We start from the raw sequence: 132,176 nt of genomic DNA, 5'->3' as shown, positions 1-132,176 counted from the left end.
AGCATGACCCAGGAAAACCCATTTGGACATCTGTCCTTAAAACCCAAAGATGAGGGATGCCTAGGTGGCTCAGTGGTTGAGCATCTGCTTTTGGCTCAGGGTGTGATCCCCCGGAAACGAACTGATTGAGAACATGAAGGGAAAGGTAAAAGAAGTTGTAAAGGTGGGGTCTATTCAGATCTATGTGTATTAGTAGTTGTAAGTGGCTAAATGCTTCTTAAAAGTGTCGCAGTCCTTAAAGGAACAAAACCCGGTATGCTGTTAGGAGGACACCTCTTAACATTCTGGGTGGTGCTGCAGGAAGAAGGGGAGCTGGATGCCTGCGTTAAGACCTGCTGCTTAGGGACAGAAGTGAGGTTTTCTTTCTCATGGATAGTGGGGGGACTTGCTGGGGTCACAAGCCAGATGGGAGTGCCACCTTGGTGGGGTCCCGGAGGTGCAGCCGTCTGGCTTACTTTGGAGTGTTGCCGTCCAGATGAAGGCCAGCTTGCCACATCCTGCTCCGCCTACCGAGGCGTCTAGAGCAGGAGGTGCTACACTGGAAACTCGGTGGGAATAGGAGTCCTTCTGTTACAAACCACGTGCCAATGTTTGCTCCCTGTTCCCGCAACCCTGGGCTCTGGTTTGCAGAGCATGTCAGGTGTGAGAGCCCGGGCTGTGGGAGGCAGGAGGCGACGTGTGTGTGCGGGGCTTGTGCGAGGCTTGTGCATCGGCGCTGTCGCCGAGTGAACGAAGGACTGTTGGTACTTTGAGGCTAACCTATCGTGGTAACCTTTCTTCTTTTTGTTAGATTATTTTAGAGAAACTGAGCAGTGGGGACAGAGGGAGACAGACTCTGAAACAGACTCCCTGATGAGCACGGAGCCCAGTGCTGGGCTTGATCCACCACCCTGAGACCATAGCCTCCGTCAAAACCAAAGAGTCTGATGTCTGCCCAGCTGAGCCACCCGGGGGACTCCTTGGATGTTCATTAGTTTCAGAGTATTTGTTACTGCCCACTGTGTGCCAGGATGAGGCTGGGGATTGTGGCCACAAGAACAGACGGGGAGAGACATCACGTGAGACATCCTCACCCCAGCCTGCAAGTGCACGGGAGTGAAGTTGGGCGAGAGCCTGAGGAGATCCATGTTCCTCAGGAAGTCAGGGTGGGCATTCCTGAGAAGGGGGTGCTGGAGCCAAGACGGCATGCTGAGCAACACAGCCTGAGCACAGGACCTGGGGCAGGAGGGGGTGCGGGACCTGGTGTCATCCTCTGCTCCAGGAGCTCTGGGGACCACTTGAGGCTTTGAGGGGAGGAGGCAGGGAAGGCTCACGAGAGGACTGGCGTCTTGAGCCATTACGCTGGCTGCAGGGTGTGCATGGTGGCAGACAGGAGGCCGCGGTGATGCTTGGTGGGGCAATGGCGAGGGCTTGGGCATGGTGTGTGCCAGTTTGGTGAGGTGGAGGGGTGGGGTGAGGGGGCCCGTGTAGCTCACCCTGCCAGCTCAGGGTGAGGGTGTGGGGATGAGGGGAGGTCCTGACAAGGTGCAGGGATGGGGCTGGGAGGGCAGCACACCTGCCCACGCCGAGCCCGTGGCCCACCAACCGCAGCCTCAGTGCGGAGCTTCCAGGGACCCTGCGGTGCTGCTGGCAGTCGGGGCTGGGGGTGGGCAGGTGGTGCGGTGCAGGGCAAGCTCGGAGCGAACGCGGGACCTCCTGGCCGACCCTGGGCGGTGAAGTTGTGCCCAGCTCAGGCCTGGGGAGGGGGCTGCTGGATGGTGCAGCCATGTGCCCAACAAGTGTCCCGGGCTGTGGACTCATGAGTAGTGAACGTGATCAAACAGAGCGGTCCCCTTGCAGAGTGCTGGAGAGACTGAGTCAGTTCTGGAAGGTTCTCTCTCGCAGGAGTTAGCTGTGGGGTTGGGGAGGGGGCAGGCTGAGCGACAGGAGGTTGGGCTCCAGAGGCTGCCCTGCGGTGGAGCAAATGTCCCTGTCCCAGAGACATCTGCATGGTCTTGGCACCCACCACAGACCTCCAGAGGCTCTTGGGGCAGGTCCACCCCACCCCCTGCACCCCTGCTGGGTCATGAGAGCCAGGGGGTTTTCTCTGGATCACCCGAGCTGCTGGTGATGTGTGTGGAAGTCCATGACCCCCATGTGCGCTTGCCGTGGTTCTGGAGCACCTGAGGCCTGTCCTCCGCCTTGGGGACTGGCCAGGGTGAGGGGGTGGGGTGTGGAGGGGGCCCACCAAACATTTTCCTCCACTTTTTATTTTGAATTCAGTGGAAAGGTTGCCAGAAGAGCAGGATGAAGGGTGGTCGTAACGCCGGGCTCGCTGCTCGTGGATATTGTGGCCATTGTGGCCACGCACGCTCTGCACACGCACACCCTAGCCCTTGGCGGCTCTGAACCACCGGACAGTAAAGAGGAACTTGAGTGCATCTTTAGCAGCTCAGTGCAAGCTTCTGTCTGAAAAAAACTGGCCCGGGGCTGGGGGGTAGTGGGAGGGCGCCACGGAGAGGAGCTCACAGGGTCTGTGTTCCAGGTCTAGGAGGGGGGACCCTGGAAACGGGGAGCAAGATCCCCCAGGGCCCCCCAGGACCCGCTAGGGCCTGACTCTTAGGAGCAGCTGGGGTGCACATGGAAGGTTGTGTTGGTTCCTGAAACCAGCTGTTTGCCGCCAGTCCCCCGTCCTTCCTCCGCCAAATAGCGAAGCCAGCTGCCACCTGCTCCTCCCTTGCTTGCCTCCGACCTGCTGACTCGCAGTCCTAACCCAGGCGACCTCCTGCTGAGTGGTCTGGCATAGGCCAGCACGAAGGCCACGGCTGGGCGGGCAGGTACGGAGTACCCCGTGTCTCCAGCCCCTGGCCCCCGAAGCGCAGGCGCTCAGGCCTGGTGCGGTGAGAAAGTGGAGGCTGTGTGTTGGCCCCAGGGGCTCCTGGGCCTCATGTGGCTGCCCTCCTGGCAGGGAGGCGGGTGGCCAGCAGCCCTGGGCACTGACGACGCAGGAGGTGTGTGGTCAGAAGACCTAAGTCTGGGTTCTAACACACCCGCTGACAGTGTTGCAGGTCCTTCTAGAACTTTCTGTGGGGACACCACTGCTTGGGTCGCACTGGGGCCAGGCCAGGCCTGGGAAAGAAAGGAGCCAGTGGTGCTGCTGGTGTGGACAAGCCACTGTGTGCAGGGGGAGACCTGTGTGCTGCTGGGTCCCTGTGCCCTCCTGGGAGAGTCTGGTGGGAGAAGCTTCGAAAATGAAACCAAAGTAAAACGCTCTTAAGTCTTGGCTGTCTCTGTCCCGGCACTTAGAAGGCTGAGAATAGTTTCGAAAATAGGAATGAGGGGCACCCACTGGCTTGGTTGGTGGTGTGTGGGATGTTGGTCTCAGGGCTGTGACTTCGAGTCCCACATTGGGTGTAGAGATTATGTAAAAATTAAAAAATCTTTTTTAAAAAAGAAGAAAAATAGGAATTGAAAATGGGAAAGGAGAAGCAATGGTTTCAGAAGAAGCAGTGAGCTTGGGGAGGCAGCAATGGGTGGGTGGGCGGGGGAACATGCATAGGAAGAAGGGGAGGAAGGGGAAGGGCTGGGGCCGTGTGGGGCCAGGGCCCTGTGTCCCCAGCATGCAACCCGCACTTCCACCCACACTTGAAGATGATCACTCCAGCCTTCATGCCTGCCCCTCATGCCCACCCTGCACGGTCCAGGAATTCTGGATGTCTGTCCATTCTCCCTCTGAGGCCTGACTGCGGGACCTGGAAGTCAGACGAGACACTGACGGGTTGTGGTGACCCATGGTCTCCCCAGAGCCCAGGGCTGGGCCCACTAGGGGTCACGCCGGCGCCCCAAGATACCCTACAACAACCCTCCCTCATCCCCACATCCTCGGGGCCCCAGGAGCACTTAGATTGTGAATTGGGGTTGGGCGCCAGGGCCTCTAACCTTCCTTCTAGGGGTCCCTTCTTTCCCCCAGGGGCCAGCTTCAGATGGCAGGAGATGGTGGGAGATGGTGGTTCCTCCATCCATCCTCTCTGGACCTCATCAACCCCCTTCCCCGGCACAGCTTGCTTGGCCCGCTGCACGGGAGCGTGGACACCTTTGTAAGATTTCCCACAACAACCTCTGTTCTTTGCGGCCTCGACGTGGATACTCTCACATTATACTTTCTTGAAAATATTTTCAACATCTCCCAAGAACTGTGAAGAGAAATAGAGAGTATCCTTCAATTCTCCCCTCCGGATACCCCTATACCAGCCGGGGTCCCAGCAAGACGAAGGGAGGAGGCCCAGGCCGGATGGCGCCATGGCTGCCCTGTGGCCCAGACCCCACAACCTGGCGGGGCACGTTCTCATGACTCAGAATGACTTCGACATGCTTTACGAATTCTAAGGACTATGAATCCTCAGAGAAGCAGCAGAGCCACGGGGCCGGGGCTGGCATGGGAAGCCGGCTCTGCTGCCTCCTAATTTTGTGATTTGGGGTATGTTGCTTAGCTAACCTGTTCCTCAATTTCCCGGTCTGAAAATGAGGTCATAACAGCGTCCAGGTTGTGGGGTCTGGCAGTGACACGGGCAGCAGAGCATGTCGGGCGCTGAGCCCACAGCAGCTGCCCAGGTCCTGGAGAGGGAGGGTGCACCTCAGCCTTGTCATGGCCACCCACCCACTGCTCTGGTGCCCTCTGTGCCCCTCGGGGCCGCAGGGCAGGGATTCCCGGTCCCCATCCCTGTCCCCCACGGTGGCCGTCCCCTGAGGGTCCCCTGGCAACTCAGGCACATTGCCTCTGGCCCTGACTGCCCCCTTTAGCCCTGCAGATGGACAGACACAGCCTCCAGCCCATACTTGAAGTCTGCTGCCCGTTTGCCTGTGTGGACGCAGTTTGGATAAGAAACAATTATTAAAAGCTTAAGCTCCACTTGGAGTTTAGGCAGCTGCTCCCAGGTGGGAGTCAGGGACCCTTCCTATCAGCCAGATGCCCTGCGACGCTGGGGTGGGGCTCGTTGCTGTGGAGCAGGAGCCTGGGCTTCCTCTCCTGGGGACAGGGTGCTGCCTTGTTAAGTCTCTGTCAATGAGGCACGAGGGGGCCTCTGGGCTGCTTAGGTCATGAGGGTGGGGCCCTCGATGGCACTGAGGTCACAGGGCAGCCAGGACGCGGGCCTTGCCCGACCATGCAGCTCCCAGGACGCTGAGCAGTGAACATGGTCTTTGTACCAACAGCCCAAAGACCAGCGGCCTGTTTATTTGGAAGCTCTTTTTTTTGTTGTTTTTTAAAAATATTTTATTTATTTATTCACAAGAGACACAGAGAAGCAGAGACACACACAGGCAGAGAGAGAAGCAGGCTCCATGCAGGGAGCCCGATGCAGGACTCGATCTCTAGACCCCAGGATCACGCCCTGAGCCAAAGGCAAACGCTCGACCACTGAGCCACCAGGGGTCCCTATTTGGAAGCTGTTGAACGAAGCTGCACCTTCTTCAAAAAAAAAACCACCTTGACCTTGAAAGTACAGGTTGTATGTCAAACGGGAGGGAGAGCGAGGCATTTGCACACACTGTGCACCACGCTCTGCGCTGGCGGTCTGCAGACACTGTCTCGGAGCCTGTGTGACCCCATGAGGAAGGTGTGTCGTTCCCATTTTGGGGTTCAGAGCAGGACCTGGATTTGAATCCCAGCGCCGTCACACTATTATGTAGGCCTAGTGTCACGTTCTCACCTGCAAAATGAGGATGATAATGACCTCCTCTAGGGTGGTGGTGAGCATTGGGGTCATCAGTGTGAAGGAGCATCACCTGGCACAGGACAGAAGCAGTGGGTCCATGTGGTTGTCCACCCAACGTGATCTAGCAAATGGCTTGGCTGGAACTGGCGCCTGAGGAAGCCGCGCCCCCCCCCCCCCCCCCCCCCCCCCCCCCCCCCCCCCCCCGGTGTCATGCCTTCCTCAGGTCCCGCCCGCCGTCCTGAAAGCCAGCCTTTCCTTTCCGTTCCTGGCAGTGGGCAGGGGCGCGAGGCCCTGTGTCAGGCTTCACCAGCACAGCACACATCTGTGGCCATCAGGGGCAAGGCTGGTGGCCCCATGGGCCTGCGACGCAGCGTGTGCATCAGGGCAACTCCAAAGGAAGGGCATTCAGACAGGCTGCCCCGATCACACACCTGCCTGTTTTCCTGGGAACCACACGATTTTAGCACTAAAATTTCCAAGTCTTGGGATCATCATCAGCTGCAGGCAGCCTGGGGTGGCTGGCCCCTGCGCCCAGAGCAGGGCAACCTCAGCGCCAGTCCCCTCCGTGGCCTGAGCTGGAATCTGACAACCCAGAGGGAAGCTGCTTTCATGTTTGCGCACACGCCCATCTCAATCAGGCTTAACGTTCTCAGGGTCGGGGCCGCTGTAGGTCTGCACCCCTGTCCCCAGAAGGGTGGCTTCTGTGCGTGGACACTGCTCCCACCCTGGAGAGGGTGTCCTCTCGCACAGGAGCTGGAGCTGCTTTGCAGGTGGCATCCACCTGTCCTCTGCTGACGAGTGCAGCCCTCCCCACAGATGCACTCCTGCTGGCTCCTCTCCTGGGACCACAGCTGGGGCATGGGCAGGCCACAGCCTCAGGTCCCCTCTGCAGACGAGGTCCCCTCGCCCACGGGTTAGTGGGCACCAAGTACAGCTGTGTCACCGCAGCCCCACCCTGGGCCTTTGCACATGCTCCTCTCATGAAGTGGAGTCTGTATTGCTCCTCACGAAAGCCCACTCATCCACAGAGCTCAGCTCAAGCGTCTTGCCATCCGCGGCAATCTGTACGGGTGGCATTCCAGGCAAACCCTCAAAGCATTTGTCCCTGGACTTTTTTTTAGGTACCATTGACATACCATAAAATTCCCCCTTTTAATATGTACAGCACAGTGAATTTCAGTAGAGGTACAAAGTTGTGCGAACACCAGCGCTATCTGATACCAGAACATTTCCAAGAACCCGCCCAAAAAGCCCAGACCCGTAAGCAGTCCTTCCCCCAGTCCTTGGGTGTTTCTGTGGATTTGCCTGTTTCAGATGTTTCTCATCGGGGGAATTTTGTCACACGTGTCTTCCGTGTTGGGCTCCTTCGGCTGAGCGTAATGTTTCCAGAATGTGCCCCGTCGTAGCAGGTGCCAGTGCTCGGTATCTGCCATACAGACAGACCACGTTTTGCTGATCTGTTTACCTGTTTCGGGAGATGGACACGTGGGTTGTTCCATGTGTTGGCAGCGATGAACGATGCCGCTCTCAATATGCGCGTGCACATTTCTGTGTGGACACGTTCTTGGTTGCCTGGGGAGTGGAATTGCTGGGTCACGCAGTGAGATTTTTTAAGGAACTGCCACGCTGGTTTCAGGGTGACTTCCTGCTGTGTACGGTCACCGCAGGTGCGCTGAGGGTCACAAGCCCTGCACGTCCTCGGCCGCTCCTACTGCTGCCGGCTCTCTGAGTGCAACCCTCACGGCGCCTGGTGCGTCTCCCAGCTGGACTGTGATGTCAGCTGACCTTCTCTGGGGGGGTGGCCACTTCAATCTTTTGCCCACTTGTAAGTTGGGTTGGTTGTGTCTTTACTGTTGAGACACATCTCTTTATTCCAAATCCCAGATCACTACGATCTGTGAATATTTCCTCTCCTTCTTCAGGTTTTCCTTGTCCTTTCTTCACAGGCTCCTTTGAAGCACAAAAGTCTTTCATTTTAATGAAGTCCGCTTTATCTTTTGTGGCTGCCCTTGTTGCCCGTGTGTTTGGTGTCCTATCTAAGAAACTCGCCAAATCCAGCCTCCCGAAGACGTGCCCCTTCTCTGAGTCTTACAGAGGTAGCACCCACTTTTAGGTCTGCGGTGCATCTTCACTCGATTCTTGTGTACAATGTGAGGCAGGGCTCCAGCTTCATTCTTCTGCTTGGGGACGTCCAGCTGTCCCAGGACCACCGGCTTAAAAAAAGATGATTCTTTCCCCATTGAATTATCTTGGTGTCCTTGTTGAAAATCAGCCATGACTGTATGATTCTGTCTGGTCTCTCAATTCCAACCCATCGATCTGTACGTCTGTCCCCTGCGGGGAGCCCAATGCGGGACTCCATCCCAGGACCCTGGGATCGTGCCCTGAGCCAAAGGCAGACGCTCAACCAACTGAGCCCCCCAGGTACTCCTAGATGTTAATTTCTTTTGATACAATGTTATAGTTTTTAGTAAGTCTTACACGTCCCTTGTTAAATTCTTCCTAAGATTTTTATTCTTGCTGATTCTATGGTAAATTGGGCTGTCGGTGGCTATAGAAACATATCCTGCAGCACTGCCAAAGTCATGGGCTGACACCAGTGGTTTCTTTGGGGTGTGTGTTCCTCAGACTTTTCTACGTACAAGATCATGTTCTCTGCACACAGAGGTAGTTTACCTTCTCCTCTATGATCTGGTGGCTGAGACATCTCCATCTGCTGAACGGCCCTGGCTGGAACCTCCTGGACAACGTGGAACAGAGGGGGCAAGGACAGCATCTCAGGGGAGAAGCTTTCCGTACTGAGGGTGACGTTAGCTCTGGGTTTTCCATAGACGCCCTCATTGGGTTGAGGAAGTTCCCCTTCCATGACCAGTTTGCTGAGTGCCTTTGTCATGAAAGGATGTTGGATTGTTTAAAAAAAAAAAAAAAAAAGCTCTTTCTGTCTAGAGCGAGGATTATGCAGTTTCTGTCCTTCACTGATATACAGTGTATTTTATTGATTTTCATATGGTGAGCCAACCATTTATTCCTGGGATAAACCCCACCTGCTCACGATACAGAATCCTTTTCATATGTTGCTGGATTTTGTTTGCATTCAGTATCTTGTTGAGGATTTTTGCATCTACAACAACAAATGATATCACTCTGAAGTTTTTTCTTGTAATGTCTTGAACTGTAATGTCTTGAACTGACTTTTCACTGTTTTTGTTCGGTTTTATTTTTCCTTTGTTGTCTTTTACCCCAGTGAGGGAGCTCCTTGGGGCCAAAGGTGTGTCCTATGGACTCAGGCCTCTGGAGCCGAGCCTAGGCCTGCCTTTAGAGGGGTGGCTGATGGGGACCCTGACAAATGACCAGTGGGGCTGCACCTACTTCACACCAGGCTCTCTTCTGGATCTCTGGAGGTCCAGAGCCTGTGGAGGGGATTTGTCACACTGGGATGTGGCCTTGCCCACTCCTCTCTTCAAACCCTAATAGGCCCTTTTTCCTGCTTCACGCAGGATGCCCAGAACATCCTTGTGTGCTCCCTGGTGCCTGGTGGGGTGGAGGTGGGGTAGGCCGCATACAGCTGACAGCAGCAGAGGTCTGCTAACCGAACAAAGGGTCCGGGATTGACCTTTGCAGCCCCATTTACAAGAGACTGGTGGTCACCTCTTGTCCTCTGTTGGTTCATTAATCTTGATAAATAGGCCATCCTTCCATCCTGAGACAGTAACAGAGAAAACCAGGTGTGAGACATACGTAAACTCTCGATACCGTCTTCATGTGAACTCTCTAAATTTGAAACTCTTACAAAATTTAAAATTTTATTATAAAAAGCACAGGAGAAGATTTAGGTTAAATTGCTTTTCCAAATAGTTGCTCAATTTCCTAGCACCTTTTACTGAGTGGTAAAAATTGATCTGTCCACCTGTTCCTTATGCACCGAATTCTTATTTTGTGCACTCTGGGCGATTATGTGTTCTTAGCTGGGGTACGCTTTCAAGTGCAGACCTCATTCCCATTGCTTATTTATAAAATCCTCCTAACCACCGTGTCCTGTTTCCCCTCAGACAAATGGAAAGTATCAACTTTATTGACACTTTTAAAGAAAGATTTTATTTATTTACTCACGAGACACACACACACACACACACACACACACACACACACAGAGAGAGAGAGAGAAAGAGAGAGGCAGAGACACAGGCAGAGGGAGGAGCAGGCTCCATGCAGGGAGCCTGACATGGGACTCGATCCCAGGTCTCCAGGATCCCACCCTGGGCTGAAGGCGGCGCTAAACCGCTGAGCCACCGGGCTGCCCTTTTAGTGACATTTTATTTGGAAACGTACCAAACCCATGTTTTTATTTTGGGCAAGAGTCACTTATTTGTGTTCTTTCTTTCCACTCAAGAGTACGGCATGCTGCTCCGTTTATTCAGGCCATGCTTTCGCTTTTCATAATTGTGTCGTTTTCTTAGTCTATAGACATCTGTTATTTTTGATGGTTACTCCTGGTGACCAGCGTTGTTGCTATGGGGCCACATGCTTTTCTTCTGGGTTTTGTTGATTTTTGTGTCTCTGGTGTCTGGGAACCAGGCACTTTCTGATCAGTTTGTTCTGAGCTTTTCTGTTGTCTCTCTTGGATGTTTGTGGTCACATTATCACACTGTCTGTGGACTTTAATTTGGTTTATTCCCCCCATGCGGTGGCCAGGCCTTGCAGACAGGTGGTCAGCAACAATGTGCTCCTGGGCTCCTAGGAGCCTCTTATGTCACAGACAGTGCATCTAGGACTCTATTGCATTAAGGAAATAGGCTTTTGTTTCACAACTGTTGGTCTTGATTTATTGTTGCAACATTTCATATTACTGGAACTTTCTAATGGATTAAAACCATATGGGTATTTTCTAAATAAAGCTTGTTATCAAAAAAACCCCACAGTGTCCTCAAAGGGAAAGGATGGTGTGAAGCTGGCAGGAGCACCAGGCACGTTCAGGGCAAGGGGCTGGAGAGGACGGGCAGGCGGTCCTGGCAGGGAGGCCACATGGGGAGGTACAGCTTCCAGGCTGGTGTCTGGGTCCAAATCCTGCCTCTTCTGAGCCTGGCACGGTCCCTCTGGCCTCCGCAGCTGCCCCCGTCTGGGGTGCAACCTGCCAAGGTCCCAAGTCCCACCTGCTCCTCCTCCTGGGCCCCCGCGTGGTGCACAGTGACCCCTGCACCTGCACCATTCTCCCAGCCAGGCGGCTCTGGAGGCCTCCTCCCTCCTGGGGGATGCAAGCCCCGAGGACAGAGTAGGCCCGGGTCACGTGAGGTCGCAGCACACAGCACAGACCCGGCCCGGCAGGAGTTCACCAAATGTTTATTGAATACAGATCACAGGAAAGACAGGGGTGCTCTCCAAATGTGGGAGATAAAGACTATTCTTGGCCGTTGGGTTTAAGTGCGTGAACAGGAGTGTTGAAGGCACACAGCTGGCGGCCACCTTCATGTGGGAGACGTGGTAGGCTTGTCGCTCGTTCGGTGGGCTCTTCTTCCTCATTTTCCTCAGGCCTCAGGGCACGGCATGGGGGCGAGGGCCCTGGGGGTCCCGGGCCCCTTCCTCCAGGGCAGGACTCCAGCGCCGGCCCGGGCGGCGGCTCACACCAGGGGGATGGGGTAGGAGGCGCAGGCGGCCAGGCCACACATGTTCTTCCCACGCTCCATGAGGAAGTACCTGGGCAGACAGAGCGAGCTGGGGACGGGCTGGGGCTGCCTCACGGCGGACCTTCCTAGGATGCTGTACCACGAGCTCTGACTCCAGGGGCGATGGCCTGGCTTGCTGAACACCCAGGAAACCCCTGACCTGACCTGACTGACGGGCTTTCTCTTCCCTCCCTGTGGCTACCACGTTGCGTCCATCCCACTTCCCTACAACTTCCCGACTCGGCCCTCAGCTAGTTACTTAATCATCACCGGGACCCTGAGGGCACGCAGTCTGATGGCGGACACCCCGGCACCCGGTTCCAGCCCCCTCCCCAGGTCGGGTGCTCATGGTCTGAGGCACGCCTGTGGCCCAGGTTCTTCCAACCTGCCCTCCAAGCCGTGGCACCGTGCTGAGCCATGCCAGCCCCCGGCCAGACCCTCCTGGGACAAGGGACCCTCATGTCTGGCACAGGATCCTTCCGATGTGGGGGCCGGGGCAGGAGGGGGCTGCGTGGGGGCATCTTAGCCTCAGGCTCCTGCCCTGGCCTGCCCTGGGGCTCAGCTGGCCAGGTGACCTGCCCCTGCCCCGGCTCTGAAGCCACGTGTGTCCTTTTTTTTTTTTTTTTTAGCCACGTGTGTCCTTGAGGGAGAAGCCCCGCCGCCCCCCCCAAGCCAGGCCCCCAGACTCCAGCGGTGGCGCCCCTCCCAGTGCCCTGCCCGAAGTGGCTCACCCGTTCATGCCCCACTGGGGGCCCCACGAGTTCTTCACGATCCAGTAGGGTATTCCGTTCTGCTCTCCGTACCCAACAGCCAGGACTGCGTGGTTCACTTTATCTGGAGTTTTATGACAGGAAGTGCTGGAAAAGGAAAAGAAAGGCTTGAACCCACGGGAAAGATGACAGCAGCTGTCTGATGCCACTGGCCCCATGGAGCAGCGGTTCCAGGCACGGCCGGTAGGAATCAATCGGCCCCGTTGCTGCGGGCCGTCAGCCTCAAGAAGCCATGTCTGGCAGGGAGCAAACAGGAGGGGTCAGCGCCGCGGGGACAGGGTCCCAGGAGGGGGCAACATGTCCAATGCCACAAACCCCCTGTGTGGCTGCGGTGGGCAGCGGGTCCAATGGGCAGCGCAGCTGTGTTTCTCTGGGAAATGGGTTCAGAGAACGGAGGCCCAGATCACCAGGGTCCCCTGCCCAGCGGACTCTGGACCACAGGGGGACACAGGAGCAGCAGAAAGTGGCATGGCCAGAGAGTGCTTCACAGGGGGACTCTGACTCCGCATGGAGGATGGACTGGTGGCAGGGTCTGGGACAGCGCGAGGCCAGGGAGGACACGGATCGGAGTCTCTACAGGGCCACGACGTCGGATGGTGGGATGGTCCTGGGCCCTGTTCCAGGTTGCTGGGGGAGCCCCCAGCCCAGCATCCTGAGAGCAGCTACGTGCCCACCCCCCACTGCTCTCAAACTGGAGGTAGCTCCTGGGCTGATGGAGAGTGCGTTGCCCTTGGCCTGGGTCTGCCCTCCCCATTCCCACCCCAAGAGCCGCAGACACCCACGGCTGGTGTTGTGCAAGTGTGGCCAGGCTCAGAGCCGGGCCCTGAGGCCTGCCTGCGGGGGGCCCTTGGCTCACCTGGAGTAGATGCCTTTCCTGTACATCATGAAGTCGCTGGTAACCTCGAAGGCAAAGCTCACGGGGTTGTACAGGGCGACCGCCTCTACCATCGCCTGCTCGTCATTCTGTGGACACACAGTCTCTGTCACCTCTCTGCCCCCCTCTGGCTGGCTTTCTGCCCCGAGGTAGAGATGGGGGTCCGGGGCAGTGCAGGCATCTTGTGTTGGACTGAGAAGCCACCAAGGGGCTGGCTGCCCCCTCCTCACAGCAGATAGCGGGGTTGTGCCAGAACGGCCAGGCTCCTTTGGGTTATTTGGCTTACGGGTCCCTCCTCTGACACCCTGACTCTCCTGTGACCTCCCTCCCCTTTGCTGGTGGGGTCTGCGGGTCATCTCTCTTTCTAGGGAACGCCCCACCTTAGAGTAGAGGCCACGGTGCAGGTATACAGCTCATTGGGCCCCTCCCACCCATTTGCTGCGGTCCCCCTACATGCCCCTGTGACTCCCCCTGCCCTGCCCCCACAAAGCCAGCAAAATTGGCCACTCCGATCCCCTGCCTGCATCCTGGAGTGAAGAGAGTCACATGGAGGGCAGCCCCGCCTACACCAACAGCCACACCACGTGGGAGACACCAACTCCACACTTTGGGGTTGTTTGTTACTAACAACAGTAACAAACATAACCTAACAGTCATCCTCCAACTTGCATTCAATCACTTACACACACGCTGATGTCACACATTCACACTCTGCTCCTCGGGATGGGGATTCCTGCTTGCGTTTTACAAAGGAGAAAACAGACCAGACCAGAGTCCCGCACAGACCCAGGTCAGAGCCCGAGCGTCTGGTGCTTGTCTCACCCACCTCCCACCTGCTGCCACCACTGTGGCTGGGATGCCCCGATAATGGAGACTGTCCAGTCAAAGTGATCTGCCGCCAGGAGAGGCTGCCCTGCTGTGCCCGCTGGCCAGTGGACAGCAGTGGACGCTGGCCTCCTCACGAGAACACGCTGCCCGTTGCAGAGAAGGGCCGGTACTCACAATGGTGATGTTGGCTACATCCTTCACGAAAGCAATGGCTTTGCTGGGCTGGTACTTGCAGTCACCGTCCTGTGCAGGGCAGCACAAGTTAGGGGGATCGGCCCCAGGCTGAGGGTTAGGGCCACCCCCCCATGCCATGCCATTTGATAATGTCTGCAGAGCTAAAGCTCTGAGTGCCAGGGGATCATGGGGTCACTTAAGAGAGGGTCAGGGGCATCCTTGTTCTCAAGGAGCTCATAGGAGCCCAGCACTGCTTTGGCAGAGGTGGGCCTATGGGAGCCTGGGGGACCTGGGGAGAACTGGAGGTGAGCATGAGCTGCCTGGCAGGGGAAAGAGGTGCTAGTGCACAGACATTCCCAGACACAAGGCAGGTGCAGAGGCAGGTCACGTGGAGGAAAGAGCAAGCACAGAAGGTGGGGATGGCAAGAGGCATGATGTGGTGTTTGGGAACCAGCAAGTGGCTGGGCTGGAGCCCAAGGTTTATGAGAGGCGAGACAACAGGTGAGAGGGCAGGCCCCCAACAGCCTCTGAAGCATCCTGCATAAGGCAGGTGAGTGGTCAGAGCCAGGTCCGAGAGCCCACTCGGCAGCCCCAGGAGAGCTGGATGATGGAGACGGAGACGTGGGTGAACCCACAGAACAGTTGTGGGGTCCCGATGGTTGGGAGGCAGAACTTGAGTGAGGGTCTGCGGTGGGAATCACCCTCAGACAGCCTGCCAGTGGCCAGCAGGTTTCGGGGGGCTGGTGTTGCTTATTGGTGAGCAGAAATGCAGGCAGAGCCACAGGTCTGGGGGAAAGATGGCTGTGGGCAGAGAGGGTGCAGGTGCCAGAGAGTGTGGTCAGCCTGAGACTGACCCCATGGGCTGTGGTGCTGGGCGGGAAGGGCAGCGGAGGTGGGCACCCTGGTATACTTAGTGTGTGTGGGGGACCCAGGAGATTGGGAACAGCAGGTGGGCAGGGCTTGGTGGATGCAGATGACTCTGGTGGGAGGGGACGGGCTACAGCTCAAGGGCGTGGGGGTCCCCCCCCACCCCGTCCTGGTGCTCTGTGAGGCTGAAGGGGATGGCGCTGGCCAGTCCCGCTGGCCAAGACTATGAAGCTGCGGCAGCCCCCAGTTACCTGGCCCTTGTAGGGGTAGCTGTCTTCACCCATGATGCCCTTGTTGTAGCGGATGTACTCGAACGCCTGGCTGGGGAGCCCCCTGCAGGAAGCACACACAGGGCTGCCCACCCGGACTGGCCTGGCCCTGGCCCCACGCTCCTCAGACCCAGGAAGCACACGTCAGGGGAACAGGGAGCTCTCAGACGCCGTAGGGACCCCAGGCCAGCCCCCTCTGGGGTAAGGCACCTGCCCAGCTCTGGGTATCCACCACCATCATGCCCCCTGGGCCCCCACCAGCAGGTGCTCTAGAAATAGGACTTCCTGACCACTCCCATCAAGCCCGTGTGGCCGATGTTGTCATTGAGAGCAGGGAGCCACTCATGGCCGTCCAGCCACAGCTCCCAGCACCCCCACACCCTGTCCCCTCCGCTCCTGACCCTGGCACTAGTCACCCCCTGACCCACAGCACGCTATTTTGGGTCTAGGCAGCTAGAACATCAGCTCTGTATGCTCTGTTGGCTGCGTGTCCCCAGGGCCCAGCCACATGTAGGTGCTCAGTCACACATGTGGAGTGCTTGAAAACATGAACCAGAGCACAGGGAGCCCCCCCTTACACATGGAGCCCAAGGATGTCCCTCCCCAGAAATGGGCCATGAGGGGGAAGAACCAGGCCGGACGCATGCATGCACTAGGACAGTGGCCATGGACACCAGACACACGAGCAAATAAACCCCTGATGACGATGTTAAGGACCGGCCGAGGAGACGGGCGCAGTAAAGACACAGCCATCAGCACGAGCACTTTTACCACTTCTGATGGCCAGGTGGGGCTGCTCGGAACTTTAACTGTGTGGAAGGGCCAGGCAGACACCTGGCCATGGCTATGGGGGCTGCTGAGGCCACCTGCACTGTGGTGAGGCCGGGGGGACACCCTGGATGGAGGGCAGATTTCGGGAGCAGAGTGGCCTGGGCTTGGGTCACACTCTGTCACATTCTGGCTGCAGGACCTGAGGGTGACCATCTCCTTTGTGACCTGGGACGGGGCAGCGGTCGGCACATGCTATACCCGACAGAAGCAATCTGTGGGGCAGGAGAGGGACCCCGGGAGGGCCTGTCGGTCAGGGGCGTACCCTTGGCAGCCGTGATTGTTGAAGTTCTGGGCACAGTCCACCAGCTGCTGCTCTGCCTGGAGGGACACACAGTGTGGTGAGCAGGGTAGAGACCACTGGAGGCTCTGGCCCGGGGTGCTGAGCCTTCCCCGCAGCACACCCCTGTGGCCCCATCAGCCCCATGTCCAGATGCCCCAGACGTCAAGCTGCCGAGGCAGGGACCAGCAGCTGGCACATGGAGGGAGGGGTCAGCCGCTGGGGCAGCCAAGCAGGGGGGTGAGGGTGCTGCCTTGGTGCACACGGCTGGGAGGCGCACATGCCTACAGTGGCGAGTGGGAGCGGGAGGGGACAGCCCCGCTGGGGACCCCCACCCACCCTCATCCCTTGCTGTGAGCTCAGCAGCTGGACACATGGGCCCTGGCCCTGCCCTCGGGGAAGACAGCCAGGCAGTTCGGGCCGGACTGGCTCCTAGAAGCCTGCCTCCCAGGCTCTGCTCTCCGAAGGCTGCAGGTGGCCTCAGTCATTCTAGAACGTGCGTTCAGTTTCACAGGCCGAATGACCACGAGGGGGAGGTGCCTGATGACCAGTGGAAACCACATCTACACCGAAGCTCTAAAGGAGCCCGATGGCATACCTGGCCCTCTCTGTCAGGCCTCAGGGCAGAGCCATGACCTCAGCAGGTGACCCCGGGGGCGGGCTGCTTACCAAAGAGAGCAACTTCCCACTTTTGATGGCGATGGCGGACTCCAGGGCCCCCGTGGTGGAGAAGGTCCAGCAGCTGCCACAGCTGCCCTAGAGAGGCCGGGACAGAGGTCGGAGGTCGGTAACAAGAACACCAGGACGCAGGCCCGAGAAAAGTGGGCTCCCATCCATGTGGACCATCAGGCCCTATGCGGCCAAGGTCGTCTGGGTTAACAGGTGACAGGACTGAGGCCCATAACGGAGCAGGAGCCGCTGACCACCAGCACCTTCCCAGCCCCGGCCCCTCACACACCAAGCCCACTGCCCTGCAAGGATGACCCCCATCCTGTGATCTTCTGCTTTCCTTCTATGGCTGAACCTCACACAGGCTCTTCTTCTCTCCACGGTGTCTGAGCAGGACTCACCCACATCCTGTTTCCAGAACCTTCTCTACCACCACTCCACCTCCAACCTCATTCCGCTCAGTCCTAACAAACTAACCCCTCAAGCCCTCACCTCCATCGAGCCCAGACACCTGACTGCCGGGCTGCCGCGCCTGCCCACCCCCTGCCCTCCACAGTCACCAGCAGCCCCTGAACTTGCCAGAGCCTGCTGCCACCTGCCCATTCACAGCCCAGCAAGCACAGCTGTGCGAGCCAGGGGGTCAGCTCCGGCCTCTCCACCTCCACCCCGTTGGTCATCTGAGATGGCCCACCCGTCTCGTCTCTCCCTCCACAGGTGGTTCTACCTCTCGACTCTCTCTCACATCCAGCCCCTGCCCTGCCCTCAGGAGGTTGGTGTTGTCCTGGAGGTCCCCCCTGGTCCCTTCCTCCCACATCCTCCTGTCAGTACGGGGGTGACCCCGTCTGAGGCTCTCTGGCTGAGAGAGGCAGACACCTGGCATGCAGCCCCCTGTACCCCCATCCATCTGGACGCCAGGCCAGCCCTCAGCCTTGGTTTGCTCCTCTGTGACCCGAGAAGCATGTGGGGCTGCCAAGCTAATGTCAGATTCTGCTGCTGTGTCTGCATCCGCACGGTGGCCATAGCCACCACCTTGCTCCAGCCCTGCACCTGGTGGCCCAGGCTCCCCAGAAGGCCCTGGAACATTCCTGACAGACCTCCCTGTCCCAACAGTGAGCACAGTCAGGCTTCTACACAGAAAACTCATGGCTTTAAATTGTCATGGGATTCTCGGTGCACCTGGGCAGCCCAGTTGATTACATGTCTGACTCTTGATTTCGGCTCAGATTGTGATCTCAGGGTCCGAGGACTGAGTCCCATGTTGGGCTCTGCACTCTGCAGAGAGCCTGCTTCTCCCTCTCCCTCTTACCCTCCCCCTGCTCGTGCTCTCTTTTTCTCAAATAAATAAATAAATAAATAAATAAATAAATTAATTAATTAATTAATAAATCTTAAAAAACAAACAAACAAACAAACAAACAAAAAACCTGTCATGGGATTCTTAGTCTAAAAACTGGCTCTGGGGGGCGGAGGGCTTTGCTCTGTGGCTCCCAGGGGCTGCAGTGAATGTCCAGAGTGCCAGCTCCAGGAGCTCCAGGCCTGAGAGGATAGGAAGCTGTGGAGAAAACGTTTCCCAGGGAGCGTTTTGATACGAAAGCCAGTGTTTGCAGGAGGGAAGCTTGCACCTTGCATTTTCTGAAGGGGAAAGCATGGCCTCTTTCTGGAAAGGCAGCTGCTGTGACTTCCAGGGGAGGGACACAGTGGGCAGAGGGGAGACTCTCCAGAACAGAGCCAGCCCCCAGGCCGTAGCTTTGTGGGTGTAGAAAGCAGGACACACACTCCCTGCCAGGAGGCCAGTGTCATTTGGAAGGCTGGCGTCATCCTGCTCGCTAAGCACCTGCTATCCCCCAGCCGGAGGGGCTGGGCCAGGCCTTGCATGGGGTGGAAGGAATAGGGCCCTGTGTCCCATCTCTGAAGGGCACAGAGAACTGCTGCTTCGGGTGACTTTGTGGGAGCCCTGGGGCCACTGAGGAGCTCTGGGCAGAGGGTACAGGGGGACATCAGTCCAACCAAGAGGGACTGCTCCCTCCTCCAGAGCAGCCTGTGGAGGTAGGGAGCTCACAGCCTTGCAGAGGAAGGCAGCTGGAGGCCAACAAGAAACAGAGTTGGGGAGACACTTGCCAGTTTGGGGTTCTGAGTTTCTCTTCCTGCTGTTTTGTCTGTGAATGTGGCTATGTTTTGGGGAAGGACGGGGGATGGCCACACATACCTGATTTTTCACCGGTGACACGAACTTTCCTTTTTTCCGCCAGTCCACAAAAGGGGGGTAGGGACCTGTCCCCCGGAGGTAGTTACCTTTGGTGGCTGAGCAATTCTGGAATGACCAAACACAATTCTTTCAGGGGAACAGAAAACTTTTTGATGGAAATGTGTGCAAGTAAAACAATCACCAAGAGAATGACTATCACTGTAGCAACATCCCGCCCCAACCTGACATGACCCAGGTGGGGGAGTGAGGTCCTGGGAGCCAGATTTCACAAGTAGTAACACAGTTCATCCAGTTAAATTTTAACTTCATATGAACGATGAGTAACTATAGCGAAAGTATGTCCTGCACAGTACTTAGGACATATTCACACTAAAATACCCTGTTATCTACCTGAGATTCAGTTTTAATTGTGCATCTGTATTCTCTCTGGCAACCCTAAGTTTGGGGCACACATAGCTAAGGCTGTGTGCATGGCTTGAGCAGCTGCTGGGAGCCACCTGACGCCCCAGGAAGCTGCACTCCTCCCCCCACCCTCCGGAGCCGGGTAGGCTCGAGTCCGGCTGGAAGTTGGCAGACTCTGAACTTATTCCAAAGGTCTGAGTGGAAAGAGTCGGCTTGGGTCACAATGACTAACACCCACCTGAGGCTCCGACCAGAGATACTTGTGTTTTATTTCAGCAAAGTTCATGTCTGAAAACTGGTTCAGCCCCACTGAAAAAGAGAAGGAAAAACAAAAAAATCCAAAGAGGCACTTACTAAGGCACTGATTAAGAAACAGAAACATTACCAGCCCCAGTTAACCTGTGTGCTATTTCCAGCTGCAGCGACTGGCACCTCTGTAGGTTTTAAATGTAATTATCATTGATCAGAGCAAGGTCAATGCTCCATGTGCTTCAGAACCACCTGGGAGGGGGATCCCTGGGTGGCTCAGTGGTTTAGGGCCTGCCTTTGGCCCAGGGTGTGATCCTGGAGACCCGGGATCAAGTCCTGTGTCAGGCTTCCAGCATGGAACCTGCTTCTCCCTCTGCCTGTGTCTCTACCTCTCTCTCTACGTCTATCATGAATAAATAAATGAAATCTTAAAAAAAAAAAAAAAAAAAAAACCGCCTGGGAGCTTGTCCTGTGCATACAAGTGGGCTGCATGGCAGGTGTGTAGGTGTGGCTAGTGCGTGGTAGGGCCTGGGCACCCCATCCAGGAGTGGGTTCAGACACCCCACTGGAGACTCTGATGGACATTCAGGTGAAGAGCCGCTATATCTGCCCCAGGTGCATTCCCATCTGTGCCCAGGGTGGAGAGCCTTCCTATCACTACCTGCCAGCCTAGCACATCTCTGACGATGTAACCACCCCCCCACACCCCCCGCCGCCCCATGGTCGCACAGAGCACTGGGCAGGGATGAGATTCAAGCACAACTTTTATTATACTTGCTGCCCACAATACCAATGTCGTGGACCCTGCTGACATTTCTGAGGCCTCTGTGTATATGCGGTGTGTATGCTTCTAGGGAAATGACTTGGACGGAGGGCAGGTCTGTCCCTGGAGTCTGCTCCTGAGTGCAGAGCACATTGCTGAAGGGGGCCTGCCACCCAGTGATCCAAGGGCAGCACTCAGCATAGGAGGGACCCTCAGCTGGCAAGAATGGGGTGGGGCTTCTGTGAGACCTCCTGTGAAATCCAGGACCATCCAGAGGGCTCAGCGCCCCTGTCCTGCAGCCATGGGGATATCAGAGACCCAGCAGAGCCAGGACTGCAGTCAGCTCAGGGAGGCTTCAGGCCATCCCTCCACTCCATATCCCTCCCAGGGGGCCTCCAAGCATCGGCTGCCACTAACAGCTCTGAGACGTGGCCCCACGGAGCCTGGAGGAGAGGCAGCCCCGCAGTACTTTTAAACGTGTGGTTCCCAGCGTTGTGAGCATTTATCTTCCTCCAGTTGCCAACGAAGGTCTGCAGCCTCTGGAGGTACTCCTCCGAGCTGTACTTCTTCTGGTGCTGAAACGAAACACAGCCACAGTAAGTCAGGGAAACAAGATGTGGCTCGCCAGAAGGGGACAGTTTGTTTTATAAGAGGATGGGTGGAGCTTTTCCCTACCGTACAATGGAGTTTTTGGAGCTAAAGCCCTGTTAGGAGGCAGGACACTGTTGGGTGTCAGCTGTGAAAGGAGGTCATAGGCACACACCCTGGGGCCATGGGGAAGAAATGTGCCAAATGCAGGTCCTCCAGTGACCCACAGCTGGCATTGGCTCAAGTCTGGGACAAAAATCATCACTTTTCAAAAGCCCATGCACCAGTGTTCTGCAATTAATTCTGCAGCCAGCATGCAATGTATCCAAATATAAAATATGGCCCTGAGTGCCCAGGCTGTAAAGGCTGCCAGCTGCCAAAATCACTGGGGACAACTGTTTGGAAGGCGTTAACCTAACTGAATCTTTCCCATCTTGGCCAATTCCCAGTCTGGAAAGACCCAGGGGTGTGGGTGGGAAAATCCCTCCCCGTCATCCCAAGTCTGGCACCGTCAGCTTTGATAGCAGGCAACAGAGAAACAAAAAGCTTCAGGAAGAAGGTGACCACTGACCTGCACTGCCCATGACTTGAAGTGAACTTTCTCTGTAAAAAGAAAAAACAAAAGACATTAGCCCGGGTGCCTGGCAATGAATGGGGCCTTCAGCCAAGCAGGGCACTTCAGAGCTGATCGGCATTTCAGGAAACGAGACTACAGTGAAGGCACCAAAAATGGTGTTATCTGATGCAGAATGCAGAAGTCAGGCTCTCACTGCAGTGGCAGCGGTAACAGAACCTGTGGTTGGACAGGACACGGGCTGTCCCCGGAGCGGGCACCCGGGGCGGCCTGGGTCCCACAATGCCCCATGGCTTCACTTGCTGCTGGTCACACAATGGTGCTTACGTTGTGGAAATCCACTGAAATGTGTATTTAACGATATGTGTACTTCTCTGTATGATATACTTCAATAAGAAGTGAGTTAAAAAATCTAATCCCCAAGGGTCAGCAAATTTTTTCTTCAAGACACAGACAACCAATATATTCGACATGGCGCTGTCCCATGGTCTGTGCCCACGGTGTGAACACAAACCAGACACCAGCTCTTTGTGGATGGACCCCCGCTATACCTTGTATCTTTTTGAGCTATCTAAAAATTTCAGGCTACATTTAAACGGCTACAAAGAATGTATTCCAGCTTATAGTAAATACTGTCTTTTTAATTTTTCAATTTTTTTTTTTTTAAATTTTAAGTAGGCTCCATGCCCACCATGGGGTTTGAGCTCACGACCCTGAGATGAAGAGCTCAATGTCTGACCAACTGAGCCAGCCAGGGGCCCTGTAAATATCATTTTAAAAGAGGATGCCACATCCTTCTTTTAAAGCTAGTCAAGGGAATCTGCATACAGTCTGAGTTAATGCCCGCCGTCAGTAATGAAACAAATCATCCTTTTATGCAACAAGGACAAGAAGCATACATCAAAATTATGTTTACTTCCTGTGACTCACGCATCTCTGAACATTATATAAATTTATTCTGGATTGAATTCCAGTATTCAATCCAGAATAAATCCTCACCATCAACACCCCAACCGATCAAAATATTTCAAATATATTATATACATTGTGAAAAGTAATTGTTAAACATAAAAAATAAACCTGTATCAGAAATGCGTCCTTAGGGGCACCTGGCTGGCTCAGGGGGTTAAGCTTACAGCTCTTGGTTTAGGTTCATGTCCTGATCTCACGGGATGGATGTCCTCGTTGGCCTCCATGCTCAGTGGGAAGTCTGCTTGGGGTTCTCTCCTTCTCCCCGTGTCCCCCTACCCTGGGCATGCGCAAGTTCTCTCTCAAATAAATAAATAAATCTTAAAAAAAAAAAAGAAATGCATCTCTTAATGAGATCAACAGGACTTTTCTAAGTAACCCCCCCCTCATGGATTTATAGATTCATGGGTATTTCCTATTTTTTTAATGGGTCAGTATTAATTCTGGTCTTTTTAATTTTTAAAAAGATTTTATTTGAGAAAGAGAGAGCAAGTGCACACAAGTGGGGTGGGGGGCAGAGGGAGAGGGAGAAGCAGACCCCCACTCTCGCGGAGCAGGGAGCCAGATGTGGGCTGGATTCCAGGAACCTGGGATCAAGACATGAGCTGAGGGCAGAGTTTCACCAACAGAGGCCCCCAGGCGCCCCAATCTTTGTTTTTTTATAGGTCAAAAGACTAAGAAATCCTGCTAAATAAGCAGATTACTAATTACTTATTGCTTCCGGCAATGGAAGGCAAGGTTTCTCAATTTCTATGCCCCAATCACCTGACCATCTAAGACTTCATCAGCTGATACCTTGGTGAGGTCCTGTCTTCTTCAATTTCAGTTTCCTTGAGGAACTGGCAGGAGTTTTGAGGAAGATTTGTTACCATCCATTTTTTTGCTGCCTCTGATGTGTTTATGACCAGAGGTTCAGATTGAGGACAAATGAGAGGTGCAGATTGGCTTTAGCAGAGAGGATGTCTGGGAGTGGAGGGGCTGGACCCTAACCCCGTACGTGCACCCACATCTGTTGGGGTTTGTGCTCCTCCAGGGACCTCCCCCTCCCCCCGGCGGAAGACGATGCTCAGCAGTCTAACTTCCCTTGTGGGTCACACACCTCCCTATTCTAGAAACCGAGCTAGAGTCACTTTCCGCAGGAAAGAAACACCGATTTCTCCACTACAATCCTGCAAAGGGTTTTGGAGGATTCCAGTCCTGGTCACCGGGCCCGGCTACAGTTGGTGGCTACAGAGGAGATGGACCTCCACTCAGCAGGACTTCAAGCAGGACAGAGTTCAGGACAACTGGCCAGCTTTCCCCTCTGGGATATTTCAAAAGCAACAAGTATGGCAGGTATGACACTCAGGACTATTTCTCGTTCACAGGAGGTCAGTGGAAATAAGAGCTGAGATGCCCTGGGGGCTGGGCCGGAAGGCTCTGCTGGTGAGCCCGGGGCCCCAACCTCAGACAGACACATCTCAAATCCACTGTGCTTCTGGACAAACTATATTTATGTCCGCCCTGTCTGGGGGCAGGGGTCAGCAAACTATGGCAAACTGAAAAATGTCTTCTTACACTTTTAAATGATTGAAAGAAACATACAACATTTTGTAAGACCTGAGAATCATCCACATTCACATTTCAGCATCCATAAATAAAAGTTTCTGGGAACACAGCCACATTCATTCATTTGCATCCTGTCTGGGGCTGCTCTCCAGGGCGGAGCGAAGTACTTGCTACAAACTCTGTGCCGCCACAACACCTAAAGTATTTACTCTCTGGCCCTAGGCAGGAAAAGCTTTCAGAGCCCTGCTCTGGGGTTAGGATGGCTTCTAGGGCCAACCCCCATCCGCACAGCCCACAAGGGAGGGTGAAGCCAAGCCTGGGGGCACTGGATTTTCTTCATGTTGGGGCTGGCCTGGAGCTGCCCGTCTGCCGGCCTCCTTGCAGACCTGGGGGGCTTTCTTGTATTTGAGTAGAGAGGAGTGAGGCAAGATTCGCAGCGGAGAAGATTCAGCCTCAGCAATCTGTGTCCTGTCTCCAGGCTGTGCTTTGGCAACTCTGTGCCCAGGGTGAGGAGGGCAGCTGGGCAGTGAGCTCAGAGCCCAGGGGGTGGAGGGCTGAGGTGGGCCGCAGCAGGGTAGGGGGGCCGCAGGGCAGGGCCTCCAGCCCGGGCAGGTGCTCGCAGCCCCAGCAGTGTAAGGGGTGCGAGGGCAGCACGGAGCCGGCGCGGGCGCTGTGCAGGTGGCGCGCGGGGCGGCCTGATGCGGGACCTGGCCGACCTTACATCAGGTGTGCAGACCCGCCGAAGCGCAGCCGGCCATCCCACAGAGCCTCTCGGGGCACCCGGGGATCCCCAGGGGCTGCGAGAAAGGCTGGAAAGTCCCTGCGCACGCTGGCAGAGGCCCCGCCACAGTCCTCTAGGACCCCGCGGGGCGCTTAGGCACCGGGCCGCCCCCCCGCCCCCCGCCCCCGCCCCCCGGCTCCTGCACCTTCTCCCGCCCGGCCCCGGGTCCCCCCGGCGGAGGCCTCGGTCCCGGGGCGGGCAGGCCGTGTCCCTCTGCCCCGGTCCCGTCCTCGGGGGACCGAGCCGCCCGGCGAGGCCCCTTCTCCGCGGCGCCCCCTCCCGGTACCTAAGGAGCTCGCGGAGGCGTCCGTGGCGCCGCAGGCCGGGAGTCCCAGGAGCCCCGCGGCCGCGCACAGCAGCGGGAACGCGACCCACATCTCGGCGGCTCCGCGGCGGACTGGCTGCGGGCGCCGGGGAGGAGGCGGCGGCGGCGGCGGGGGCGGGGCGGGGCGGGGCGGGGCTCCCGGGGCGGGGCGGGGCTGCGGGGAGGTCACCGCCCTCGCCTCCGAGTCCTCTCCCAGGGCTCACCCCGGGGCCCCACCCCCCTTTCCCCGTTTCTCTGCCTCTGCCCGGCCCCCCGGAGCCCGCCCCCCACCCCGGAGCCTCCCCTGCCCCCTCCATCCCCGGAACGCCCCTCCCTGACCCCCCTGACCCCGGAGCCCTCCACCCCCGGAGCACTCCCTGTGCCCCCCCAGCGCCCCTCTCGGGTCCTCCTTAGGCCCAGTCCCCGGGGTGTCCCTCCTCCCTCAGAATGAACTCAGGAGTGGAGGGAGGAGTCAGCAGGGTTTGGTGAGGCTCACCTCCCCACCCCTCCCCTTCCCTCCCGGCCTCTCCCACAACAGGCGTTTTGCTCCAAGTGGTGAGAAAGTCGTCTTAGCTTCAGGGCCTTGTCGTGTCTCCAGCAAATGTGCAGAAAGGCGGGAGACCTTAATGTGAGTTTGTGAGACACAAATAGAAGGAGGAACGCTTCAAGCTGAGGGACCGAGGACTGTTAGTGTGTGTGGGGGGGGAGGCCTGCAACCAGGTACCCAGGGGCTGGTTCTTCACCTACATTCCCTCTCTCCACTCCTGGTTTACAGATGGGGAGACCGAGGCCCCAGAGTGGGTGGTCACAGATGTGGGAAGATAAGTGTTCTTACTGCCGACAGCAGCCCAGAAAAGCCCTGGTCCCCGGGGCAAGGGGGCTTCCTCCAGAACACTTGGTGAAGGGCAACAGGCTTGACCTGGTCCCACCCCCCAGGATTCCTTAGGAAACCTCCTTCATCTCCACCCCCAGGATACATGCTGGCTGTCATCCCCCAAGCATGTGGCCCCATGCACTTCTGAAGGGTCTCATGCCTAGGATTTTACTAGCCGATAACAAATGACCTTCCCCAACAATAGCTGGCCCCCTCAGGGTCCTGGGAACCTTGTCACTCCCTGACCTCCTCCCCACCTGCAAGTCTACAAGGAGCATCTCCTTGTGCCCCCAGGGCAGCTCTCCCTGCCCACAGGTTCTGTCATGAGCTTTCACACCAAAGATGTCCAAGAATTCATTCTTAGCTGTGGGATCTGAACCCCAACATTTTCCTTAGCTCTCCCAGCAAGTGTGCAGAGGGAGTCTGAGCCCGGGTTTGATCTTTTTTGCAGCCAGAGGCACTTTGGTGAGGTCAGAGCTAGTGGGGCTGGCCTGTACCAGCTCCCCACTCCCAGTTCCTCCCCTCCCCCCTCCCCTCTCCCTCCTGTCTCTCCCTCCATAGGAGGTTTTCTCTCCCAAGTGCTCAGCCCAGCCTGTGCCTCTGAGGCCCCAGGGGAATAGGTCCCTAGGCCCTCTCTTGGGATCTGATTGGTGGGGGCAGCCCAGGAATGTGCCCTTAAGGGGCCTCTGGGGGATCTTTCAGTGCAGCAGGGGGTGCAGCAGGTGGACACTGGCGGTGGGAGAGCCAGCAGCCCGAGCTCACAGACACCATCTTCGCAGATAGAGCAGCTCTTTGTCAATTGATGATTTTGTCTGTGTTCGGATGCCCCTCTGGGTGCATTTGGAGCCACGGGTCTCCGAAAATACCCTGCCTGTTGTTTGCACAGTTAAGGCACTGGCCTAGAGAGAAGTGTCTTCTCTCTCCTGGTGTCTCATCTGTTGGGTAGGCAGGAAGAACCTCACCTTCTCATCCTGTTGCCTGGAGCCTGACAGAGGGCCATGATGATCTCAGACCCAGGTTCCCCTGCCCCCGCCCCCGCCCCGTGCTGGGTCCCCAGTGACCCTCCTTTTCAGGTCACTCCAGAGGGTCTGCACTGCAGTGCAGAAGGCTCTGGCTTGGTCACTTGGAGACTAGTGTTTGCCTCTAGTCCTGCAGATTGGCTGTGTGACCCAGGCAGGTGCTTTGCACTATGTAGTGACTCGTCCCGGATATGGGTGCCGTCCTTTGCTCCCTGCACCCTTTTCACGGTGTCTGTCTGCCCATGTGGCTCCTCCATGGTTCTGGCCCTCGGTACTCCTGCACCTGTGAGGCTGCAGACTGGCTGGTAGCAGAGTCTCGCTGGGCCTGGGTGGGGGGCAGATGTCCCAAGGTTCTGCCTCAGTTATTCAATTGGGCACAATCCAGGCCTGGCTCTGATAATACTCTGTAGACAAAATTAAGATTTCGAGTCAGCTGACTTTAATTGATGGTCCTGGATTATCTGAGGGCCCCAGTACAGTCACAGGGGCTCTTCAAAGCAAAAGGGGAAGGCGGAAGAGTCTGAGACCTTGAATCCCAAGAGGGATTTCACCTGCCATCCCTGGCTTTGAGGGGGGCATAGCCAAGTGGGTGGCCTTCAGAAATGGAGAAGGACCCAGCCACCAGCTAGCTGGGAAGCAGGGCCCTCAGGCCCACCAGCCAGCAATTCTACCAACAACCTGAATCAGCTGGGGAGCGGATTCGTTCCCAGAATCCCCAGAAGGGAAGATGGTGTGGCTGACGCCTGGATTTGGCCGTGTGCAACGGGCGGCAGAGGAACTGTCCAAATCCATGTGGACTTTTGACCTCCGGAGCTGTGAGATAGTGTATTTGTGTCATTCTAAGCCTCAAACTTTGCAGTAATTGGCACGCAGCAATAGGACACTAATGCACCAGGTGAGGTGCTCAGGTTAGCTGCTGCCTGGGCTGACAGGTGGTGGGCGTGCTCGAAGGCTCCCATGAACATGGAGGCTGTCACGAGCTTGCACTTCCGGGATCTGGGAGGCTAGGAGACGAGAGCAGTGTTTACCCTCCCCACTCAGAAGTCATTACCTTCTTTAGGGACATGTCAGACCCACTGCCGAGTGCTTTGTGTGAACACTTTCTTAGTGCTCACTGTTTATCCCATTCTACAGATGAAATGACTGAGACACATCAGCAGCTTGCCTCAGGCCACACAATTAAGTGATGGAGCTGGGGTTTGAACCACTGGCCAACTGAATCCAGGGTTCTCCTCCTTAGAAATAGGCTTTAGCCCCGGGGGAGCAGGTGGTTGACAGTGAGCCCCAGGCCTGCCTACTTTCCTGACTGTCCAGGTCTGCACTCCCCTGAGGTGTCAGCAGGGGCCAGGCATCCAGCCAAACCGCAGCTCCTGGATGTGACCACCTGCGTGCCGACCTCCCGCTCACAGTTCTTGGGACTGTTGTCTGCCCCACTCCTGACTAGCCCTTTTCTTCAGGCTAGATCTCCTGCTCATCCTCCTCACCAGTTGTTTGCTACAGGTTTAACTGATTTTCCAGATCACCTGTCAGAGTCAAGCTCAGCAGACAGGCTGGGCCCTCGCCAGATAAACTTCTGTACCCTACCTCTGGCGTCTTGTAACAGTAATAACTGTGTTAACAATATGACGACATGGATCCTGTTGTTCCATGCTCATAACAGCCGTGCGAAGTTTGTCGGAGTGTACACGTATGCTGTAGGTGGTAGAGCTTCTCCCACAGCCACATGCTGATTTTGTGCAGTAGGCAGAGAGTTGGCTGAGTGGTTGGGTGGATAACTGTAGAGGTGCATGCATAATGGTGGAGAGGATAAAGGGGGCCATTGCCAGCTGGAAGGATGGATGGATGGGTGGATGGATGGGAGGATACATGGATGGATGGATGGAAGGGGTGGATGAATGGATGGAACGAAGGGGTGGATAGGACAGAGGGATGGCTGGCTGGCTGGGAGGATGCATTAATGGATGGATGGATGGAAAGATGTAAGGAAGGGATGGATGGATACATGGACAGGTGGATATAGAGGTGAGTGAGTGACTAAAGGGCCTGCTGAGGGGGAAAGGTAAGGAATACAGAAAAGGTATAAGTCTGCATCAGGGGGGTTCATAGGAACTTGTTCCATCCTCCACCAGGAGACACTCTGCTTCGTCAACTTGGTTACTTCCTGTGCTGTGGATCAGAGAAGTTGTCCTGGAGATGTCCTCCGACTGCAAGAGAAGTCATCATCTGTGTCCTGAGAAGTCAGCAAGCATCCTTGGCTAAGCCTCAGAGATGCAGCAGCCACAGCCAGGAGAAGTGTGCGGGCTTGCAGAAAAGTCCAGAAGCTGCATTTCATCAAGGCCAGGCTTGGGGTGAAGGCAGTGGGTTATGTTGTGTGAGGGAAGGGTTAGATCCCATCATTGTTTTAGTTATTACAATTTGATGTTCCTTTCATCATGATTTCTTTACATTAATTTTGGATTTTTAAAAATATTGCACTAAAGTATTATTTACCTTGATTACTCGTATTTTGGCCTTCCCTTCCATTTGGCATCTGAGGGGTGCATCTCACTTTGTTCACCCCAGTCCCAGCCCTGTGAGGAAGCAGCAGTTTCTGGACTTTTCTGCAAACCCCATACTTTGTGCATGGGAACTTACCCCCTCAGTTGGTTTTTCTCTTGCATCTGGGAGAGCCAGGAGCTCAGGAGCTGGAGCCCAGAGTGTGTCTGCCTCCAATAAATTCTCCAGAGCCTCCTTCAATCTCTTGGGGTCCACAGAGTCTGTCTATACTCCTTTGCCTGTCACTTAAGACCTCCTGTGATACATCCCTATTCTGCTTGTAATGTCCACCACCAGTGCACCTCCTCAAGTCCACAGGTGAGCTCCTTGTCGGGTACAACCTCCAGCTCCCTCTCTATTTTCATGTCTTGTCCTTTCTCCTCTACAGAAACTTCCTCTTCCAGAACCCCTGAATTAATAATCTGCACCACACACTGTTAGCTTTATCTTTTACTGTTGTGGAGAGTGTCTTGTGGTGCTGGTTGATTTTCAGCCAGCTTGTACCCATTAGGTTGTTAGCCTGAGGGGTCAGTGCCCATGCTGTATTGGTGGTTAAATATTTTGAAAGTCAGATTTCCTGTATTGTGCCCTCTGCAGTAAAAATGCTGGGTACTGGAGCTCAAGCCCACTGCCCGGCATACAGCAAGGACAGCATAAATGCAGCAGCAGCAGCAGGAATAGTTGACAACTTATTCTGAGTCCGATGCCGACAGGCTGGGGCATTGAAGGGGACATTTGAAGGGTGATGGGTCCTGGATGAGGGAAGTTTGGAGGTGCTGTGCTCACCTCCTGATGGGGCTGGCAGTTGCCATGAGAGGGACAGGAATGGGTGAATGGCTGGTGGTGGGGCCCAAGGTTCAGGGGGAACCCAGTGGGAGGAAGCAGCAGGCGGGGCTGTGTGGAGGCCCCAGACCCAGAAGAGGATCTGCAGGTTTGCCTGGCCCCCCGCCGCGAACAGAACATTCCTGACCTCCCTTCCTGGTACCAAGAGTTGGCTTGGCTGGTTTCTGGCATGAGTCACTTGGCCTGAGTGTGGGTCGTAATTGTACTGTAAACACGCATGCTTGCGGGTGTGTGAGGGCTCAAGGGGAGCTGCCTGAGTGAAGGGCCCCAGTGGGACGAGATGGCAGCGGTGCTTGGTGTGCCTGGGTGACCCCCAGCCAGCCTTGCCGGGGCCCCGCCGACCTCCTCCTCTGCCCCTGCATGGTCCCCAGGGCCCCGCCAGATGTCACCCAGACCCTTCCTGGTCTCACCCCCAGCCCTTCCTCTTCTCTCAGCCAGACACCTTGCATTCCTGCCCTGTGAGGGCCCCATTTGAGACACTTCCTCTGAGAAGCAATCTCTGACGAAACCTCTCTCTCTCTCTCTCTCTCTCTCACTGCATCTTCCAACTGCCCAACATCTAGGGAGCACACAGCCCACCATTTTAAGGTGTCCACGCAGAGGCACGCCACTAACCAATCTAAAGCACTTGTGATCACAACTGGAGTGCTTCTCAGTGGACAACTACATTCAGTTCTCTCTTTTTATTTTTTTTTAATTTTAAGTAGGCTCCATGCCCAATGTGGGGCTTGAACTCATGACTCTGAGATGAAGAGCCACGTGCTTTCCCAACCAAGCCAGCCACGCGCCCCATCTCTCTCTCTCTCTCTCCTTTGAACTGAGATTCAAATAAAATGAAATGAACCATTTTAAAGTGTACAGCTGAGTGGCACTTAGTACGCTGGCGGTGTTGTGCAACCACCACTTCCGTCTGGTTTCAAAACTTCATCATCCCCATGGAACAGCCCACACCCAGGAAGAAACCACTCCTCATTCCTCCAACCCAGATGCCCCCCCCCCACCCTTCCCCGAAGCCACTAATCTGTTTTCTGTCTGAGGATTTGCCTGTTCTGGACACTTTACATAAAAGGAATCACACCATGTGACCTTTTGTGTCTGGCTTCTTGGCATCATGTTTTTGAGGTTCACACAAATTGCAGCACCTATCAGTGTATTTTATTTTATTTATTTTATTTTATTTTATTTATTTTATTTTATTTTATATTTTATTCTTCTGAGAGAGAGAGGGAGAGAGAGAGAGATGTAAGGGGTGAGGAGGGAGAGAGAATCTCATGTGGATGCCACGGAGTCAGAGCCTCACATGGGACTCAATCCCATGACCCTGAGATCATGACCTGACCCGAAACCACGAGTCCCACGCTCTACCAACTGAGCCAGCCAGGTGTCCCAATTTTTGTTTAAGGTTGAGTAACAGTCCATGGCATGGAGATGCACATGTTGGATATTCACTCATCTGCTGGTGAACACTTGGGCTCTTTGCACGTCTTGGTTATTACGGTTGTGGCTGCAGTGAACATGCACACACACGTCTCTGTGTGAGCGTGTGTTTTCCCTCGTGGGGAGACCCCTGGTTGGGGCATCGCCAGATCCCGAGGGAGCCCCGGGCTTCTCTTGCTGAGCACCTGCTGACTGTGTCCGGCAGATGTCGCGGTGTCTCAGGCCCCCGGCAGGGAGCGCGGGTCTCCACTTCTCCAGCAGCGTGACTAACGTTGAACAGCTTCTCCTGTGCTTGTTGGCCGTCTGTCCATCTTTGGAAAGATATCCACGCAGCTCCTTTGACTGTTTTTATTTTTATTTTATTTTTTTCCTTTGTTTTTTTTTTCCTTCGTTTTTATTTTTTTTATTTTTATTTTTTAATTAATTTATTTTTATTTATGGTAGTCACAGAGAGAGAGAGAGAGAGAGAGAGAGAGAGGCAGAGACACAGGCAGAGGGAGAAGCAGGCTCCATGCACCAGGAGCCCGATGTGGGATTCCATCCGGGTCTCCAGGATCGCGCCCTGGGCCAAAGGCAGGCGCCAAACCGCTGCGCCACCCAGGGATCCCTCCTTCGTTTTTAAAATGGAGGATTTGTTGTCTTTTTGTTGAGGTGTAAGAGTGTTTTATATATTCTGGATACTAAGCTCTTATTAGATACATGATTTGCAAAAATATTTCCCCGTTCTGTAGGCTGCCCGGCTTTCTCAATGATGTCCTCTGAGGTGGAGGGTTCCTAATGCTGAGGGGTCTGCTTTCTCTCTTTTTGTTCTCTTTCTGGCAGCTCCCTTTGAAGCAGACCAGACTTTGGAGCAGTCGGTGGGTCAGGTGTTCTGGGAGAGGCGGGAGACACCAGGCGCTCTCCCTACGTAGGGTCCCGCGGTGGAGAGGAGACCCAGGTCTGTGGCATAGACAGGGTCAGCCTGAGATGAGACAGATGGAACTCCTGGCTAGAGAAAGTTAAAAGTCATCCCAGAGGGACAGAGGGACGCTGAAAAGGGTGGGGGTTGGGAGGGGGGAGGGGCATGCAGGATGCTGCTCCCAGCAGAGTGCTCCAGGGGAGGGACGCAAGGAGAGGGTGGGTGGAGAGGGTGGGTGCAGAGCACGTGGCTCTCAGACCAGCAGACCCGACCTGACACCTGACCGCAGAGCTGGCTCTCACACTAACCCAGCAACCGTGGCTGCCACTTGCCCTGTGACAGTCTGGGCTCCTCCCCTGTGCAAGGCGGCTGACGACGCCCTTCGCGTGGGGACTCACAGAACGGGGCAGGCGGGCAGGGCACGGTGCTCACTCTGTTGCTGCTACAACAAATGACCACGATCTCACGGGCTTGAAAACCATCAGCTCACATTATGGAGGTCAGCGCTCAGAGGTCAGCCCTCTGGTGCGAGCCTGGTTCCTCTGTTCAGGTCTCAGAGGCCGCAGTTGGGGGGCCTGTGGGCCTGGGCTCCTATTTATTTACTTATATAAATATTTCTATATATATTTTAAATATTTTGTTCATTTTGAGAGAGAGAGAGAGAACATAGCAGGAGGAGAGGCAGAGGGAGAGGGAGAAGCAGACTCCTCACTGAGCAGGGAGCCGGACATGGGACTTGATCCCGGGTCTCCAGGATCAGCCCCCGGGCTGAAGGCTGTGCTAAACTGCTGAGCCACCAGGGCTGCCCTGAATTATTATTTTTAAAAGTTCTTTCATTAAAGAATTTTCATTCTTTTCAATTTAATAATCATTTAATAATCATTGAAGATCATTCTGTGATATTTCATTTAAAAATAGGCTATTTATGGGGTACCTGGGTGGCTCTTTCGTTGAGCATCTGCCTTTGGTTCAGGTCATGATCCTGGGGTCCTGGGGCTCCTTGTGGGGAGCCTGCTTCTCCCTCTGCCTGTGTCTCTGCCTCTGTCTCTGTGTCTCTCATGAATAAATAAAATCTTAAACAAAACAAAACAAAACAAAACAAAAAAAGAACTGGGTCTGTCCATTACTTACAGTTTATTTAGCCGGTTGAAAACATAAGATCCTGTTAAATTTTTCTGAGTGTCATGTCATTTGAAAAAAAAAAAAAAAACAGTAATGAGTGGATGCAAAGGTCATGCTTGTATCTCAACAATATTTCAGCTTAAATTTCAAGTTGAATTGTATGATTTAGATGATAATGATACCCCTGTATTAGCAAGAGAGACACACTTAGTGATGCTTACCACTGAGCACAAAAGAGCCATTTGATTTACACAAAATACTCCCTGCTCATAAAATGTCGTTTCATTAAATCACGTTTCCATTTACGTAAGAGAACTGTCCTATAAAGCTACTTTGTTTAGACGTTAGAACAGTTCAGCACATTGTTATTACATTATGAACATATCATGAAAAACACTATAGAATACAATACACTTGGCTAGAGAAATGACAGAGCATCTGCTATGTTGTGGGCAGTTGTATGTGTTTCAGTAATTGAGGGAGACAGAAATTTTGGAGGGCAGGATAATGTTCCCCCAAAGATATCAGGTTCTGATCCCCAAAACCTGTCAATGTCACCTTGCCTAGAAAGAGGTTCTTTGTACTTTTTTTTTCCTTTTCTTTAAATTTTTATTTAGGGGCACCCTGGTGGCTCAGTTAGTTGGGTGTCTGTCTACCTCTGGCTCAGGTCATGATTTCAGGATTTTGGGGGGGCGTTCTTTTTTTTTAAGATTTATTTATTTATTCATTCAGAGAGAGCGAGAGAGAGGCAGAGACACAGGCAGAGGGAGAAGCAGGCTCCATGCAGGAAGCCCGATGTGGGACTCGATCCCCGGTCTCCAGGATCACACCCCGGGCTGCAGGCGGCGCTAAACCGCTGCGCCACCGGGGCTGCCCTTGGGGGACATTCTTAACAGGTTTTTTAAAAGATATTTATTTGAGAGAGAGAGGAAGTGACCGAGTGAGCAGGGTGGGGAGGCAGAGGGAGAGGGAGAAGCAGATGCCCTGCTGAGCAGGGATCCCGACACGGGACCTGATCCCAGGACTCCGGGGTTATGACCTGACCCAAAGGCAGACCCCTCACTGCCTGAGCCCCCCAGGTGCCCCTAGAGTTCTCAGCAGTTTTAAAGAGTGCAGGGGTCCTGTGGGTCCTGGGGTGCTGGCAGGGGCGGGGACGGGCTACCATCTGCCTGGGAAGGTAATTAGGAGGTGAACAAGGATGGGAACCATGACACATGGCAGGTGGGAGTCAAAGGTGACCCGCTGGGTTTCTGGCTGGCACACCCAGATGGGTTGCTGAGAAGGCCCAGGTGTACTGGGAAGCTGATGATCTATTTGGTCCGGTTGCGTTTGAGGTGGCAGTTGGGGACCCCCCAGATGGCTCCTAGATGACAGTCCTCTAGGAGGGCAGTGTGGCTGTAGCTAGAAACCTGCGGGGTGTTGGCTGCAAGGGCATCCAGTCTGCAGCTGGGTCAGGAGGTCTAGGAGGTCAGGAACAGGGTGGGTGCCGCTTGCCAGGTATGCGCACGTGGGAGTCTGATGAATGCATGGAGCGTGGGTGGGTCTGGGCGGCACCATCCCATCCTGTGACAATAACCACCTGCCCCCACAGCCATCGGGGCCCCTGCAGGGCTACTGCTGGGGGAGAGACTGTGGTCTTGAATCACAGGGTGGGAGGAGAAGCCGGCACGGGCAGGCAGGCCCGCAGGCAGCTCCACTAGCCTCCGTGAAACCCACTTACACCGGAGACCAGGGCGGCTGTGCTCTTGTGAACTGACCTTACAAAACTTCCTTGAGGAGCTGGGGGCGGGAGACACCCTCCAAATCAGCCGGCCAAACACAGACAAGCAGGGAGGCTCACCTGCTCACCTGTATTGAGTGGCACGAGGCCAGAGTGGCCCCATGGGAGCCTGGGACCAAAGGGAACACCAGGGATATTGACCCTGTTTGCATCACAAATGCTTAGACTGTTCATCACACGGATGCTTATATCAATTTTGACTTTTAAAAACCATTAGGATGTTATCTTTATTACAGAGATTTTTGGTAGCCCCTTAAATCTGACACCTGGGAGGGGGGTGTTCCTCTGGCCTCACTGTCATCTTGCCCCAAAACAGCTCTGAGAACTGCCCAGCACCTCCCCTGGCCCCAAGAGCCTGCACTCACGGGAGTGGTGACCTCGTGGCTGCTGTGACCGTGACATCGTGGTCTTGGGTTTCCAAGTCAGGTCAGGTCAGGTCAGGCATCTTGGCCTCCAGACCACCACCCTGCCTGGTAGTCCTCATGGCGGTTACCACCCTGCCTTGGGCATTTCCAAGATGTGTCCCTTGCCTGCTGCCCAGCAGCATGGGAGCCTTGGGGGCAGGGACCCTGATGGCATTGTTCATACATGAGTCCACGGAGCTCAAGCATTCCGTAAAGATTTCCTGAAGCAGCTGGAGGTCGTCAGGTGCTTGCCTCGTGCTAATCATCTCACTGAATCTCCACGGCAACCCTGCAGGACAGGGAGTATTGCCATCCGTGGTTTACAGGAGAAATTGAGGCATAGAAGGGTTACATAACTTGCCTAAAGTTATACGCTGGTAAGTGGTGGTGTGGGGATTTGAACCGGGGAGTCTGGCTGAGGGGTGAACCTTGTGAGCTGAGCTGCATCCCCACCTCCCTGACCAACCGTGACAACCCCTAGATGTCCCCTGGGGAGAGCACTGCTACCACCAGCTCCTTCCTGTCGGGAGCAGATGGAGGAGTGCATGGAGCTCACAGACTGCCCATGGCGGGCAAGGGCCAGGCCATCCCTGTCTTGGACGCCCCAGCAGGCAAGGCCCATGGAGCCTGGCAAGGCCTTCAAAGCCTGCTGGAAGGAGTAACAGCAGGTGGCTTTGCCTTAAAGAAGACTTCCCCCATGCCCTCATGTGAACCTCAAAACACGCCCGTTCCCCCGTTAGCTGTTCATTTTGTGCTAAGCACTAAGGGTTACTCGTTTAATTCTATTCTGCGGTGAAATATTCTCAACCTCATTTCTCAGACTAAGAAGTCAAGGCTCAGAGAGGTTGAGCGACTTGGCTGGGCTCACCAGAAGGTCAGGGGTGTGCGGGACTCAGACTCTTCCTTCACGGTGTATTCCCACTCACCCTCCCCTGGGCGCTGCGGGCTTCACTGGTGGCCGTGTGTCCTCTGCAGGCCCAATGGGAGCTGCCTCCCCTCTGCAAATGCGTATCTCCGGGCTCCTATAACCCTATGTCCCCCTTCTCACTGGATTTCTGTTGCCCACTCAAGCTAGCCGATCCTGAACAAGTGGCCTCTTTCTTGGGTGTCTGGGCACTTACTGGTTTCTGCGTGACCTGTCACCCTTGCTTATCCCTGTCCTGGCATCTCTGTGGGGCTCCCTCCCATCCTTCATGATATGCCTTCTCCTCCCCGGGTCCGCAGGGCACCGCCTGCCCTACCCAGTGATAGTAGGGCTCATGGGCTCTGTCTCTAGAGTAATGAAGATGCTGTGAGTCCCAGCTGCTGGCTCCCCAGCCTGTCATGACCTGGCAGGGCTTGGTGACATGCTGGATCCACACGATGTTGTGGGAAGTCTGAGGCTGGGTCATAAGTAGCCTTGAAGCTGTTACCCAAGCCTCTTGGAAGGTGGCTCTCAGGACCAGCTGCCACCTTGAGGAGCTCACGCCCCACTCGAGAGGCCTGGTGAGGGTGCTGGGGGAGGGGGGACAGCCCCAGCTCAGTGCCCACCAATGTCACCTTCCAGCTACTCAGAGGGCCATCCTGGAAGCCCCACCAGCCCCACCTGCTGTGACCGTGACCTTGGCAGAGCCCTGTCATCGACCTCCCCCCCCCCCAAGACTCTGAAACAACACAAACTCATTCAAGCCACTAAGCCTTGGCGTAACGTGTCACGGGGCAGCAGATGCCCGGCTCAGTCTCCCTTATCAGACCGTGAGTCCCCAAGGGCAGAGTTTGTGTCCTTGTCACTCTGGATCTCTGGTCCCAGCCCAGAGTCTGGGAAGAACCAGGGGCTCCTCAGATATGCCTTGAGTGAACGAATGAAACCCGTCAAAACTCACTGTTCACCCTGAGATAGAAGAGATTTATTTAGCAAGAGGTAATCAGGAAACATATATTTTTACAAAAATGGAAATTTCTTTTTTTCCAAACAAGCTGTAAGTTGAAATATTTTTAGGACTTGAAATAGAATTCTCATACCACTAGGTATTGCTTACAGCAAAAGTTGTCTGTCGTCGTGGAGCATGCCTGCCGCTTCAGAGTTAACCCGCGTTCTCTCTACTGTACAATGTAAAAAATCGATGGTAATATTCACAGAATAAGCACTACGGTACTATATTCCTGCTAGAAGGCGTTCAGACAGGACTACAGTATATGCAATAAAAACACTCGGTTATTGGTTTCCTAGTTCTACGGTGTGGTACTATTTTCACGAAGCATACAGACTCAGAGCATCTCAACGTAAGCTTGGAGTAACCGTTAGGCAGCTAGAAGAGGAGAAGTGACATGTTCTGCGTCCCCGACTTGCAGTGAATGCCGGGCAGCGGTCGGCAGAAGCCGACGCGACCTTGTGTGGTGACTCCGTGTCCCGTGGGATGCTCCAGGGCCTCGTCCGGGTTCACGGAGGCGGCTACTCATGCTACCTGGTGTGATTCCTAGAGCAAGGAGCACGTGGTGTCTGCACGAGGTGGCGGCGCTGGTGTCGCGGGGCATGGTTCTCAGTGGAGAGGACTCCCCTCCGTCCGGGTTACTGGGAGACGGGGAGTGTGGACCCCTGGGATTTTGGCTGAAAAAGCTGCTTTGGAAATTGGCATCACCGTCAGCGGGAAGATCTGTGGATGACTGGACTTCAGGGTGCGGTCCCCTCCCGCCTCCCCCCACCCCCCAGTTATAACAACTACATGGAACATGCTGGGAGGACGCCCCGGGGTGGGGGGGCACGCGGCCTGGGGGCCTGGGCCGGGGCGCGCCAGAAGCAGGATGAGGCCCAGGCTGGCGTCTGCGTGGGCTCTGTCCCCCGTTCCGAGAGGCTGAGGGGCCGGGAAGATGAGGACGTCGTGGGAAGGAACCAGGCTCTGCGGGAGTCAGGGGGGCGTCTGAAACGGAGCCGAGGCTCCTGGTCCGCTTCTAGAGGAATCTAAGAACGAGAACGGACTGTGTTCTTGGAGAAGCACATACTAAGGAGGAAGATCCAGGAACCAGACAACTATGTACAACATCACACAGCGCATGTCCGTGGGGCAGCGGGTCTGGGCCGGCGGCTTCAGGTGGGCAGTTTTGGCTCCATTCGGAGGGAGGACTCGTAGAGGCTTTCCTCATCCATCACAAAAGACCGGTCCAGCAGGTACTGGGTCACCTGGGGGGAGAGACAGGAGAAGAAGCAGTAGGGCTATGGGGTGTTTGTGGCATCTGACCCAGAAGCAGGCCCCCCGAAGGGTGGCCAGCCTGGTGCACGACGCAGACCCGCCTCATGCTGCGTTTTGTCTTCACGCATCTCCTTATGACCGTAAATATCGTCCTGTTGGTAATATTAAATCACAGGCGGTCAGCCTGACCCTCCACTGCCTTATCTTTGGTGGAGCACTAGATGGAGTATTTGGGGCCTTTTTGGGGGCCTTTATTTATTTGTTTGACACACACAGAGAGAGAGAGAGAGAGAGAGAGAGAGAGAGAGTATGAATAGGGGGAGCAGGAGAGGGAGTAGCAGGCTCTCCACTGACTGGGGAGCCTGATGAGGGACTCGATCTCAGGAACTCAGGATCATGACCTGAACCAAAGGCAGAGCTTCACTGATTGAAACCCCTGGGTGCCCCTATTCTGGGCTCCTCTTTTGAAAAGAAAAAAATCTAACATGTCAAGTATAGAATCCAAGTGGTGGGTGATCTGGGGGTTTATATGTTCTTTCACTGTCTCCTTTATGTTGGAAAGATAGATTTAACCTGAGGCCGACAGAGTGCTGAGTGACGCTCAGCCCAAGGGAGGAAAGCAGAAATGGGCTGGGCCTCCCCTTCTGGCCTTGCATGGCTCACTCCGGGGCACGATCTTGGGGTGGACAATCAGGAGGACCCATGGCTCGACTTGACTCATTCTTCCCTCCTTCCCCCACATCACCTTCTGGGTTCCTACAATTAAATGCACATGGAGGAGCCCGAGCCCGAGCATCCCTCCCAGGAGGCACCAGCTATGCCAGGTGTCTTTATAAGGCTCACTCATTTGTGAGCTGTTTGGAACCAAAGGTTCATATTTTTGCGCAGAAACCCAGGGCAGAAGAGAAAACACACGTTTGGGGATCTTCGGATGGCGGCTAGAGCAAAATCAGGTGTTGGGTGCACGTCTTGCTGCTGGAGCCTCTAGCATGCTACTGCGGGGCTGGGAGCTGCCAACACCTTGGCTCTTAGTTGCAGACAAAGTGATGATAGTGTCCAGCTCAGGGGTCCCACCAGCGTGTCCAGGAAGTGACCCCCACATCACAGTCCAGATGAGCTGCTGGTCTTCCAGGCCCAGCTGGCCACCTCTTGCCAACACCCCTTCCTAGAACTCATAAATCTCCACCTCAAGCCCCCCGAACTCCAGCATATGGACGAGCTCGTCTTCTTCATGATGAGCAAGCTCAAGATCAAGCCCCCTGAGCAGCTTTGCTTTAGGGGAGATGGTCAGCAAACAGCACCCCTGTGAGGTGGCCACTTTTCCATGTGCCTCCCATCCAAGCTCGAGGTGGAGCTCCAGGAGGAGGGCCCCAGGCCTGATCCCACGCCTGACACGTAGCACGCTGAATGGCAGAATGAGCGAAGACCAGGGGCAAGGGGCCCAATCGGTAACCTGTTGGTTTTTCTCAAAAACAGATTCTTACAGGCAAATCTGCTACAAAACAAAAGTAAGAGCTTGCTTTTCTGGGGTGCTTGGGGATCTGTCTGGGGCTGGACACTGAGTGAACCCTGAGCAGGAAGGCAGAGAGGTGGGACAGAGGGGATGGATGTCTGCGCGGAGGAGAGGTCATAGGATCAGGAGCCAGAGTTTGGGTCAGCAGGTCTCAGTTACTTTGTCCATGAAATGGGGCATGCGGTTTCAAGAGCAAAGTGAGACCAGCATGCTGACCACCCTCCACACAGCCACTGTCTTTACAAATACAAGTTAAACCAGTTCTGTAATCTTCTTTCCTGGCTTCCCATGGTCCTCAGGACAAGGTTCCGGAAGCTTCCAGGAGCCCAGGCTCACCTGCTTGGGGCCTGTCTGCTGCTGCTCCCTGTGGCCATCCTCAGGTGGGCCCTCCCCACCTCCTGGAGCCGGTCTCACCTGCGGGGCCCCCGTGGTGTCCACACCCTCCTGCAACAAGGTAGCCTGTGCTACCTCAAAGTGAGTACGTTGGGCCGTGCTGTTTGCACAGAGATGGGGATCCCCTGCTTCTGGTGGGGACCTGGTGGCTGGGGGATTTTTCCCAATTGCGAACTTTGTAACCAGGGAGCATATTGCTTTACAAAAAGATGTTGAAAATGCGGCGTCCCTTGTCTTGGTGGAGGATTAGATGTAATCCTCCACCATCCAAGGGCAGGTGACAAGGTTCACACCTGCTGCCTGAAGCTGGGAGAACTCACTGGTGGCGGGGGGAGGGGGGGAGGAGAGAGGGAGGGCTTCCTGGAGGAGTTGGCCTTTGAGCCCAGGGGAGCCAGAGAGAGAAAGGGAGTGGGTAGATGTGAAGGGATGAGGGAGGAAGAGGATGGTCCAGACAGAGCACCTGTGTGAGAGCCCAAGGGTCGGAGCACTGGCGGCTTACCTTCACTTGGTGTTCTATTTTATACGCAGTTTGTTGAAACTGGCGGATCTCTCGGATAATATGAGATATCTGTGAGAAGGAGGGGAGTTTAAGAAGAGAGTTTGCTCTCTTGGTGCCCCCCCCCCAAGCCCCTCCACTTTGCAGCACAGAAGGGGCATCGACAGCCGACCCTGAAGCCGCCTCCTGGGAAGCCCCACCAAGGCTCGTGGTTTCTGCTCAAACTGCTCCCAGGGCAATACTCATCAAAAATCTACAGGTCAATTATTCGAGAGAAACCGCATCATTCTGTCAGTGGGGCAGGCTGACCAACAGCCCAAAGCAGCCCTTACCTCCCTGCAAAAGTCAAGGCGCCTGCTATGTTGTGCACAGGCACCCCGCGAAGGGGCCCCAACCTGTCAGCAAGCTTTCATTCCACAAAGAGGCACTTGTGGGGAGCCCGTCACACAGCCCTGACCCCAGGTCCAGCGAGAAGGTAGACGGGGTAGCTAGAACTCAGGCCCCTGCTCCCCTTACAGCCCCAGGTCTCTCTGGGAAAATTAGAAACCTCTCGCTAGTGCTGGGGGATGCTGCATTGATGATTTTGTTGGGCCACAAGAAGCAAGTGTCATAGAGACAGTAAAAGAAGGGGTGCACATAAGGTGCTCTGCCCTTCACCTGTAGGGTAACTGTGTGGAGGGGGTGTCCCTGACCCCTCCCAGCCTCAGGTTGCTTCCCTGTGAGGCGGGGCATACTGTTCCAGAAGCACCCACCCCTCGGCCTGTGTGCATCATTTGAGGTTGTGCAGGAAGGCGGGCTCGGCAGGGGCTGCCCGATGCAGTCAACTCCCGGGGGGAGCCACGGCCCTTGCAGCAGGAGGGTGGGGTGGGGGGACACAGCTCTTACTGCGGGAGCCATGGCCCTTGCCAGGGTCGGGGGGCATGGGTCTCATGGGGGTGGGAGGGAACAGGTCTCACTGGGGGAACCACGGCCCCGGCTGGGGGAGCCAGATCCAGGCTTCGGCGCACACGTGGAGCAGGCCTGCTGGTTCTGGGACTCGGGTCTGGGCTCTGCTGCCCCCACTGCCCGGGGAAACTCACCATTCTCATCTTGGAGAAGTTGACCAGGCCATCCTCCGTGTAATTGGGTGTCCCCTCCTCGATGAAGGCCAGGTCGGTGAGGTACATCCCCAGGTAAGGGACACAGGGTGGATCACAACTTTGAAGCAAATGGCATGAAACAAAACGTTTTCATTTAAAAACACGAGCCTCTACTACAAACAGAACACCCTGCCTGAGTCTTTTGCTTTGCTGGAGGCAAAGGGTTTCTCTTCCCTGAGAATAATGGTAACTCTCAGGCCTGGGATTGTCCACTGGCTCTGAGGCTCAGTCCCAGGGTGACGGGGTGACACAGTGCCCGTGGGGCCTGGGACCTCTCCACCCACGGTGCCCACCCTCCCCGGGCCAGAAAGCCCTCCCGGTCCCCTCCGCTCTGTCCCAGATGCAGCCTTCGGGCTCTGCCCCTGGCGCCCTCCCAGCCCCTGACCCTGTCTCTCCTGTGACTCCCCATCCAGTCCTGCTCAGTCACCTCCTGGAGGATTCTGCAGCCCCCACCCTGTTCCACCAGCATGGAATCCAGCCGCCCACGTCCTTCTGCTCCTTGAGACCTTGGCCCCTGTGTCAGGAGCCGCTGGCCACCCAAGCACCGGGGAGCCAGAGCAGGAGACCTGGCCCTCTGAGATCACCCTCCTGCAAGGGGCTTCTAGGCAGGGGGTGGCGACAATGTCCATGATGGGTGACTTTTTAGGGGGTAGCATGTTGGGGGAGATGGGACCCAGGAGTGACAGACCACAGCTCTGATTTGTGGCTCTGAAGCAAGGGCTTCAGTTCCGGTTCTACAGTGGCGTCTTCTGGAGCCTCTGGGTAGGGTCAGGGAAAGGGGCTGGTTTTGCAATGGGTCCAGCGGCCACTATGCTCTGGAAGAGCTCCAGGGAGTGCCCTCAGGGTCCGCGGCCTCCTCTCAGCTCAGCACGAAGGTGCAGGGGGCTCTGTGCATGGACTTGCAGGTGCAGGTGACCTCTGTTCCCACACCATTGGCCCTTCGTCTCCTGGGGGCCACGTGGCAACCTGCCACCCTAGAGGCAGGTGAGGCAGGGAGATGGGGGGCCCTTGCCTGCTAGCTGTGGGACCCCGGCCGGTCCCCCAGGCCTGAGGCTCGCTCACACAGTGGAGCGGGTTGCAAGGCAGTTTTGGTGACGTGCTTACACTACATTAAATACTGTTGTTCCTACGGTAAGAAGCACTGCATTTCCGTCTGGTGGTCTCACAGCTTTGGCAATTCTCTGCCCTCACTTCTTTCTTTTTAAACAAATAGCAACAGGTCTCGGGATCAGAGTGTTGGCAAATACCAGGATCCCGACCAAAATTCAGTGACCTTCTATCTGTTTATGGTGGTAACTTTGTATTATGGCAAGTAAGGTGGCTTTCCATTTACTGTCCTGACAAAGTTTTCCTTCTTATTTACATTCATCTTGGGGAAAACATGAGTCACTTATAAGGAGACTGCTACGTGAACGTAAATGCAGCTGGGGCTCGGATATGGCAGCTAGGGAGACCGGGACAGAATCGTTTTCTGAACTGTAGTCTTGGGATCCCTGGGTGGTGCAGCGGTTTGGCGCCTGCCTTTGGCCCAGGGCGCGATCCTGGAGACCCGGCATCGAATCCCACATCGGGCTCCCGGTGCATGGAGCCTGCTTCTCCCTCTGCCTGTGTCTCTGCCTCTCTCTCTCTCTCTGTGACTATAATAAATAAATAAAATTTTGAACTGTAGTCTTGACTCTTTCTTGAGTGTTGAAAATAATTTAGAAGTGTTGATCAGATTTTTTAAAAAATGGAAAAAACCAAACCGAGAAGTAGAATAAAAGAGAACATCTGAGCTCATTGCATGGACCAGAAGTATACATTGCTCAGTGAGGTTTTTGTTCCTCTTTTATGTCTATGCATTTCATGCATACTGTGGGTTGTGATTAAAAAACTCAGCAAAACTCACACGGGTCACTGGCAGGGCAATCTGGGTCCCGCTGAACCACACAGTATATGACTTTCCACATCCCGCCTGTCATCCTGTGAGTCTGAGGCACAGGCTCAGGGTGGATGGAGACACGGTTCAAAGATGGAGAAGTAGCTCTGGAGCTGCAGCTGGTGGCAGCTGGCTGGCCAGCTGTCTCTGAGCGGGGCTTGCCTGCTCCCCCTGCCAGCTCCACACCTGATGGTGACTCAGTAACCAGGGGCCGGGGAGGATCTCTGGTCCAGGAAGGAGTGGGGAGGGAGGCCACGTGGCCACAGGGACCGAACATGCAGAGTGTTCCTGGAGGTCTTATGGGGTGTCCAAGGGCCCAGAGTGGTGGGAAGATCAGGGGTTCCTCTCCTGACCTGTCTATGGAGGCTCATGGGAAACACGGTGGACGTGCAAAGTAGTCACTTGCAGGTGGCATCACCAGCCCCATTACTGCTCTGTCCCTGTTCACTGCCTTCCTAGTGAGGTGGTTAATTCAATCACATGAACATGCGCACACACGCATGCACAGCAAATTCAGACACATAACCAACCAACCGAAACCCAGAGCTGTGCCGGTGGATGTGTGGGGGTGGCGGATGGGGGCCGTGTGGGGAGGAGAGGGCTGATGGAGGGTCCCAAACGGGTGCCACTGTGTGGGGACTGACCGTGGGGAGCACCCGAATGACAAGGGAAGCATGCAGAGGTCTCCTTGTAGGCTAAACACCCAATGTCTGGCTGGCTCTGACCCTTCCCTGTGGGTACCCTGGGCCGCCTTGGGGAGGGAGGGTCTTGCCCTGGACCATGGCCTATCCAAAAGAGCTGATATGGGGTTGCTCCCTCTTCTGACAGATGCCTCACATGCCCGTATCTGGTGTCTTAGGGAAAAGAGAGAAAAGAGCCCCATTCTCCATCCTAATCACTGCCTCTGGTTTTCTGGGCAGTGCCTGGATGTGGCATGATGCTGCCTGGAAGACACTGGCACCCAGGCCTCACCTGCCTATGCTTGCCTGGGGTCCCCAACTTGATGTTTCTTTCTACCAAGAAATTTCTGATGACGTCAGGCTGGACGACAGGGATCATGTGGTACCAGCAACTTGAAGTCAGACGTGGCTGCCTGGTGGGCTTCCACTCAGTGGTCACCTCTCCCTTCTCTCCGCTCTGTCCCACCCAGTAGAGGGACGGGCCACTCTCATACCTTCCGCTGCCTCTGGCTGGGATCTCTTCTTTCCAGGGAGGGTGTGAGGGGCACTAAGGCTGGGCTGGGTGGGCCATCACCGCCAGGGCTAGGGTCCAAGCTTCTGGCACGTGGTGCAAGGAAATCGGGTACTCAGATTTTGGGGAAAAGACTGCCGTGGGGCAGGAGGGGGGTGGGGCTCAGAGTCCAATCTTGGTTTTGGCCACCTGGACACTGACTGCTCCGTTGTCTCGTTAGCGGGAGACGGGGCTTTGCTGTGTGGTCACAGGCAGAGAATGCAGGTGGAAAGAGGTATTTGGTATGTTGGAGCCCCTGACTCCTCACATCCACACAGGGGTGGATTTTCACTCCTGCGCAGGGGGTCTGGGGATGGGCTGGCGGTCAGCTAGCTGACTGGCTCCCCATGGCTGGTCCTGTCCTTCACTTCAGGCAGCTGAGGGACCTGGCTTTATGGCAGTAGCCTGGCCCCATGTTCCTCCAAATGGAGGGCTTCCTATTCAAACTGCGGCCAGTGTGCAGACATGCAAATGTGTGCTGGGTTAGGATGAGGCTGGGCGGGTGGGCAAAACCAGAACTGACCCCAAAAGGGCCGGTGACCAAATGTTACTGAAGAATTTAGATCTCAGCTAAATTCTGTTGCTCGGAGGCTCTGATGGCTGGCAGGTGGACAGGAGGGGATGGTCTCATGGGCTTCTCAGGGCTGTGGGTTTGGGGAATGGGAAGGGTGGATGAAGTCATACTCAGGGTGTCTGGGCATGCAGCCAGTGCTATAGGCGGGCCCAGGGGCATTGAAGAGGGTGGCTTCGGGGAATAGGGGTAGGATGCAGGGGTGAAGTCTTGGCTGTTGACTAGCCTGGGTGAAAAACATTTCAATGATGGGCTGTATGAAGGCTTGGGGCCCGTGATGGGGCTGAGACCCACATGGTAAGGCTCAGCATGGACTCTTTGTCCAGGCAGGTCACCAGCTGTGCCCACAGATGGCCACCTCCTTCCCTCTGGTCACTGTCCCCCACCTGGTGAGGCAGACCCCCAGGGGTTCGCATGCCCAGCTCTATGGGAAAACCACAGCGCCTCTGGAGAACGGATGCAGGACACGTTTATCCCATGTGTCCATAAAGCAAGAACCTGGTTTACATGAAGGTCTCAACCCCCAGAATGCCTGGAGACCCCGCCGCCCCATGTGGCAGGGAGCAGAGGCACTGCGACAGGCCCACAGGGAAGAGGAGACACAGCATGGAGGCCAAGACAGAACAGGGGCGGCGGTGGACGAGGAAGCCATGGGAAAGAGGCAGATGGAGAGGCACCCAGGGCAGATGGCAGGTTGGTAAATGCACGGTGGGGCAGCCCCCCACAAGCACAGCCCATGGGGAGCTCTGGGGAGCCCCGGCACAAGAGAGATGGCACAGATGGGTGGGACATCTGTCTGAGGACAAATACAGTGAGGATGAGTACGGCAATGATACAAGGGGCTGGTGAGGGACGGACCAGGTGTGGTGGGGGCAGCAGGGGGCATGGATGGGCTGTCAGTGGAGTACCTGGGCTGCCGCCAGTGGCCAGGGGTGCTGGCCTGCCCTGTCCCCAGGGGCAGTGACCCTGTGATCGGCATGATGGCAGCACAGGCGCTCTTGGCCTCTGAGTAGTCAGCACCCAGGGGTGGCTCAGGGTCTCCGGAGGGGCACAGGGGAGTGAGGGTGGGGCCGACTCAGCTCTCCCCACAGAAGGAGGACAGAGACCAGTGCAGAGGGGCCTCACACAGCAAACATGGGGGAGGGGACACCAAAGCCATTGCCTGTGCGTGGGTGGACACTGCATGTAGTGAGGGGCTGAGGCACTGCTGTGCTGGGGGAGCTTGCCCAGACCCTCTTGGGAAGTGGCCCGCGGCAAACCACAGAGCTCTGGCCTTGCAGGCCGCTCTGGGCCAGTGCCTGGCTCTGTCACTGTGGCCACTAGTGCCTCGGGTTCCTTGTCTGCAGAAATGGGGTGGGAGTATCTTGCAGTGGTGGTTCTCCGTGGGGGTGGTTTTGCCTCCCAGGGGCATTCCCGGGACGTCTGGAGACAGCTCTGGTTGTCAGAATCTGGGGAAGGAGCACTAGCATCTCATGAGTGGAGGCTGGGGATGCTGCTAAACATCCTATAGGGCACAAGACAGGCCCCATCACAGGATGATCCTGGTCTAGTGACAAGAGGGCTGAGGCTGGGAGGCTCTGCAAATGATAGGCAGGTTGATGTGGGTGCAGCGCTGTGGCTAGGGGAGGTCTGCAAACAGTGGGGTGTGGCTAGGGGAGGTCTGCAAACAGTGGGGTGTGGCTAGGGGAGCTCTGCAAACAGTAGGGTGTGGCTAGGGAGCTCTGCAAACAGGGGGGCTACGGGAGTTCTACAAACAGGAGGGTGTGGCTAAGGGAGCTCTGCAAACAGTGGGGTGTGGCTACCAGAGCTCTGCAAACAGTAGGGTGTGGCTAGTGGAGCTCTGCAAATGGTAGGGTGCAACTGTTGCAAAAACTGCCTTTCTTTGTTTCCAAGATGCCATTTTCTGTACAATGTGCTCTTGTTTTGAGGACTAATTCTCAGTTGAGAGAGGAAATACAATATCATTAAATAAACACATTGACTTCAAGGCACATCCTGATATCAGAAATACTGAAATGTGGGGAGAATGTGCAGGTCAGAGGAGGGGCATCTGGCATCACAGCTGTTGGACCCACTGGACACCAGTGAATTTCTCCCTTTCTCTCTTTCTCTCTCTCGGGAAATGTCACCAAGACTCTGGCGGTCATAGAGGACAAAGCTGACCCACCCTGGAGGTCGGGGGTACCTAGGGGTCTCGCAGGTTGACGGACGGACAGACAGACAGACAGACCTCCTGCTCCAGCCGGATGCGGCCCGTGAATGCCTCTGCAATGTGGTTCTACGATTTAAACAGTGGGGTGACAAAATGACACACACTTACTTTTTCAGAGCTTCTCTCAGATTCTTAAATCTGCCCTCTGATGATACAAGCTTTTGGAGCTTATCAATCAAAGCTTTTGTCTAGAAAGAATCAGAAGCATTTACTAACCCACGGCACGCACCGTGGCCCGAGGCACCGGCCCACACTCCACAGGCTGCCTGGGGCTCCAGAACCACCTCCATTCTGAAGGTAGGCGTTTTTGGGGACCTCCAGGGTCTGGAACCTCACCCCCCACCTCCTGAAGAGGCAGACACAGGCCCTCATTTTGGGGGCCTGTGACCATGCACACACCCTTCAGAAACAGACGTGGGGTGATTCTGGGCCCTGGAAACACCCCGCACCCTGACATCAAGGGGGCGGGGGTGGGGCTGGCACATGCAAGGAGCCCCTCCAGAGTTAAGCCCTTCCTGTGCCCTGAACCCAGGGGTGTGGCCGAGGGACCCACCTTCACCTGTGTATCCCAGGATCCCCGCAAATGTAGGAATCAAGAAAGAAGATGCAGGTGAGCTGATGCTCCAGGAGGACAGGCCACGAGGGGGAAGAGCAGGGCCGGGCCGAGGGTCCTGTCTGCTGCATGGCAGGCTGGACACTGGCATCTGTCTGAGCAGGTGTGTGTCCCGGGGGGCTGCCCTGGGCCTGGCTCTGCAATGCGGGGGGAACCCCTGTGCCTCGGTGGCCCTGGTTCCCTCATGTATGCATCACTGAGGTGGACGGTGAGCCCTGCTTTCCAGTTCCTGTCCCCAAAGTCCAGATGGTGGCCGAGAAACAGCACTAGAGGCCAGCTGTGTGCCCGCACGTGGAAGGGACACGGCCACTGGGCCGAGAGCACCCCTAAGCTCTGGGCCAGAGTCCCTCTGAGAGATCTGACCACAGAAAACGACTCAGAGTGTTCATGGTGACGGGAGAAGAGACTGTGTGACTCCTCGAGGGGATCTGCTGGCCGAGCACACCGTGCAGGTCGCTCTCTTCCTGACGAGAAGCGTCAGCACCCAGTTTGGACGAGCCCGGCTCAAAGCACACATGCATTCTGGAGCTAGTGAAAGGGGCACCCAGCCAAGGACACGGGGTCCTGCTTCCCCCGAGATGGCTGCCCTTGGCTAACTGTCCTGAGCTGCTGCCCCTCGCCGCTCTCTCCCACCTGCCTGTGGAGGAATGACCTGAGGCCTGAGGCCAGATGGAGGCTGAGAGTCCTGGACCTGGGGCCTTGGCGGGAGTGGCAAGCAGCCTCTGTGAGCCACGGGCAAGACACCACCCCTCTCACATTGCTGGGCCTCCACTTTCACAGTCAGAAAATGGGAGTGAAAAAAAAAAAAAAAAAAAGAAAGAAAATGGGAGTGAAGGCCCAGGTATTCCCTAAGGCAATGATCATTCATATCCTAGGACTGGGCCACACAGATGCTAGCTCAGGAGGCCCACAGAGGAAATATCACCCTGCCGGTGGTCATGAGAACCTAGGACGACATTCTCATTTGTGTGGAGTTTTGGTATACATTTGGCCCCAATCTGTGGCTCTGAGACGGGCATGCTTTGATTCCTTCCCCATCTGTGCTCCTCTGGGGTGGCGCTCTGTCCGGGGAGGAGGTGTGAAGCCTGGGAGGCCACAGAATTTTCCCAGCCGCTGCTTAAAGAAGTGAGTTCCAACTTGAAGCAGCTCAAGTATCTCCTGGTGGGAACAGGAGTGTCCATCCTTTTTGTGCCCAAGGGGACACAAGCCCCTGGGGTCTTGGGCATCTCTGCTGGTGGGCAGAGAAATAAGGGGTCCTCGGAATTGGTCACTGAAACCAGAGACCAAGCAGGGAGCCTGCCTTGTAAGTGGTATCGAGGACAAAGATGATGACAGAGCACCCTGCAGGTCATCCCGTCCCATCCAAGAACAGAACACTTGATGGCCAAGGCCGCTCCCGCCCAGAGAGGCCGCAGAGGACTGCCAGCCTAAGAGAGACTTCTGCTTCTACTAAAATGCAACCATCCTCCAGGGAGGCGACACACAGACCCGTAAGCCATCTGCACCAGCCGGTGGAGGGCCACCTCTGATTCTTCCTGGAGGGTGTTCCCCTTTCAAAGGAGATGGGGAAGAACAGGGAAACAGAGCCAGCAGGCCCCACCTGACTGCTTGGCTCCTGCACAGGCCTGCCTGGGCTCGGACACAATACTTTCCAGCTTTGGCCATTCAAGCAGCTGCTGGGGCTATGTTCCGGGCAGAAACAGAGCCATTCTGGTAGGTCTCAAGTATCTCATGGGACACCTGTGGAGGGGCAGCGCCCAGTCCCTGGCTGGTGTGGGCTGGGCACCATGTAGATGCGCAGATGCCCAGCGCCTTGCTGAAGGGCTGGGAGCAGCCGGCCGGGCCCAGCCGGCCACAGAGCATGCAGGCCTGCCTGTGCTTTCCAAGGCATCTCTGATTGGTGGCCCCAGGTCCTAAATGACATCTGAGAATGCAGGCCAGGCCTCACCTCTGCACCTCTAACTGCCCCCTATTTGCACTCTCCAGAGAGAACAGAAGACTTCAGGCTAGTCAAGCTGGTTCCCTCCCAACTCCGCACCATGGGTGATGCTGGAGAACGAGGCCAAGAGAGTTACAGAGCACCCCCAGTGGTGGGAAGTGTGGCTGGTCTGGGGGCAGGAGAAGAAAGATGTGGACCTGGAATGGGCCCTCAGACTCCACGGACAGCCCTGCCTGAGCCCTGGCAAGTCAAGTTAGCCTGGATGACATGGGGGTTCCACAGCATCCGGCTCAGCCCCTGGCCTCTGGAGTTCACAGCACCATGTTTCACACATGGCCAGATGTGCCCACAGACCTGAGCCCCAGAGCTCCAGCCTCTGTTCTTTCCAGGAGCGCTGACAAGCTGGCACCGTCCCCTGTCCATGCCCTGGCATGTTTGTGTGTAAGAGCAAGAAGCCCAGGCTTGCTGGGAGCAGGGCCATCCCTACAGCACGCTGCAGTCTGCTGCCATCTGGGCCAGAGTGAACAGATGTGGTGAAGGGCAGCATCCCAGGGCTTGCTGGGTTTGGTTGCTTATCTATGGAAGAGGAATTCATGGATGTGCTGCCTGCCTGGGGGTGCAGAATCGTGACCTGCCATTGGCAAGAGGATGGTAGGAGAGCAGGTAATAAAGAGAACATTGAGGGGGACTCGGTATGCAAATCCAGAGCAGTCTAGATGAGACAGGACCCCTGGAGACCCTGGGCCCCACAGAGCCCACTAGCTGTGGGACCACAGACACTGTCGTCAAACTTACTCTGCCCTTTGATGGCGTCCATCCAGCCTCCTGCACACATGCAGGCTGGGGTTGGGGCACCTGACACATGCATTAGGGAGGTGGCCCAATGGCCCCACTGTGTGCTCCTCTTAGGAGAGATGCCCCCTCATGACTACTGTGCAGGGAACTTTATTCCCAAGGAAGAATCCACATTTCAGAATCACATTCTGAATGAATAAAGATCAAGCCCACATTTGAGATCATCAACTATCCCTGGTGGCCAGAAGGGGTGGTGAAATTAGAATCCCGGGAAGGAACTTGGGAGATCATCCCACCACTGTCAACAACCCTGCAGATCTGGACTGGTGTCTGCATGAAGCCACCACTTTTTTGTCCCAACTCAAGGAGAACAGCATTGGGACCAATAATCACTGTCTTAACGCTTCCTGCTTTGGAGTATTAATTATTCAAGTGGGAATTTAAGTCCTGTGGGTCCCAGTGCCACATTTGTGGGTCCAATACTGGTCCCAGGTGATATGGGAGAAGGGGTTTTACTGGGAATGTTGGCCCTCACCCTGTCCTCTGCCCACTTAGGGATGTCCAGAGGCCAGTACTCTAGAATCTCAGCCCAGCCCAGCCCAGCCCCAGGCAGGTAATGGTGCCAGCTTCCCACCCGCACCTGCTTAGAGACTTTGAGCCACGTCTTTTTCAGCCGGAATATTGCGCTCCGGTTCATGGACGAGGTGATTTCCAGCACAGCGTTATAGTTGTGTAAGCAGCGGCATATGTCAGCCACAGCCACCCACTTCTCGATGGCGCTCACTCTTGCATTGATGTCTTCATTGCGGATGATTTCTGAAGCAATCAAGTTACTGATCTTTAAGCCCATGCAGAAAGACAAGAAAAAAGAAAGAGGCATAAATATTGCAAAGATGATAAATCACCATTATTTACAGATGATATGATTGCCTGTTTGAAAATCCCAAGATGATGCTCATTAGCAGAACAATTAACATTAGGGTGATTGGTTAAAGACTCAAGATATGAAAATGAGAAGTTTTCCTATGTATCGGCAATACCGACAAGAAAATACCATGAGGAAAGGTCATGTGTAAATTACCTAGGAACCTAAACTGATGTGAACATTGGAAGATGCTATGGGAAAAAAAAAATTACCACAGGTTTTAAACATTTAAATTATGAAGAAAAAGATCAAATTCCCAAATGGGAATATAAATATGCCAAAAAACTAATATGTGGCTTTAGTGCAATCCAATAAGCATGCAATGGGAGCTTTCTTGAGAACCTGATGAAATGATTCCATGATTAATCTAGAAGAATAAAGAAAAGCCAAGCTCTGCCACAGTCCACACCACTGGGCTTGGAGAGGACCCTACACTTTGTGGCATCCTGGTCTCACATATAAAGTGGAAGAGGCCTCCCTGCCCCCAGCAGACAGGCACATACAGACACACACATCAAATGTGGGTGGAATGGGGGGCAGCCAGGAAGCTGGGGGTGGGTGGGACTAAAGCATCATGGAACTAGGACTGTGTGGAGCTGGGTTAGTGGGAAGAGCTAGGTCGAGGTCGCCCTGTGCTTTTCTTTGCAATTTCCTATGAATCTATGATTACTAAGAAAACGTAGAAAAAGACTACTTGTTATAAAAAAAGTTAAGGTAATAAAATGACATTCATAGATGAATAAAAACTGTAGGGCTTTACTGCCAAGAAATCTTCTCAGAAATAATTTCTGCAGGGTGTGCATCAAAAGAATGGATCATAAAAGTATTTAAGAATGGAAAACACCGAAGAGAATCAGGAAGAAATGATAACACAAAACAGTACCATATTGTAACTCTTAATTACATTGAAGTGATAAAGGTTTTTCTTTTCCATAAGAAACACTGAACCCAAAACCAGTTTTACATGTAAGTTATATGATTTTTTTTTTTAAAGGAGTAGCTCAGTGGAGTCTTCCAGAACATAGAGAAAAAAAGAGTATCTTACAACTTATTCTATGAAGGGAGTAAAATCTTGATACCAAACCCAGATATGGACAACACAAGAAGGAAAATCACACACCCCATTACTATACCATGACGACGTTAGTTTGTTTCTGGAATGAGAGGGTGTGTGACTGTTAGAGAAAAATCGGCATTTACCACATCAGCAGGTTAAAGGGAGTAAACTGTAGGCCCATCTCAATACTTGAGGTGGGGAGAAAAGATAAAATTCCTATGGTAACTGCATTAACAAACAAGGAAAATAATTTCTTTAACCTGATAAAGAAACAAACATTGTCCCAAACAGGGAGATATGAGAAGCACCGTGGAACCACCCCTGAGATTCACTACCAACATTTCCACTCAGCTCCATTGTAAGGGGCTTCAGGCAGAGGGGGTGCATGTGGGCAGAGGGGAGGGTGTGGGTGCGGGCAGGGGTGGTGTACGAGGGGAGCAGGGGGAGGGTGTGGGCAGCAGGGGTGGGCATGGGCAGGGGGGTGCACCTGGGCACCTTGATGCCTCCAGCTCCCTGTCCTAAGAAGCCCCAATGCTGCAGAACCCAGTCAGTACCACTCAATGAGGCAAAGAAATTACAGGCAAAGGGCCAGAGAAAGATCTAGAAACAGTTACAGGCTGGGACATCTCCATCAGGGAGGCACACACTGTGTCTGCCAGGAATGTGGATTTTAAGAGAGATGGCCAGATGCCAGGTGGTGATGAGGGCAGCCCTCGGAGGTGGACTGCGTAGGTTCAAAGCAGGCTGTCCTGCTGTGTAACGTTGGGGATGAAATTTAGCCAGTCATAAAGTGGGAATGAGATGGTGATGACGAAGCCCACAGCACAGTGCCCGGCATGTGGCAAACGGGCAGCAAGTACTCACTTTGTGGCCTCGCCCTTGGCTCGCCTGGGTCCTGGGCACGCACTGGGGTGGGGAGGGCAAGGGATGGTGTTTCCAGGACCTGCCTACCTGCCCCACTTACTCCCTCTAGCCGGACACAGGCCTGCTCCTGCTGTTCTGCTGCTGGGTTCCCTATAGGGCTCCTCCCCTGAGCTGCAGTGCAGGCTGGGCGGGGGTGGAGTGGGTGCAGGGGATGGGGGAATGGGGGGAATGGGGGGAGGGGTCTCCTGCTTTTCCTCCTGGCTGCCCAGGACCCTCCCCAATGCGGGGTGTTTGCCAGGGAGCCCCGGCTGGGCGGTCAGACAAGTGGAGTCATGTGCTCCCTGCTTGCAGCTATCAAAGGTCTTCCCCCCAGTGGATGACCCCCTCAGGGTGCCCTCGAGGTTCCAGAGAGGCTGGGAGCGGCCCTGTGCTTGCAGGGGCTGCAGCCTGGGTGGCCATGCGGAGGCTGCCGGGACAGGTGGTCCTCAAGCCACGGGGGTGGGCAGCCAGCAGACCCCAGGCGTCGGCCCGAGGAGCTTCGGTCTCCCTGTGTCTAGTGTGGGCTCACAGCCTTCATCCCTTAGGCTGGGTGTGAGATTGTGACAGATCACAGGGTCCAGCGATGAAGAACCCGGAGAGGGAGGCACGCCCCCCCCAAGGCCACCCCCCCCCCCGCTCCGCCCCAGCCCCCTGCCATCCCTGTACTCACGTCATTGAAATGCTTGGTGGTTTTCATGATGTAGGGCGTCCGCTCGTTCTTCTCCACTTTCATCCAGCCTTGCCCGAAGAACTCCCTGCGGGAAGTGAACCCAGGGTGCATGAGCTCGGCCTCCCTCCCTTCCATACCTTGACTTCTCTGCTTTCTGAAAGGCTTTCACATCTCGGGGAGTAAGTTCTGCGGAGCCCCCAAGAGGAAGGGGCCCTGGGCATGTGGCCAGCTCTGCTTGTACCAGCTCAGGGCCTCAGTGGCCTCATCTGTGAGATGGGAACAAAGATCACACTTTCCCCACAGGGCTGCTGCCAGGCCAAGATGACAGACTCTGTGGGGAGGCGTGTCAGCTGCTGTGGAGTGCAAAGTTCCAGCAGGTCCTGTTCTGGATCTCGCTCCTGACAGGGACACCCGGCACCTCAGACTCACTGTGCAGACACTGGTCTGCAGACAAGGCCAGAGGGGTGAGGAGCCTATGAGCCAGCCAGCTGTGTGTTCTGGCGACGAGGACTGTGGGGAGCCCACAGCCATCCGAGCCTCCCAGGGAAGCTGTGTTGGCAGGGACAGTGAGGGACCCCAGTGGGCTGCTGTGGTCAGGACTTGGGGGGAACATGTGTGAGACTCTGCTTCTCCTCCCAGGGGAGCCCATCAGGAACGAGCCAACCTTTCCCCAGAGATCCAGCAGGTGCCTGGAATGCCCACACCCTCCATGCCGGGGACAGCCATCGGGAGTTTCGGGGGCGCTGCCTTTGGGAGAGCAGACACACCCAAAGCCCTACAGTGATTCGGGGCCTCAGATCTGGAGATCCCAATTTGGGGAAGCTGTTCTCGGACAGTTGTCAGAAGCTCACAAAAACACTTAGTTACGAGGAGGTTTACCTCGGCTTTACACATAAAGGTGGATCCTGAACACCACCCCAGGCTTCGTGGCCTGTTGGGGAGAGCCGTGTCCTTGTGACGATGCCGTGTATGAACACCATTTGCGCTGTTAGCTGAAGGAGGGGTAGGCGCTCATTTAAACAGCGGGACTACTGCTAGTACCTGGGGGTGACCGAGGCAATGCCAGGCCTCGGGGCTTCTTCAAACTCCAGAGCTGTGCCCTCACTCTGTTCCTGAGGTGCACGTGTGTGCACACGTACACTCACTCGTTTCTGCATAAACACACCTGTTCTAGAGCCCCGGAGTAGGAGCACCGAGTTGGAGATGCTTCTGGAATACTTACTGTGTGTGCATGTGTGCGTGTGCGTGTGCGTGCATGTGTGTGTGCAGAACGTGAGGTCAGGACAGAGGATCCTCCTGCATCCCTGCCCACACGCACATTTCTGTTCCCCTGCAGAGAAGTCAGGTGGCTGTGGAAGCCTAGCACCTTCCAGGGATGCATCAAGGCAGGTCCCTGGCCGGGGGAGAGGTGGCAAGAGGAGGGCCTGGTGCCCGCACCCACTCACTCGTAAGGGATCTTCTTGAAGACCAGGTGGTCCAGCAGGGTCAGCTGCTCCGCTATCTCCAGGGCCGAGTGGTTTTCAAAGGGCTCTGCCTTCACGCCTTCGGCCTGAGGGGAGTTAAGTCCTGAATTAGGCCCTCCTGGATTTCTGGCAGCTTCTCTGCTGTAATCTTGGCCTAGGTTCTGGGGGCTGGGGGAGGGCACTGAGGGAAGGGACGATCTGCTGTGCCCTGAGCGGTGCAAGCCTGTGCTCCCCGAGCCAGCTCGCAGGAGGCTACCTTCCCTGGCTCAGGAATGAGACAACAGAGGCTCCCAGAGGACCCTACTGGCCCACGTCACTCGGCAGGAAATGTGCCGGAGCCCCGGCTAGGACTCCCAGGCTCCCAGTGACCTGTCCCTCCCTATAGGTTCTGTCTGCATTGGTAGCTGCCTCCACATTTCCTTTTAAAACTCATCATCAGGTATGAATTCACAGATGTGATCCCCTTGGGGCACCCAGAAAATGGCAGTCTGGCCTTTGTCTTGGAGTTTCCATGTCTCTGGTCATGTCCCCTACAGGAGAGGGGCCTGTATCTACAGGGGAGAGGCCTGTGTCCATGGGGGAGGGGCCTGTATCTATGTGGGGGAGGGGTCTGTGTCCACAGGATAGGGGCCTGCTTCCACAGGGGAGGGGTCTGTGTCCACAGGGGAGGGGTCTGTGTCCCTGGGGGAGGGGCCTGTATCTATAGGGGTGGGGCCTGTGTCCACAGGGGAGGGGCCTGTGTCCATGGGGGAGGGGCCTGTGTTCACAAGGGAGGAGTCAGGAGTGAGGCTCAACCCCTGGCCTCCAGCCGGGCCACAGGGCACAGAGGGGCCAGCTGTCCTGCCCAGAGGCCCCAGGGGCTGGGCTGAGCTCTCCCAAAGCTGCACTGATCACAAGGGAACAGGGTCTACCCCATATCGAGGGGGCAAGCCCACCTCCTAGACTGCCTGCCCCCCTCCCCCCTTCTTCAACAAATAGCCACAAAGGGCTGCTCGCAGGTCCTGGCCAGACACTGGACACGGAAGCAGCAGAGAACACAGTCCCTGCTCCAGGGAGCTCCAGCCACAGGGCAGGCAGGGACAGAATGTAGGGAAGCAGAGGAAGGACCTCCCGCTGCAGCCTGTGAGTGTGTGCACTGGGGTGTCCATGGTCCCGGGCATGCTGACCCCGGGCCAGAGGCCTTCATGTAGGACTACAGGGACGTGATGGCATTGGGGAGGGACAAGTTCTCAGAAGGTGGTGGGGACACGGGGGCAGGAGCAGCAGGTGCCAAGCAGGCCACTGTGATTGGGGGTAAGGACTCTCATGGGGAGGGAGCCCCCGCAGGAGGTGAGCAGCACAGCCCACTCTCCCGGGCTCGGGATGGCTGGACTGAAGGCCTGAGGACCAGCAGCTGGCCCGGGCTGGGGAGAGGCCTGGCCAGGAGCAGCTGACCCTGCTCCCCCACTCACCCTGGAGACAAGGCGACCCTGGAAGAGAGAATGGAAGCATGCCTGCCCCCACCTATCTCGGGGCCTGTCCAGGTCTTCCCATGAGAAGCCCTTGGCCCTTGGGCTCTCTGGTGAGGCCTCTAGGGCCTCCTCTGCACAGGATGTGCCCCCACAGGCTTGGGGCCCTGGGAACAAGTCAGGGCTGAGGGTAGCTCCTGCGGCGCTTTGTTCTGCAAGAGCTTCAGGATGTTTGCCAGGGAACAAGGGGCTCTCCTGCTCCCAAGGGCTAAACATTCCGGTTAGCCCCAGTTGGGAAACTGCTCCCCTGCGGGGAGGCCCCAGGAAGGAGCCAGCGTCCTGCCCCAAGGGTCAGTGTGGTGTCTGCATGTGAATGGGCCACCAGCACTCAGAGGGCAGGATGTGGGCCCCATGATCCAATGATGTAGGCACGTGTTCCCCTGTGCGGGGCCTCACATATGCCCTACCTGGAGACCCGGCTCCAGGGGAGGGGAGGGGAGTGGACAGGAGTGGAGGGGAGGTGGGGGGGATGAGAGCTGTGGGCAGAGGGCTGAAGATGAGGAAAAGAGAGGCAGGGGTGTAACGGGTTGAGGTCCCTCCCTCCCAAAAAGACGCGCTGAAGTCTGAGTCCCTGGTTTCTGGGAACGTCACCATGTTTGTAAATAGGGTGTTTGTAGATATGCCCAGGTTAACGTGGGTCCATGAGGCGGGCTCCACTCCAGAGGCACTGGTGTCTCTATGATGAGGGGGACACAGGGGCAGACGTGCATGGGGGAGGTGATGCAGAGACGTGCAGCGGTGAGGATGGCCCAGAACAGGGAAACAGAGATCAGAGATTCACGGCCACAGCCCAGGACTGCCTGGGGCTACCGGAAGCTAGAAGAGGCAGGAAGGCCCGTCCCCTGAGGTGGCCAGGGGAGCACGGCTCCACCAACACCTTACTTCGAATGCCAGGCCTCCAGGACCAGGACTGGACACATTCCTGCTGCTCTGTTCCGGCTGCCCTGGGGAACCCATACGGGAGGGGCCTGCCTGGTCAGCGGCCCGAGCAGTGATTTTGGGGCCCTGGGAGGCCTGGCTCACCATCTGCGTGATCTCCTCCAGTGTGATCTGGTTGTCCCCTGGGTCCTCCTGGGTCAGAGTCCTAGGGGGCGAGATGGCACGGTGAGCCGTGTGCAGTCTGAACCTGGCCTCAGCTTGGCGGTGCCCCTCCCCGTGCCCACTGGAGCCATCAAGCCCGTGGCAGGCTCCCGCGGGCTGCCCCACCTCTGCCTCTGCGCTCTCCTGCACCACGGACATCTCCCTGAAGGTCTGACCATCGGGATCAGCTCCCTGGCCCTCCTGGCTGGGCGAGGCCTCCTCCTGGGGCTCCCTCAAGCCCTCCTCTCCAGGCTTTGGGGAGGCAGTGTGCACGCTTGGCTCCCGTTACACCCCCCCACCCCAGGCCAGGAGCCCCTGAGGGCAGGCTGACTTCTGGTCTGTCCACACCTGGTGCTCGGGCAGCAGCACGGGTGGTCCTGTGGCCGCTGCTCTGACATGTGTGTGGAACGACAGAAGGAAGAAGGAACCCCAGGCCTGGACGGCAGAGTGGGCAGGAGTTCTGTGGAGCCTTCCAGACATGGAGAAACAGAGGAGGTGGGGAGGCCCAGAGGTGGCCTGTGTGTGGGAGGAAGGAGGTGGCGTGGCCTGGGGGTGCAGGGTGCACACCAGGCCGTGGTGGGGAGTGAGGGTGGACTCTGAGTCGGCCATAGTGCTTCGTCCCTGATGTGACAGCAGCATGACCCCTGGGGCAGAGGATGAGGCCTGGGGCCCGCAGGGCCTGGGTGGACAGACACAAACCCCTGGATGTCCACCCTGCAGATGGCACTTTTAGTTAAACTTATGGCCAGGTGATGGTCACACAGAGAACGTCTGGCCCAGGGTGCCACAGCTGGCTACGGTGTGCATGCCGTTCAAGCAGGGCCACCCGATACCAGGCTGCGCTCTTCACGGCACCAGAGGCAGCGTCCAGATCAAGCTCCCGAGCTGAGGGGCCTGGTCAGTGGGGCCTGGGGCTCTGTGCACTCCTGAGGGAGGGATAGGACCCTGGGGGCCGGCTGTGTGTGTGAGGCTGGGTGTGTGTATGTGTGTACACACACGCGGCTGCGTTTGTGTGCGGGTGTATGTATGGGTGTATGTGTGCAAGTGCGTGTGTGCATGTGTTATTTGCATGTGTGCGTGTGTGCATGTATGTGTGCGACTGTGTGTGCATGTGTGCAGGTGTATGTGCATGTTTCAGGTGTATATCCATGTGCGTGTGTGCATATGTGCAGGTGTGTGTATGCGTGCGACCAGGTGCATGTGCGTGTGTTTGTGGTGCTGGTGTGTGGGTGCGGGTGCATGTGTGGGGGCCGCGGGTGCTGAAGGTGAGGGGAGCCTGAAAGGCCCCGTGGACTCTGAGCCCAGGGGCTGATGGGCCTGAACCGGGGCTGTGGGAAGCAAGGTGGACGTCCAGGAGGAGGAAGGCTGGAGACTCCAACTCCGGGCAGGAAGTGGTTGCCAGTCTGGGTCACAAAGGGTGCCTATGGGTGGGGGGCTAGAAGCAGGGAGAATGAGCCTGACCCTGAGCCCTGGCACCCAGGCAAGGCTTGGGGGGACGGTCCAGGTCAGCCAAGTGACAGTGGTGGGGGGACAGCGGCCTTGTGCCCCACAGCCCCGCGCTGAGCTGCAGACACCACAGCTGACCTCACCCCTGCCTCACCACAGGTCTTGGACAGGTGTTGCTCACCCATTTTATGGGGCAGAAAACGGAGGCCGAGGGAGGGGACCTGCCCGGGTCAGACCGCGAGTACAGCTCCTGGCGCCGCGTGGCTTATGTGGCCGAGAAGCTGAACTTTGCATTCCCTCTGACCCTGAGATTGGACAGCCTGGGCGCCAGCAGCTGCCACAGAGGGTGGTGTGGACGAGAGCTGGTGGCTGTACACGGAGAGGAGACCAGGCTCCCCCTCAAGGAGATCAGGTTGGGGGAAGGAGGAAGGACACATGGCCCAGCTGCTGGGGGGGCATCTGCAGAAGAGGGGTGCACGGCCTCCCCACCCCTGCCACTAGGGGCTCCTCCCCCCACATACCTGCCTGAAGCCAGCCTGTGGGAAGGGCTCTTCCCAGCTGCCTGCCCTGTGGAGGCAGAGCCTGACCCCCACCCCCTCTCCGCCCCCCTGGGCCTCCTGCTGAGCTCAGCCAGGTGCCCCCACCTGATAATGTTGGCCGCAGCCTTCCTCTCCTGGGTCAGCAGCTCTGGGTCGTGCATGACCTCCTCCAGGAAGCTGATCACCTTGCATCGCAGCTCGTCATTGGTCTCAAAGTCCTGCGGGGAAGACATGGTGGCTCTGGTCATTGCGCCCTGGCTACCTGGTCCCTGTCCAGCCATACGTGGAGGCTGGAGTTTGTTTCTGCCCACGGAGGCTGGCTGCCTTGTCTTCCTTTTCCCTGGTTGTGCAGCCAGGCACCACGGGGGCCTAAAGACACTCAGGGGTAACACCCTGGGTGAGGGTAAGGGTCATCCCTGGCTGGCTGTGCCCCAAGGCCAGCGCCCTGGGGGTGCAGACAGAGCTGGAGGGAGGGACACAGGCCCCTGTCCCCTGGGATGTCCCCAGTGAGGCCCTGGGGCAGCCCCTTTTGGGAGTGCTGGATGGCTGGCCTGGGCCTTTGCCTCTGCTGCCCTGATGTCCTGCTTATCCTGCTTGTTGTCCTGGCAACGGCTCCGGGGTGGGGGGTGGCTGGCGCTGGGGCCTCCCACCCACCTGCGAGTGTTTGGAGACCCAGTGGCGGAGCACGTTCAGGACGCGGTTGGTGGCCGCTCTGCGGATCACGAACTCCTTGTCCCCGTTCCTCTGGTCAGGGGGAAACCCTGGTGGCACAGGGGTCGGGGGGACATGAGGGCAAGAAGCCAAGCTTGGCTCTCATCGGGGTACGCAGGGCTGTGGCCGTGGCTGGGGGTGGGTGGCACCGGGCAGGGGCAGGAAGACACCCAGCCACCAGCCCCAGGGGGTGAGCGGTGAGGATGGAGGCCATGGCCTCTCTGGACGCAGTGCATCTGCCTCCGCCTCCGCTACTGGAAGCTCTGGTCCTGGAGCCCCCGCTGCACCCCGCCACAGGACCAGTGCCGTGCAGGGGTGGGTGCTGCGGGCTGGGGGCTTTACTGAGTAAGCAGGCTGGTGGGGGGTCGGCACTGCTCAAGGTGGGAGCAGTGAACCCCGGGCACCCAGAGGGGACAGGTGCCCATCGCTGCCGAGTGCAGCTGGGCTGAGCCCGGACAGGGCCGTGAGTGGCCCCCTCCCGTGTACCTGTGCTGGCCAGGGACATCCTCCGGTACTTCTCTTTGTTCGGGGTGCCCTCGTTGGCTCCCGCCGTGGCTATGGCAAAGGCAGAGGCCGCGGACAGGGCGCTGCGTGTGTTGTCCAGCTCCCGACACGAGGTCATGACCACCCCGTTGTTGTAGGAGAAGAGGGGGAACTCTGCGCAGGGAATGAAAGTGACCCTCAGGCTCTCTGGTCCCACCTGTGGCTCTTAGAAACCAGGGGTTCAAAAAAAAAAAAGAAACCAGGGGTTCCCTCCGGAGCAGCCTCAAGGGGACAGCCTGTCTTCACTGCCCCCCCTGCCAAGGGCTTAGCAGGCGGAGGTGGGGCCGCTCCCCTGCTCAGGGCCTGGAGGGGGCGTGCCACCCCCAGGGTGGTCTCGGGGCAGGGGAAGCCCCCCTTCTCTGCTGAGCTGCTGCTGGTCCACAGGAAGTCCCCAGCCCGCTGCCCCGTCCACCTCTGCTGTTCCTTTACCCCCGCGCTCTGGGGGCCTGGCTGCCTGCGGACGGCATCGCGTGATCCCTTCCGCTCTCCGCCTACTGCGAATGAATGTCCAGTGTCCCGCGTCAGTAATTCCCACTGATGGGCTCCCGGGCCCAGGGGTGGGCTGGGCCCTGCCCTCCACGCGCTGCCCGCCCCAGCTAGCTGTGTGGCCTCGGGTGAACGGGGACGTTAACACCTACCTCAGAGGGTGTCAAGGTTACAGACATGAGTATTAGTGTTGCGTGAAATGCTACACGCCCGCCATGGGTCGTCCGTGCTAAATAACACTTCGTTTTTAGCAGTCAGAGCTGGAGAACCTGACTCTGGAAACCTTTCCTGTCATCTTTAAGTCTCTGGACGGAATTCCACACTCAGGATGAAGTAACAGCACTTACGCTGTAGCAGGCAAGGGATTTATTTTGAAAACTCAGAACTTATTTCTGATACTTGGCGCCCACGATTGGGCGGCCCTGGGACTCATGGGGTCTCCTCGGAAGGCCTGGACAGCTTGGGGATTTGGGACTCTGGCTGTACCTGGTCCGCGGGCTGGAGGCAGGAAGGGCCACCCGGGAGGTGAGCCAGAGTGCCTGCCCTGCCCTGGGCACTGAGAGCCACTGCGAGGGGACTCCAGATGCCTCAGCATCATGAGGCAGGTTTGGGGGGGGTCACGACCTGTCAGTGTCCTTCCTCGTTCCATAACCAGAAACCACCTGGCGGCTCCACGGAGCTGCCTGACCACGGATGGACCCAGCCCAGGGCTCATGAGCCCGGTTCCCCATGAACCTCCTGCCCTCCTGCGTTGGTGGCACCATCCGGTCTAGGGTTGGGGTGACTAGGCTACAGAGGGGCAGCTAATGCCTGGGCCCCGCCGTTGCCCTCGGGCTGTGATTCATGGCAGTGGCCCTGCACTCGGGGTCACTGGTCTTGCAATGGGGACGCCCACCAGCCTGTGCTCAGCGTGACTTGCTGCCCTCCCTGGCCTGGGCCTCCACGTCCTCTGGGAATCTGTGTGTCACTTCTGAGTGCTGAGCTGTACCTGAGGAATTTTTGCTTTTGACTGACTTTGGCGTTGTTGGCGATTTGGTTGGGGACGCCTCAGTGTCCCCGTCGTCACTCTGGGTTTGATCGTTATCGGACTCTTCCCTCACGGAGACTTCTGAGCCTGGGGGAGAGAAGAAATATGCCACGTCTCCAGGAGTCATTCATTTAAACATTCAGGCCTATAATTTATTGAAGCAGATCACAGCAGGTTTGGGATTGACCTGCGATGACGGCATGACAGCTTTATTTGCCGTGGGGCCTGTGCCAACAGGGGCCATGAGTCTCCAAGATGGCTTTTTCCTCCCCAGGCTTCTCAGACCTAAAGGGGCACATCTGGGACCTCATCAGGACGCAGGTGCTGACTTGGGAGTCCAGGGGGTTGCACAGCCTTCATGTGCCCCCAGGGGATACCCATGTGGCATGGACCACACCCTGAGTAGTGAGGTGCTGTGCCCTGAGACCCCTCGCTGTGTGTGTGCATGTGTGCGTGTGAATGAGTGTGCATGTGTGCATGTGTATGCCCATGAATACAAGTGCACACATACATATGTGTGTGTACACATCTAAATATGAGTGCATGGGCATGTGTGTATGCATGTGTACATGTGTGAATGCAAGTGCATGTGCACATGTGCAGTCTAAATAGGAGTGCATGTTCAAGCATGTGTGCATGTGAACACGCGCATTATTGAGTGCATGTGTGCATGTGCACGTGTGTTTCATGTGTGTGCAAGTGCGTGAAGCATCCTCATTAGGGTGACCACCTGCGCCCCCTGCCTGGGAAGTCCTGCTTTGCCCCTGTGGTCTCATGCCTCTCTGGTCACTATAAAAAGGGTCCTGGTTTTGGCGGTAACTTGCAGTCTGCCCAACCTTGGGAGACTCGTGGTTTATGCACTTTGGGAAAAAGGGACGAGTTATGTTAAAAGTGAGCTCTTGGTCCAAAGCTCTTAATCTATCTGATCCTCAGTTTTCCTCTACTGGAAAGTAAGTGAAATTACACTGTTTTGAGATCCAGACACACCTTCTCTTCAGAAACGAATGTTTGCACACACACGTGCACACACAATTTGGTGCACAATTACACGGGTTCTCGGGCCCCTTGATCACTGGCCGAGAAGCCCTGTTTGAGACCACATTTCAGGACCGTCTTGTATGAAATTTCAGAATGTGACAAGTGCAGATTCATGGTGGGTTTAGGTCATATGGTTTACCCTGTCCTTTGCACCCGCAGGTTGGCATTTGGGGCTGTTCCCTTGGTGACAAACTTGGGTGTGCACATCACCTGTTTATTGTATGTGTCATGGTGAAATGTCACTAGGGGACATGGGTCACTGGGTTTCCTCCCCAGCCGTTCCTGTTGGCGGCGCTCCCTGCCTCCCCTCCCCTTGACGCACAGAGGAGAAATCCTGACCGACCTCAATGTCATTCCAAAGGCCTCTCTCTCAGGGCCTGGGGTGTGTGCTTCTGTGTGCATGTGTGCGTGCATGCATTCACACACATGCATGCACACTGCACCTGGGGTGCCCAGGATGTGTCCTGAGCTGAACTAAGAGAATGGACCGACCATCCAAAGAGACGCCCTCTGGAACAGTCAGGAGCATGGAGAGTAGGGAGTTTGCAGCCTGTCCCTCCTGGTCTCCGCGCTGTCCCCACACCGAGTGCCGGCTGTCCTGATCACACCATGCTCTACCCTGCTCTGGTCCTGCCTGCTCCACTGTGCTCCCTTCCTTCTGGTGAAAATCTAGATTTCCTGGAACCCCAGAAAGCCTACTCTGACTCTGCAGACAGTGTCCCCAGCCCACCTCTGGTGCCCCTCGAACATCCCTTGGACACAGTACATCAGACATCCCCACGTTCATGTGTGGCCGTGTTGCTTGGCCGCATCGTGAATCCCAGCGTGAAGAAGCTAGGTCTGGTGGCCTCTTCTCTCCCGGGCCTGCCAGGGGCCAGGTCAAGGACCCGCCCCACAGACAGACCCGGGGGAATGCACGACAAAGTGGCATTGTTAGGCACCTGACCACAGAATCGCTCATCAGATGCCCTGGGGTCCCTGCAGGCTGGGCTTGCACGTGTGTGGCCACCTCCTGCCCAGACTCTGCCCGCCACCACCATCCGCTGGGACCCCCAAGCCCTCCTGCCCTGGGGCAGCCTGGTGGGGCCTGGGGCCAAGGGGATGGCTTGGCCCGCACGTCCACTCACTCTGCTTGCTGAGAGCCACGGGCTCTTCGGGCTTCTCAGTGGCCGTTTCACCTTCGTCTGGAATCTTGTTGGCAAAGCTGCTGGATACGAAGAGCTTGCTGGTGTCCAGCGTGGCCTTGCTGAAGGGGGACACGGCCGAGTACAGGCTGGTGTAGCCGTTGGAGCTGCAGCTGAGGGCGGCCAGGTCCAGGGCCTTGCCGCCCGTGATGATGGGGATGTTCAGCGACAGCTTCCGCCGGCGGCTGGGGGATGACGTCTTGGTGATGGACAGGGGTGGCGGTGAGGAGAACTTGCGCGTGGCGCGCGGGGACTTGGGAGGGTCACCATACAGAAGCTTGTTGTTCTGGCCGCTGGCGAATAAGAGCTCTAGTGATCTGTGGGGTGGGCGGAGGCAGAGACCAAGGGTCAGCGTGGGCCTGGCTGCCCTCCCAGGCCAGGGGGCTCTCTGTGTCCGCTGGGGCTCCGGGGGCGGCAGGACATAGGGGGCCACCTCGTGACTGATGCCCACCCGGCACCGCTCGCCTGGACGCACTCCTTGAACAGCCGCCTGGGAGAAGCTGCAATTGCAGAAACAGACCCCAGGGTGTGATTCGTGGAAACAGAAGCTGTGAGCAGACAGGTGCTACTGGGTGGGGGGCACAGCCTCACCGCTGGGAGCGGAACCACTGATTTGAATCGAGGAGCCTGACTCCCTCGGCCTCGGGCCTTCGCTCAGCTTGGATCTGGCCTCTGCCAGGTCAGGACGACTTTGTCCTGATTCCCTGCTAAATTCTGCATCGTGCAAGCCCTTCCGTGGATACGCTGCACCCTGAGTTGGAAACTTCCCAATATTACTTTTGGGGGACACTTCATTGGGAAACATCCCTGGTGTTTTGCTAGGATTGCAAGGGTTGCAGGGAAAACATTTCCTTTGCCCACTCTGGCTGGTTGTGTCCTTGACACCCTAGGAATCGAGGCCAGTTTCAAGTGCCACTCTTGGGACGCCTGGCATCTGGGCCAATCCTCTGAGCAGGTGCGTTTGAGTGGACACAGGGCCAAAGGGCAATGTGATGACATGGTGTGGCCACAGGTCTGCATGTGCTAGTAAGTGTCCCATCTTGTGGTCTGGGCAGGGGCATGGCCTTCCAGGGCACGCTGAGCCTATGGACGCCCCACCTTGACCTCACACAGGTCCTGAGGGTGCTTATGGATGGGGAGGCTGAGGCTCAGAGACAGGACACCGCCTGGCTCCAAACCCCAAGTCCTCTGCCCGTCACCAGGGCGCTCGACCAGATTCAGGGCAAGCCTGGGGCAGGGGTGGAAGGCGGGGTCTCCCAGCAATCCTGGTTGTGCCCCTACCTCCTCACACCGGGGCCCACGCCGCAGGGCCAGGCTGGAAGCAGCTGACACGCATGTGATAATACACTCAGACGTGTGGACCGGGTCTGTGTTCTGCAGAGGACAGACCTTCTCTGGGCCCCTGGGAATAGTCTCCTCCACGTGTGAACCCAGCCTAGATGGGGGTCTGTCCAGCTCTCTTGGGGCCCCTGGAAAGCTGGCTGCCGAGGTTTCAGAGGGTCAGAGGAGAGAGACAGCCCTGCCCTGCCCTGCCCTGCCCTGGTGGGGCCAGAGCAGGTAGGCAGTGAGTGCTGGAGTGGCCAGGCTGAGGAAGTGGGGACACGGGGGTGCACTTGGGCAGGTGGCTGCTCTGGCAGCAGAGGTGTCGGGGGGAAGAGGGTGCTTAGAGCCACCAGGCCTTGTGGCCCCTCCTCACATCTTGGGCTCTCATTTGGGACCAGTGTGGCTGCCCAGTGGCCACGGGGAGCCAGTAGGACATCTGCTCTGCTCCCGTAGCCCTAGCGCTGAGGCTCCTGCCCCGTCTCACCCCAGGGTGAGGGGCATTCGGTGGGGGCTCTGAGGCTTGGGGTGGGCCGGCCTGTCCACGGCAGAGGTCTGGGCAGAAAAGGAAGGCCCCTGCTGGTCCCTCCCACTTCCTGACAAGTCCTCCCTGGAGCTGTGAGGTCCCTCGGGTCCCGGGCCCCGAACTTGGCAGACCACAGGGCAGCTCTCGGGATTTGGCCTCGCTGTGCTGATGACAATTCACAGCAGCCTTCCCTGTGCATCTCAGCTGCACTGCAGGCATGCCTGGGTCACACCTGGGGTCACTCCCCGCCATGCCTCTCCGTACTGCCCCCACTGGGGTAACTACCAGGTGAAGCGGGGTAAGGGCTGGGCTAAGAGGCTGGTGCCCAGCGGTGGGACTGGTGGTTGGCCCGTCTGCAAAGCCCTACTGACTCTGCCACTCTGGGCTGGCTCCTGGGCTGACCCTTCGGGTTCTCACCTGGCAGGGGCCCAGGGCTCACGGTGACCCACCGGGCCCCTCGAGGCTTGGCCAGAGCTGGGGGTGGGCAGTTGAACAGCGGTTGGAGCAGGGCAGCGAGGAGCGCAGGAGGAAAAGCAGAGTGAGGGCCAGTGCCACCCTGCCCGCTGTCCGGGCTCACACACGGGGCTGCACGTGTACTGGATGGCCCAGGGCCCTGGCTCCTGCCCCCACTCACCCCGGACGTCCAGGGCCCCTGGGGCAGGTCTCCAGCCTCTGTGGGTCCTGGCTGGCTGCGCCAGCCCCTGTGGGCCGAACAGGTGCCCTTTCTCTCTGGAGCAGGGTGGGGTCCCAGCAGGGAAGGGCTGAGGGTCTTTGCCTCTCTGTGTCCTTCTGTCCACCCTCCCACCCTCCCGTTATTCCTCCCTCACCCCTGCTTTCTGAACCTGGGAGGTGGGGAAGTGCTGCCCTCTGGGGACAACTGAGAGAGGTGAGGGCAGGGAGGGCAGGGCAGTGTTTCCTCAAAACTCCATCCCCCCTGAGGGCTTGCAGGCAGAGATGCCTGGGCCAGTCCACCCTCTCTACCCTTGCAGAGGGGTTGCCTGGTTCCTGGGGTGCCCCATGCCCCCCCCCCAACTCAGGTCACAGGCTCTGCAAGCCCCTGCACGCCAAGCTCGCTCCTCTCCCAGCCTGGAAGGTCGGGAGGTGCCCGTCGGGAGGAGGCGGCACTGCCCACCTGGCGGGGATGGCGCTGATGGGCTTCCTGTAGATGGTGATGAGCTTGTCCAGGACCACGACGGCCGTGGTGAAGACGCGGTACGAGTGCAGGAACGTGTTGAGGAAGTCGATGCTCAGGAAGCGCAGGTCCGTGAGCCGTTCCAGCAGCCGCCCCACGCTGGCGTACCGGATCTGCAGCACTTTGCACGAGTTCATGGTCTTGCTGAAGCGAATGTCTACGTCATCGCAGTACAAGGAGGCGTCGGATCTGCGGAGGGAGGGACGGCCACGGGGAGGTGGGGTCTGAACCCGCGAGCCACGGCTGCCTCCTGCCCGGTCCCAGTCTCCCCGGCGTGCAGCCGCCAAGGTCAGGTGGCTGGACGGGCGGGCGGCCGACTATGGGGACGAAGACAGCCTGGGGGAACGACACTGAGCAAGAATGGGACGCTGGTTCTAGGTCCCACATACCCGACACAGAACTCCTAAAAATTCTGGACAAAATGTAATGAACTTACAAATAATGTCGCTAAGACAGGATTACAGGGAAATCTGGCCACAGATGTTCACAGCTCTGCGATTCGTCATTGCCCCAAAGCAGAGGCGACCCTGGGGTCCACCTGCTGGTGAGAGAACAGCCGGCGGGGGGAGGTCTGTCCACACGTGGAGGGTTGCGCAGCTGTGACAGGGCACCGTGCTTGGGGAAGGGCTCCAGCACGGTGGGTCTTGAGAACATGCCAAGCGAGGGAATCCAGAAACCGTCTGCGTATCATAGGACTTCATTTATACCAAATGTCCCAACAGCCAAGTCTCCAGACACAGAAAGTAGGCAGCTGACTGCCCGGGGATGAGGAACTGACTGCTAGCACGCACGGGGATTTGGGATGATGCAATCAGGCAGTGGTGATGTTCGCGCAGCATGGTGATGCACAAAGTCCACCGAACCACACACATTAAAAAACTGAGTTTTATGTTACACGAATTATGTCTCAGCAAAAACCAAGTAGGTACAAAGAAGCTCCAAGGGAAATCCTTGGGGCCAAACAGGAAGAGAATTTGGAAAACCAGCTGCTGCTTGACACGTCTCTGGGCATCAGCTGCTGGTGGACATGGAGTGTCTGGGGTTTCCACAGGGAAGGACAAGGCCTCGGGGCCTTGGGGAGGGGGTGTTGGAGCGAGGCCTCCATAGAAGGTGGAGGCCCGGGTAGTGGCCTCAGAAGGTCTACCTGGGAGAGGGAGATGGAGCCCAGGCTCTGCGTGTGGGGGGGAGGGGAAGAGGACGGAACACAGAGCACGCTTGGGTGCACTGTCTGCTCTTTCCATGGCTTCGAGGTACAGGCGCACAGGCTGTGGTCTAGGAGCCCCTGACAGGGGAGGGCCCAGGCTATGGCAACCCCAGGGCACAGCTCATCCAGGCCCTGCAACATATTCTCCGATAAATCCCCCTGGAAAATGAGCTCACAAACCACAATCAAGAGCCACACAAGGAATCACACATGAATTGCTGTGTTCTGGCCTCAAGAGCCTGATAATCCTCCTACCTTCTCTGACCAGGGATGCCTCCCACCCTCAGCACCCCCACGGCTAGAGAGCCACTCCGATGAGGCCAGCTTGCCATGTCCCTGGTTAGGACCCTCCAGCCCTGAGTGGCTCACCTTGCCAGCCTCTGCAGGGCAAGTCATGCTCCCCTGACCTCCCCTTGGCTGCCTACTGAAGAATTAGGGTCTGTCTTCAGCCAGTGCTGGTGGTTGGACCTCAGGTACTTGACTAAGGTGAGACCCTTGGAGTTTGGCAGGTATCCTGGACTGGACCTTCCAGAGCCCTGCGCCCCTGGCCACAGTGATTTCTGCACGGCATGGGAGTCCAGATGGAGCAACCTGACTCTTCTGAGACCTTCCACATTGATCTGGGGGCAGCATGTCTAGGACAGGTGACTGACCAGGTCCCAGGGATCTAAGGACCTGACCGAAGGGCTGCACTGCTACATGCCTCTCCGAGGTGGGGGAGCTTGAGGTCGGGGGCATCTCCAGGTGCAGTGGGAACCAGCAGCCCTGACAGTGGTCCCACACACAGTGCCCTGGGCGCTCTGGCCACGGGAGGGGGTGGGTGGGTGGGTGCGGTGCTCCGTCCCTCTCACAGCGTGGCTCCATCCTGACTTGAGCAGCTGTGGTTTTGCCCTTCAGGACGTCATGAATCCCTGAATCACGGTTTCCGTTTTGGCGTGGCTGCCGAGCAGCCTGGAGTTCAGTGTGGCGCTGACCCCAGCAGGGGCCACAGCAAGCGTGCTTACCCCCACCTCCCGGGGTTTCGATTTCTATCTCTTCTCTCTGTTGTGTTTGCCCTTCATCCCGACACACCAGCAGCGGTACTTTATTGGGCAGCTCTCACATACGGGCACTAGGCTGCCTTAAACCTCTTTTGTGTCCTGGGACACGATCTGAAGGATATAGAATAAGCAAATAAACAATGTTACTGAAAAGATAAGCTTGGAAATCTTATCAAAATGAGCTTTCAGGGGGAAAAGCATGTAAAGATAGACGAATTCGGCTCATAATGGCTGTCATGGCAGCAACAGGTGCAGTGTCTGTGGTCTAGTTGGAAGAACCAGAGCTTGGGGTCAGAACACACGGTTTCAACTGACACCTGTCACCGTCATGTCCCACGTGTCTGAGACACGGTGCTAATTCTCCTGGCCTACCCTTCCTGATCCATAACATGGACACAGTAAGGTCTGCCTCATAGGCTTTCGCAGGTACCTAATAAAGTGAGCGACCTCTGGGACCTAGAGCAGACTGCGGTGCTCCGTTTGTGTGGGTAGTAAACGGTGTCTCCTGGGGGGTCACCTGTCCAGGGGTGCAGACGCTGCCCTTTCAGGGCCTTCTCTGGACACAGCCCTGGGGTTTGAGACATTCATTGGAAAGCAAACCACCTTTATCGAGTGCCTTCCATGAGCAGGGCAGCAGGGATTCCTTCTCAGGGTGAGAAAAGTCTGGAAAAGCCACAAAGCAGTTTGGATGGACTTTCCAGAACCCCTTCCAGGGAAACGTTGCTGCATGACTCAGACGCTTTAGATAACTTGGCTTTGTGTTTCTTCCAGGACTCAGGGAAACACACAATGATCTGAGATCACAAAGATTGACTGGGAGCCAACTACAAGACTGGCATCAGAGGAGCCAGTGGCCTGGGTGCTTTGGAGTCAGTGGTGTGATGCCCTGATGGCACCTGAGAAACTGTCCCAGCTCCAGCAACGACAGCAGCTAAGCCCACGAGGGACGAAGTAGCTGTGCACAGAGGGACCTGGCAAGGCGCCAGGAGCCTCCAGAGGAAGGAGAGATGTGGGCGCCAGAATGAAAAAAAAGCAGGAGAATGAATGAGCAGGAGACGTGTCTGCAGGCAGGGAGCACTCCAGTTGCAGTGTCCAGGCTGTCCCAGGAACACTGACACCTCCCATGCCAGACCCCTGTGTGTCCAGCCCAGGCCTGGCAGCCTAACGGGGACTGCGGACACGCTCTGGCAGCTGTTTGCTTTGAGCACCTTCTCTTTGGGCTCCTCCTGTGTCTAGACAGGCAGAGAAGGCTGGACACAGCCTGGTCCCCTGTCTCCTCTGCTCCAAGCAGGCCGTCATCGTCGGCAGTCACAGGGCCTCTGTCCCACTGTGCAAACCTGTCCTGGACTTCAGGTCCCATCTGCAACCCAGGAGAGTGTGCTCCTGCAACCTAGGAGAGGGCGTGAGCTCCGATGATTCCCACACAGCCTGGCCTACAAGAGGGTTGTAGTCCATGAGCAGCATCTGCCACGAGTTCCGGGTCCTGGGCCAGACATTTGTCGGCCCTGCAAGAAGTGGTCTTCAGTCCTGCACGACCCTGGTGCTTCCTGACTGGAGGCTCAGCCCTGCTTCTCTCTTCACACTTGTCCACTTCTGGACGAGAGGTCCAAGCACATCCCATCTCCAGGCGAGTCCTTGGGTCCTTGAGGCCACACACTGGGGCCCTCAGCTCTGTGCATGGCGCCAGACCCTTCTCTTGTCCGTGTCTACCAGCGTCCACGCTCCAGAGCACCTGGACTCCCTGCGTCAGGGAGGCAGCAGGGGACTTCATGCCTCCTTGTACTGCAAACCCCGAATCAGGACAGTCCTGACTCTGTCTGACATGGGGACTGTGCCCGGAACTCAGAAGCTGGTGGGCACACATACAGGGGGTGACCCCTCGTCACTGGCCGTCCAGCCAGGCCCTCGGTCCCCACTCGCTCCCCGTCAGAGGGGTGACTTGGGGCATAATCCACAGCCTCACAGGAGGAGGATGCTGCATGCGGCCTGAGCCGGGACCCCGCCCCCTGGGGGCAGCGGGTCCTAGGTGCGGTCACTTTGGTTTGGACACTCCCTTTACTCTGTCACTGTCAGAGTTTAAAACTCGCTATTTTTCCTTCACAGGTGATGCCTTGCTCACTTTTGTTACCTTGATGATACGTCCTCAGCAGAAAATGAGAGTGGGCACCTACCACATGCTTCCCCGTAATTCCATGTGTGATTTTAATTTGCTCGTTAAAACAAATACCCCTATGCCTCTCTGCACCCGAGAAAGACGGGGTGCCAGCTGCTGCCCTGGGGCCATGAGAATTCAGCCAGGTTCTCGCTCCTGCGGCCTGGGCTCAAGCCGGCAGGGTCTACTCAGGATGCGCCTTGGCGCCACGGAGACAGGCCTTGTGAGGCTGGACTTCATTCAGTAAACTTCCTGGAATGGGTCGTCTGAGGCATCGCCCTCAACCACAAAAACGACGCCAGCTCTTTGTATAGAAAACAAAAACCACAAATGCAACCTCCACCTACCCCCAAATGGGAGAACAAACCCAGGAGACTGGATGAGAGCATCACCCTCTCCCACTTACAGGTGAGAGTGGGAGCTGGGGACCAGGTCTTCCTTCCAAACCTGCCAGCCCCGGCCGGACCCAACACATTCACAGGGCAGAACGATACCTCGCCATCGCATCCAGAAGCTTCAGAGAGCTTGTGTGCATGACCCTGTCTAGGCCTCTCCGGACCTGTCCTCACCGAGGCGCCAGGTGGGCACCTTCACATACCCGCTGAACGATGCACCTGCTGCTCCCTGGGGCACCGCCTTGAAGCATCAGAGCAGCAGGTCACTCAGGTGTCTTTGGCTACATGGCCTGGTGAGATGTGGGTCCCGGCACAGCTCATGTGGCATCAGCAGGTTCCGAGGTCAGAGGTTCGGACAGAGGCCAGAGAGCCAGCCGGCTGCCCCTGCCCCTGCCTGGGTGCAGGGTTGGGGCAGGAAGGACGGTGGAGGGCGGTGGAGAGCAGGAAGGAGGGTGGGAGGATGGGGAGCAGGAAGGCAGAGCAGCCTGGAGCTCCAGCCGCATGCTCAGTGGACCGGTCCCCGCGGTCGTTCAGACACGGTGGACCTAGAGCCTGTGTATTTGAAGTGTTCTCATTTTGTAATCAGGAAAAACAAATAGTTATGAAAATAAATGCATAAAGCTTCACTCCTGTTATCGTTTAAACAGCTGACCACAAAAATCCACATTTTAAAACAATAAACACTAAGCCGGAGCCCTCATTCAAATAGAAGTTAATTTAAACCAGTGGACAGACACCCCCAAGCCCCGGAGACGTGGCCCGGTGCCTTGGAAGCCCTTGCTGTCGCTGTGGCCGTGGGGCCGTGTCTGGACGGCGGCCAAGCCTGTGGGCATCAGCGCACTTACTTGATCATCTGTGGCACAGTGACCTTGGAGTTCTCCTCAAAGGCGTTCATCATGAGCCCATTGCACCGGATGTTATCCACACACTGGAAGCAGAGGGGGGCCCCGGGTCAGAGCCCTGGCTGCCATCCTGCCACCCCGGGGCTGCAGTAGCCATTCGAGGGAGTGGCTTGCAGCCCACCTGATGAGGGATCCTCATGCTGGCAAGGGCAGGGTGGCTGCAGCTTCCTTCACATGGACTGAAGCCACCTCCTGCCTCAGTGACCTTTTGGGGACTCACCTGACCTCCCTGAGCCTCACGTCCCTAACTCGGAAGCGGGGATAACAGGCCCTACTTGGCTGGGTCACTGGCAAAGAGAGGCGCTGACCTGGCCACCCTGTTGTTGACCTCTGGGGTCTGGGTGAAGGGCAAGGTCAGGTCGTCCGGGGTCACAGGGTGGTTTTCCTAGAGGCTGACCTAGCAGGGCCCCCATGCCCCCGCGCACATTCCCACACACTAGAGCCTCCATTCAGCCCACGGCTACGTGATAAGGCCGCAAACCCCACCCGGGAGGACATGCCTGTGTTTATTCAGCCTCTGAAAGCTCAAACTCCACATTCCACTTCGAATAAGAAGGACCCACCCAAACGAAAGGATACGTCCTATGGTGGGGGGCTCTCCTTTCCCCTAGCCCCCTCACCCCGCCCCCACCCCAAGCCTTTATATCTTTGCCGCAGGAGGGCTGCTTCTGGGCATGAGGGCAGGGGCGCACCTGAGTCTCCTGGTTTTGAGGATGCACATGCTGGGGCAGCGCATCATCACCAGAATGTGGCCAGGGAGACCCAGTCGTCTGCTGGGGACCAGTGTCCCATCAAGCCTAGGCCCCTGGTTCTTTGGGGTGGGGGTGGAGGTCTGTCAGAGGAATGTTCTGGTTCCTTGTGTTCCCAGCCCGGCATCTCCAACCCACAGCCCTGGGGCTATCTCCAGCTCTGGTCCTACCAGCAGCCGCGGATGCAGGGTGCCTGGCTCTGGCCTGGGCTCCCCCGAGGCATCAGAGGGCCCCGGGGAAGGTCGGGTGCGGGGCGGTGGGGGGGGGGGTCCTGGACGCCCATGGGCATCAGCACTGTCTCCTAGTTTCTGCTCTTCCGGCTTTCTCTGGGGCACGCAGAGAGCTCTGAGGACATATGTCAGAATGAGCAGACGCCTGCTACATGGGACCCCGACCTGCCCCCAGCATTTCGAGATGGGCACTAGGCTGGGGGGAGTGGGCACTTGGGGCAGCCCAGGAATGGGGCATCAAAATCTGGGGGGGGGGCACCGTTAGAGAGAGCGGAGCCCCGAGTGGAGGGAAGGCCCAGCTTCATGGTCGGCTGCTCCCAGCACACTCAGCCACGCTGCAGAGGGCAGGCCTCAGAGGAGCTCCTCTGCTGTGGGGACAGCAGGGTTGTGCTTACCCGGGGAAGGCCTGTCCTGAAGCCTGGGGCCACAGACAGGCTGTTCCAGACTCACATCTCTGCCCTGGTCCTGGGTGCCCTCTGCCCTCTGGGTCTGCTCAGGGGTCCCTGGGAAACCTGCCCTTTCTGGTGAGCTGCTCCCAGTGGGGTGCACGACCTCAGAGCTTGTGCAGGTGAAGTTGCAAGTAACCCTCCTCTCTGTGTAGCTGACACTAGGCCTTGTGGGGCCCCTCGTCTCTCTCCAGCTCTGATGTCCAGCACCCTGGAGTTGTGGCGCTCAGACTTTTCTGTGCATGCCAATGGCCTGGGGCAGGTGCTAAAAGACAGATTCCAGGTGCCAGAGATTGGCATCTGGGAAGTCTGCGGGGGCTCAGGGGAGCTCAAGAATCTGGAGTTTAAAAAATCACCATAGGGCATGACCCAGGTGCCAGGGATTCCCTGCCCACGCTCTGCCAACAGGAAGGGACCTGGGCCTCAGCCGTGGCCGTTGCTGGACCCAGAGGACGCTTGCGTCTTTTCCATTAGAGCCTTTTCTGTTAGAGCTGCCCCCGCGTCCCAAATCAGCTCAGGCACGAAGGGACCATGGGCTTCCAGGAGCAGGCGCCCTGCTCACCTGGCTGATGTCACTGGTCCACGCTGCCTTCTCCTGTCTGGACGAGGCCACGAGGATGACCGTGAAAGGCGGGGAGTCTTTGGGCTCCACCCCGATCTTAAAATCCAAGTGGTCTATGTCTTGGCTGGATCCTTTGGCTTCCAGTCGCAAAACACGGAGTTAGCAGAATAAGCGGGGACATTTTAACGATGACCTTCCTGTCCTACCCGCTGGCGAGGGCCCTGCGGCTGCTGGGTACCAGGCCACGTGCTGCCTATAGAACATTCTCTCCCCCTATGGCGAGGGACCCCACTCCAGAGATGGGCAGACTTGGGGCTGATGGCACGTGGGGCCATCCAGCGGCAGAGCCAGGGTTACCCGGCGGGCAGCGGAAGTCCCCACGGAGGACGTCCTGGGGTCAGGGCAGCAGTGGCGAAGCCAGGACTGGAACTGGCCTCACTGCCAGGCCTTCCCGCCACCCCCAGGTGATACTGGGGCCAGAAGGGGAACTTCGGATCTTCAATTTTTATGAGCAGGACTGGACATTTAGCTCAATTTAGAGCTCCCCAGAGCCAAAGTGTGTTCTGGGCATTTTTATTCTTGTTCTCAACCGAAAAACTTGCTTGGACTCTGGGAGGCTGTTTATTTGGACAGACCAAGATCACAATTTATGGATGCTGTTTGGGATGCCCATGTCACCCAGGGTACAGAGAGCGGGGCCGAATGAGGAAGGGCCCTGCTCTGTTGTCACGGGCCATGTGACCTTGGGCGGCTGCCTTTCCTGCCCCCACTGCCGACGTCCTCCATGAGTAGGCGGGATGTCTCTGGGGCCCCCTCGCCTTCCAGCTCTGACACTTGAGGGTTTTAGGGTTCCCTGCTGGGCCCGGGACCACCTGTTCTGTGTGGTGGCTCAGGGACGGGACAGTGCCAACCTCTGTGAGGAGCGGGGTGCCTGGTGAAGCGGGTTGAGTGCGGAGCATGGGGGCCAGCCCTCTACTGCCTATGGCCCTAGAGCACTCCCGGTGGATCACTTCACATGTTTATTCTGCCCTTGGGGGCTCCCTGGGGAGGTGTGTGTGGACAGGGCCCCATGTCCCCCATGGGCCCCCAGATGGAGCCCTAGCCCCGCTCTGAGGCACCCATCTGGGGAGTCCTGTTGGGGTCCTCCCCAGGGGAGGGCTGAAGGGACATAAGGCCCAGCCTCAGCCCAATCAAGCAATAGTGGTGACCCCACCACTAACCTAAGACAACGACCCCATCCCCTGCCCAGTGGCACCCAGGGAGGGGGGTCCCATGCAGCATCCACTCCAGCTCAACATCCTGCCTCCCCACTGAGGCCCCTCAGGCTGCCCCTCAGGCTGGGGCAGCCCCCCTGCTCCCCTCAGCTGGGGTCACCTGTGTCCCCACACCTCCTGCTGAGGACAGAGGGGTGGCTCTGTGCTCTTCCCTGACCCAGGGGAGCCACCACGCAGGGCACCCATGGCCACGTGAATGAGGGGCGCTTGCTGAGGTGCTGTGACCCCAAACCTAATAGCACCAACGCGTCCAGGGCCCTGAGGAGCATGGACGGAGGTGGGACAGGGAGGAGGCTCCCACCTGCCAGCTGGGCCCTCTGGGTCCAGGACAGGAACTGCTCGCTGTGGCTCAGCACCCTCCCATCCCCACAGGCTGGGCCGGGATGAGTGAGGGCGCACAGGGATCTGTGGCGTGCAGGGGTGCGTGTGGCCGGCACACTTACCGTCTTCCTCTGTGCTCTCCGGCTCCTCCAGCAAGGTGCAGTCGATGAGGGAGATGACCCCGTTCTGAAAGACAGCAGGGGCCGCCTCGGGTCACTGGGGGCTGTGTGGGGAAGAGCCCGGCGCATCTGGGTGGGATGCAGGCTTGCAAGTGCGAGAGCGCGTGTGCATGTGTGTGCGTGTTCCATGAGGGTGTTCTGGTCATCCTCACGTAAGAGGCCCCGTGGAGGGGATCAGGTGGGACTGTCTCACACGGGCATTTCCCGAATGAGGGTTGGGGGCCCCTAAGCCTGCAAAGTCTGAGCCCCGAGTCTGGGGTGAACCTTTCTGTTACCAGTAGGGACACAGGCCAGTTGACTGGTCACATCGTAGGTCCTGTTCTGATTTTATAGGTAAGGAGATGAGACCTGCATGAGGGATCTTGCCCGAGGTCCCCAAGCCACTTGGGGTTGGGGTCGGGGAGAGCCTTGAGGTCACCTTGCTGAGGTCACCTCCTGGCTGCTGGTTATTCGGGACACTGGGAATGTGCCTCCCATCTGTGAGTATGAGAGGCCCTGATGCTGTGGTCAGGGACCGTAGCCACAACCCTGGTGGGTGGAAGATGTGGAAACCCTCTTTCCAAAGGTGGGTGGGGTCCATGATCCGCCCTCTTGAGCATGTGCTGCAGCTCCTGCGGGCTCTCTGGGGGTCCCTCAGACCATGTGTTCGGGGAAGCCGACCATCACGTGGGGAAGCCACCCCGGGAAGGCTGATGCAGCCCCTGGGCCTGGAGGCAACCCCGTGAGGCCCTGACCAGACTGCCTCGCTCAGAACGTGTGAGGCTGTGAGTGCCGCGAGCCAGTCTGTCTGTGGGTAACTCGTCACACGGCACTGCTCTGCAGCATGGTAACTGAGGACAACAGAGACCCAGCTGCAGTGTTTGCTGGGCAGGCTGCCCCCCCGGGGGGGGGGTGTCAGGAGGCCTGGAGAGGGCAGCCGGGCACCTCGAATCCTGGGTTCTGCTTCTTGCCTTGCTCCTCAGTGGCCTTGGGTGAGCCCCGGGCTTGACAATCTGCAAAGCCCTGCACAGCTCTGAGTCTCTTCCTTCCAGAAGATCTTACGGTAGTTTTAAATCTCTTGGATGTGCAGTGTGACCCTTTCAGGGGGACTCAGGGTGCTGGGAAGCAGTCTGACTTGCAGCCTGTGGTTTCGGGGCACAGACCACGGCACCAGACGGCTGGCCTGGGTTCCAATCCCCGCTTCGCCAAGGCTGGCCTCTAGACGTCTGCAAGATGGGGCGGTACCGGCACCTGCTTCAGCGGGCCGTCGAGGAGGCAGGAGGTGGGCACACATGCACAGGGACAGTGCCTGGCCTGCAGCAATCATTGTGCAAGCACGAAAGAATCAAGAGCGATGCCGACCTGCACCTGCTGAGCTCGTTCTGCGTCCCGGGCACAGGGCACGCGCTTTGTACTTGCTCCCTGAATCCTCACAGCAACCCCTTGGAGCAGGTGTTTTCACTCCTGTGGTGCAGGTGGGTAAACCGAGGCTGGGCGGGCGCCTGCTAGTTCTTTACACTAAGGGACTGTAGAAGCTCAAACAACCCCACCCCAGATGAAATAAGATAAAACAAACATAAAAACAGGTGCTTTCAGACTCAGTCTGCAGCTCTACCTGCCCCACTGACCGAGGGACGTCCCTCCCGCCCAGACAGACAGCCTCACAGCAGAAACCTGGAGCTGGCAAGTGAGGAAGCTCTCCCTGATGCGTCGTAACTCGGTCGATACTGGAGTATTCACTGTAAGGAAGTTTCCGCTGGGGCAGCCCACCGGCTAATTCGTCACAGGTTCACACGAGCGGTATGTTCCCTGAAGCCAGCACGTGGTTTCTTAGCAGCTCGCGGGAGGTTTGGGGCCGGGCATCCAGGGCCCGGAAGATGCTCTGGCCTCTTCTGGCCCCTTCTTGGCAGCAGCGTGTCCAGACGCCAGGTCTGCCGGCAAGCCTCCAGGGGAGGCTGAGCTCACAGGCGCATGGGCTTCACCTCGACGGAGCGGGTACCTGCTGCCAGCTGCCGTGTCCACAGAGCCCCTGGTGAGGATGGTACCCCCTGTACTGCAGACGAGGTCCGGAGGTCAGAGCCTGAGCTCGGAGCAGAGCTGGGGAGTAGTAGAGTCTGCCCAGGGTGCAGCCTTACCGCTCGTGGTGCTAGAGCATGAGGACGGGACGGCGGTCCTCCAGGGGAGGAAGAAGTGGACCGCATGAGCCAAGGCCCTGCGGTCTGCGAAGGAGCAGGTGCCGATTCCCCCTCACTTTTTTCCTTTTTGACCATTTACTTGTCAGGGGGGAAGTTGGAGTGCAGCTCCCTCTCCTCCCCAATGATGGAGTTGAGTTTTCTGCATTTGGGGAAATCACAGAGCTCAACACATCCAGATAGGCCTGGGCAAACCACCTTTGTGATCACGGTCAGCGTTTCCCTTCTCTTTTAGGAGGGACAAGCTGGCCGAGCGTATGGGGTCTCCTGTAGGGCTCCGAGGTCTTGAGGTTGCCCTGTGTGCCAGCACCTCCCTGGCCTGCAAGTGGGGCCTGGCCGTGCCCATGCTCTTCTGCTGGTGCTGCGGTGCCTGAGGAGGCCCTGGGAGGGAGGGGCATCTGAGCGTCTCCAGGGACAGGCTCTGGTGCTGCTCTGGCTGCAGCCAGCCCCTCGCACACAGGAGCACCTCTCAGGCTCCTTGCTAGGGCGCCAGCTGTTGGGGCTCCTGACGCTCACCCCCCATTCCCCTGATCCCTCCAGCAGAAAACCCGGCCTTGGCCCCTCATCCAACTCACCAGCAGCACCCCTGCACAGGCGTGCACTCACGTGTCTCTGACTCCCTTGCCCCTGGTCTGGGCCCCAAGTCAGGATGGTACCTGCTGGGAGCCCCCTGTGAGCTCAACCCTGCAGCCTCCCTGCAGCCCCCGCGGCCTCCCCGCCCCCGCCCCCGCAAACCTCCCACAGCCCTGCACCCTACCTTGGTCAGGTGGAGTTTCCCACCAGAGCCTCTGGTGCAGATAATCAGGTGCTTGGAGAACAGGAAGCACTGCCGCTCACCCTCTTTCTTTAGGGACAGAGACCCCAGGCGTCCCCTGGTGATCTTGCCCTTCTCAGACATGGGCACCTGGATGAGCGAGCCTGTGGGTGGGGGACAGACCCTGAGCCCCTCTCCGGGAGCGATGCTCACCCCTGGCCAGCTCTGTGGCTGACGGGGTCCCCACGAGGGGATTGGGTTGTGCCGGTTCCTGGCAGCAGGTATGCACCCTGAATGACGCTCCCTCCACCCCAGGTCGGCAGGTGGTGGAGGCAGGAGGAGCAGGGCTCCCTCAGGGCTCCCCAGTCCGCCCCCCCCCACCCCCGCCAGGGCCCTGGCAAGCAGAGGAGCCCTCCAGGTCTGGGCTTGTGTGGTGGGAATGCAGACGGGTCGGCACCATGCACTGCCCTGGGGCCCGGGCTGCTGCAGCCGAGAGGTGTGGCACCCTGGCTGCAGAGCCCAGACACAGCCCCATCCCGGACGCCGTGTGCTGGGGACAGGCAGTGTCTCAGGAAGAACAGGTGCCGTGGATGAAGCCACCTGCTGCCCCCGCTTTGGCGCCCACCCCCGACACGCACACACCACACACCTCCTTTCCCACCGACTCAGGCACCTGTGCCCTCTTGCGCCGGCCCCCCCTCGGCCGTCCCAGCTCCCACTCATTACCCTGGCTCCTGCATGCCGCTCCTTGGCGGGAAAGAAAGCCCTTCCTTCCCACCCGGTGAACTCATACTTGTCCTTCCCTCCCAGGAAGCCCTCCCTGACTCCCTGCCCCACTCTGGGCCGCCGCTCTGCCTCTTGCCCACATTTATCGCTGCCTGGAACCCTGCCCCACGACCATCCGCTCACGAACCCCTGCCCCGCGTCTGTCCGCTCATGACCCCCTGTACCCCATGTCCATCTGCTCACTCCCCTGCCCCCTGCACAGCAGCCTCTGCAGTGTGGGGTGGGTCTACCCTCTGGGTGTCCCTGGTGCCCAGCATGGGCGCGGCCTGAACGAGGCGGGCACCAGTGTTGCCAGTGGGACTACCAAGTGAAAAAGGGCTTTCTGGACCCCTGGCTGGTTCCAGGTCGAGCAGGGCCCACGGGAGGGGAGGACACACTTTGCTTGGGCAACGGAGCAGATTCCTGTTCTGTGGGGATGCTGCGTGTGCCAGAAGGGGTAGTTCTTTGGGTAATTCCATCCTGGGCCCCATGCGGCTCCGGTAAGCAGGGCGAGCCTGGGGAAAGGCATGGGTGCCACACGGGGGCTCAGAGCAAAACTCCAGGTGAGGCCACGTGCAGAGCCAGCTTCCCAGGCTGGAGGACGTGCTGCAAGCTTTCCTTCTGGTCAGAGTCCCAGGGCTGGACAGGAGGACCTCTGGGGCGTGCATGCAAAGCTGTTTCCCGCAGGTTGTGGGCTCTGGATGGGGCCACTGTCAGGTGCACAGAAGATCCAGCATCCCGTGGGGACAGCCAGCTCCTCCTCGACCCTTGTGGGGCTGTGCCTCCCAGATGGGGCTTGGAGGCATGTGGGGGCTGGGAGCCACTCTGAATGCGGCTGTCCCCAAGAGGCCAAGGATGATGAGCAGAGGACAGAAGGACCAGAGTCACACTGCCACCCCCACCCTGGGGCTAGAGATGCTTGTGATTTGGGGCTTGGTCCTCGGCTCCCTACCCTCGCCCCAGAAAGCACACGTCAGCATTTCTTAGGATGTACGACAGACACGCTGGGCCACTGGGGAAGAAGGAAGACGTGGAGACCAACGTGCCTGCACCTGTGTGTGTGGACGCGACACCCACAGCCCTCCAGCAGCCCTGGGTCACTCTGCAGACGCACCACCCGGCGATGTCCCAGGGCTGCCTGCCCCTGCTGCGGAGCCTCCTGGGACCAGGCAGGCAGGGCATACCTTGTCTCACAAAAGTCTGGCTGGTGTCCAGCAGGATCTCGCAGCCTTCAATGATCATGCGCTCGATGGCGAGGTTTTTCCGGATGTTCTCTGTCTCACTCACTTCGTCATGCATTATCCTGCAAGGACGGGAAATAAGTCAGGGGCAGGAGGAGGGAATGTCAGGCCTCTGGCCAGACCCAGAAGGAAAGCTAGGCTCCTAGGATTCTTGGAGCCTGCAGTCAAGCATTTATGGAGTACCCACTGTGTGCTGGACACTTTGTAGACTTGATCTCATTTTCCTCTTCGGGAAATCCAAGGAGGCAGGTGTTCTTATTTCAGGGAGAAGGAAATGGAGATTAACAGGAAACAGGTCTGTCTAAAAAGTCTGAGTCATGTGCAATAGAATGGCAATGGGAGGAACAAGGGAGCTCAGCAAACGTCCTTTGTTCATTACTCTGTCCCTTACTGCACTACTGGCCTTATATCCATCCATACAACAAAACAAATTCATCCCTGCCTCAGGGCCTTTGCACATGCTGTTTCTTCTCTGTGAATGCTCTTTATTATGGTTTTTTCCTTAACGCTGTTTGGGTTCTGGAATGACTGAGTTTTGGAGTGCTGGCCATCCAGCTGGCTCAGGGCAAGGCTGACTTGGGTTTATGTCCACAGGCGACAGCATGGGTGAGAGGGAAGCAGGACACCAAGCCACTAACCAGACTACAGAGCACTGTCCTGTTCTGACTGCCGCCACACCCCTCATCGCCAGCAGGTGGCGCTATCTACCCGCTCTCAAATAACCGCGTGGTGGGGAAAGAGGCTCCTAGGTTTCTGCGGATGGGGAGGTGATGAGTACTGTGGGAGGGAGTCTGGAAGAAGCGCCCGCTGCTCCATGGCCAAGGGTGCCAGGAGGGCTGGCGGTCCTCGCGGGGACGTCACCTGGTTCAAACTCCGACGATGTGCGCTGGTGCAATCAGCACAAGGCTGAGTGCTATGGGACACCTCCAGTTCCCCCCACCTATGGGGTTTTGGGGTGAGGACGGGAGATAACGGATTTCACGTACGGGCCTGATGTCTGGCACACGGCGGGTGACAGGGTGAAGGGCAGTGATCAGGGTGTTGTGACTGTATTTTTATCTGTTGTTTCTTCTATTGGACAGGGACTTGGGGGTGGGGCCCGGGCGCCCCCAGGGACGCTGTCCTGGGATCCCAAGGCGCAGCCCATCTCCGGGGGGGACATGAGACCCCAAGCCGCCTGCTGGCCTGTGCTAGCTCCTTGGGGAGGGAGCATTTTTGGAAGCAGCATTTTCAAAGCACCCCCTTTGAAAACAAGGGGGTGACTCCAAGGCAGTGAACCCAGTTTGCCACGAGATATGGGCCAGCAGCCCCGGGCTGGGGTCGCTGTCAGCTGGTGCACCCAATTTTCAGGGTCCCGCAGGTTGGGGTCGGGGTCAGAAGGGGAGTGGGGCAGGCCCAGAGGTGGGGTTTGCGAGCACAGTGAGGGCAGGGGTGGGGGGGGGCGTCTCCTTTGGCCCTGGGCAGGGAGCTAGGAGGGGCCAGTATCAAGGACTCAGGAGAGCTGTCTCCTGCGTGGCTGGGGCCCTGGGGAATGGGACTCGGGGTCTCAGGCCTGACACCTGGTCCCAGGTGTGCCCCCTGCAGCCCTGTGTACCCCAGGACAGGGTGCTCCATGGGGGCCCTGAGGCCTCTCATGGGGGATGAGTGTGCAGACTGTGGCTTTGGGATTCAAAGGGACATGGGGTGCCCACAGAGGTTGTGTGATCTGAAATCACGCCCCCCTCACACCCCCTCCCTGTCTGGGTGCAGCTGGCCCTCCCCCTGCCCTGACCTGCTGCCCCTTAACGGCCTGGGGTGGCCTCTTCGGGTGTGAGTGGCCCCAGGGCCCGGGCAGGGCTGTGGGTGGTGGGGCTCCCTGGCCTGCGGGCTGACCCTCCTTCCCGATTCCGCAGCCTGTCTCTGGGCACAGGGCACCCCCTCACATCTGACCCCCACACTGTGGAGCCCCCGAGGGCCTCGCTCCCCTGACCTCCAGACACTGCTCCTGTCCCGCCATCTCTGCCACAGCGTCTGTCTCCCCAGCACACAACAGGAAGGACTCCCCTCCAAACCGCCCCTCTGGCAGCTTCCTGCCCCTCCTGGCGGCTCAGCGAGGGCCCTCCATCTAGCCCGCTGGGGACTCCTGCTAATTCCCCCTTCAACACGCCGCTGGAGTCTGAGCCTCCCCCTCACCCCCACGGCCACCGTCCTCCACCGGCCACCATCATCTCCTGCCAGGGGTGTCGCCAAGGCACCCAGGTGTCTGGCCTGAGACCTGACCCCTGTCCCTGGGCCCCGCACCCCGGGCCCTCGGCAGCCCCGCTGGCAGGGGGAGGGCTCCCTGGGCTTCGGAGACTGGAGGCCACAGCCTGTGTCCCCAGCGATGGCACGGCCACCGATCAGAGTCTTGCACACGTGTGTGAGGCCACGGGGCTGACAGGTTCACACCCGAAGACAGACAAAATGGGCCTGTGAGTGTCGTCCTCTGCACCCGTGCCCGGGACATGCCACCCGTGCCACCCTGCCCGGAGCCACCCTGCCCGGAGCCACACAGGTCTGCCCCGGGGGCTCCGTCTGCTTCCTGCTGCTGGCAGCTGAGCCCCTGCCTCCGAACCCTCACGCAAGCGCCTGCTTCTAAGCTGGGGCTGAAGCTCCCACTGCGCTTCCTCACTGGGCCCCGGGGCGGGGGAGGCTCCTCGCTTGGCCTGGGGGGGTCCCTTCTCAGCCCCGGGGCGGGGGTGGGGATCCCTCCTCGCTCGGCCCCCCAGGGGTGGCGCCCGGAAGCCAGGCTCACCTGGACAGCTCCTCCAGTTTGGACTTGGCATAGTCCAGGCTGTTGCGCTCCACGTGCTCGTGAGGGGTGTGCGCCAGGAGCTCATGCAGCGTCAGGATGTACCTGGGGATCTGTGGGAGGCGGGGGGGGGCAGGGACAGAGGGATAGAGGGAGGGGGGCAGGAAGAGAATGGCTCTCAGCGGGGCGGACCCCCCAGGGCAGGACCGAGGAAGGAGCAGGCTACCCTCTGACCTCGTGCCCTCCACACCGCACCCCCCGCCCCCGCAGCAGCCCGGGGGCGCTGGTGCCACCTGAAACATGGGGTAGGTGAGGAAGGTCTCCAGGGTCCGCTCCTCGCAGTCGGGCTTGGCCTCATAGTGCTTCAGCAGCTTGTCGAAGTCCCGGTTCTGCTTGCAGTGCGCCAGGATCTGCAGGCTGTACTGGTGGTTGCGGACGAACTCCTGGTAGATGTTGAGCATCGGCAGCAGGATGTCGAACAGGTCAGCTGTGAGGACGGCGCGTTAAGGGGGGCCAGTGCCCCCAGCCCCACTCAGGAGGCCAGGGCCAGCCCCAATCCCCACCCAGGGAGCCCCGTGGTGGCAGGATGTCTCTGGCACCCCAGCCCTGTCCAGGGCCAGATGGAGGGGCCCCAGCAGAATCACATTTGTAGAGATGGGGTCCATCTACTCTCGCCCCTGTGTCTCCGAGGGCCCCCGAGAGCAGGTGCAGAGGGTGCTCTGGTGGCCCCCACCGCTCCGGGACGAGGGCACTTCCTGTGGGCTCCCACCTGGGTTCTCTCTGCCAAGACTCGCTCTCAGCAGGCAACAGGCAGAAGGAGGCTGCCTGGCACAAGTCGCACCCCACTCCGTGCCCCGCCCAGGTGGGGGTGGAAAGGCCTGCCCCCAGCCTCCATCTGCGACACCTGTGAAGGGCCGGCCCAACCAACACTCGACGGGTGAGATGGACCCACGGACACCGTGATTTACAAACCCTGTTACGTTAGAAAAACACGTGCTTTGGTGACAGACTGGGAGGGGGGGTCCTGGGGAGGGCTTCCCATTGTGCGGCGAACAGTGCTCGCCTGTGCTACGGCTGGAAGGGCAGCCCCATCCTGCCAGGGGTGCTCGTATCCTGACCTTGGGGGATGTGTGTGGGGGTCTCTGACTTGAGAAAAATAGAAGGAAGTGCCAACCCGCTCAGAGGCCTCCAAGGCCTGAGGGCAGAGCAGCCCTTTGTCCAGGAACTCTACTTCTGGAAACCCATCCCAAGGAAATGCTCCGTAAAAAGAAAACATCACGCACAGAAATCATTTCTAGTAACAAAAAAGCAGAAATAATTCTGATGAGCCAGTGGCGGGCAGTAGAGCATTACGCAGCCGTCAACAAGCACACTTCCAGGATAAGAAAAACATTTGTGCTATAAAGTTAAAAAAAAAATTAAAATAAATAAAAAACCAACAACCCACAGTAAGATTCAAAATCTAAATTTGGTATGTTTGCAATTATGTAAAACGGGGAGGGGGGGGACCCAAGATCTATGCAGAGAAAAAAACTGGAAGAAAACACACAGAGATGTTTATCGCAGTTATCTCTGGAGGGAGGACTATGAATGATATTTTTAAACCTTTTCTCATTTTCTGGATTCTCAGATTTTCTCAAATGGGTACGTCGATATTATTTTTAAAAGGGAAAAATAGATAGGTAACTAAGAATACGTGGCTTCCTCCGAGAAATACTGTTTCTGTGAACCAGTGCTTCCTGTGCTCCCCGGGAGGGATTCCGGGCGCTGGCGTGGGCCTTCCCCCACGCTCTGCAGGGCGGCCCACGACCCCGCCACGGCTGGCTACTCACCCAGGACCAGGGTGGGCCAGCTGGAGATGCGGGCCTTCAGGCCTTGGTAGAAGATCTGGTGCAGGAACATGATGGTCTCGCTGCGGGGAGAGCACAGGGTGAGTGGCGCCCCGGTGGGGGCGGTTTCAGCCCCTCCAGGGCACCCCGAGTAGCGGCGCCAGGCAGTACGCCAAGCAGCGAGTCCTGTCCTCCACGGAGCCCGGTGAAGGCCCACCAGCACTGTATCGGGCTGTATCGCTCGGGGCCCAGGTCCGGACGAGCACGCAGGACCCCCGTTAAGAAGCGGTGGAGGATTTCCAGATCGCCCCAAGCAGGGTTCCCCAGGTGGGGCCTGCCGGCCTCCCTGCGCCCCCTGAGGTCTCGCCATCTGGGACCCCAGACGAGCCCAGGGCTCCAGAGGATACCAAGGAAAGGCCAGGGTGCTGTGTGTGCAGGGCTGCGGCTGCAGACCTGGTCTCTGCCTACGCCCCTCCCCCGGCTGTGTGGCCTTGGGCAAAATGCCTAACATCTCTGAACCTCGGGTCTTTCTGCACAAAACAGGCAGGTGAAATGAGGTAACTCCTGGAAACGTCGGGACTGCCAGTGCCTGGTGCGTGGCGGGCACTCAGTCAACGCGGGCTCACCGCCACCCTTTCCGGGAAAAGTTAGGGAAGCAAAAGACCCCATGTGCCCTCCATGCCGGCGTTGTCACCACCTGGAGTGCAGGGGAATGTGCTGTCCCCTGGCAGCCACGCTGGCCTTGGCTTCCCGCCGCACCCCCTTCCCGCCCACCGCTCCCCAGGCAGCTGGCCCGGAACAGCCCCAGTCTGCTGTCACAGCTTGTCCTGAGGACACAGGACTGCTTGTCTCTGCAGGGGACAGGCTCCTGCCTCCTCTTGCAGCCCCTCCCTGCCTCCCTGAGGCCACGCGTCACCCTGATCCTACCACCCTGGGGGCTGGAGGTCTCCCCGGGGTGCCTGGGGCTGGCCCTGACCCAGGTAGGGGAGTCCAGAGGACGTCCAGGTCGTGTGCCTGATTCTCGGACAGGAAAAGTGAGGCCCCGAGAGGAAGGGTCGGCGCAGCCTGAGCCCCTGACCTGGCTTCCCCCTCCCTGGAAGGTTCTCTGTTCCTGGGGGGCGGTGCGCCCCCCCCCAGCTGTCCTCTTTTCCAGCATCATGTGCCTAAGGGCATCCCCCCACCCCCACCAGAGTCTTACTCCCTCTGCGCCATAGGCGGCGGGGATGGGAGGTGCCGGGGCGCAGGCCTGTGGGGAGCAGAGCAGGGGGTACCCCGAGATCCTGGGGGGTGGGGGAGATGGACAGACAACACCTGCAGGCTGGGGGGCAAAGCCTGAACTCAGTTACACTGGCAGATGTGCAGGACGGAAGGAGAACCGGTGCCAGGGGGAATGTTCACATCATCCACAGACATGAAATCTTCAGAGTGAGGTCCCCGCACTGTGGAGATTCACTGTCCCCTCCTCGATGTCCCACCAGAATAGTCCCCCCACCGTGGTCACTGATCCCTGACCAGGGTCCCCCCCCCAGGTGTGGACACACACTGACTCCCGACCAGGGTCCCCCCCCCCCAGGTGTGGACACACACTGACTCCCGACCAGGGTCCCCCCCCCAGGTGTGGACACACACTGACTCCCGACTAGGGTCCCCCCCAAGGTGTGGACACACACTGACTCCCGACCAGGGTCCCCCCCACCCCAGGTGTGTACACACACTGACTCCCGACCAGAATCCCCCCCAATGGCTGAAGTCATTTTGAGTTAGGCAGCTGTCCCCTATAGAGTGACTCAGGGCTGGGCTGTGTCTCTGTGGCCTCAGAGTGACTCGGACAGGGCTGGGCTGTGTCTCTGTGGCCTCTGAACTAGTCTGCTGTGTGGACAAACACGTATTAATTCCAAGAACTTTCGTTGGCCCCATGTTCAAAAAGTTAGAGACTGACTCAAGGGTGAGTGAGAATGCACAAGTGGCAGAATGTTTGGTCTGAGATGGGGAGACTGAGGATCAGGGTACTTTCTGGGGTTCCTGAGGGAGCCGGAAGGCTCCGGACTACCCCGAGCACTGCCCAGCACCACTCAGGGGAGCCATTTCCACGCACTGCCAGCCGCCCACTGCTCAGGATGCATCGGGGAGAAATGCACCTTCTTAAATTCCAACACTGCACGGGCCACTGTAGTAGCATGTTAGGGACATCATAAGCTAGGACTATAAAAATACAGTTGATGAAGCCTTCATTTTTAAGGCATTTTAAGGAATTTCACCTATAATGTAGAAGCTACCATTGTTATCCATCTCACAAGAGAATAAAATGATCTCATTTTGATTTGATATGCTTTGAAAAAAATCATTGTTATGTTCCTTAAATGTTTTTCCTATGCACTGGCCACCTGAATTCCTTCTCTGGGAATTCCCTAGCTACGTCCAATTATTATTCTGTCTCTTCTTAATTTTAAATAACCCCACATATGTAGCACATAACCTAACATAAACACTGTAGACACTTTTGCTCAGTGGTCTGCCTGCATTAGCACCATTAGGTGTGTTTGATGTTTAAATTCATCGTTTTTTGGGAAGTTTGTCCATCTTGTCCCCCCCTTGCCTTGTGAGGCATAATATTTCTTTCTGTCTTCGGTTTCTGAGTGTGCATGGGTTGTGCACACACTCACCTGTTTAATTTTCCTGCTTCACGCTTACATAAAATACTCAACTGCAGTTCACGCTGGTGTGAGATGCACGCAAGGGGTATAAGCGCAATCCTCCGCAGTTAGGGTAGCTGATTGCCCGATTCCATCTAACGATGCGCCGCCAGCTGTTTCCACTGCTCTTCTACGCTGCTGCTTATCGTTAACTTCTTACACGCTCTTAGGTCTGTTTCTAGACTTTCTAGCTCTTAGGTCTGTTTCTAGACTTTCTATTGTATTTTCTGCTACTACACTCAGGCTGTTTTTGTTACTTTACAATATTTATCGATTTCCATAACATATTTCAGTTAAAGTAGGGAATGTTTCTTTCAATGCTCTTGTTTTGAAACACAGTTACCTATTTACGTGTATTTATTCCTTCACTCGAACTTCAAGATCATTTTGCTACACTGCACTTTGGATGGAATTCTATGACATTCATAGAATATTCTGGGAGAACACGGCAACTTTATGGGACACAGAATCTTTTCATCCAAAGGACTGGCTCACTCCCTGTTTTTGTACAGTCTGCAAGCTCAGAAAGATTTTTACATTTTTAATGGTTTGAAAAAAACCCAAAAGAATATTTCACAGTATGTGAACACATACGACATTCATATTTTAGTTTCTGTGAAGATTTATCAGAACACGGCCATGTGCGTTCATTCAGGACCGTCTGTGACTGCTTAGTTTCGACACAGACCACATGACCCACAAGGTCTAAACTATGTCCTGTCCGATGCTCTACAGAAAAACTGTGCTGATCTCTGGTCCATGTGAATAGTGTCTCTGAATTGTGCAATGTGTAGCTGGTGCAGCTGTACACTACAGCCCTGACCCCATCCATGGTAAGCAGGATGCAGACACAGAGTAAGTCACTATTTAAGTGTGATGGGTACCACAAAGGGCAGCATGAGGCCCTGTGAACACACAGCAAGGACATAAGCCAATGGTGGCAAGGGACATGGGGGTGGCCAGGGACGTGACCTCCGAGGAAAGACATAAAGACAGTAGGAGACACCATCAAGAACAGCAAAGTGGAAGAACATCCGAGGGAGAGTTGGGACACACCGGGAAGGGCTCATTCTGCCTGGAGCCTCCTGAGCCCAGAGATTCCATGGAAGATCCATGAAGTATAACAAAATGATGGAAAGATTAAATCAGCACAAAAGCACAGGTTCATCTCTTGGTGGTTGTGATACATGGTCACCAGGGGCTTGCAGTCATGGCCTAAGAGAAGGGGGGACAGCCCAGAAGTGTCCCCGTGCCTCCCGCAGCACAGTGGACCCTTGGGCTGCCCGGGTGTGGACTGCACGGGTGCGCTCACACGTGGGGTTCCCTGATTAATAAAGCGCGGTGCCCAAAACACATTTTCTTGAGGCTGTTTTCTCTCCTAGCTCACTCTGTTGTAAGGTATGTTTCGTAAACCACATAACAAATGAGTATGTGTGATCACTACGGCTTCCGGTCAAGAGCGGGCCATCGATGGTTAAGACTGGGTGGAGTTCAAGGTTACATGTGGATGTTCAAGGGTGTGTCCCTCACCCCCAAGTTGTCCAGGGTCAGCAGTGTTTCTGGGGATGCACCAAGCCTGCAGGACAGGGGTTTGTGACCTGTGGCAGCAGCACCTGTGCACCTGCTGCACCTGCTGCAGGTGGGGTGCCCCGGCCCCATCTTGGACCCTGAGACAGAGAAGCATGAGGGTCCCAGCTCCCGTGCTCACTCACGTGTGCCCATGTGTGAACCCTGCTGCACTGCCTGGGTCACCCAGGAAGGGACTGTGCAAGTCACAGTGTTGGAAAGAGTCCACTGTGATTTCTGAGCTGTTATCCGATGTCACAAAAATATAATAACTGATTTATTTGTTTCAAGAAATGAATTAAAAGCATTTATGTAATACTTAAAAATTGGGTTCAACACATATATTAAAAAAGCAACCTTGTAAGGCCCAGTGGCTGAGTTCTAGAAGGTCCTATGAGGTCAAAGGCTGTTCCCCGTCCGTCTCTCTCTTGCCCCGGCTCTGCCGCGGTGTCCACACCACAGCTGGAGGCCTGCCCACGCCGCTGACTCTGGGCCTGTCCAGCCAGAGCCTTGGCCAGCCTCTGCCCATCTCTATCACTCCTAGCCCACTGGTCCCTCGCACCCAGCACCCCCTGGTCCTGACCGCCATGGGGCGGGCCTACATGGGGGCTGGTTAGAGTGAGTGAAGTGGCTGAATGAACATCCTGGGGCACACGGCAGCCCATCCTCATTCCCGGGGGGAATCGCTTACCCTCCGCACTCTGGGTATGTGTTTTCAGGCCTGTCGCTTTTATACGGCTCACTCAATTTTCACACCCACCAAAAAGCTCATCTATTTAAACAACTTTTTAAGAAACTCCTTTTAAAAAGAGGTAGACAGCAGAAGAGCAGTGCAAGCTGGACCCTCTGGGGTACCACAAGTCCCACAGTGACGCTAGAGTCACCATTCGGGAAAAGGAGGTGCGTTTAGAGGGCAGATATGTTCGGGCAGAGAACCGGGCCTCTGGTCACTGTGGCTGCGTCGGGGTAGAAGGACAGAGCGTAGTTAGCTCCCGGAGACTTGGCTTCTCAGCAGGGACACTGTGGGAAGAGCTGTCCTTGTTGAGGGGCTGGGCAGGGGCCTGCCTGAGGTTTCCGGCAGCCCGGGGCCTCTGCTAGCTGTGCCCGCAGCGTTCCCAAGCTCAGCCAGGTTTTAACAATCAAACATGCCTCCAAACCCTGCCAGGTGTTCCCTGGGGGACAGGACCCCCCAGTGGAGCAGCTTTACCTGCCGCATGGCCTCCGTGTGTGCCCTGCACCCACACTCGCTGGAGGTGGCCTGGAGTCACGTGGCTTGGGCACCTCCACCCTGTGTGGCCCATCTGCTCACCTGCCCTGGGCGGGTGCTCCGTGCTGGGCCAGCCCCTGGGGGAGCTCACCTGTTGAGGAAGATGCTGCTGACGTCGTCGTGCGTGATGGGGGGCTTCTTGGAGCTGGCGGCCATCCGCAGTGGGCGCAGGAAGTTGTTAACCAGGATGTGGAGCTGCTGCACGTACTCGGCCTCGGCCTCCAGCATGCTGAACACCACCTGGTTCCTCTTCCGCATGCTATCAGCGTGCGGCGAGCGGATGTAGTCCTGGATGATGGTCTTCCACTTGCGCCGGCACAGCCAGCCCCGCAGGAAGCTCTGCACCTGGGGGAGTGGGCGGGAGGGTCTTGGTCAGAGGGCTTGGGGGCTCATGCTTCCAGGAGCGAGGGCTCCAGGGCGGGGACATGGGCTCTATCCACCTGCCCCCTCTGCAGGCCCAGAGGAGGGCCAGGCCTGCTCCTGCTGCCTGCGAGCTCCTGGGCCCGCTGCCTGGTTCCTCTGAGCCAGTGTTCCTGGCTGTAGGATGGGGCTCATGAGGAGGCACCTGGACTATAAATGTGGCCCCGGGACTGGTGGCACCAGCATCCCCCCAGAGTGCGCTGGAAATGCAGATGCCAGGCTCCTCCGTGGACCCCTCCATCTCAGCAAGATCCCTGGCTGCTTCAGAAGCATTGACTGAAGGAGGGGAAGGGTGGCTGAGTCTCCACTGGAGCAGGAGCTGGAGGACACAGGCCTGCCGGGCTGTGGTGGCCCATCTACACCTCATCTTGTCTAACGACAGGCCTGAAAGCCCACAAGTTCCAATTAACACTCATCTGGATAGAGGGTGATTATCGAATTGAACAGAATGTGACAAATTAGTTAATCTCATGCTTGGGGCCTCATTGGCACTTCTGAGTGCCCACGCCTGCTTAGACCTCTCCTGCCTCTGTGGGGAAATGAATGCTGATACTTGACCATCTTGCAGTTGGGCTGCTTGGCACGGCCACATGTTGGCAAGAATCCAGGAAAGGAACCAGGTTCTTGGCTACCCCAGAGCTCCCTGCTGCTCCTGCCACGGGATGGGGCCCCAGGGGCCCAGGGGTCGCCTGCTGAGGAGCAGGCACAGACACTCACCAGCCTTCACTGAAAGGGGCATGGACAGCAAATGCCATTGTTGGGGTGCAGATGTGTGGCTAGGGGTGTTGGCCCTGGAGAGGAAGCTAGCCCTGAGCTCAGACTACTCTCTTCCAGAACAGGGAAACTCTCTCTACGTGGAGGGCTTGCCCTGACACCCCAGGAGGGTGAAAGTAGAGGGAGGGAGGAGGATTTCAGCCGGTACTTGAAATGTTCCAACCAGAACGGCTTCTGAAAATGGGCTGAGAAGCCCAGCAGAGCCACAGTTGAGAGGCAAGGCCAGCGCATGCCTGCCAGGATGGGGATTGGCTCAGACCCACTGGCAACACCCCTGCCTATGGCCTAGCAGGTCCTACAGACTCAGGAAGCCAGCTGGTGGGTCTCCTCAGGCTTGTGGTGGGTGGCCCTGGGCTGCATGCATGGCCTCGTGCTTTCCAGGAGGCGATGTCCCAGTGGTGTCCAGGAGGATGTGTGCTCTGGGGCTGGGCGGCTGGGGTTTCAATGCCACGTGCCAACGCTGAGCTGGTGACCTGGGCAAGTCCCTCTGCCTCTCTGCACCTCAGCCTCCCCGTAACGTGAAATGCAGATAATAATGAAACCCCACAGGGTTTTGAGTTAGGAATGAATTAATCTGCATAAAGCTCCTAGAATAGCGTCTGACACATAGAAAGTGCTTAATGAATGTTAGCTATTTCTATTCTTGAGAAACAAAATCCAGATTTTTATGTGAAATGTTTAGCTTTTAAAGCACCAGCAACAAATTAAAAAAACAACACACCATGTGGGCTCAGAACCCCAAACACGCTGGTAGGCTGAACTTGGCCGGGGATGGGGGGGACGCCAGTTTGCAGTGTCTGGGGTGTTGGGGGCTCTCTGGCTGCTCCACATGCAGGACTGTCCGATATCACCTGCCTTTCTTAGGGTGACTCGGGCTCTCTGGCTTCGGGTCTGGTAGCCTGCACATGCCCAGGGCTGGCCCACCATGCTGGTGGTACCCCGGCTGCCAGGCACCTCCCCAGGGCCATCTATGATGTCTGCCATCTGGACTGTGAGAGTCCAGCTAGTTTGCTGGGGCAGCTCTGGGGTCCAGGGGCTCCCAGGCCAAGGTGTGCGGGGTGGGAGGTACTAGAGGGAGAAACTGTGAGAGGAAGGGTCTGCATGGGGAGGGGCAGGGGGTGGCTGTGGGGAGGTGGCTGTGGGGGGGAAGTTATGGGGGGAGCCAGGTGGCCTCAGGATCCCGCCCCCACCATGATGTGAGAGAAGCTCCCAGCTGGAGCCTGCAGCCTGGGTTCTGTCCCAGCCCCTCCCACTCCTTCCGCTTTAGCTCCTGTTTTCCCTAAAATAGGGTGGACCCAGTGTCGCCCAGGGACAGCCTGGAGGAAGTGCCTGAGCATGGCTGTTCCGGGTCCCGTATCTGGTCTCTGGGGTGGAGCTGGGGGGCGGCCATCCCTGGGGGGACGGTGCTGACGGTGCCAGGAGGCCCTCTAGGGTGGCTGCTACAGACCTTCTTAATCTTCTTGATGTCACTGTCTTCATCGTTGGGGGTGACGGTCTGCGTGGACTGGATGCGCTCATTGTCCTTGAGCAGTGATGCAATCTGCAAGAGACACGGGTCACTGGGGTGAGCGCGCGCCCTGCCACCTTCCCTGCAAGGGCCTGCAGCCTGTGTGCCCTGCTCCGTGTGAGGCCGTGGGGCTGGACAGCGAGTGAGCACTGGACTGGGACCCCCCGCACCTCAGCTCTGGGCGGCCGGGTGCCAGCCCCCAGTGGCCGGGGGAGAGGCCCTCCCCTTTCGTGTGTGGCAGGTGCCCAGAGTAATCTGGGGGCTTTGGCCTCGATACCTGATTCTCTTCCCTATGCCCAAACCATCAGCCCCCTTTATTTTTGAATTTTTACTGCGGCAAAACAATATAAAATTTAACCATTTTAAAACCAGCTTCAGGTGTACAGCTGAGGGGCATTAAGTCCACACACCCGGTTGCAAGGCTGTTCCCACCACCCATCTCCAGGATGTTCCACCTTCCCACACAGACTCGGTCCCCATGAACCGACGTCTCCCACCCCCAGCTCCCCATCCACCCTCTGTCTCTGTGACCTTGACTCTGCTCGGGACCTCACATGAGTGGGGTCCTAAAGAATCTGGCCCTCTGGGGCCAGCTGAATTCACTTGGTGTAAAGTCCTCTGCGTCTGTCTGCACTGTAGCAGGTGTCAGGCTCCTTCCTTCTCAAGCCTGAGTAATTCTCTGTGGTATTTACACATCCTATTTTGCAATCCCTTCATCTGTAAATGGACACTTGGGCTGTCCCCTTATTCCTTCAGACAAAACCGTGCTGGAATCAGAGAAAAGCCAGTGGCTGAGGCAAAGCCCGGCTGGCGTGGCTGCCCCGTCCCCTGGGCCGCCCTGAAGCCCTTCCCTGACCAGGAGCCCTCCGTGGAAACGGCGGCCCAGAGGGACGTGGGAGGGACCACGGGAGCCGCCCTGAAAGCCTCCGTTCACCTGGTGCGGGGATCAGAGAGGCCAGCACAGCTGCCGGAACAGAACCAAGGGGCAGCGCCCAGGAGAAGGGTGCCCGGGCCGCGGTGGGCTCCCCCCAGAGGGGACGGCCCGTGGTGCCATCAGGCCGCTGCTCGGGAGCCCGCGCTCCAGCACGGGGCAGGCGTTTCCTGCTCGCTGGTGCACCTCTGCCTGCGGCTCCCATCCACCTGCTCCTGGAGGCTCGCGAGGGGCTGGGCGCTCGGCGCACCCTTGGCGGCTCATGGAGACGCCTGGAGCACCAGCAGCCACACGGAGCTCACCCACGGGAGCTAAAGATAGCAGCTGGGGGAGCCTACGAACGCGCGGCCACGCCAGCTCCTCGGCAGAGCACACGGCTCTGTCCCCTCAAGGCCACTTGTGAACCGCACAATGAATGGGCTCTCACGATGCAGCGCTTGGAAAGCAAATGGAACAGTTACTCGCTCTCCACTCCCCTGGTTGCTAAAATTACCCCAGCCTGTGCTCGCAGCGCCGCTGAAAATATCCGAGAAGCACTGGGGCCGGCGCGGGCTTCGCTTCCTTCTCTCGTCGTACCCCGCCCCCCCAGGCTTGTCTGAGGACATCTGCCCATTGACATCAAGGCGGACTCTTGGATCCGGGCTCCAGAGGGCTGAGGGACACACGCGCACACACGCATGCACACATGCACGTGCAGGCAGCCTCCCAGCTCAGAAACGCGGGAATGCCCCCCACGCCCCCTCCCCTGGCTATCCTGGAAATTATCGCTTCCCCGCCGCAGCTTCGTACACCATACCCTCTTCTCTGTAGAACAGCGATGCGTGTGTATGTGCATGTGCGTGTACGTGTGTCTGTAAGTCGCCTGTATCTAAAACGGATGGTGCTCTTCTCAGAGGGAGGATTCCAGGACAAGCCCTCAGCAGGGACCAGGGCAAAAAATAGACGCAATTAGGTCAGGCGCTGTGCTCCACGCACAGGCGGCAGCGCAGGGCCCTGGAGTCTTTACAGAACAGAATGGGGGTAGAGAGCTCTGAGCCCGGGGACCGCACAAGACTCGGGCCGTGGCTCCCCCTCGCCCCTCCAACCGCCTGGAGCTAGTGTGGGGAGGCGGCCAGAGCCCCGGCCCCAGTGACCTCACACGCAACCTTCCTCTATAAATCTGGCAGCCCCTCTGGGAGTGGATCTGCCTCGGATCCCCGCTGACCGCAGGGCCTGCTGGGTGGACCCTCGTGAACGGTGGCCACGGAGAGCTGGTACGTGGGCTCCTGCCCCCACCCCCTGGCTGGTATCCAGCCCTGAGTGCCCAGCCTGGCTCAAGGCTGGGTGTCTTGGCGGGCCCCGGCCCACTTGCCACCCCACTGTGGGGCACTTCCCAGAGCCCTGTTGGGAAGTTGAAGATGGGCCTGTTGAAGACGGGCGGCTGCCCACCCCCCCTCCATCCCCGAGATGGTGTCTTTAATCCAGGATGCATTTAGCGCACCCCCTGACGGTGGAATTGATCCAGGGTGTTTCTTCGTGTTAGCAGCCACGGTTCTGCTAAAGAGCTCCATGTTTCTTGCTTTTCAAACCGCTGGCACGTGACGTGGCCCTGCTTCTTCTCTTCCCTTCTTGTTTCCCTCTGACCTCTTCCAAGTCATTCAGGTGCCCACCTCCATCCTCCTGGGCCAACCCTGTCCACATGTCATGCTGACGTCTCTGGTGGGCTCTGGTAGATGCAGCTGGAGGTGGATAAGCCAGACGCCTCCCTGGAGGAGCTCCCAGCCTAACAAGGGGGTCAGACAGTCCAGCAGGACAGGCCACAATAGGTGTGCAGCCACTGTGGTGGGACCGTCTCCCCATGGAAGCAGTAAGGATCTTCCAGAAGAGGTTCTGAAGGACAAAGAGGAGTCCAACAGGAGGGTTATGGGAAGGAGGACTTCCGGCAGAGGGGACGGCTGAACAGAGGCACGGGGCACACAGGTGTGGCATGCCAGGGCGGCAGGGGAGGCGAGAAGCATGCCTCCAGGCGTGGCGGTGGGCCCCAGCTGGGCTCTCCCGTGTCCTCCAGAGTCATCTCCCCGCTGCCCTGTCTTCTGTGCTGGGGATCCATGTCAAACTTTGTTTGCAAGACTGACCTGAACCCTGAACTAAAGATGTCCACGGTTCTTTCCAGGGTCAGGCTTCAAGGACTCTGAGAGCTTCAGGAACAGTAAAGTATGACGGCCTGTAGGCTCCTGCCCTGCCAGCCCCCTCCTGTGCTCGGCATTTACTTCCAACCATAAATGAACAACCAGATGCTGCCAAGCTGGGCGCCTGGAGACGACGATGCTTCTTCTCAGAGGCAGATGCCCCTTCCTATAAAAGGTCCTCAGCGGTGTGGGCAAGAAGGATGAGGCCCAACAGGGTGTCGGGTGGCCCTGGAGACCAAGAAGGGGTGTGTGGGGGTGGTGCAGACTTCCTTTGGGGTGTGATCTCATGTGTCCGTGGTGAGAGAAGGCTGTGGGAGTCCCTCTGTGAGGGAAGGAGCAACCCTTGCTGCTGGAAGCCCCACGATGTGGGGGTCGTGGGTGCGTGGGATCCAGGTCACTCCGACAGACTCGTGGCGGCCACCCAAAGGGTCCGGAGCAGAGCAGAGGGAGTGCAGGCCGCCGCAGTGGGAAGGGATGCAGTGAGTCAGGAGAGCAGAGTCTGGAAGCAAGAGGTGGGCAGGAGAGGGCGAGCCCCTGCGAGTCCTTGGGGTCATGCCGACAGGGCTCTGGGAGCTGTACCTGGCCAGTGGAGGACAGGCGGACCGTGGGGGTGCCCCTTCCATCAGACCTGAGTCCTCAGGGGTAGGCATGGACCAAGGATGTGGAGCCAGGCGTCCGAGATCCAAGTCCGAGCTGGGACTCCATCACTCAGGTGACCTTGGGGCGACCTTGGATAAGCCCCTCCCTTTCCTGTGTCATCAGATCCCTCCAGCAGTCACTTTCCAAGGCCTCTGTCTTCCTCCCTGGGGTCACTCCCAGGAGCTTGCTTGGCTTCTCAGCGCCTCCTGCCTCCCTCGCAGCCTCCTTCCTGGGAGCAGGCTGTGTCCACCCGCCCCGCAGGGCATATGAGAGACACGGACCACAGCCGGAAAGCTTGACTGAGGCAGCCTTTCTTTCTAAGTCTTCCTTAAAAGGATCTTTTGCCCTGGAGGGTAAGGCACCCAGTGGAAGAATTGCTCCAAATTCCCACCAAGTGGGCCTCTGCTGTGGCTCTGACACACACACTTGTGAGCACGCACGTGCTCACAACCGACCAGCTTTCTGCTCCCCGGCAACAGAGGGGTCTCCCCCTGGGCATCCACCCCTCCTCTGGTGCACAAATCCCCGGAACCCTCCAAGGCCATAGGCAACAGGAACCTACACTCTCACTGGCTGCAAAAGAACTCACTTCTTGTGTGGGTTCACACCACAAGCTCTATTACGATGCTGATTTCAGAGCTTGACACCCATGTATTCACAGAGCACCTACTATATGCCAGGCACACGGAGTGGGTGAGAAAGGATAGCCTGGTCCTCCAAGAGCCCCCACCAGGCTGGAGTGGGTGAACACAGGCGTGGAACTGGCTCCGATGTGGCAGGTGGGTGCAGGAACGTGGTGGGAACACGGCAGTGAGCACTCTCCCAGCCGGGAGGTGGGGGGTCCCTGGGAGGAGGTGATGTACCTGCTAGGACTCCACAGGCAGGAAGGGGGGTGACAAGGGCATTCCAACAGGAGCACCAGAATGTGCCAAGGCCGAGAGGTACAGGGTACACGGCTTATGGCTCCAGGTACTGGGCAGAGCCCCGTGGGACTAGGGAGGACTGCCTGGCCTGGGGAAGAGGATGAGGCCATGCTCAGTGGTCAGGTGACAGAGGGAGTGAATGGCACCCCGACAGACACCCTTGCTCATAAAGCTCATGATGTGGGACTGGGGCCAGGCCTCGGGCTCCTCACAGGGATACAGCCTGGATTTGGGGATGTGTGCTGGGCTAGGGGAGGCCCCGGGGGTGGTCTCTGGGGTGAGACTGACCCCAGAACGAGCTCCCATCACTCCCACATGGCTCTGAGCTGAGTGGCAAGAGTGGCAAGTGGACAGGCAGCCCTGGGCTCTGCATTCCTAAGGAGATAGCACTTCATGGACCATACTCACCATCAAGGTCCTGGTGGGCTCAACCTGGCAACGGTGCAGCCTCCAGACTGCTGCCTGGCGAGCCCCAGGCAGAGGGACCATCAGCGACCCCGAGCCCCTGCCGCGCTGGCCGGTAATGCAGAATGCCTAGTCAGCATGGCCCTCGGCCCCGTGCTCTGAAACTCCTCCCTGGGGTCACTCCCAGGAGCTTGTCCATGATCTCTGCCAGATGAAGAAACTGAGGCACAGTTGCAGGGGGGGCAGGCTGAGATTTGAACCTAGTTCTGACTATGCACCCTTCCTGCTCTGCCCGGCACACGCTCCCCGCCCCTGCAGGCGCCTGGGGTGGTATGTGGCGCTCACCTCTGCTTTCAGCCGCTCGATCTCGATCTCCCCATCCTCGATCTGCCGCCGCAGCTGTTTGGCCACTGTCTTCTCTGTCTCCACGATCTGCAGGAGGTGCAGATACTTTTGCATCAGCGCTTCGTGCTCTGTGGCCAGGGTCCGGTAGCTGCGGACAAATGGACACGGCAGGTTAACACGTTACCTGCTGGACCCCCCAGAGCTGCAGGCCAGGTAGGACTCACCCCCCTACGGTACTCAGGAGAAGGTCCTGATTGCTGCCCAAGCATCTGGGGCCTCCTCCCCAACTCCTGTCCAACTGGGTCCCGCTTTCCCCTGCAGGCCCCCGGGCCTTTGCACGGGCAGATCTTCTGTCTGAAGCCTGTCTCCCCCTTCTCCCCTCCCTGTGCTAGCTTCGTCCTCTTTCCTGGCTCCAGGTGTCTTCTCCAACCCAGACTACGGGGGTTACCCCCACTGCCCAGGCCTCGGATGCCCAACCCAGGGCTCTGGCACCCCCTCCTCCAACTGCAGCCCCAACTGGGAGGCTTGTGCTGGGGGAGACTGGGACCAAGGTTGGGGGGCCAGATAAGAGGGCCCCTCAAAGTCCAAGCAGAGGATGAAAGAGGGAGCCCAGCATTTGTCAGATTAACAAGCCTTAGGCTGGTGGAGCATCACGGCTGGGCAACTTGGAAGAGCCGCCAGGTGGGGGCAGTGGTGCCCTGCCCAAAGTCACAGGTCCCAGGCCTCTGAGGGTGATGTGTTCTGGGCCAGGGTTCCCCCTGACTCCACGCAGCCACGCAGCATGGGCAGGGCCTGTGAGGACTTCAGAACTGGGGGAGGACCTGGATCCAGGAAGGGGTGCGGCCTCTGAGGGCCGAGGGGCTTTGCAATGGGCCTGTCGGGGCAGGAGACTGGAGCGTAGGCATGGACTCAGAGGGAAGGTCCTCCCGCCCAGGGCCCCGCAGGACAGCCTGCCTTCCTGCGCCTGTGTCCCCAGCCTCCCCCACCCTTGGCCTCTCCGCACCACATGGCTCTGTTTCTGGCCTCCAAGGCTCCCTGTCCCCTCCAATCCCCATCCTGCCTCCCGCCCGCTCATGTCCATCATGCAGTCCTGCCTCGCTTTGCCACCCCCAGCTGTGCCACCCACAGCCACCCCTGCCCCCCGTGGGCTGAGTTCTGCTTGGGTCCCATGCTCTGACCCCGTCCCTGGGCCCAGCCCTGCTTGCTCGCACACTCATCAGCCCAGGGACGGCAGACCGGTCACCGGGCCTCTCTGTGCCTTAGTTTGCTCATCCGGGAAATGAGGATGATGAGTCCCTGCCCACGGGGCTCTGCCGGCATGGCACAAGTCACCACACAGGACACACAGTGCTGCGATTACCGTGGCTCCCTTCATCCCGCCCCTGACCCCCCCCCCAGGTCCCTCCCTGGACCCCCCACAGTCCGTCCTTCTGTGTCAGCAGCGGCCCCTATGCCCTGGGCTCTTTGTCCTCAGTCTAGGAGCCCCGAGTCCCTGTGGTATGAACCCAGCCCCCTCCCCACCTTTGCAGTAAGGTCTATTGAAAGAACAGCCTGCCCTTACCCATTGTCCCACACCTGTCCTCCCCTCACTCCTAGCCAGGGCAGCCTCTGCCACCTGCGCCCACAGAGGGAACTGGTCCCTCTTGGGGGTCACAAGCTGGCTACCCCCTTGCCCAATAGATGCCCAATCGAGGGGACCGTTTCCCATCTGGCATCTTCTGACATGACTTTCCAGCTGCCCTGGATGTGGCTGGTCCATGGGGTGCCAGGTCGGGGATGCTGGCTTTTGTTCCCGACTCAGGAGCTGCACACAAATGTTCTAAGCCCTAAATGGGACACTGACAGCTTCCTGATGAGCCCAAGTGAGATGAGGATCCCAGGATGCCGTGGGTGGGACACAGTGTTGCAATATGACAGGGGCTACATGGAGGGGTTGGGGGGGTGCCCAGGAGGTTGAGAAAGCCTGGTTCCCGGCCTGTGTCAGAGGAGGTGACTCCTGTGGCACCCGAAAGTGGCGGGGGTGGGTGGATGGGGCAGAGGGTGTAGGCAGCCCGTGGACCTGGAGCACGTGCCAGGGGAGGACCCAGAACTCCGTCCTGGCTTCTGCACCCTATCTAAAGGTCAGTAAGGCTGGAGGGGGCATGTGGCTGGTGGTACCATTGGCTTAAGATGAGGATTCTGTGCTTGCCTTATGAAAATGAGCGTTAACCAGAATATTAGGTTTTAAAGCATTTCCTACTTCCCAAGAGGCTCAGCTGTCTACTTGCAAAGGAAGCTCAGCGGAGAGACACTGCCACACCTCCCTCTCACTCCAGGGCCATCCAGGACTCGGTTGGTTTGTCACAGACGCTAGTGCTTCGGGGTGGAGCAGGGCCTCATGCGCAGCGGCTCTGGGCAGCTCTGCCTCCCCCACCTCCATTCCTCCAGTGACGGGGTACTGAGCACCTTTTTGGGCAGCACTATCCTTGGGGACTCAGACTTGGATCTGGAGAGGGACTTAGAAGCCATGGAAGAACCACGGTCTCATTTTACAGCCGAAGAGACTGAGGCCAGGAGAGGGGACCACGATTTTCTGAAGTGCTCGAGCCGTTCTCTGGTCCTGCCTGTGTGTGAGTTACGGGGCCACCCTGGTCCAACAAGCGCTGCGCCGTCTCTGTCCCCTTCACCAGGTAGACGCCACACCTGGTAGCATCTCACTGTCTAAGGCACTGATTTCCTGAATCCGTGTAGTCCTGGTAATCAGAGTCTACAACACGTTAGAATTCTATATCGCTCGAACGCTTGGGAAGCCCCTCCATAGAAACTGATTCATTTGTTTCTCAAAATGACCCTACTCTCGGTTCTACATCAGTGCCAGGGAGGCTGAGGGCCACCTACTCTCCCTGAGTCTGGGGTCTTCCCACGTGAATCCATCCTCCACAAGGCCGGCAATTTCCACTCAAAACTGTAGGTCTGATGGTGTCACTCCTCTGGTGTAAAACCTTTGATGGCTCCCACTGTTCACAGAGCAGTGAAGGTAGCAGTGAGCATTTAAAATAGATGAACCCTGCTCACAACTCATACATTGGACCCGAGACACAGTACACGAAGTTCACCTGTCACAGGGAGATGGTGGGGGCTTGGCAGCAGGTGGGATGCCTGGGGTCGGCAAGGCCAAGCACCTGAGCTTGGTGTTCAAGGGCTGGTCATGACCAGGTTACACTCCACCTTCGGAAACCCACACTTGTCTCTTCATTGTTCCTGGAAGCCACTCCTACATCTGTGCCTTGGGGATGTGGTCCGGGGCCCAAGCACTCATAGTTAAACCCATTAAATATGCCTCTGGTCCTCTGGCTCAGATCAAATGTCATCCTATATCCAGTTTCCACCATCTACGTATAGAGGGAAGTAATGTCTCCTCCTCACAGCCTTCACATACCAGTGCTTGCTGGCTGTGACCACGACTAGTGTCTTCCTGATGGGACTGTGACATCTCTGGAGGGCACTTTCATCCATCCTTGTCTGCCCAGTGCCATACTTGCAGCCTGACTCTACAAGTTCATGTGTGAGAACCTGGTGTCCATGGCTAGACTGGACATTCCTTGAGGACAGAGATGGACATGGCCTGACCTCAAGGTCACAGGGGTTCTGTCAGCTGGCTCGTTCCAGGGCTCAAGGAAGGGCCTTGGTATCCATCCATCTACCTACCCATCCAACCACCTATCCATCCAGCCACTCACTCATACATCTATCCATCCACCCACATCCATCCATTTATTCATCCATCCACCTACCCACCCATTCACCTATCTATCCATCCACCCACCTCCTGTTCATCCATCCATCCATCCACTCACCCATACCTATCCATTTATCCATTCACCTACCTATCCATCCACCCATCTATCCACCCCACCACATCCCATTCATCCATCCACCCATCTATCCACTCACCCACCCATCCATTTATCCATCCACCCACCTACCCATCCACCCATCTACCCACCCACCCATCTACCCATCTACCCACCCACCCATCTACTCATTCACCCATCCATTCACCCACCCACCACACCCATCTATTTATCCATCCATCCATCCATCCACTCACCCACACACCATTCATGCATTGTTCATCACCTGTCTGTCCATCCACCCTCACACACAGTTTAAACACATCCATTTTTCATCTACCCTCCATTCATCCATCATTCATCTTCCACTCGACATCCAACCTGGATCCATCCTCTACCCATTCATTCATCCTTGAATTCTTCCAATCCACATTTGCTGACCGCTTGCCTATACCTCTATAAGCCCTGGGGATGCAAAGAATTACACTTGGTTTCTGCCGTCAGGACCTCACACTTAACAGGCAGACAGACACAGAAGCACACCCCTCTCCACTGAGCAAGAAAGATCACCTGCTGAGAGGGGCGAATCTGGGGGGTCCCTGCCCTCAGGACTCAGCTCTGCCAGGGGGCTGCCAGCTGTGGAGCCGCACCCCAGCCCACAAGCTTGGCCCTTCCCTAAGACCCAAAAGACTCAACCCAGTGTGGAAGGCCTTCTCTGCAGCACTTACAGGAGACCCTTTGCTTTTCTCTCCATCTGGCTCCTCCAGTGAGAGGCACACTGCTGGGAATGAGGAGGTCTGGAATGCCCAAGCTCAGAGCAGTTTAGAGGATTTCAGTGTCTAGGGCAGGAAATAGGCCCAGAGGAATGACAGGAGCAGTTCATAGTCAGGCAGCAGATCAGTGGCTGCATTGGGCTGGAGCCCAGACTCAGGCTCTGGTAGCCGTAAAGCCCTTTATCCACACCGACTCAGGCTCGGCTCCTCTACCAGGAAGAAGCCAGTGTGCTGGAGCAGGTGGGAGGCTGCTCCTCAGGTCTCCTGCTCCCGGTGGGACCCGAGCTCCAGGGCTCTAAGGGCGACCCTGCCGAGAGCCCCCCTTACAGTTCTCCTTCTCCTCCCTACCCCGGGGCCTCCCTCGGGTCCGCCTTGTCTCCTGGGACATACCTGGCATGAGCGATGGCTGCCACCCACTCGTCACAGTCCTTGGCATCCTCTGTCCTCAGCTCCAGGGCTTTCTGGTTCTCATGGCTGAAGTTAACCGTGAAATAATGCTGCATCGAGAAGAAGACATCTCTGATTACCAGGGTGTCCGCGGCTCGCAGGCTGACTGTTTTGCAAAGTGCTCACTGCCACATCAGCCAGGCGCAGGTTCATTATCTGTGATCCCTGGAATGCTGCTCTATTTAGCATTTTCAAACTCTTGATTGAGGCAGGTTTTGTATGATGGCACAGAGCCTCTGCTTAGGATATTGTGAGAAGGAAGCAAAACCCACAAAGCCCTATTTGTCGACAAACTGCAAAAAAAGCTCATTTTGAACCATCAGGGATGCTGGGGGAAGGCAGAGAGAACACCCCACGAGAGCACCCCATTTGGGAGCTGGTACCATTTGGGCGCTGCATGCCCGGACAGTCCACGGAAATGTACCAAGTGCTCTTCTGGTCCTGGGACAGACAGATGGGGTCCCCAGGGGCGCCCACCAGAAGCAAGTCTGTTGGATGCGGGTGACTTGGGGCTGGTTCTAGCACGGGGCCTGCCGCCTAGGCTCCCGGGAGGCAGAGCGCCTGACGACAGACACCTGTTAAATTCCCACGTTAATGCACCTAAGCTCCCAGCACAAGGCTTGATGCCCAACAAGCGCATCTGTTAGCTACAGTCATTCCATTTGGGAGATAAGAACCAAGGACTGTGGGGACAGAGAAAGCCACCCTCTGCTCAGCCCAGAGAGAGCAGGACGGCTGCCTGGTGGGGGAGGGCAGGGTCCAGGTTTGTTTATGTTGGACAAGGAGCACAGACATCTGGAGCCCCCAGTGTGCAAGAGGCAAGGGTGCGAGGGGCTGGACTGCAGGCATACGGATGCCAGAGATGAGGTGGGCAGGGTCTGGTGGCCATGCCCAGTGAGGGGAAAACACCCACGTATCTGGCTTGAGTGATGAGAAGCCAGGGGTGCTGTATAGATAGGTGAGGCATTGGCAGGACCACGAGCAGGTTTTTTTGGGGGGCGGGTGGGGTTGGGGGGACATGCAGACTTTGGGCCCACAGCCCATGTCTCTCCCGGCTGCTGAGGGGGCTGGAGTGTCAGGCTGGAGTGTCAGGCTCCAGGCACACAGAGGTTGGCAGAGAGGGTGGGTGAGCGGGTGCTGGGGGCCCAGCCTATGGACACCCCTTGGGTCTCATCCTGGAGTAGGAGGGAGAGAGGCAGGCAGGGGGGCACAGAGATGGACCTGCAGGCCTGCTGGGTCAGGGACACCCCCAGTCAGAGACGCGCCCCTGGACGGCCAAGGCATGGCAGTGTGTCAGAGGAGCTGCCGTCCCCGTCCCTCTACCCACGGCGCCCAGGCGCAGGGAGCAGCAGCTGAGTGTGGTGCGTAAACTATTTTTAGCCTCTGCTGACATTTACTGTATTTCTGTTAATTGTCAGTCTCGGTGGCAGCCAGTGTGTGTGCATGTGCGTGTGGACGGAGCGTCCATGTCTCTCACTTGTTTCCTAGGAAACACATAACTGGGGCTATGTAATAAAATGTCAGCTGCAGTCTCAAAGAGCTGAATTCGGAAGGCTCAGGTGGGCTCCCCACCCTCCCTGGCAGGTGAGGAAGAGCTGCAGGTGGCTGTCAAGCACTGCCCCTGACTCTCAAGGATGATGAACACCCCAGTGCTCGTCTCCCGTGATCTCATGGATTCCCACGTCACCAGGTGGAGCAGGTGTTACCTGTTTTGCACGGTTGTGCCACGTGCCCAAGTCCACACAGCTGGGAAGCAGAGGAGCCAGGATAACGCACCTTCCCCAGGCACCTACCATCCTCTCTGGCCGGGGCTTGGCACTGGGAGGTGAAGGTGATAAAGCCTACAGAACCTCCACACAGGTGAGACTTTGGGTCCTAACTCAGAAATGGGGTCTCTCAGTGGCCCACAGACAGGCAGAGGGGGTCCCCTTGGTCCCCAGGGCAGATGAGCCCATTCAGTGGTCTCCCTGGCCCCTCAGAGCCATGGGGAGTGAGTCAGCTCCTCAGCCCCGAGCAGAGGTTTCTCCCCAGTCGGCCCGGCTTAGGGGAGAAGCTCACAGTTACTCCCCCTGCAACACTGCATCAGCAGGTACAACCAAAGGAAGCCAGCCTAGAAGCCCCCAAGCCTAAACCCTGCCATCGCCACAGGACACCTTTGGTTTTCAAGCTGTAAGGATGCTTGGCTCTCTGCCCCTTGGGGCAGGACTGGTTCCCAGGGCTCCCTCCCCAGCCACCCCCAGGCACTGCCACAGGGTGGCATCTGTCCAGCCCCTGTGGGGCCTCTAGACCTGTCACCTCTGCTCTAGGTTAAGCCTTTGGCTGTGGCCAGCGTCCTCACCAGCACCCTGCTGCATCTCTTGTCCATGGAGACAGCACCTAGATGCCCTGTGATGGAGCAGTGGCTGGTGCAGGGGTAGGGGTGGGGGCCTGGGGGGAAGACATGACCTAGAAACTTCACTGCACCTCCTAATGCCACAGTGAACTCTGAGGAGGGCCCAGGGCAACCTCAGGGAGGAGGACGAGCAGGGTGCCATGCAGGCAACTTGGGAGCTTCCACTGCAGGAGGAACTGGAGGCTGCAGGACGGGGCTGGGCTCCTTGCACACATGGCCTTGCCAGGAGCACCTCTCACCCAAGGAGTCATGCGCTATCACCCCCATTTCACAGGGTGGGAGGCAAGACACACCCCCAAGGTCCCCTGCAGGCAGCCGCGCTAAGCCAGGACTAGGCTGTTCTGTGGCCCCAGGTGGCCCCGGGCTGATACGCAGGTGCCTTGGATGACAAGAGGGCCATGTGCTCACTTTGTGCCTGTAACCACCCCCTGACCCCCAACCCCAGGTCTATACAAGCACAGTGCCCATTGCCTGAGCGACTAGCAGACGGTGCTCACCGAGGGAGTCATTGCCACTTGACTAAGGCTGTGCTCTATGCGGGGACTGAGGGTAAGGGAAGGTAAGGGAGGGGGACATGGACAGAGGCAGGCAGGAGGACGTGGACAGGGGAAGAGATGAGATGAAGATGGAGATAGAGACAGAGATGGAGACACAGAGACAGAGAGATTGAGACAGAGATAGAGACGGGGGCAGGGGAGCAGAGACACAGAGGTGGAGAGAAAAAGTGAAATCCGCTGGGGGAAAGAACAAAGCCCACACATATAGAGAGAAAGGCTGAGTTCCAGACTCCGGGAAGATGCTAAGAAAAAGGCAATTTGGAGAACTGAGAAGGATGGGGCGGGGAGGGGGAACATCAGATGCTCAGACCCGTGCATGGAGAGACCTGCACTTGGAGAGGCCTGCAAACAGAGAGAAGAGACCCCACAAAGCGCTGGTAGTGGGACTGGGGAGGCAGCAGTCCCAGGCAGGTGCAGCCCAGGTGTCCCCTGGGGGCAGAGCCACCTGCAAGGTGGTGACCCCCCTCTCATGCAGGGGCTATGGTTGGAGGTGTGAGGGCCTCACGGGGTCTGGGCCAGGGCTGTAGTCCAGGGCTCCTCGGTGACCCAGTGCTGTTTTCACAGGGATGGACAGGGCTCACCAGAGTGAAGAGGGGTAGGTGGCTTCCTGGTCAGAGAAAGGGCATTGGTGTGGAATCTGACCCATGGTGCAGCTCAGGGCAGGTGGGCCCCTTCTTTGGTATGCTCAGGCTCTCATCTGTGAAGTGGGTAGTTGGGTGGATAAACTGGGCTCTTACTTTTTCTCAGTTCCACCCTCTCTCTCTATACCTGCACCATCTATGTGCATATCCACATCTCCATCCACCTGCCCATCCATCCACCTGCTCACAGAGAGGGAGGGAGGGAGGCAGAGACACAGCCTGGATGAGAGTGTGCGATCTTTCCCTGAAGCTCAGGCCCAAGATGACTCCCTGTCTCTTCTTACAGCTTTCAGGAGGCTCTAGGTGTGACTCTGGCCTGGCCCCCTTCTCTTTAGAGTGTGTAGCCCTAGTCTGGCCTGAGGGCCCAGGTGTGGCACTGTGTCCTGGGGTCAGCTAGGGAAGACACAGAACTTCAGGTCAGGGGGAAGGTGCTTGTCTGGATCTCAGTCTGGTGGGGAGGGGGTCCAGTAGCCCCCGTCCTCCTCTCACTTGAGGATTGCCTTCTCCCTGAGTCCTCTCCTCCCATGGAGCCTCACAGTCCTGCCTGATCCACAGGACTTGGATGGCTCAAGACCAGGCTGTGGCTGGCTTCCTTCCCCAGGGGACTCTGTACCTCACACAGAGTCTGGCATTGAGCAGGTGCAGCCGAAAGGCCAAAGAAGAAAAGAATGAACAGACACATAAATGCTAATCTACTCCAGGAGTCTGAGGATGTCTCCATTAGGCACCTTGACATTTCTGCCACTCATCCCCTTACTCCTATTAATACTCAATGTAATACCACCAATAACCCTCTGAATACTTGCTGTGTGCCACCTGGTGTGGCTGCATCTCTCAGAGGCTGCATCTCTCAGAGGCATCTACCAGGTGGGGAAGGTAAGACATTGAGTTCATGGTCTTTGTGAGTGGAGGCTTGAGACTGCTGTATTTTTCAGCATCAAGGGAAGCCCACCCCAAATAAGCAGAGTCCTGGAGTGGGCCCTGTGGGTGATACAATGGTCTCTGTGCCAGCCTATTTCCCATCTTTATCCTACTTCCCTGGCAGCATGGAGAGATGGGGCAAACTTCTCCAGGGGAAGTAGCAAGATTAGGATAAGAGGAGGTTATTGTCATCGTGTGGGAATGGCAAAAGTTATGAATTCTCAGGGTATTAAAAGTGGGGGGAGGCCATGGCTCCCTTCTCACCATACCCATTGGGTAGGCTTGACCTGTTCTGCCGCAGCACTCCCCTATGGACCCACCAAAATTGGCAGAAGAACATACCTTGGACATTTGGCTCTGGTGGCCAGGGGCTTGCTGTTCTGGGCCCCATGGAACTGAATTGATTAGAGAGACAGTTTCTGGCAGCCAACCTCAAGGGGTGCTGCCCAGACAGCAGGACAGAAGCCACCTTTGGGCTTCTTGTGCCCACTCCTTCAGGATGAGGAGAGAGCTGTTTGCCCTAATACGTGGAAATCAATGCAGAGAGTAAAGCAAATATACGGAAACAGAGGCCTGCTCCCAATGAAAGGACAAGATGAAACTCCAGAAAAAAACCCTTCGTGAAGCTGAGATGGCTAATTTACCTGATAAAAAGTTCAAAGTCATAGTCATAGAGGAGCTCACTGATGTCAGAACAGTGGGTGAACACAGAATTTCAACAGAAAGAAAACATGAGAAGAAACCAAACAGAAGTCACAGAATGAAGAATACAAAGTTGAAGCGAAAAATGCACAAGAGACTTCAACAGCAGAGCAGACAAAGCAGAAGAAAGGATCGGTCAACAGGAAGACAGTGCACGTGCTCGAAAATAGACCAGCAAAAAGAAAAAAGAGTTTAAAACAGTAAAGGCAGCTCAATGGGCCTACAGGACAACATCAAGGGAATGTTTGTATAATAATGGCTCCAGAAAGAGAAGAAAACTATCCCCTAGAAAAGGACAGAAAACTTATTTGAAGCCTAATGACTGAGAATATCCCTGGGCTGGGGAAGGAAACACACACCCAGGCTCAGGAAGCCTAGAGACTCCCAAAGAAGATGAATCCGAGGAGACCCACACCTGACATGTTGCTATAATGGAAACTCCAAAAGTGATAGACAAAGAGGATCTTCAAAATATCATGTGAAAACAACTCCGTGCATACAAGGGATCCTGGAAGACATCAGAGAGTTTTCAGCAGAGACCATGTGAGCCGGTGGGAGATGCAGAATATATTCAAGATGCTAAAGGGAAAAACCTTCCAAGCAAGAATGATCTACCCGGGAAGGATGTTGTTCAAGACTGAGGGGGAGAGAAAATTTTCCAGACAAGCAGGAACTGGAGGACTTCCCTATTGCTGAGCAGTAGGGAAGATGGTAAAGAGATGGCAAAGGGAATTCTCTCCCTCAAGCTGAAAAGCAAGGGCGCTGATTGGGAACCAGGCTACACATAAAAGGATAAGTCTCACTGGGAAAGGTAAACATACAGGTAAAGGCAGTGGCTTAATCACTTATAAAGCTGGCAGGAAGATTAAAGGTAAAAGCAGTAAAAATGGCCATGCCTGCAACAATTACTTAAGGGACACACAAAATAAAAAGATGTAAAATGAGACATCAAAAGCCTAAAATGTAGGGGGAGGGAGTAAAAATGCAAAATTTTAGAATGTGTTCAAACTTAACTTGCTATCAACTTAAAATAAATTAGTATGTATACACACATAGTAGGCACACCACATTTTACCATGCTTTGCTTTGCTGCATTTCATAGCTACTGCATTTTTTTTCAAAGTAAAGGTTCATGACAACCGCATCAACAATTTTTCCAATAGCCTTTGCTCATTCTGTGTCTCTGTGTCCCCTTTTGGTGATTCTTGCAATATTTCAACCTTTTCCACTATTATTATACTTGTTATGGTGATCTGCGATAAGCAATTATGACTTGCTGAAAGTCTAGATGATGGTTAGCATTTTTTAGCAATAGAGTATTTTTAGTTTCAGGCAGGTACATTGCTTTTTTAAATATCATGCTATTGTATACTTAATAGACTCCGGTATAGTGTAAACATAACCTAACATGTATTGGGAAACCAAAAAAATTATTTTACTCGCTTTATTGCAATATTCACTTTATTGCAGTGGTCTGGAACCAAACCTCCAATATCTCTGAGGTCTATCTGTAGGCTGATGTATGTAAGCCACGTGGTTCCCACAAAACAAAAACCTAAATTAGATACACAGATGTTAGGCAGAGATAGGCATCTAAACATGACACTAAAGAGAGGCATAAAACCACAAGGGGAGAGAGCAAGAGAACAAGAAACAGTGAGGAAATAGGAAACATCTGGAAAATAATGAACAAAATGGCAATAAGGGCAAAGCCATCTGTAACTACTTTAAACATAAACTGACTAAATTCTCCAAAAATCAGAAGACACAGAGGCTGAATGGATTAAAACAAAAAACAAGAGCCATCTATATGCTGCTACAAGATGTCAGGCCATACAGACGTAAGAACACACAAACTGAAAATGAAGGGATGGGAAGAGACATTTCATGCAAATGGAAACCAGAGGAAATCTGGTGTAGCTACACTTGTATCAGACAAAAGGGTCTTGAAAACAAAGTCTCTAATAAGAGACACAGGGGCATTACCAATGATGAAGGGGTTAATCCAGTAAGAAGACACGACATTTGTAAATATTTACATACTCAACATAAGCACACCTAAACATATAAAGCAAACACTAGAGACATAAAAAGAGAAATCTACATCAATGGAACAACAACAGGGGACATTAATTAACACCCCACCTGCACCAGAGGAGAGATTAACCAGCCAGAAAATCAACAAGGGAACAGCGGCCTTAAAGGACACATTAGACCAAATGGACCTGACAGCTCTACACAGAACATTCCACCCCAAACCAGCAGAAAACACATCCTTGTCAAGTGTGCATGGAACACTGTCCAGGAGACACCATATGTTAGGCAACAAAACAATTCCCAATGAATTTCAGAAGACTGAAATCATATTGAGCATCTTTCCAGACCATAACAGCATGAAACTGGGAATTAACTACAAAAGAAAACTGCGAAAAATCACAAACATGCTACTCAGCAATGAATGGATCAATGAGATTAAACATGCTACTCAGCAACGAATGGATCAATGAGGAAATCAAAGATGGAAAAAAACCCTTCAGATGAATGAAAATGAAAATATAATATACCAAAATCTCCAGGATAAAGCAAAAGTAGTTCCAGGAGGTAAGTTTTAGTGAGACAAGAAACAAGAAAAATCTCAAGTAAACAATCTAACTCCCCACCTAAAGAAACCAGAAAAAGAGGAACAAAGCCCAACATCAATAGGAAGAAAGATATAATAAAGATCAGAGCAGAAATCAATGAAATTGAGACGAAAAAGACAATAGAAAAAAATGGATGAAACGGATTCTTTGAAAATATAAATAAAATTGATAAAATTTTAACTAGACTCAGTAAGAAAAAAAGAAAGAAATCTCAAATAAAATCATGAATGAAAGAGAGGAAGTTACAACTGATACTGAAAAAATACAAGGGATCATAAAAGACTACTCTGAACAATTATACACCAACAAATAGGGCAATTTAGAAAAACTGGATAAATTCCTAGAAACATATAATCTTCTAAGACTGAATGATGAAGAAATAGAAAATCTGAATGGGCCAATTATAGTAAGGATACTGGATCAGTAATCAAAAACCTCCAAACACACAAATGTCCAGGACCAGACAGCTTCACTGGTGAATGCTACTAGACATTCAAAGAAGATTTAATACCTATCCAAATGGGAAGATTGAATACCACACCTTGGAAGATATGAATGCTTCCAAACACAATTTCCCAGGTCAATGTTACTCTGATACCAAAAGCAGACAAGGACACCACAAAAAAGAGAAATTACAGGCCTGATAAACATATATACAAAAATCCTAGACAAAGTATTAGCAAACAATCAACAACACATTAAAAAGGCTCATATACCACGATTGAATGGGATTTATTCCAGGAATGCAAGGATGGTTCAATATCCATAAATCAATCAGTGTGATACATCACATTAACAAAATGAAAAATAAAAATGATATGATCATCTCAATAGATGTATAAAAGCACTTGACAACATTCAACATCCATTTATGTTAAAAAACTCTCAACCAATTAGGGCTAGAGGGACCATACCTCCATATAATAAAGATCATATATGAAAACCCACAGCCAACATCACACACAATAGTGAAAACTGAAAGCTTCCCCCTAAGCTCGGAAACAAGACAAGGATGTCCAGTCTCACCGCTTTTATTCAACACAGTACTGAAAATCTTTGACATAGCAATCAGGGAAGAAAAAGAAATAAAAGGCATCCAAACTGGTGAGAAGTAAAATCTTTACTAGTTGCATATGACATGCTACTGTATAACAGAAATCCAAAGACACCACCAAAAAGTTGTTAGAATGGATATAAGAATTCAGGAATGTTGCAGCACACAAAATTAACAAATAAAAATCTGTTGCATTTCTATACACCAACAATGAAGCAGCAGAAAGAGAAATCAAGGAATTAGTCCCATTTATCAGTGCATCAAAAACATGAAAATACCTAGGAATAAACAACTGAAGAGGTGAAAGACTTGTATTCTGAAAACTATAAATAAACACTGATGAAAGAAATTAAAGATGACACAAAGAAAAGGAAAAGTTCCATGGTCATGGATAGGAATTTAATACAGTTAAAATGTCCATACTACCCAAAGCAATCTATAGATTCAACGTGATTCCTCTTGAAATCTCAATGGCATTTTTCACAGAAAAGGAATAATCCTAAAATTTGTATGGAACTACAAAAGATCACAAATAGCTAAAGCAATCTTCAGAAAGAAGAACAAAGCTGGAGGCATCCTGCTTCCTGATTTCAAACTATGTTACAAACCTGTAGTAATCAAAACAATATGATATTGGCAAAAAAAGCTGATGCACAGGTCAATGGAACAAAACAGAGAGCCCAGAAATAAACTCATGTGTGTATGGTCAATTAACATACAACAAGGAGGCAAGAATACACAATGGGGAAAAGATAGTCTCTTCAACAAATCATGTTGGGAAAACTGGACAGCCTCATGCAGAATGAAACTGGACCACTTTCATCACCATACACAAAAATTAACTCAAAATAGGTTAAGGATTTCAATGAAAGACCAGAAACCATAAAAATCCTAGAAGAAATATAGTTATTAAGCTCCGGACATCACTCTTGGTGATGTTCTGACTCCAAAGGCAATGACAATAAAACAAAAAATAAATAAATGGAACTGTCACATTAAAAAGCTTCTGCAAAAGCAAAGAAAACCACCGACGAAATAAAAAGGCAACCTACTGAATGGGAGAAGAGATCTGCCAATCATAGATCTGATGGAGGGCTAATATCAAAAATATGTAAAGAGCTCATGTAATTAAATATCAAGAAAACAATCCAATTAAAAAATGGGCAGAGGCCTGGAACAGACATTTTTCTGAAGGTGACACAGAGATGGGCAATAGACATATGCAAACATAGTCGACATCACTCATCACCAGGGAAATGCAAATCAAACCCACGATGAGATCCCACCTCACACCTGTCAGAATGGCAGAGATCAGTAACACAAGAAACAACGGGTGCTGGTGAGGATGTGGAGAAAGGGGAATCATCTTACACTGTTGGTGGGAATGCAAACTGGTGCAGCCACTCTGGAAAACAGTGTGGAGGTTCCTCAAGAAATTAAAAATAGAGCTACCCCATGACCCAGCAATTCCACTTCTGAGTATTTATCTAGAGGAAACAAAATCACTCATTCAAAAAACTATCTGCACCCCCGTATTCATGGCAGCATCATGTACAACAGCCAAGGCTTAGGACCAGTCTTGGTGTCCATCAAAGGATAGATGGATAAAGACATGGAATCTAAACAAAACAAATGAAGAAACCAGACCAAAGCAATCTCAGAGAAGAGGACAGATTGGTTGTTGCCAGAGGGGTGTGTGTGTGTGTGTGTGTGCGCGCGCGCGGGGTGTGAGCAAAACGGGAAAAAAGGGTCAAGAGGTAGAAGCTTTCAGTCATAAGAGGAGTAAGTCACAGGACGTAATGCACAGCATGGTGACCCGTCAGCAGTATTGCACTGCATGGCACCTCACGCCCCGTGGTGACGGCGATCGCCACAAGGCTTGTGGTAGTCACTGTATTTGCAGCGTATATGCACAAAGGGGTCACGTGAGGAGTCCCCTCTTTTCACGATCGCTGTGGGAGTCAGATAATCTAATGCTGGTGCCCAGCAGCAACCAAGCATCCAACACGTGGTTGCTATAATTTTAATTTATTAATATATTTATAGTCTCATTGCCCTTGGCAAGCTTGGCTGGAGAGGACAACCGAGCCTACTTCAAAACAGAGGTGACTTCCCAGCAGGTGCGTGCGCTGTGGGCTTGCAGTGAGAATGGGGTTACTGTCCAGGCTCTGAGTCCTTTCAGAGGTTTGCGGCAACGTCAGAGTTACTGAGTGTCCAACCTGGCCAGTGGGCGGGTGACTGGTGGCTGCAGGGGAGGACCGGGGCGCTCGGGCTCTCCTCCCCTCCTCTGCTGACGGCCCACCCGTGCGGGGCTGCCATCCCCACACACCCTGTGTGCACTGGGCTGTGTCTGGCTGGTGTGCTCTCCCTGGGTCTGTCTCTGCCTCCCTAGTATCCACCCTCCCAGACCCCTGTCCTGTGCCTCTCAGCTCCTTCCACAGAGTAGATGAGGTTCCCAGCCGGGGCTGCTGCACAGGCTCCAGAAGCAGCCCCACAGATCTCCCCTTCTCGGTCTGCTCCTCCTGCTCAGGCTGTGACAGGCTGCACCCAGGTAAGGGGCTCCCCGTCTCCCTCCTCCTGCCCCAGAAGTCTGGACATGTGCTCTGCTCCTGACGTGCTCCCCCCACCCCCCGAGCTCCTTCCTGGCTGGTCAGGCGTGTCTGGGACAGGCTTTCTGGATCCTGGAGCAGGAGGGTCTGTGATGAGGGCACAGGCTGGGGGCACAAGAGGCCCCTGGCCTTTCTTCCAGGTCCCAGGCTCCAGGGCGTGTGGGTGAGCCAGCCTGGCTCCCTGGAGCCCTCTGATGCCACAGAGACCCGAATGTCTTATCCTCAGCAACTGCCTGAGAAGCTCCCATGGCTGGTGGTTGAGATGGGAGTTGGAGTGTTTCTGGGGTTCTGGATAAATGTTGTCATACCAGTCTTCCCCAGGGAGGAGCAGTGACCCCAGATGCCACCAGAGTCCTTGAAATGGTCCCACGGCCTCTGATGGTGTCGGTTCAGAGCTCAGACAGATCTCAGGTCACCCCTGGTGGCTAAGCCAGCCCAGGGTCTCCCTGAGTGACAAGGCTGTGTGGAGGCAAGAGACAGGCCCCTGCAGAGGTACAGATAGACCCTGTGGACCTACTGGAGTCATGGAGCTGCTGTGACGACATCCCGGGCACTCCCAGAGTGATGTGTGACCAAGCAGAACTACCTGAAGCTTCTCAGGTTCCTGTGGACGCAACCAGAACTACACACGGGCCTCCACATGATCATGGGACAGGGCTGGAGTCACATCTGCCCCCATGATGTGACCACGTTGTCCCACGGGGTGGATCCCTCTATAGAACAGCAGCACTGTCCTGGAGTCAGCCGTGGGGACACCTCACACCTGCAGACCCTCCCTGGGGTTTTGGGTGAGATCAGGACTCACATACTACAGGATACGGGACACATCAAGGGTACAGGGTAAACTCAGATCTGGAGCCTCCTCTGGGAGTCCACGTTTCCGCCCGGACTCTTCACGGGTCTCCCAAGAACTGCTGGAACAAACCCAGACGTGCCATGGAAGCAGAATCCACCAGTGGGCCACCCCTGGCTTTGTTAGAAAAGCAAGGCTCAGGGAAGGAGCCCTGTAGCCTCACAGGGCAGAAGAAGGGCTGGGCACTGCCCCAGGGCCTCCGCGGACATCCAGGACAGACCAGAGCATTCCTCCATCTGAAATAAGGGGTGTGTGCCTTGACCTGGGGCACCCCCAGGAGTCCTTCGATGGATCCCGATGCATGACGAGCATCAAGGCCAGACCCATCCAACAGGTCCAGAATTCTTGCAGGGCCTTGGCAGGTGCACGCTTCTGCCGGTGGGTCCCCACCGTGACTTCCCGCCCCACACCCTCCCAGAGAGCAGCCCTGGAGCAGCTGTGGGCACATGCCCCAGGGTCAGGGCCAGACACACGTCTTCTGGGTGGGGCCCGTTAATTACCACCGCGACTACTCCGAGAGTCCTCACTTCTGCCTAAGCTGCTGTGAATGAGCTCCTTCCTTTCCACTGAATGATTTCCGACCAAGAAATACCCCTGTAGCTTGGCTCTATGCCTCAGCCCGGGCATGGAGCAGCCTTCATTTGCTGAACGGGTGACTGAACGCATTTGTCACCGTGGCGCTGGAGCCCGGTTTATTAATTCATAACCAGCAAAGCCACAGAGTAGGGGACACTGACTTTGCTTCTCAGGCTCGGGCAGTGGAGTGGGCTGGGAGAGGTGGGACCTGGCTTCTCCGGAGTGAGGTCTAGGACTCCTCAGGGAGACCCAGAGGCCTGTGGCATCATCAAGGCTCTGAGCAGTCCTGCAACAAAGGACCTTTCCTGGGACTTGTTCCACCATGGAATCCTTTTTGTTTTCAGGTTCTAAAAGATCAATCTGTATTCTGTGAAACCAATGTTCTGGGGTGTCCACCTTGGGACTCTCGGGTTGGGGCACGCACCAAGGCTTGGAGTGACCAGACCTTGGTTCAAATGAATTATTATTTGGCCTTGGGGGCTTCAGCGCATCTCCTCTGTGGATCTGCTTTCTCCTTCACAAAGCAGGCAGGGTGTTGCCACCTCACAGGTTTGTTTAAAACAATCTGTTTTAAACATGGTTTAAAAGAGCTCATGGTTCATAAAAGTGCTCAGTAATGGGTTTTGAATCAATGAAATCCTCTGCAAGTCTAAATGATGGGTCTCATCAACCATCGGTGGCAAATTACCAGGAAACACACACGTGTGTGCACGGACACGCGTGTACAAGCAGCCAGAATCCATGACTATGATCTTATTTGAAAATAGGGTCTTGGCCGACGTACTTGAGTTAAGATGAGCTGTGCTGGGTTAGGAAGGAGAGGCCCTAATAGAGGAGCATGAGGGCGCAGACACACGGGGAGAGAGCCCAGCGAAGAGGCAGGCAGAGGTGGAGAGATGTGTCTACGCATCACGGGACAGCAGGGGCTGCCAGACGCTACGAGAAGCTGGGAGAAGCCAGGAGACATGTTTCCCTGGGACTTCAGATTCCTCGCCTCCAGAACTGGGAGAGAGTCCACCATCCACCATGTTGTTTCAGACTAAGAAATGCACGTCCTTGCCCCCAAAACCCATGGGCACGAGCACACATACGGGGCCCCAAGGGCTTGTGGGCCAAGGGGCTGAGGCTGCACTAGGGTTGGGGGTGTCTGTGAGCCAGCAGGGGCCGCCATCCAGGCATCACTTCAGCTCCCACGTCCCTCTCATTCCACTCAACTGATCAGCTGGTTTTCTGCTCTCGTCATCAGAATCCATGCCTTCCCCCACCTCATGCCACCCTACTTCAAGGCTTCATGTCCTCCCACCTGGGTCACTAAGTTGGCCTCTCTGGCCCCAGCGTCCAGTCTCACCTGCCCCGATTTGCCCTGGTCGGCCAGAACCCAGACCCATCATCTGGGTCTCTGCTCCCTGCCTCCTCTAGCTGAGCAATGGAGGCACCACGCATGGTTGTCTCTGGGGCCTCGTCGCCTGCGGGCTCCTGGCTCCTCCCTCCTGGTCCTCCTTCGGGGCCTGGGCCCAGCTGGCCCTGGGCCTCTGCCAGCCCTCTCTGCCAGATGCTGCCTAGTATCCAGTCCAGAGGGGGCCTTGCTGGAGAACCCGCTGGAGCTTCCGCCATGTGTGTGCACACGAGTGTATGTGCATGTGTATGTATATGTGCATGCAAGCATGTGCACATGGACACACTCTGGCCTGCTCTCTACCTCTTCCACCCTCCCCTCAATACGGGCCATCATCCAGACTCCTTCTCAGGTCTTCCCAGACACCCAGGTCCCTTTATTCTTCCCCCAGACTCCTGGGGGAGGCCACCATGTCCTCTGGCCCCTGCAGGGAGAGGTCCCATCTAACGGGGGGGCAGGCCACTCCAAGTGCGTCTCCCAACCTCTCTCAATGCCTCTGCAGCACAGCCTGTTCCTCACATGCTGGCTCCTCCAGCCCTGGCTGCACGACCCTCATGTCAGGTACACAAGGCACTTCACCAGGTGGGCCAGTGGGAGGACTAACGTCCACAGCCCCTCCATGTGATGGAGGCCGATGTACTCGAGTTACGATGAGCTGTCCACAGTCCACAGTCCACCATGTGATGCTCCCTCCACATGGTGCTCCCACACCAATCCTAGGACCTGGCCAGCTGCCCCACTCCTAACACTCTAACCTCATCAACATGGCCCCACATGGGGCCTGGACCCCACTTGACGATCCTTCCCCTGCTCTGAGTGGCCTCACTTTGCCTAGGCTCTGCCTCAGAGTTCTAAAGCTGGAATCTTCTCAGGGCCTGGCTACTGCACTGGGCTCTGCTTCGTCCCCCAGCCGAGTGCCTGTCTCAGGCCCCTGTCCGACTGTCACCTCCTGGGGGGCCTGAGTCCTGGGTCACTCTGGCCTGCCACCTGGTCAGGACCGAGCCCTGCTGCCAGGAACACCTCAGTACCTGCTCACCTCTATGCCCTGCCTGCCCTGCCTGGACCGGGGATGCCCCCCTCCTCCCCAGACTCAGCCTTGTATGAAGTAGCACAGCCCGTGGCCTGGGGCTCAAGTCAGTGTAGCCTCCCCATGCCTGCTGCTCAACATTGTCTCAAGTAAGTCACTGCAGCCTGAGGAGCCACGGCCACAGAAGTGACGTGTGGCTGCTCCTGCACAAATATCTGCCAGTCTGTCCCCACCCCTCTAGACGCCTGCTGACTGCAGGAACTCTCGTCCGGCTCCATGCGCTGTTTAGCCTCCATCAAAAACCCAGCAAGCAGCTGCTCCAGAGAAGGCCCGACTCTGCCACTGGGCACACAGGCCTTGGGGGCTGGCTTCAGGGGCTCCTGCCACACACGTGCCCTGTGTCCTCCACATCCCTTCTTGGTGGCACCTCCTTGAGGCCCCCAGGTGGGTGGAAGTGCCCCTGCCAGGACCCCTCAGGCCCTAGGCTTTTGTCTACAGCAGTGCTGAGCACCCTGTGCTGCCACGTTTACCACTGGGTGGTCTCTTTGCTGGATAGGGAGCTCCTCCAGGGCAGGCCCCTGCCTTCTGTGCTGTACTCCCATGGCCAAGCGGCATGGGCCTGGCTCCTGGGAGATACTGGCCACTCTGAAAGACAGGCACTGATGGAGCGTTAATGTGCTCAGAACGCTGCTTCTGCCTCTAGAATTCTCCTCCTAATTATTTCGGGGGAAACCCAGTGTGCTTCTCTGGTCGCCTGGCCAGGGATGACAGAGTCACTGAGCATAAGGAGAAGGGGAGGCCTGGCTCGGAGCTGCCCCTCCCATCATGAGCACACATGGCTTGGCTCAGTTTCTGTCTCCTGCCCTTATGTCCAACCTGAAGGCTCACTGCCTCTGCCCCCACTGCTCTGTGTGTGTGAGCCATGTGTCACAGACAGGTCTGCATTTTGCAAAGACAGATCTGGCTGCGCACCGGCAGCTGGACTGCAGGACACAGGGCATGCTGGGAGACTGTCAGGTCTTCCCAGACACCCAGGTCCCTTTATTCTTCCCCCAGACTCCTGGGGGAGGCCACCATGTCCTCTGGCCCCTGCAGGGAGAGGTCCCATCCAACGGGGGGGCAGGCCACTCCAAGTGTGTCTCCCAACCTCTCTCAACCGCTCTCTACCAGGCCCTGGAGTGCCTGCTGCCTCGGGGCTGAAGCCTGTCCACTGAGCTGTGGCCAGAGTGGGTCACTTCTAGGGGGAGCTTCAGAGCCAGAAGGGCTCTGCTACACTCCCACCCCTTGGCTGTGGTGACCGGCAAGTGTCAGGATGAATGTCCATCAGCTTCGTCCCCAGGGATGACAACACCAACTGCACAAGATATAAAGCACCAACAAGAAACACACCTTCACTGTGTTAATGTTACGGCAGCGTCACATGGCACATCTTGACGGGTGCACATGGAGGTGGCCACCCCTGAGTCCAGGCGAGAGGTGATAGCCACCAGGACTGCAGCTGGAAGGAGACAGGGACACAAGGGTGTGGGTCTGAGAGATTCAGGAGGTAAGATGGACAGGGCTGGATGCTGGTGTGGTTGTTCTGCTCCTTCAGGGGCATGTTCGCTTGGATGTTTCCAGAAGCCCACAGGTCTTTCAGAGTTGCCACCCCATCTTAACGTCCAGGGTCATGGCTTGCTGTTGACTAGCTTCAAACCCGCCAGAGATGCCAGCAGCACTGGGCAGGAATCTGCTCATAAAGGTGAAAGCTGGAGCCACACCAGCCACCATTTATTGGCAAGTCCCACTGTGCTGTGCTTGGACTTTGCAAGTAGCACCTAGTTTAACACTTGGAATGGGGACTTGAGGGAGGCAGGAGGCTGGGTGACTTCTAGGTGTGCTTCTGTCTCCACCTCACAGATGGGCCATCCAAGGCTCAAGGAGCCTGAGGACCTTCCCCAGAGGGGACAGAGCCAGGATCCAAAGCCAGTCCGTGTGGCCTGAAACCTACAGCTCTCAGCAAACCTGCTTCGCTGCTGGAGATGGGTAACTCACTCCTCAGTGAGCAGGCTTCGTGTCTGCAGGGCTGCGTGTTCCTCTCGAAGAGCAGGGTGGGCAGTGGGGGTGTCAAAGGCATGACAGGTGCCCTCACACAGGTGTCCCCTCTCCCCCCAGGTCCATGCTGCACCAATGCTCCTGCACAATGAGGGGGCTGAGCCCTGTTTTCAGCTGCGAGCACATGGCACTGGCTCCAGCCCCCACGGATTCTGGGGAAACCGGGCTGTGGGGTGTGGACGCCTGTCCTGGTTGGTTTTCCCTTAAGGCTCATGGCATTAGAGCTGCAAGCCTCCCACCCAAGCAGAAACCAAAGCTCCTCCAGGGAAGTCACCAGAGCAGCAGGGACAGATTTTCATTTGCCACTAATTCTGTTTTTCTTGGCAGAGGCTGGCGAACTCAAACCACCCCCAGCGCTTTCTGGTGGAGGGGCTCAGGTCCTGCCTGGCAGTGTACTCTGTCACCTGGAGCAAGTTCCTTGTCAGCTCTGGGCCTTAGTTTTGTGGTTTCAAAAATCGGGTAATGGTGACAACCACTGAGGGCCTCAGGGAGGACTGGGAAGTGGCCGGCATGCAGCAGGTGCTCTGTGAACTGTATCTACTGGAGCTCAGCTACAGGATGGTGCATCTAATCTGCACTCACGCCACAGGGGAGCCAAAGGCCCTTTAGCTCTGCCGTTTGTAAAGGTCAAGCTTCTGAAAGCATCAAGAAGGACGAAATCTCACGTGGAGCCCTGGTATGCACAGTAGCTAATGGGGGGCTGCAGCCCCCAGGCAGCCCCAGGCCACCCTGGGCCCTGATGGGGGCCACCACGGCTCTCCCATGGCAGGGAAGCCATAGGCTGGGGCCCTCTCGTCTGGTCCACAGCCTCCGTGCACACAGGAGTTGCAAACCCTGCTTCCTCAGCAGATGCTCTGCATGTCCAGTGTGTCCTCTGCCTGACCAGGGGCCTGTGTCTCTGTGAGGAGCAGCCTCAGCACTCCTGGGGAGGGACGACAGCCTCCTCTGGCCTTGGGTACCTCAGACTTGACCTCCCGAGCTGGACCCTCCACTGTTCTCCGCCCCCCAAGCCTGCCCTCCTCCCACCCATCTCTCTTGGTGGGCAGCACGGAGTCTGCTGTGCATGGAGGCAGAGGCTCAGATGTCAGGTTCCATCCTGCCCAGCTGGGTGGCAGGTCCCAGGGCGATACCTGAGTGTCTCCTCATAAAGTCTCCACCGTCAAGACCTTGTCCCTTCATCCATCAGGGCATCGACACCTTTCACCAATCATTAGTTACAACAGCCCCATCGTCTTCAGCCCTGCTAGCCCTGTTTCTCCTGCACCCGAAATTCATGGTCATCAAAGACTGTAACACGGTGTGGATGCAGGAGAGCCCCAGCTCATTGCTAAGGCCTAAGGAGGTGAGTTTTATACTTGGTCACTAAAGTGCATGGGGTGGGAGGTCATGTCAGGTGGAGGGAGCAGGTGCCAAGGCCCTGGGGTAGGAAAGAAGAGGCCTGTGGAGGGTGAGGAGGAGCATAATGGGGAAGGTGGGGTAGGGCCCACAGGTCATCCAGGGCACAGGGCATTTTCAGAGGCTCTGTGCAGTGCCTGGGAAGGTCAATCTGGTGGGGGCTGTGTGGAGGGAAGATGGGACCATAGGAGGGGAGGACGCTGAGCAGCCAAACTGGGCGCCTTGAGCTCCAGAGCCCAGGTTGGGGCGGGGAGGGAGAATGCTCAGCACTTGGCCAAAGCTACAGGAGTGCCTAGGGATGGCTCCCCACCCACCCCCTGAGCTCTTTGACGACAAACCTTAAGCTTTATTTTCCTCTGTAGCCACAGGACCTAGCACAGGTCTGGCACTGAGAGTCTGCTGCACAAATAAACAGCAGTGAGCTCTTCCTGCAGCCTGAGTGTGCATGGTCTGGTGCTACCCCTCACTCCCTTCCCCAGGCAGACAGGCGGGCAGTGACCTGGTATTTCCTTGTCCTAATTAACGTATCATTACTGAGCCTCTTCAACCTTGTTTCAGCTCCAGAAAAGTCTGGGAGATGGAACAGACACCCCGCACAGTTAACCCCAGGGCGTCACACCTGCAGGGGCTGTGTCTGATCCACTGCCATGGGACTTCTCCTTAGGCATGAGCCTCCGCAGTCTGAGTCCCCCGGTGACGAGTCTGAGGGGTGTTGCTTTGGCACAACCTTATCCCCCCTACGTGCAGGTCTGCGTTTTTCTGATTGGCCGAGAAGCAGAATGTGCTAGAGCAACGGGAGGTGTGCTTTGTGAGGATGAGAATGCGTAGCTGCCAACTGAGACAGCCAGAGAAAGAGTCTCATTTCACCCACTGCCTCGTGGGGTGGCACCCCCGGCATCCTCAGCTGTAAGGGGGCACGCTCCTAGCCTCAGAGCTGCTGCTGGTCTGAACGCCCCAGACCAACCAGTAACACGTGCTGTGAAGAGGACCAGGAGCGGGCTTCATCTGTCTCCAGGGAAGGCACCCCCTGGGTGCACAGTCAGTTCGATGGCCCCCCCACTTCTGGGGCCTCTGCCCACATCGGCACTGAGGTTTGGTGGGAGGGATCCATTTGTGCCCCTCCTGTCCCCAGGTAACCAGGAGGAGCCCAGGGTCCACTGTTTGACCCTCTCTGGTTGGGGCTGGGGTGAGGACGGTGCTGAGTTGGCCTGCTCAGGTTCCCCAGTGAAAAGCTGAGGCTGGAACCCTTCTTTCAGGGGGATCAGAACAAGGGTGTGGAAAGTCTGTGTAGGGCACTCAAAGCCGAAGCATGGTCAGGAGTATCGGGGGCCAATCTGTAGGGAAGTAGAACCCCAACCCTAAGTCCAGGGCACTAGAGCCTTTGGTGTGTGGGCTGCAGAACCAGGAGCAAGCAGGGTGCAGGTGTCCTGTAGCCACCACTGGGCATGGAAGCATGGCTGGGCCAGTCTGGAGCCCCTGTCATCCCACCCAGGGGCTCCAGGACACTGGGGCCATACCATGGGCCATCAGACCCACATGCAAACCCCCAGATGATAGGATACCAGGGCGGCACGTGAAGATGTGCCTGGGGCCAGGGCCTGTCAGTCCTCAGTATCTAAAGTATGGAACTAACCTATGATCCACCAAGTTCAGGTCAACAAGCACTCCCTGCACACCTACTGTGCGCATTGTCCTGGACTCGTTCCAATCCCTGGAGGGCGTAACCTGCCCTGGCCTTTCCAGGTGGAAGCTGCCTACCTAGACCCAGACAAAATGACATCCCGCTAAAAGCAGGTCTTCACCAGATACCAGCTGGTCCAGTCAACCCACCAGTATCTCTGAGGCCTCCTGATGACCGCAGTCTGCCACATGCCCAGCAGATTTGCGATCCGGGCTTCCTGTGGGGCCCAGATGCAGGGCAGAGCCAGTGACAGTATGGCTTGGCACCAGGCTCTGTCGCCAGGGCCTTGAGGGTGCCGTGGGGCCCCCAACCCAACGAGAGATATGGGGCAGCTGCTGGGACTCTCGGTTTTACTGTGGGATGTAGAACACAAACGTTACAAATTCTTGGAGACACGCACAGGCCTGAGAAGCGGGATGTGCATTTCCATGTGAACCAAACGCTTGCTCTGGGGCCAAATGGAAGGAACATCCACGTAAGTGCACAAGACGAGGCACAGCTCTCTAAGGAACGCAGCCCCTGAGAGGGGCAGCACCAAACCGCACCTACTCCTCGCAGCCCTAGCCTGTTCTCGTGCCACAAGGCCCTCTGGTGAGCACATCTGGGCACCCCTGACTAGCAGTGTCCTGGGGAGGCAGCTCTGAGCATCGTGCTTATCTGCCGCTAGTGCAGTTCCACACCCGAGCCAACACTGACCTGAAATCAACATAGGATCTCCTCTTTGGGGATTCTTGGAGGCTGGGTGAATTCTAGGTGTGCTTCTGCCCCTGACTTACTCTGTGCTGATGGGCAACCCCCTTCCCCTCTCTGGTCTTCCGTCTGTCTGTCTGTGAAATGGGAAGGACGAACTGTATGGTCTCCCTGAGGTTCCTTCCAGCCCTAACGTTTTTGTCTGGCCTCCGTCCCATGCCCACATGGGCACTGCAGATCAGCTACAGCTTCTCTACATCCTGTGAAAAGGTGCTGGGAACTTACTCTTACATACGTTACCTAACCGAGCTCCAGAAACCTCAGGAAAGCAGGTGTTGTTATCCCATTTTTCTGGATTACAACACAGAGGCTCAGAGCAGTGAGGGTGTTCTCTGAGCTCCCAGGGCCAGGAAGTAAGCGTGCTGAGGTTTGGCCTCAGGCCTGTCTCTGGCTTCCGAGGGGCTGAGAACAGACGCTGTGAGGCCCACAGCAACTGTCTCCTCCATCCTGCTCTCTCTGCCTGCCGGGCACTCGGCGCTGGGCTCTGGAGCTGAGGAATGAGGGGTGGAGGTGAGCTCCAGTGGGGGCCCAGGCTGTGGGCCACTGGAAGGTACAGGTGTTCTTGGGCTGGCAAGGGTTGGTGACGCTCTGGAAGGCTGGCCAGGGCAGGTCACCAAGGGCTGGAGCAGTGTCTCTGGCCCAGCCTGGGTCTGGCTCTCTGGGGTGAGTCCTTGAGGCCCCATGGAGTGGAAGAGCTGCCTTCTCCTGGCTCTGCTCGGTGGTCTGGGGGCTTCTCCCTGCCCTGTGGCCTGCCGTCCCCAGAGGTCCACCCCCAAATACTCCAGTCCCCAGAGATCATCCCCCAACACCCACCAGACAGGGGCAGGGACGCAAGAGCTGTACTGCAGATGCCAAGCGCAGACCTGTCTTGCCAGTTAGGTGGGCAACTTCCAGCCAGGCTTTCAGTTTGTCTGCTTCCATCACCACCAGTCTGCACCCAGCAGGGGCTCTGAGATCCCAGCTGCCTTTCTGAAACCTGAAGCGGCGGCGGGGCAGTCGCCAGGTGAGACAGTGTGGGCCTCAGCGTCCTCCTCTAGGCAATAACCAGCTGGTCCCCCCTCCCATCTCAGGTCCTTTCCAGCGATGATATTTTTGGATCCAATATCTCTGACTTTACCTGCCCAGAGGCCCGGAAACTGACCAGATGCCTTTGGAGAGCACATGGGTCTTTAACATTGCTCTCTCCCTCCGTTCCAGAGGCGCAACCCCCGCCCCCATCTAGGCCGGGCCCTGAGCCCTGCAGCTCCAGAAGCGGGAGGGCAGCGCGTTGGCCTGACTGCGGCGGTGGCGGAGGCTCGGGGGAGGGGGAGGAGGGCGGCGCGCGCCTGTCCCGCGGCCTCCGCAGCAGCCCCGGCCCCGGGCTCGTCGCGCCAGAGGGGCCCTGGAACAGCGGGGGCTGGGGCTCGGGGCTGCGGCTCTGGCCTGGGGCGGGCCGGGGGACTAGCGCCGCGCCGCCGCTCCGAGGCACCCAGCTGACCCCTGCGGCCCCGCCACCCCCAAGGTGGCAGAGCTAGCGCGCGTCCTCTTCCCTGCCAGCGGCGCGGGGGGCCGGCGCTTCTGTCTCGCCCTCCCCGGGCCGGGAGCAGGCGAGCGGGGCTGTCGGGGGCGAGGGACCCGCGGGTGGCAGTGGGGGTGGCTGGACGTGGGTCCGCCTCCACGGTGTGGGTCCGGCCCTCTGGACCATCTCCGCCCGCACCCCACGGCTCTCAGCACCTCCGCGCCTCGGCCCCTGCGTCCCCGCCTCCCACGGAGCTCGCTGGGTGAAGGGCAGCCGTGGCCCGCGCCACCTCCCTGCCCGCAGTCCCTAACCCCTGCCCACCGCGGGGTCGCGGCCCGCCCGAGCCCAGCCTCCCCCCACGCCCGACAGTGCAAGGACCAAAGTTGGGGCGTCCTCGGCCGGCGGAAGCCCCGGGGTGCCGAGGGCCACGGCCGGGGCGCCGGGAGGTCAGACGCGGCGCCGGCCTCACCTGTTTCTCCAGCGGCTCCTTGGCCGAGAGCGCAGGCTTGGGGGAGGGCGCGCGGTCGCAGACGCAGCCCTCCAGCAGGTAGAGCCCCGAGGGCCGCGAGCTCGAGTCGCTCTCGAAGTAGAAGAGCAGGTTCTGCAGCAGCGCGAACCACTTGGTTTGCCATTTTGTGTTGTCCGAACTCCGCTTGCTCAGGTAGCCTTTGCGCGTGCCGTCCTTGCGCGCCAGCAGCCCCAGGGACGCGACGTGGCCATCGTTCAGCCGGATCCCCTTCTGCATGGTGCTCGGAGGCCAGCCCGACCCCAGGCGCTTACATCTTCTCCGCGCGGCCCCCCGCGGTCCCCTGTCCGCGCGCGCGGCGCGCTGCCTCTCCCCGGCTTTCGCTCCCGGCCACTCCTGCTCGCTCTCCCCTCCCCCCGGGAGCTCCACTCCGGGAGCCGGCGCCGAGCTGTACCGTTCCCCGCCGGAACCGCTTCTCCGCTCCTCCGCGCCCCGGGGCCCCGGAGGTGCCGCCCGACCCTCCCCCGGCGCGCGGGCGAGGGGCAGGCGGAGTCATGTGACGCCGATCCCTCGAAGAGCCCGTTTCAGCAGCGCGGACAGAGACACGCACGCAGCCCGCCGCGGCGCAGAGCGGCGCGCAGCCCGCACCTTGGCGCCACCTCCCCTCCCCGGATGCGCACACGCACACGCACACACACGAGCCCTGCGCCTCTCCGCCGGCCTCTCCGGCTCTCCTTCGGGTGCTAAAACCAGATGGGATCAACGTTGGCTGAAGCCCGCGGCACCGGGAGGCTCGCCATCCTGGGAGCCGGCGTCTTTGCGCCCCACCGCGGCGCACTCTCCGCCTGGGGTCAAGTCCCACTTGTCCTTTCCTCTTCCAGAGGCCCCCTCCCGGCACTTTATTCTCCTGATCCGAAGTGGATGGAGGAGGGTGGCTGGGGAAATGGATCTGAAAGAGCTTTGGTTCGATGCTTTGCGCAATAGGCCGGGTCACATTTGTGTCAGCATCCAGTCGCACTCCCAGCGGCTTCCCCAGCGACCTGAGGACAGCGCAGGGGGGAGACGGGGGAGGGGGTAGGTGAGTGCTTATTTCATTTCATTTTATTTTGAGTGTTGCCATAATTACAGGCGCCACCCCCAGCGCCCCGAGGTCTGGCTGGCGAGCCGCTGCCGGGAGTTCTCTGCAAATACCCCCCAAAGCCTCAAGGCGGGCTTCAAACGCAGGCGCCAGGGACCATGGGAGCCTTCAAATAGCTGCTCTGGCGCAATGATACCTTAATGATAGATTTTCCGTTCTTATTTTTAGCTCGCGTTCGCCTACACAGTTACACGGCATTTATCCGAGCACGTCACAGCGCCCGCATGCTGCACCGGGAGGGCGCGCGGGCCTCGGGGCGAGCCGGGCGCTGGAGCGGGGCGCGCGCACCGCCGGCTG

At 56.8% G+C, this 132,176-nt stretch overlaps 2 protein-coding genes across 3 annotated transcripts; both read right to left on the bottom strand.

The window, feature by feature from the left end:
* Window positions 1-11,011: 11,011 nt before the first annotated feature.
* On the bottom strand, window positions 11,012-25,421 carry CTSH (cathepsin H). The gene is made up of 12 exons (XM_072802222.1): window positions 25,279-25,421; window positions 21,692-21,723; window positions 21,002-21,107; window positions 19,759-19,829; window positions 19,119-19,223; window positions 16,913-16,999; window positions 16,229-16,284; window positions 15,118-15,199; window positions 14,000-14,068; window positions 12,980-13,086; window positions 12,085-12,210; window positions 11,012-11,384 (listed from the first exon to the last, which is right to left on the bottom strand). Exons 1-12 carry the CDS (start codon window positions 25,367-25,369, stop codon window positions 11,309-11,311), a joined length of 1,008 nt encoding a protein of 335 aa, XP_072658323.1. The 5' UTR covers window positions 25,370-25,421; the 3' UTR covers window positions 11,012-11,308.
* A 12,651-nt stretch (window positions 25,422-38,072) lies between these two features.
* On the bottom strand, window positions 38,073-131,391 carry RASGRF1 (Ras protein specific guanine nucleotide releasing factor 1). Of its 2 annotated transcripts, XM_072802199.1 has the most exons (28): window positions 130,745-131,391; window positions 107,431-107,537; window positions 102,435-102,582; window positions 96,964-97,056; window positions 94,414-94,667; window positions 88,800-88,879; window positions 87,261-87,454; window positions 86,971-87,080; window positions 84,141-84,259; window positions 82,195-82,355; window positions 79,210-79,273; window positions 77,493-77,629; window positions 75,449-75,531; window positions 69,753-70,001; window positions 69,038-69,094; window positions 66,718-67,091; window positions 64,514-64,639; window positions 62,983-63,153; window positions 62,440-62,546; window positions 61,891-62,003; window positions 59,744-59,804; window positions 57,195-57,298; window positions 55,750-55,834; window positions 52,835-53,032; window positions 48,956-49,035; window positions 42,857-42,974; window positions 41,781-41,849; window positions 38,073-39,365 (listed from the first exon to the last, which is right to left on the bottom strand). In XM_072802199.1, exons 1-28 carry the CDS (start codon window positions 131,018-131,020, stop codon window positions 39,273-39,275), a joined length of 3,831 nt encoding a protein of 1,276 aa, XP_072658300.1. In that variant the 5' UTR covers window positions 131,021-131,391; the 3' UTR covers window positions 38,073-39,272. The 2 variants fall into 2 exon arrangements, with proteins under 2 accessions (XP_072658300.1, XP_072658308.1); XM_072802207.1 differs by lacking the exon at window positions 69,038-69,094 and having other exon boundaries at window positions 130,745-131,389.
* Between the last annotated feature and the right edge of the window lie 785 nt (window positions 131,392-132,176).

Source organism: Canis lupus, chromosome 2 (genome assembly GCF_048164855.1).
Source record: "Canis lupus baileyi chromosome 2, mCanLup2.hap1, whole genome shotgun sequence".
NCBI classification, from domain to species: Eukaryota; Metazoa; Chordata; class Mammalia; order Carnivora; family Canidae; genus Canis; species Canis lupus.
The sequence above is the reverse complement of the archived record's forward strand: the minus strand, read 5'-3'. Positions and strand labels throughout refer to the sequence as shown.

Excerpts from the sequence above, each read along its gene's own strand:
- CTSH (XM_072802222.1), bottom strand. The coding sequence starts at position 25,369 with ATGTGGGTCGCGTTCCCGCTGCTGTGCGCGGCCGCGGGGCTCCTGGGA. Across the intron at positions 21,724-25,278 it reads CGCCTCCGCGAGCTCCTTAG|AGAAAGTTCACTTCAAGTCA; the intron begins GTACCGGGAGGG and ends TTCTTTTTACAG. Across the intron at positions 19,224-19,758 it reads ATCTCTGGTCGGAGCCTCAG|AATTGCTCAGCCACCAAAGG; the intron begins GTGGGTGTTAGT and ends TGGTCATTCCAG.
- RASGRF1 (XM_072802199.1), bottom strand. The coding sequence starts at position 131,020 with ATGCAGAAGGGGATCCGGCTGAACGATGGCCACGTCGCGTCCCTGGGG. Across the intron at positions 94,668-96,963 it reads ACATCAAGAAGATTAAGAAG|GTGCAGAGCTTCCTGCGGGG; the intron begins GTCTGTAGCAGC and ends CCACTCCCCCAG. Across the intron at positions 88,880-94,413 it reads AGCAGCATCTTCCTCAACAG|CGAGACCATCATGTTCCTGC; the intron begins GTGAGCTCCCCC and ends CTCTCCCCGCAG.